The sequence below is a fragment of the Strix uralensis genome, chromosome 8 (assembly GCF_047716275.1).
Source record: "Strix uralensis isolate ZFMK-TIS-50842 chromosome 8, bStrUra1, whole genome shotgun sequence".
Classification (NCBI taxonomy): Eukaryota; Metazoa; Chordata; class Aves; order Strigiformes; family Strigidae; genus Strix; species Strix uralensis.
Window position 1 is genome coordinate 2,588,796 of NC_133979.1, and position 114,938 is coordinate 2,703,733.

A 114,938-nucleotide genomic window follows, 5' to 3' on the forward strand; every position below is an offset into this window, starting at 1 on the left:
AAAACGCACAACCTGTAAACACGCAGTGTGCAAACGCAGTCTGCACATGCATAGCTTGCCTATGCACAGCCAGCAGACATACAGCTTGCAATCACACAGCTGGCAAATGTACAACCTGCAAACGTACAGCCTCCAAACGTACAGCCGGCAGACGTACAGCCTGCAAATGTACAGCCAGCAGATGTACAACTGGCAGATACACAGCCTCCAAGCATACAGCTGGCAGATGTACAGCCGGCAGACGTACAGCCTTCAAATGTACAGCCTGCAAACATACAGCCTGGAGACATACAGCTGGGAGACATACAGCCTCCAAACATACAGCCTGCAAACGTACAGCCTGCAGATGTACAGCCGGCAGACATACAGCCTCCAAATGTAGAGCTGGCAGATGTACAGGCGGCAGATATACAGCCTGCAAAGACAGTCTGAAAGATGCACACCCTGCAAACAGCCTGCCGTGCTCACGGGGTGACAACGGGACACGCACACACACACCCACCCACACACACCCCCACACTCTCTCACACACCCCGCACACCCCTCGCACTGCCCTGGAGGGCGCTGCGTGTCTACACGCGCGGGTGTGCCCGCGTGACCCCGCGTGCCGGGGTGTGGAGGGGGCACCCCCGGCGAGACACCCCCGGCGAGACACCCCCACCCCGCTCGGGGTGCGGCAGGGCCCCGCGTGCCCACGCGCGTGTCCCCCCGCTCCCGCGTGCCCCCCGCCCTCCCCGCCGGAGCGTGGCTGCGCCTGTGCGTGCCCCCACGCCGCGCGCCCCCCCGCGCTCCCGCCCCCGGAAGCGCCCCGTCACATGGCCGCGGCGGCGCTGCCATAAACACACCAAGATGGCGGCCCTCACGCCGCCAGCCCGTGCTGCGTCATGCCGCCCCCCCCGGCCCCGCCGACCGCCGCGCCCGCAGGTGGGTCCGGCCCGGCCCGGTACCGCCCGCCGGCGGGGGAGGGAGCGGGGGAGCGGAGGAAGGGGGGGCTGCGGCGCGTGGGGTGGCGGGGCCGAGGGGCGCGGCGCGGCTCCCCCCCCCCCCCCCCCGTTGCGCACTATTATTTTCCGGGCGGCGGTGTTTACGCGGGCGGGGCCGCCGCCCCTTCCCCGGGTGGGTTCCAGCGCTCCGGCCGGCCGGAGGATGGTGAGGCGGGGGCAGGCGCGGAGGGGGGGGCGCTGAGGAGGGCTGTGAGGGAGTAGTTTACCGCCCGGGGCTTCTCCCCGTCGCTTCCCGCCCTGTCCCGTCCCGCGGCTGCGTTGCCGAGCTGCCGCCTGCTCGCTGGGCTCAGGTAACGCGCCTCGGGCAGCGCCGTGAGGGAAAAGTTGGGAGGGAGCCGCTGTGGCGGCGCAGGGACCGTCACTTCTCGCAGGCTTCCCCCCTCCTCAAACACAACCTCTGCCCCCCCCGTCACCGAAGCCGTGTCATGGTTCGTCACACCGTGGTATCCTCGTAACTCGCCGTTTTATTTTCTTTCTTCTCCAGACTTCTACAGATTTGGGTTAAAATCGCGCTAATCGAGATGGAGATCAGGTTTGCTACCTGCGCGCCTCACCAGCTTCTGCGGAGGCAGGGCGAGAGCGGCTTGTGGGACTCAAAGAGGCTTGACCTGTGCGTATGGGTGGGGAGTCGCAAGCCTTGCGGGTTGTGGTCAGGGCGCAGCAGTCGTTCTGGCGGTGCGATGCTAAAGGAATTTTGGTTCATTTTTTTTGGTTCAAGTTAAGAAAAAAATAATAAATACATAGAATCGCCAGCCCCAAAGGGGCAGGAGGTGGAACTGGAGTTTAAAAACCAGCCAGACAAACTTACAAGGCTTTCAAAAGCGAGAACTGGCAGCAGACACTGGAAACTAGAGGGTTTTTTAAAAAACATATGGAAATATGCAATGCTTTAGGAATAGCAAGAACAAAAATGTGTGCTAGACTCCAAAACTAATGTGGGTTTTGCTTAAAAAGGGTGTTCTTCAGATGATTATGGGGAATCAGGCTTTTTGTATCAGGTCTGTGTATCTTTAGTCTGACTGAAGCAAAGCAAAAATCAGCATGTGCGTATTAGATGCAAGGAAACAACCTGTATTTGTGTTGGACTAAGCTAGATCCTCTCTCTCTCTCTCTCTCTCTCTCTCAAAAATGGCATCAGGCCTGAGGATATGTGTGTAACTCAAACAGTCTTTGTGCCAGAGGGTGTTGGGGAGGAGTTGTTCACCTTTGCGGTCATGTATCTTCTCCCTTTAAATAGCATAATGGTAACTGCTGGAGCACAGAATAAAATCTTGAAACAGCGGTCAAGGCATACTTGAACTATAAAATAGCGATTCTTCTGTCATCACTTCAGCCTGGGAAATGTAGGATTCCCAATCCTACATTTCATGCCGTTCTACTGAAATCAGTAGAATTTTTCTACTGGAATAGTAATGGTGTTGTAAAAACACCTTCAAGTGAGAGCAGATGGTTCATTAGTTATGCAGCTTCCTTCCTTTTCAAAAGTCACCATTGTACGTACAGAATTCATTAATATTTTTTACCAAGTTTTTTTGTTGTTTTTTTCTAGCAACAGCAGATTCTTTAATGCTTAATCTACAAATGGTGGTAAATCCGCACATTCTAGGCTATATGTTTAAGTCATCTGTGTCGTCTGGCGTCAGTATTGCATAATCTGTTGACTGTCCCCTTTTTATGTAATGTATGTTTGTAGTTTGTTTTAAAATGTACAAATATTTTTTCCACTGCGTGCCTCTCCTCAGATATTTCATATTTGTCTCTCTATTGCCCTCTTGAGTTAAAAACTTGTAAGACACCATTTTGATAGCTGGATCCAGCGGTGTGTTACGTATTTCTCTTTTTAAAAACAGTCTTCATAACATCTCGGGAGATGCTCTTTGCCAGGTAAGTTTAGAGTGTTACACTTTTGGAGTTTCTGCTTCCTCCTGGTAGAAACATGAGAGAACTTGTACTGGTGAAGTCCATCAACATCATAATGGAACTTTTTATAAAAAATTTAAAAACACATTAACTTCTACTATGTAAAACCCTTGTGTTTTTTTTAAACTCGGTTCAGAACTCGATGTATTTGATTCCCTTAACCGGGGGGGGGGGGGGGGGGGGGGGGGTGTAGAAATAGTTCCGTGATCTTTTCAGCAGTGCCTGTTTTTAGGGAAGAAAGAAAAAGGGGGCATAAAATATAGGTTGATGTAAACTTAGAATTCAGCTAGCTTGTGGTGGAATTATTTCACAATTTTGTATTTGGATCCTGTGACCTAGAACTGCCAGCTGCATACTTGAAGCACCTCAAAGCCTTTAGGCCCCCCCCCCTTCTCCTTCCTGTGGCTGCGGTCCCTTGTGCGCGCTGCTGGCTGCCTGGTGCTGGGCACCGCTCCCGTCCAGGCCGTCGGTAGGCACGGGAACGGGCGTCTGCGCCACTGGCTCCAGAAACTCCTGTGACAAACTCCGGATGAAGCCCAGCTGAATGTGTTCACGGTGCTGTAAAATTCCACCGCCCGCCTGCCGGCTCCGCTGGCGAAAGCCTGGCAGGCTCGGTGCAGTATGCAGCGTGGTCACGGTGTGGTGCTACCCTCGTTGTCGCGCTGTTCGTGATCCTGCTCCTCGGCTGTCACGAGCCGTGTGGCTCTGTTAACTTGCCTGGCGCTCTGCCATCGTACCCACTGACTGTCTGGTTCGTGACATTTGATACTAAAGTAGCATAAACCAAATGCTGCCGTCTGGCTCCAGGGAATTTAAGGGGGAGAGAGGGGTGCCCCTGTTCTCTCTGGTAATAGCCGTAGAGTGGTTAGTTGCCCTTTCCTTGATTAAATCCAGCGTTGGTGAATTTGGCCAGAAGAAGCTACTCCTTAAAAACACTTTGAGCTGCATTGCAGAAGCCACCGTGGTTGTTAAGATAGCACTAATTATCTGGATAATTTTCTGGACTGAAACCTCGGCTGCAAAGCCACTTCTGTTAAACACTTCTGAGCTTTTCACCTGGCAGCTGGGCGTCTGTCGGGGGTGGTGTGGGCTTTTTTGGGACACATAGGGCTTGAGGAGACAGAGGACGTGCCTGCTGGGCTCGGCAGTGTTGCGGAGGGGCTGTAATGACTGACAGGCTGCCCTGGCTCAGTTATCACAGTGCTGATGCTGTCTCTTGTAAAGGTACAGTACTGTGATAACTGAAGGATGGCAGCCATCTGAGCTTCACGGGGCCCCGTGCTGCCGGCTCGCCATGCCCCGGGGACTGACGGACGGATGCACGTACAGCGCAGTGTCCCGCTGAAGTGGAGTGTGTTCGTTTTAAATGTACCCCTTTGCATAAAAGTCAAAAGGTTAAGAAAATTTACATTTTATTTGAATAAAATACTATCTTTGATTGAGAGTTTGCCTGTTAATTTTGTCTTGGAAGATCTTCCAGAAATGCGGTGCTTTGGAAATGTTCAAAATGGTTCAGAAAACAGGGTCCTGTGCAGCACGGTGAAGTATTAAAGAGCGGAGGGGTGGGTCAACGGGTAGTACTTGGTACCAGAACAGACAGAAATGACTAGCAATACAGCAAGTAAAGCCCTTTTTGGGTACTTTTTAATACTTCTTGTTAAAGATATCACAGTCTTGGCTAACTAGTCTCCTAACTAATTTTCTGTGTGTCTCAAGACATGCAAAGAGATGGTGGGACCCAGGTTATTTCACAGTCCTGCCAGCTCATTTGGGTGATGCAGTGGGTTGTCAGTAATGCAGCTGGTACAGCCCCTTGCAGGGTTTGCTTGGGTGAGAGCTGCAAATTTCCCAGGTAATTTCTGTAACAATGTCATCAAAGTACCTAGAAAGGATGAGGTTTTCAGGGAACCTGCTCTTGGCTGAAGTTGCTATCTGTGATTTTTGTGCCCTGTGAATTAAATGGTGCTGGCAGGTCCCTGCCTTGGTGGCTTTGGGGGGGTGTAGGGGTGCAGTGCTGTGACACGACGACAGAGGGGCCTAGCGGGCCAGTTTGTGTTGAGGAGCGTGAAATCCGAGGGGGTTTTTTTTGCATAAGATAAGCAGAGACCTGCAGATGAGTTAGTGCGGTGCCTGTTCCCCAGATTCTGCCTCTGCCCGCCCCCCCCCCCCCCCGAGGAAGTGTATCGCCCTCTGGCTGCTGAGGCTGATTGTGGCTGTTTCCAGAGGTCACAATTTATTCTTGATACTGATGTTAAGTGTGGTCATTAACCCAGTTGTGTTTAGAAAACTCTTCCTTCTGGCCTGGGTGATTCGTGACTGTCCAGGGCATTACCCTGTGCTTCCCTGCACAGCCCCGGCTGCTGCTCACTGCTTAAGGGAAGGGACGGGGATAAGCTCAGCCAGGGGCCTGCTCCAAGATGACAGTTAGATGGTTTGTGTTATTTCTCTGATCTTTTTTACTGGAAGGCATTTCTGCCAGACTGTGCTGCAGGCCCAGACAGGGTCAGTGCTGTGATGGAACATCTTGCCAACATGCGTCATTTAAACAGGGGAAATTAGTACTGGTGTTACGATAACAGTTCGAGTCTGTTTCTGGAGGAGGACTCTATTGTACTAAAAACTGCAAACACTAAAAAAGACATCCTGCTACCAAGACTTTAAGTTCTAGATAGATCGAAATCTGAGCAGAACCAACCCTCAGTTTCCTTTCTGCCTCTTTCTGAAGCCTGCAGGGACCTCTTGACCTGGGCAGGAATATGCTCATCCTAAAAAGGAGAGGTGGGCATCTGCCACGGGCCGTACAACAGCAACGTGCTGCTGCTCCTCCTTCATGTGCCGTGCCACGCTCCTGTTCTGGTTACAGGGTGAACGGGGTGGGAAGAAGAGCTGTGGGATCCCGGGGGTGGGAGCACTGGTAGGCTTGCAGGCTTGGCCAAGGCTGGGTTTCACCTCTTTCTAGCTATTTCTGTTGTTTCGGGATCCAGCAGGTGCTCAGGGAATGTGCATCCCCTTTCCTGGAAGAAAGGCAGGTAGAAGTGGAGTTTGGAGCTGGAAGTAGCGTGGTGGTCAGCCAGGTCCTCCCAATGCTGCCCCAAGGATGGCTTTGGGTTGTTCACAGGTGAACACAGTCAGGGTGCTGACTCGTACTAGAAACCGAAAAGTTCTTGTCCTTCCAACGGGAAATAACTGCTCAGAGGCAGATACAAGATTTGTTATGGACGGGGTCCAAGGAATAAGATTCCTCACCTACTGAGCCTTGGGTCAGATTTGAGGGTTAATGACCAACCCAGCTCATTTAGTGGGACATGCAGCAGAGCTGCTCGCTGGGTACTGCAGCACACGTTGGGTACTGGTGAAAGAGAGCAAAGAGACTGTTCAAACAACATGTGCCTCTGGCTTCAGATTGTGATTCTCGTTTCCTGTTACAAGTACAGTTTCGAGCTCTGGCATGGGACAGGAACTGAAATGCTGTCTGTGCCTGAAAACAACACTTCTCCGATCAGATTTACTGGGAGCCTTTATCTCCCTCTCTAGCTCAGCGGACGTAAGAGTCCATCTCTTTTTCCTGCAGCTTCCTACTGATATCATAATGGGACAGACTTATAAGTACTGGTGGGTTTGCTGTGTCTAAATATTGCTACACACGAACAATGCAACTATCAAGTATTTTTTTGGCAGTGGAGCACTTCCTCCCATGAACTGTGTTAAAGCAAGATGTAAACAACATGCATACAGTGATACGTTACATTCTGCTCAAAAATAAGGTCTCTGCGGACCATACGTTTTCTGATAAAACTTTTTGTAATGTATAGGTTTGATCCCAAGGCAAGGTAGTTTTCTTGTGACATGCCTCAGCTATCATTCCAGATGGATTTGTTCTAAGCCGGTGGTTCTCAGGCTTTTTCATCAGGAAAGTCCCTTCTCCCATCTGGAGGCCGTCGCCTTTCCACCCACGTTTCACATGAGAAGAGTGGTTCTGCTCCTGCGACGTCTCCTCGGGGCTGCGAGGCTGCAGACAAGAAGGGCTGTTCTGTTCCTGGCTCTCATCCACTGATCATCCTTTTAAGGGTCGGAAGTTTCTGCTCTGAGGGAGCTGGCCAGCCGCTATCAACTTCTGACAACAGTGGGATAAAAGACTTCCACTGTCTGCTAGCACTCAGCCTTGAAGCCTGGTAAAGATGTTGCCTTTCCCCAAAAGGCATTTTTTTTAAAAAATGTGACTTCTGTTACTGTTCAGCATGAAGCATCGGTACCAAAAAGCCTCTTTGCAGTTGTATTAAAATAAAAAGAATCCTTCCCAACAGAGTTTCAAGCACGCAGTCGTCATTTCAAAGTCCAGCAGTGCCCTATATGAATCAGACTATTTTAATTACTGTGCATTCAGATTGTCTCTGGCTAGCGCAGAGCACTTGAACTTGAACTTTAACCCAGGCCTTCTTGATTAAACATCTTTACAAATCAAGTAGCCTAATTGCAATATCCTGATATGTGCAAATATTAGATGTACCAGAATGTAACTTGGTTTTAGGTCAGGTTAAGCAATTTCAGAATGTGAGCCTGGAGATCTTGGACAAAGTGGAATGAAAAAAGTGACTCTGGTGAATTCTGTTTGTGTGATCAGAAATGTCAGCAGCTCAGCCATGCAACGTTATTTTTCTTCAGGTGCAGAGGTATCTTCTTGGCATGCCAGCTCCAAAACCTGCTCAGTTAGAGCACACTGCCTGCAAAATTTCCTGAGCTTAATGAGAATTCGACATTATTCATTCATTACAAATACACTCAGCTCGACCATGGTAATATTTTCACTTTCTTAGAGTAAAATCGGATCGATGTGTTGGAGCTGCATTCCTGCTCTCGCTATTCTCAGTGGAGTGCTGTGATTACGTTCTCGCTCCTGTTTCCAGGTGAGGGGTCCTTTTCCACTCAGTGCAAGTGCTGTGCAGTAACAGTAACGGCAATTACTCGTGCCTGTTACTGGGAAAAGTAGTCCCCAGGAGTACTGTGTGAACAGAGGATGACAATCATTTCTCTTTTCTGCATAAAATATTTCTGACTGTATCCCACATTTTGGAGATAGCTACTAGCTGAGTTGTTGGATAATATGCAAACCCTGCATTTTTGTCATTAGCTTGATTCACAAAGGGAGACTGTAACTTTAATTGATGTCTGATTGGGGACAAAAATACTGATCAGGAACTGAGCGTGGTACAGTATCAAAGTTCCTGCTATCATTTCTGTATTCAGGCAGATGATAAAGTCAAGATTGTGCGACTTGATTGCTCTCCATAACATTTCTCAGGAGCAGGAGAGGGGCATGGATCTATGTGTGGATGAATATACACGAGATCAGGCATTTATGTCGGGCTAATGTTACAAGCTTTCTGGAATCAAACGCTGCTGGAGCCAGAGGAAAGACTCTTGACTCCAAAGGCTCAGACCTGTACTTCAGATCATAGGTGAAATTCTAATCCCAATCTCAAATTCCCCATTGACTTCAAGAGGGCAAGAGCTGCACTTAGTCTGGGGGTTTTTTTTGATACACAGGGATGTGCATCTGACACTGGAAAAAGCCTCATCCAACCGTAGCAGAAAACGGGAAAAAGAGTGTGAGGCTGCTTGGGAGGGAAACAGCTTTCGGTTTGGGTGGGTCCCTGGATCTTCTGAAATCAGGCACTGCAGCCTCAAACATAGCTCAGGACATGTCAGTCCCCAGTGCTGTGCACACACCAGTCTCCTTAAATTAAGGAGATTAAATTAAGGACTCGTGAAGGTTTGGTGCTCTGCTGCGGCTGGTCAGTAGTGCCGAGGGAGCACAGCAGTTACGGCGTGGCAGCTTGCGGTGCAGGAGGGCTGGAGAGGGCAGGTGGTTATCAGCGCTCCCGCTGCCACAGTTTGCTGCCTCTTCCCTACGGTGAATGTGAGAGCTTGCTATCGACTGTCCTCCATTTTAATTAACTCCAGAAGCAGGCAAAGTACACTGAATAATTCAAGAGAGACATGTGTTTAAACATTTGCACAAGCTTCAGATTCCTCCTGCCTAAAAATAAGTCTGTGAGAGAGCAAATGATTCCCATTCGAGGTGTTGCCGGATGGACAACAGAGCCATGGAACCCATCCCAACACCATCGTGTTCCTCTGCCCAAGAAGACACCGTCCGTGGGTCTCATCCTTGCTGCTGGGACCAACCTGGGGCTGATGGTGGTGTAAAGTTGAAGGAAATGAGTCAAGGGCTGCATGCACAAGGGCAGCACCATCACTGGCAGTTTTGGTCTGGCGGTAGCAAAGAGCCCTGGAGAAAGGGCTGGTAGAGGGGTAGGTGAGGTCAGTAACAGGTCTGAACATCAGCGGTTTTAATTGTTACTCTGAAGTTACAGGGGAAGCTGTTTTCCATAAGTGAGAGTCTCAACTCCTGCATTTTTTTAAATAAAGAGAGCATGACTTTAACAAAGACACACAAACAAAGAGTTGAACGCAGAGATGCCCTTTAGGGTCAGTGTTTTGGAGCGCCGGGGCAGAATTGATTCTTCCAGAGGGAAATGGATGAGGAGGAGTCAGTACCTTTCCCGTGGAAGTGCACTGATAAAGGCTGCGCCAGTTTAGATGGGCTGCAGACCGGCAGAGACAACGTGAGAGGCTTCATGCCGATGTTTCTGATGTGAGCCCGGGATTACCTGCTGATTTGGTGCATTTCACATGCAAGCAGTTTCCTTAAACATGTTGGCTTCACGTTCCCAGAGTGATAAAAAAAGTCACGTGTTTGTTTTAGAAAAATTTCCACCCGGTGCAGAACAGCAATGTGTCAAGACAGTGTGTGATGCCACCCCTCCAGCATCCAAAGCCTTGCTGCATTCTGGTTTGAAATGCAGTGCTCCAGGGGACTCTGGAAATTAAAATTTCCAGCAGCTTATTGCTAATGAAGTCTAATTAATTTCCGATGTAAATGTAACATGCTGCTGCAGTTGCATTTGCATCCCCATTAAAGGAAAGCTCATTTTAATCACAATCCATGGTGGGTGTGTTAGCTGAAAATGATCTGGTTTAGTTCCTTCTTAGTCTAAGGATTTTTCACTTTTTCACCCCTTTAACTCGGCTAAGTTAAAGGAAACATGCCACAGCCTTTTAAAACAATTGCATGAAATACAGCGTTTTCACTTAAGAGGAAATGAGGAAAACCAGAGTTACATAAAATGGGAGAAAAATCCTACGCTGCTTTTCACCTCCATAGGTTTCATGGAATGAAATGGTAACATCAGCTGTTTTCACCAGATTTTGTATTGCAGCCTGAATGCTCTCAGTACATTTGGAACCCACAGCTAACAGCATCCAAACGCGCTGTAACAATTATCCTCTTACTGTAGACCATGCCATTTAAATGCAACCCAGGGTAACAGAGACACGCCTGAACTTCACCCTTCTGTGTCTGTAAGATCGCTGACATCTTTTGTTTTTCTCTTCCCATGCCCTTTCACAACAGCCGCGCGCTCCTGCTGAATCCACGATGCGTGTGGTTAAGCCGCACAGCAGGATGAAGGCAAAGACCAGGGCATGAAGCTCCTGACAGTGACATTGCTCATCCTTAATGAGCTTGGGAAAAAGTCCACATTTCTCCCAATTTGGAGTTTTTTTGCCATCCCGCTTGTATTTCTGAACCCTCTGTGCCATTATGAGCAACACCCTTCCTGGAAACATGATCTTAATTCTCTATCTCCATACAACAGAGGGAGGAATATGGCAAATGCCACATAAAAATGCTGCTTTATAACACAGTCCAAGGCAATGTAGTTTCCAAAAGTACACATGAGAAAAACAGCAGCAACAGAATGTGCTTTGGAAGCTGTCCAAGCAAGGCTGTATTATCTCAGCTGCTAGTGATTTGTTAAAGATTTCAGAAATGCTGTGTGCTCCGGGTTACGTGTGTTCTCCTGAGAGAGATGGGGGCACCTGCTCTCAGGCGCTGGCCTCTGACCCGAGAAATGCCGTGTCAACAAGCTCTGTGATCCGTGCACCGTGAGGGACGTGAATCAACGTTGTGTATCGTCATGGAAAGGCGAATGCTTTGGTGACAAATGTGGCATTTCCAATGATAAAACATTTAATTACTGCTCCGGTTGAGGTCACTGCTCTGCTTTGTCCCTCCCCACCAGCAGACCCACCTCCGGTTCCAGTTAGTGCTAGACTTGCCCTTGTAAAAGCCAACTGTTGCACATAAAGCTTTTTCTGGGAGATATATATATATATATACACACACATATATATGGAGTTAGTATATAAGCAAGTGCATCTAGCTCTAGTGGTGTGGCTGTGAATTGTGCCAGCACCAAACCCATCTTCTGGAGACAGCTGCACTGGGAAGCAGATGGGCTGAAGAAAATGAATTTGAGGTTCTGAGCAGTCTTTGTGGATTTTATTAGTCTGCTTGAAGTACAATAAAAAGGTGCTCACCGAATGAATGTGACTTCAGTGGAGGGGGAATCAGAAGTGGGATTTGGAGCTCCACCACCATCACCACTAGCACCACCACGCTGCTCCATTACATCTCAGAGCAGCAATGGCTGAGACGAGAAGCCAGATTTAGGCTGCACTGGTTGCATGTAACTCCATCCTTTGCAGCTGCTCTAAGCTCTTTACACAAACCCAGTTTCTGCTTCACAACAAGTGAACATAAGGTCTATTTTTCAGCAGAGAAATCTGGAAAAATACGCAAATAATGCTGTTGGTTCAGTTTGTTGAGAGGACCATGAAGAAACAGAAAGCTGGCAATGGGAAATAAACAGACAAGGAAGGCAAGCAGCAACATGAACACACCTGATTCTGGACTGAAACACGGTGGCAGCATCTCCACGCTCCTGAGCTTGGAGCAAAGCAAGGAAACTTCAGCCCCCTGGCCAGGGAAGTCGGGAAATGGAGCTACGTGTTACACCTCCTACACACGGCTCTGCCAGCTCGCTTCAGCCCTGCGCAGGAAATCCCCCCGCAGCTTGGCTTCCAGCAGCAGCTGCCACGGCACCCGCAGAACAAGGGCTGCTTTGGATGGCCAAAAGTTAATAATTTTTTTTGCACAGTAAATTTGGACTGCTGACATGGAGTACCTCTCCTTCCCCAAACAGATTATTAGAAACCCCACTTAGCTTAAAAAAAGGGGTTGAGCACCATATTTAGAAGTAGTTGATTATGAAGAAGCAATTCACACATTCCTGATGTCTGAAACTGAATTCTCTCACTCGCTTTTCCAAGCAGAGACAAGCACTCCGAAAAGTGTCACAAACACAGTTTCACGCATGTTACGTGAGCACAGGAAGTTTAAGATAAATTCAGCAACAGATCAGATGAAAGAACTCGTGCACTTGCATATCTATTTATACAGCTCCCGTGGCAAGTCCCACCCCATCGTTGCTGTATCCGGGGGCCTCACAATCTCTGAGATACTGCATGGTGATGGAGTGCTATACACCTTGCTGATGGGGAGACACGGCAGCGAGGAGGGTGCAGGGTGAAGTCACCCACAACGTCCCGCTGACGGGCACCCAGTGGATGGTTTGGAGCACCTCGGGTTGTTGCTGTGAGACCTCCTTCACCTGACCCGACTCTGCACTGCCCGACAGCCTCCTGTTCCTCCTGCTCCTCCTGGCCTGGCGGCCCGGCTGCTCCCTGCGCTCTGGTGAACCAAACCCAGCGTGGGTCCTGCCGAGAACAGCTTCTGCTCTCTGTGTTAGAAAAAGTAACTCTAAGTGAAACAATCACTTTTCTTGATCTTGAGAAAAGAATGCTTGGCTTGTTCACCTTTGCAACTCCCACTTTTTGTCCTGGAGATAAAAATGGAAGAATGTTTTTATTTGAGGAACAAAAAATAATTTAGAAAATAAATTCTAATTTGAGCAGCACTGAACATAGCCTGACACTCTGCAGAAGCATACAAGAGCACAGAGAATTATTCTCAGAATACTTTCTAATACTGTTACAGTTTAAGGAATTGCTGACATTGAAAGTCAGCGGCCCATTTTACACATGACACAGCGCCTCTGACTTCATTACCTTCTCCTGATTTTTGCTAGTATATGTGAGGAGAACCAGACTCCAGAATTACTGCCAGGAACAAATCAATGACAAACTGAAACCACTTAGATAGTGTTAAATCAGTCATGTAAAGGTCCAGCCAGTCCTGAGCTGATGGCATCGGTGATTTAAAGCACTTTACTGGATGCAGGGCCCATCGCTGTACCTTGAAATGCCAGGAAAAAAAAGCTTTCTAAACTTTTATACTGTTTAAAGTAATGTGAAAACATCACCATTTCAGAGGCAAAGGTGAAGTTTGGCTTCTGGAGTTTGAAAACCAAACTGCTGAGCAGGCAAGTGAGGCATAATTTGTGCATCCATCCCTACCCCTTCTTTAAAGAAGGCTACAAGAGAGAATTTGTTTGAATTTAGCTTGATTTTTAATTCACAAATACCAAGACAGTCAAGTCTAGTCCTCTGTATTTTGCCTTTTTTTTTTTTGATGGAGGATATCAGTCCATCCTGGAAGTTGCAGAATAAAGAAGTACAAAAGAAACAAAATAATTCCTCTGACATCCCAGTACGGTACTTACAGGGGAAAGAAAAATTTATTTGCATCAAAGGCCTTTTCTGCAGCTCTTTGCAAGCCTGTTCTCTTTATAAGCAAGAAAACATATTCAGCTACAAATACATGTGTGATTAATTCTTTAGAGAAAACTACTTGAAAGGTTTTAATACAAAATTACACCCTTCCCATAGGATGGTATGTTGTGGTAAAAGCAGACCATTTTGGGTATAGGTTGGAAATCCTCCCCTGTTATTAACATAGTTCTTGGAGTAATTTTTAGAAGCACATTGATTTCATCTCAGTTACACGTCACAGAACAACTAGTAGAAATCAGCAGACACCAGTGTCCTGAAATGAAGGAGAAAAAGCAAAAAGCTCACATTTCAGGCAGGACTAGGAGGCAGAACACACAATTCCTGTGAGACTCTTAAGTGCCATAGGAGGTCAGCCCCATTTTTTAAAACGAGGTGTGTGAGCACATGAGAATTTAATTCTCACTAAGGTTGCCGCCTTTGGGAGCCTGGGTCATTCCTGGACGTGGTTTTGGGCTCGGGGCACCAATTTAGATGGAGGCAGAGGTAAAGCTGCTCTCCTGGGAGCTGCTGCAGCCACGAGCAGCCCCAGGCTAAGCCCCTTATGCAATCCTTCTGTCACAGCCACCCCCTTGGCTTTGCTTTGATTTGCAGCTCTGAGCTTCAGGATTTAAGGACATGTGCAGCATCAGTTGCTGTGCTGGGAAACGTGCCCTGCCTGTAAAGCATAAATAGTAAAGATCTGGTATGTTATTGGGCATGAAAACCCACCGAGAAAAACTGGTTTTGTCATTCTAAAGACAAAGCCATGGAAAGGGCTAGCAAGAATGAAAGCTAATCAATGGAAGCACAGCCCCTGCAGGCAGCTCACGGGGAACAGGGAGCAAGAGAGCAAGGGAAGGTCAGGCCTGAGAGCCATGGCACGGCCACGTGCGTCTGCAGGGTTTGGTCTCTCTCCCTCCAAGCTCAGGCTCTTTTCTAACCCGAGTTAAGATTACCAGAGCGATGGAAACGGGCTGAGACTCCAGTGCCTTCCCGTGCACCCACAGCGCGTGGTTAATCCAGACCCAATAATGCCATGTGGCTGAGGAAAAAGGTTAACGCCATGCGAAAGCATCCAGATTACTCTCCGATGGTTCCCTGACAGCTGTGGAAGCAGGTGAGGAAGGGCTGGCTTGTTTCTTCTTGGGAGAGGGGAAAAAAATAATCAATGATTATGTACCTTTAGTTTGTAAACTACAGCCACCCAGATGTGCACGTATGTGCACTCACATGGGACCAGCCCCTCCCTCCCAGCTCCTGTGTGGGAGATGAAAAGCTTTGGGTTGATTTCTTGGAGAAAAGGTTCAAAACTCTGGGTTCCTGAGGCATGAGGCAGAGGAGCTGGGACCAATTAACTGTATGGGCGTATAAACCCTTCCTAACAGCGAGGGGACTTGCACATCCATGTGCTGCCATGTATGAGAGAAGATCTTGGCAAAAAGATGTTATCGGTGTGCTCTGATTAGTCTGAATTATATAAAACTGCCATTACGTCGAAAGGGGCATGTTTACCAGAGCGCTTTTTTTAAAATGACTGATTCAGCTATTAGGACAATTCCCCCAAAAGGCTGCAGCAGATTGGCTCTTCTTTCAGAGGAAAATGCCAAAAATATGTGTGCGCGTGTGGGAAGGGGGGAATTGTGTTATTGAACCGAATCATTTTCTTACTGATATTACTTCCTCTTGTGCTGTTTCCTGTGACTTTGAGAAAGGTTTGAAACCGCAATGAAGAAACCGATTTCTGTGCAGACAGGAGAATTGTGCGTGTTTCCTCATTTTGGTGTAAACACCGAGTTGTTTACGCCACCTCATTCACGACTGCGGGAGGCTAAGAGATAAGGTTGTAGTTTTTTTAAAGATGATCCAAATACACCAGTAGCTCGGCCCACACCACGGCTGACACTGGACAGCTGTGGAGGGGACGGCTGTGGCCTCAGCACTGGGGTGGCAAAGGCAACCCCACAACTTCCACACCGACCGAGCGGTGCCAGAATATGCGTTGGCTGAGGGTTTTTTTGAAAAACCTACTGTTTAACCCCCGGGTGCTGACCCGGGCACCGGGCTGGCCTCCCAATGCACCGCCTAAAGTCTTTACCTCTCTTTACACCACCCAGAAGACAGATCCGTTTTAGATCCATTTTAATCCCCGCTGCTTTCTCCTTGACCGGGCTCTGGCCACGCCGCTGCGGCCTGTTCCCGTCCCCGCCGGGGCTCGGCGGCCTCTGAGGGCGAGACCCGCCTCTTGCCGCCCACCCGGGCGCGGCCTCCCCGCCAGCCGCCGGATCCCCTCAGCGGCGGCCCCACAGCTCGGAGCCGCCATCCCCCGCCCCGGCCAGGCACCACCCCCGGGCGGGCCCGGCGCATGCTCCGCAGGCGGGGGCTGCCTCCGTACCGGGACCGCCGCCCCGCCGCTGCCGAGCGCCTGCGGGCTTCGCTCCCGCAAGCACCGGGGCCGAGCCGCCCGTCCCCAGCCTCGCGGGGCCGCGGCTGAGCGGCACGGCCGCCCCGCGTTCGCCTCACGGCCCGGCGAGGCGCGACGGAAGCGGTGAGTGGGGCCGGGGGGGGGGGTGTCCCGCGTCCCCCGGGCCGGGCCCGGCCCTGGGCTGAGGGGAGCCGGCGGGAGGGTGGTGCGGGGCGGTGGGCGCTTCCCCTGAGGGAGGCTCCTGAGATGGCCGGCGGCGCGGGGGCGGCGCGGGGTTTCCCCTGGGCGGCCGTGCCGGCTCCTTCCCGGGCTCAGCGCGGCGGCCGGGCCCGGGGCCGGGCTCCCTTCGGCGGAGAGGGACCGGCGAGGGAACGGGGGACGAATCCCTCGGGCAGTACCGGGCTGGGACGGGGCTTTCGGAGCCGCGTTTCGGCGAGCGGCGCCTCCTGCGCGGCCACGGCGGGGGAGGCCGGGTTTTGGTGATAGGAGGAACCCGGGGGAAATAACTCCGGTTCTGCCCGCTGGTGGAAACGGGCGAAATTAGAAAATAACCAGGTGCTTATGAGTGAGCTCGGACCCCCGCCCCGTGAGCGTGTGGGAGCCCTCGGTCGCCGTTGCGAGTAGAGCTGCTTGGAGATAGTACTGCCTTGCACTTCTGAGCAAACGAAGGGCTTGGAAAAATTGATTGGGTCCAGCTGTCAGTCTGGCATCCGTTCCTGAGTGAGGGATAGAGACGCTTTTTGGACATCTTTCAGTCCCCCCATGTAGGTGCTCCTTCCCCTCAGGCTGGTGACAGCCATGGCGCAGGCTGGTCGGATACCCGTCACCCGAAAGGATGAGCAGGTAACCTGGCAGTTGTGACTACTGTCCGCCTTCTCCTCACGCCTAAAAGTATCCTTCTGCTGTACGCGTCTGTGTGTGTGTGAAAACAATTGCTGTGTTGTTTGGCTAAACCCGTTGAGTTGGGATTTTCAGAATACATGTAGGAAGCTCGTATATGAGGAGAACCAGGACACAAAAGTCTGAAGCGCATCAACCCCGCTAAAACCACGTAGGTTGACGGCAGAAAGAGAACATGGCAGTTGCTCAGCGTGGCAGGAGAGGCTGGACCCGGCTCTGTTTAAACAGGCATCGAGTCTGTGCTTGGAAGGAGGATGGGGTGGTGCTGGGCAAGTGTGGGCTGATGGGGTGGCTGCTCCGATGGATTAGGGATGGGGGGGTGGGGGGTGTATTTTGAGACATAGAGGCCTGGAGGGTAGATAAGAGCAGTGCAGGAAAGTTTTGAGGTTTGTTGTGGTGTTTTTTGGGGAGATGGAAGTAGTTCAAAGTTGTGTTGGTGTTTAACTTAACTCCAATTAGCCCAGCTTAACTCTTGCTCGTAGAAGATTCTCTGCAATTTTATTCTTGAGCAGAATGTATGTATGTTGGTGTACCGTTTTATTCACGGCTGCTGAAGCTCAGTATTAAGTTCAGTTTTGACCATATATGGGGAGTGGTAGGCATTTCCTCCTGGCACTTGTTTTTAAAACACACAGGAAGTTGCACCTTGGTCTGGGTTTGTGCTAGGTGACACTGAGACAGGTGCTTTGAAATGCAGAGCCAGTTAGGGACATGCTGCTTACATTTCAGGCTCTTGCTGTCATTTGCGGTGTTAAAAGTTAGCGCTTGCAGGCAGATTTTACAAGCGTTTTTGGCAATACCTTTTTACTGATTCAGTTCTCCTTAAATGTCTTACTTGTCTAAGTATCTGCAAACCGTTTGCCTCAGAGCCCAGTCCAACAGAGATACACTAGCCTCCTACAGAATAAAAGTGCAAACATTTGACCTTTGGGAAAGGTTAGGTGAAAAACTTGTAAAAAGCCAGGGCAAGTGGGTTTAAATTTGCACAAGAATATAAACACAGAACTGCGACAAATTTAAGTTTGTGAACTCCTGGAAGTCTTTGTGCTGCAAAAATCTTTCAGAATTAATTTCAAAGTGGCCTTTTTTGAGAGGCAGATTCTGTAAATCTTGAACCATTCAAGAATATGCTCTTTCTGTATGTCCAAATGGACTTGTTTGTTCAGTGAGTTTATTTAAAAAACAAATAGGAAGCAAGATCTGGAGAGAATATCTAATACAGAAGCTTTGGAAAGCAAACCTGTATCAGTCGCAAAGCAAAAAGCTGAAGCGTACCTCAACAGTCACTGGACAGACTCAGTGCATAAAATCAACGTACCTTTTAAACTAATTTTTTCCTTAGAGTCTGCAATTCAAACTTACTTTAATGCTTTTACCTCTTGGGGGGCTGCAAGTGAAAGAATTGAAAGAATAAGTGATAAGTTCAGGTGGACGCTTCTGTAGTAGTCCACAGTCTTGCAAATGAAAGACTGAATTCACAGAAACTAGCTTCCCTTTTTTGCGTAATGGGGAAAAATCTTTCTGTTTTCATAGGCAGCATCCTGACAGTGATGTCTGCTGTTGCGGGCAGGAAGATTTTGCCTCTTTCCTGCCATGTACCTCCCCATCCTCCCTCGGTTTGGAGGGGAAACACCTTTTTTTACAGAACTGGCTTCAGGCTTCTTGGTACCTTGCTGCTGCCTGACTTGGTATGAGGAAGAGACGTTCAAAATACAGCAGAAACCCAAATGGAGAACCCTTGAATCTGTATGCTGAATCTGTATGCTTGGGCACAAGAAAGAGCTGCTCTTTGTTTACATAAAGAAGAAGGTGTTTGAATTGTTTTGAGAGGTTAAAGCTTTTACACACAAAAACAAACCCTGGAGACTGGTTTGTATTTAGATGTGAAAAGGATTGTCAGGAGAACCTGTGAACCAGAAAGCGTGCTGAGAAGCCAGGTTATGGAGAGAAGACTGAGTTGGGTCTTGGTTCCTGACATGTCTCATGTCCAACAGCAATTAAAAATGACAAAATGTTTTCTTCTGGACAATAAACTGGGAGTATTCAGGTCGTTCTTTTGTAGCCTGTCCAACAGTTTGCAGTTTCTTAAAGGTCAGGCATTATTCCTGTAAACACACTCAGAGTTGCTCTAGATCTCTAAAGCACTTAAAATGCAATTAGATTTCAGGTGTTGCTAATGACAAACACTTGCCGAATTGATAGAAAATGGCTTTTATAGTTCAAGCACATGATTCACTCAGTTCATACTCAGAGCCGGCCTTTTGCAAAGAAAACTTTTTCATGGGCTGGTACTGCTCAGTTTTGCTAGTAGGGCGAGACAGATATGCTTAACCTCATCAAGAAGGAAAGTGGAGTCTCAAAAGAGCAGCATTTTGGATGTTTGGCAGCTAAATTGTTCCTCCCATCTATTGCTATTGTTTCTGTACAGTATGTGAAGTGGCAGATTAGTGGGGATTATTCTGCTCACTCACTCCATGTCTTTAGCAGTCCTTTAGGTACCCTGTCCAGTATTTGTTTTCCCCATTCACCTGATCCTTCCAAAAAACTGAAACAATGCTAAAAAGTACTAGGCTACTGGAAAAAGTGATGATGGTTCTCTTGGGCAAATTGGTTGCAATTTCTCTTGACTGAAATTGGAGGGGGAGAGTGCGGAAGTGTGATTTAGTGGTTTTAATCTCCTGGCCTGTTTGGCCAGGTGGATTTTTAAGGAACAGGCCCTGACATTTTTCTTCATGCTGAAGGGCTTATAAAACTGCAGTTTTGCTGGCTAGGGTAATTCTCAGGTTCTCTTCCCTGAACTGGTTATATAAATGTAACATAAGTTGCATAACTGACAGAAAAACTGAGCTATGGGAAACTGGAAGAGCAGCTTTGACTTGGAAAAGTATAGTCTGTACCACTTGGATTGCATATCATTACCTTTTGCCATCCTCTGACGCTGTACGGGTTGTTTGATAACAGTTGTTGGATATGAATATGGTTCTCTGCATGTTATGTGGTTATGATTACATTTTAAAACAGTTGCCCATAAAATTCTTCTGTTAGGCTTTTTTTTTTTTTTTTCCTGCAGGATGTAGAAAGTAAGATAGGAAATAAAGGAAAACAACTGGAATTCAATGGAAAAGTGGAGGATGTATATATCATCCTGAACTATAGAGCAAGGCAGTAGTGAAAGTCTGGGAAAAATCAAATTGAAATTTTTGTTTGAGGCGGAATGTACCTGCAGAGTTCAGATTCTGAACAAGTGCAGTTATAGCTACCAAGCAATAGGAAAATTATTCATATTGGAGTTAGTGGCTTGATGTTGCTATTGATTCTGTGTTGTCAGCAGTTCTGATAATAAACAAACCGTCTTCCAGAAATACCAAGTCACTGCTCTGCTGTAGCTATGGAGCTCCCAAAGTAGCAGCAAGGGCTTGCTAGTAAAGAACAAGCTTTTACAAGGCGACTGGCTTCAAGAAACTCCTCCATCACAAATGCACATATCTGCTAGCTTTGCTCTACGAAGTATTTTGGATTTCTAGTCCTTTGAAGCTGGTCTGCTACGTAAAGGAGGGTCTGCTAATAAATTCAGTATTTAATGCTATATTCTCTGACTTTTGAAGCATGTAGGATTTACCATGAGTCAAGACTTTGGTTGCCTGTGTGTGTACTGGAGGAGGGGACAGGAAGGTTCAGGACAGGTAAGGAGTCAGTCTGCAGGTGTATAAGTGCGTAGTGCAGCATTCGGTGGATTTGGAAGCCTTGGGGTGTTTTAATCTCAGCTGTGTCACTGGCCAGGGCCTGATTTTGGCTAAATAACCTGTTCATTCCTTCATCACATTTCTCCCCTACTCTTTCCTGGAAATACTGCCTTCCCCCCCGCCAGTCCCCAAAGTCTTAATTCCCTTTGAACACAAAATCTAAGTGACAGCTGCTATTCATTGTTTCAGGAGAAAACTCCTAAAGCAAAGTTTGCACGTTCCTCAGGCTGTGGGACGTAACTTCCCTTGTTTGCAGAGTGGATCTGAGAGGGACCCTGGCTTGTTGGGGCACCACTGCATGAATATAGTGCAAGTTTTCCACAGTCTTGGACAGCAACTGCTGTTTAAACTCTTCCGTGAGTGTTTCCTTTCCTGTCAGTTCCAGCTACTCGAAGACTGAGCGGAATCTGGTTTGTCCCTCAGGTGGCCCAGTTGGAATATAGCAGGGTATTGAAATACTTAATTTATTAGCAGTACTCTTAATAACTACCCTTCAATCTGAGGCATATTCTGTCAAAATAACTTTGTTGGTCTTCCACTTCAGGTCTTTTAAACTACTTAATTTTACTGGCTGGAAGTTGAGACTGAGGTAATATTGACTCATGCTGTTTTGAACAGGAAAAATTCCTGTTCAACCTGGGAGGTTGTACCTAGATTTGCTGTGAGAGCTGCCATGCCTAGGGCTGTGCTGGAGATAGCAGTTCTGGAAAAAAATCCTTACACCTTTCATGTCAGGAGGAAGGACAGATCTAAGCCTTCTACCTTCTTAGATAAGGAAAATGAAGCAGACCATGCTAGATCTGTGACTTGGACGGGAGAGTGAACACTTGTAAGAAATTTGTTTCTATGCGAACTCAGTTTTTCAGGAAATTTAATTTGGCAGGACTAACTTTTATACTCGTTTTGAGACACTAGTAGCACAAAGAGCTACATTAAACAAAACAAACCTTAAAAGCCTTGGCAGTTGTACAGTCTAAATAACTTCCTGTTGCTTGCCATCCATAAATACCTGTCTCTGCACTCCTCTGGATTTTACCAGAGTGTAATAACAAATTCAAAGCAGGTTTTTTTTTTTTTTTTGTTGATAAAGCTATATTACTTTGTAGGACATTAGATCTTTAAGAAAAAAAAAAAAGAACAAGCTATAAAAGGTACCATCTACCTTAAGAGTTGCATTAGTCTCAGTCTCTTATATTTAAATCTGCTCTTTTTCATGGGTTGTTTTTTTATCGCTAGGATGTCAAGCTCTCGCGTCTTAACCCAAGCTGGTGGCCTCCTGCATTAGAAAGAAAGTGTGGCCACCCTCAGTTCTGAGGTTTTTGATCAAGAATAACTATAAGCTGGCATTTGCAGTTCACTTACATATGGTTTTCTTGTACACTTGGTGTCTTTCGTGTTTACTGAAGATGCACAAGAAATAACCTTTCACTTCCTGAACGCTCTGTATTTCACTTTTCCTCAAAGTATGGCAAAACAGATGCTAATAATTTTGAAATTGCCAGAGCCCATCTATTTAGAGAGTTTAAAAGTTCAAAAGGAACCAAACAGTTAAATCAGCGAGCCTGACCTGTATGTATCAGCCTCTGTTGTCACCCTTGACAGCTCTATAACCTGGGCTGGAGCACTCTGTTCTACGGGAGTTATCCTCTCCTCTGGAGAAAAAAAAAAAAGAATTGCAAATTCATTGTTTGCCTTTTTGCTTTATCCTGATCTTGATTTGTGTTGCATTTGTATTAAACAGTATTTTTTTCCTTATTTGAATCTCCTACCCCTCTTTCTTGTTTTTAAAACTTAAGCTGAAGGAAGCAAAAGGTGCATTTGACTTCATTATTGAAGTAACGGCTGCAATTCCAAAACTTGGCACTTGCTGCCTTCCACTGTTTTTAATGGTAAAGTCTATTTGAGTGGTCTAGAGGCCGTAATGGACACCACGTTCTTCTGAAATGGTTTTATAACCTCGTGACTTAGTTCAAACTGTTTTTCTATTAGAAAAATCAGTGCCTGGCTTAGGCAGAGAATGGCTTAAATGTATTTTATTTGACTGTGCTGTATTGATTTTTAGAAAGTCTCTTAATAACTTTGTCCCCAAAGGACAGGGAATAGTCGAGAGTTCACCCAGATTCTGGAAAGTGCTGGCATAGTCACAGAAAAGGACCCTGTCTGATCCCCATTTTTTTTTTTTTTGTAGAAAATAACTGTTCATTGCCAAGAAAATGCCTACTTCTGTTCATGCTGCTGTATCATTGCCCCCATGAAGGGAACAGAGAGGTTGTGTTTATTGATGATACAGAACAGGCCCCCATAGCCCGATGAACATGTTGTACATAATGCAAGTTGCTAGCACGAGCATTGCCAACTCACCTGGAAGCCTTTGTCTTGCCACCAACATCACCTGGAAAAAGTCAGCTTGTGTTGTTTTATACCAGCACTTATTTTAGTAGTAATTCATGTCCATGAACACCTTTCTTATAAGTGTGGAATTGATTAACACAGGAGAGCATGGGTTTGATTTCACTGTCAAAGCCACAGGTGGTAAGTGAAAGGACACATAGGGATAGCTGATTGAGAGCTTCATTTTTACAAAAGAAGAACAGCTATCTTCTGCCAAGCTAAAAAAAAGTCCTGCGGGTTTTACAGTCCTTTCAGCTTCCTGTACATGTGACTTACAACATGGCCAAGTTACATATATATAAACAAGATACATCAGCAAACAGAGGGCTCACTTTGCTTAAAAAAAGACACCTTTTAAATACTGAATGCTCAGTATATGCCGGCACAGCCTTAAAGAACTAAAACCTAAGATGCTAGTCATGGTAGCTTGGCTGTGTACAGATTAAGTGCTTGCCCTTTGTTGGTATTGACTGAAAGTCTACCCTGCAACAAATGTCTGTGGTATCTCCAGGATTAAATCTGTGCTCTTACAAGTTTTCTGTTGAATTAAGTGAAGAATGAACCCACATTTTTCTTAGTTTACAGGGTGTGTGTGGAGGGAGGGGGTAAGCTGTGCTGCTGGGGTGTCATCGCGGCCGTGGTTTCACGTTGCAGATCAGAGCAGTGCTGTCTTAAGGCACTCCTGTTGTGGCATGTCACCTCTTTGGTTGAGCAACTAGCGTGCTCTGATGGATACCTCTTCCAGCTCGGAAGATTTCTCATTGTCTCCCTCCCCTGCTTTCTGCGGGGATGTGTGAACTTGGACACTGTGTTGTGAAAATCCTGCCTGAGAAACACCAATATGCTTTAGAGTGGAAGCAGTTTAACTTTTTCATATAGCCCATCATACACAAAATAGTTTTCTCTGGACTTGACTTGCACCACAGCATATACCTACTGACGTACTTTGTGCGTCACTTAGCATGCACAGGAGCATTTATATAGAACCACCCTTTTGATGTCTATAATTGGAGAATTAATTTTACGTGTTAAGGGCAGGACCTGCTGACCTATAAATCTGTGGTAGGACTCTCTCTCTTTAAGGAAAGAAATCTGGATCGCGCGTTGCCTTCATCTCTGCTACGCTGGCACAGCCTCCTTGTGTGCCTTGACATTGTTTCATGCTTTCTCTGATGAACAAATGCCTTAGGACTTTTCCAATCCATTATATCTTTGTTACTTAACTGCTCGATAAAGTTTAATTAGCAGTTAATGTAAACTGCTGTGCTTGTTTGTTGCTGGTAACTCCCGTTTGTCTTTAGAGTTCCATGTAAGTTCGCTGTTGCACAGACAAATCTGTGTGTATCAGTGAAGCCGAGCAATTACATAAAGAACTTGGTTTGTCCCAAGCTTTGTGGTGAGTTCGGCCTTTAAAATACAGCTGAGGTGCAAACCGCTGTCTCTTCCTGATAATTTTGCTGAAGCTGGCAAAGGCTTTTGGTAGAACTGCAACTTTTTTGCATGGCTGCAGCTGGAAATAAGATTTACCACACATTTCAGCTCACGTTATTAAAGCAGTAATCGTCACCAGTTCTGCATTCAGGGCCAGGACAGCTTGCACATATGCATGCAACCACTTGAGATGTGCCATCCCCGAGGTGTTTACTGCTTCCCTTCTGTTGGAAGGTACTGCCAGCCTCCCCGCAGCTGAACCATGTACGCTTCCTTTTTTTTGCCAGCAAAGGCTGGTAACCACCAGTAAAATAGTAACATCTTCACCAGGCTCAGCTGCCTTTACAAAGCAGGTACGTCTGCTCCCTGACAAAGTAATTTTAGAAATGTTTTAGGGGATGTCCTAATGACTGAATTATGCTTTAAAAGAAAATCCTTAGATACAGTTTAGAAATTTTTTAAAAGCAGTGGAGATAAGCAGCTTTCCCAGATCGTTTCAAGGTGTTTGTTTTTCAAAACCTTTTGTTACTCAGTTTCAGAGACAGGGGAAATTGAAAGTAGTTTAATTAGCAGGCAAGACTGACATAATGATCCTAATCTTGTAAACAAATACAGGCTTATGATCCTACAAAGCTCTTCTACTGGTTTTAATGGGGCACTCATTGTGTGTGCTTGTAGAGAGGGCACAGCCTACCAACACTAACATATAATTTGCTGAGCCCCAACCAAAGGCTTGAGAAGCAGCTTAACATGATATCTCTATGTTAATAGAGATGAATTTTTCAGGACTTACTTTTGAATCAAACTCTTCTTAAGGGTAGGTAATGGCATTGTCCTGTAGAGCAGCAACCGATCTATTCCATGAACATCCATTATAAGATGTGCTAAAATGGGGTAATTCTGCCCCCCCCCCCATCTGTCTCAGTTGCATCCGTAATTAGGGATGAGCTATAAAATATCTTTTAAAGGGGAAGGGAGGAGAAGGTACTCATTGGGAATTTGTCCTGAGAAGTCAAATAATGTTGAAAAGCCAAGTGTGATGGGTGTTCTTCATTTAGTAAGTATTGTGCAATAAATTGATTACTTAGAAATGCTGTTGTAGAGTTCTGTCCTGATTTTGCATACTGAGTCCCTCATCAAGTTTTCATAGTGTACAGCTGAGGTATGTCTTCCTGGTTTGATTTGCATTTGATCCTGTTCATTTCCAGCAGCTGTGACCTTAAAAAATCAACTGGTGTATATTTTCATGTGTGAGCATGAGTAATGTTGGGGGGGGGGGGGGGGTGGGAGGAGGGGCTCAGTCCAATTAATTTTGCAATAATTCTGTGTTCTGTTCTCTTTCATATTATGTTTTTATAGCTGTGGTCTTGTTCGAAGTCAAAGGCACTGGATTTAAGAAAAGAAAAATGGTAATTTGATCCTGATTTGTTTTTTATAAGGCAAAATGTCATCTTATGCTTAAGAAAACAAATAACACTTTAAATATATGTACCAAACAGTTTTCCTGATTAGGAGGCTGGAGCATCTTTCATGTAACCCTTTAGTACCATGAGGGTGGTCAAACACTGGACCAGGCTGCCCAGAGGTGTTGCAGAGTCTCTGTCTGCGGGGACATGAACAACCCACGCAGGGACATCCCGGGCAGCCTGCTTCAGCTGCACCTGCCTGAGCAGGGCTTGGAGCCAGTGATCTCAACAGGTCTCTTCCTACCTCAGCCATTCTGTGACATGGAGGCTGTGGTTTAATAAAATTAGCACCTCAATATGTCCATTTTTAATTTAATTCTGTAGCTGGATTTATTGCCAGATTAAATTTGTGTGTTTCAGTCCTCAAAAAAAAAAAAAGTAAATGATAACTAGTAAAGAGTGCCTTGTTGTTGGAATATTTGGTATGCTTACTCTGTTTCCCTTGCTGCATCTGTTTGTTCTCTTGTTACAGTAAACAGAAAAGAATCTACAAGATTTAAAAATGGTGGTTTTGGCATCTGTAATACTCAATTAAGCTTTCATCATTCCTAGCTAAAATGGCAGGGTGCCTCTTTCAGAGTTTTTGTCTAAAGTATTTTTTGGGAGTCTAGGTTAAGTATGTGATGATAGCTAGCTGAAAACAAAGTTTAAAGCAGCCTGAATGAAGTCCTTTGCCCTGATTTCAGTGACTTCTGGTCACAATCCATTAGCTCTCAGAATTTCTTGAGTCAAAAAAAAGTGGTATGGTATTTCTGATATGTTTAACACTTAGCAAATCACATCTTCTATTATCATCAAAGGGGAAAAAAACACAGCGGTTTTTCTGAATCTCTCTTGAATCTCTGTACTTTTGCTTCCTTGCTGTGATTGATAAGGAAATAGTGGCACGCAGATTTCTCTCTCTTCGCAGATGTTAGGAATTGGATTCTACTTATGGTGATTTTGTGGAAAAGGCTTGTGGGCCTTTTGCTTAAATTCAGGTGAATTTGCTCATGAGAGTGTTTTCTGCATGTCTTGTTCCACTGGACTTTCAGATTTTCAGAAGAGATTAAGAGATTAATTGTACACTGAACACTGGAGGAGGGGGGAAAGGCTACGGGTTCTTGTTGGAAGCCAGTGGATACTGAGAGTCAGCTTTCTGGTGGCTTGGTAAGAAAACAGAAAATGAGAAATTTGAGGTTCTCATAACTGTAGGTGTTGTGCATTTTAAAAAAAAAAGGGCATGAGCCCTTTTGACAAGCATGGTTGAGAACCTCTTTTTTTTCTGTTTGAGTCTGTGGTTTGAGAGGAGCAGAGCGGAGTGGAACGGGCATGGTCTGAACATCCTTGTTCCATGTGGGTGAAGATGCTGCCAGAGCAGAAACTATTAAATATATCTCCAAAGATGATCTTCCCTCCTGAGTGCTGGCATAAGACATGTTTTGGAGTGGAAAGGAGAAACTGTGGGGAGTGTTGAAATCCCCTCTTCCCTCCCACTTTATGCCTCAGAAGCCTGTGAGGATGGAGTACGGCTGTAGGATTATCGGCTGGGTTTGAGTGTGATCGGTGTAATCCTCGGGGCACTCGAGAAACAGTGCCGGGAGCCTCCAGCACAGCGTTCGGGGAGATACAGAGGTGATGTTCGCTGGGTGGGTGGTGGTGTGTTGCGGTGTTAGTCATCGTGATGCACAGACTTGGAAGTGACAAGTTCTGCACTGCTGTCTTGTTGAACGTCTATAGACTGACAGCACACTGGGGTTTTTTGAGTTTATTTCCCTTTAAGAATGAGGGAAATAATCTTTTTTTATTTGCATAGAAAGACTGTGTCTAGAACAGTATGGAGAAGTGCAGTAGACTTTTTTCAACTGCAAATAACCTTGAGTATTAAAGATAACCACTGCATATGCACAGAAGTCACATATATAAAAAGAAATGTTGGCTTCATAATTTCTGGTTAAGTACAATTTATGTGCATTTAGCCATTTGAGAAAATGAACCAGTTTTGCTTTGTGACATAGAAGTAAACACCAGGGCAGAAAGGCAGCTTGGTTACAGCCAGATTTCTAGGTTGTAAGACACAGGGAAAGATTTTGATTAGTTGTTCGAAAAGCAGGGTATTTCCTTCCTGTGAAGTTCATATGATATTTGTCAGATTGCTTAAGCAAACTGCTGGAGGGGTGACACATCCAAGTTACTACAGGAATTACAGATCCTTTTTTCTGGTGAAAAAAGTTTGTAGAGATCACTTGTAACGAATTTCTGTGAGCTTTCTCTGAAGTGTCTAGTTAACCTTTCAATACAGAGATTTGCTTAATGTAACTAATATTTCTTTCATGTTTACTAGAAATACTCTTTCTGTGTGTTAAGTTCCAAATCAACAGTTTTTTTTGACTGGTCTTCAAATTCTGAAACTAATCAAGCATTATGATTCTTTTAATGTGTTGATGCGTTTTGAGTCAGTTTTTCGTGGGATAACAGCTTTCTGGCAATTACAGTGCCTTAGGGCAGTGGTTTGGAGTGAAGCTTCTAGTCTCCCTAAAATCCACGAGGCTTTTGTAAATGATAAGCAATGCCTGATGTGGTATCACTAGTTTTCGTAAGGGCTGAACAGTTTAAGACAGGATATTTGTACGTTAGAATAAACCAACAACATAATGCAAGTTGAAGATTAAGGTTCCTGCATGTTAACTTGCAATTAAACTTCTAAGTTGCTTTTAAGGACAAAAAAAAAGGAAGTGCTTTTATGGTTAAGAGTATTTAGAGCTAAGGCTTAAGTAGCCATCTTGGACTGCTGAGCTAACAGGCTGTGTACTTGGCAGTTAGTGTACGCACAGTGCACCTTCTGGTTTTATTTTTCATTATTTTCTACAGAAGTGCATGTGCTTTAGTAGATAGATTTGCTCCCCAGAGCTTTTGTGCTCTTAAGTATTATTTGTAGGAAGCATTGCCCACTACAGTTAAATATTTATTGCCCAGAATAGCTGCACTGTGGTATTTGCAAATTGGCTGGCTGCGGACCTGGAGTGAAGTGTGAAATGTCCAGCTGCTTTTTAAAAGTTCATTTTCTCCACAGTTCTTAGTTTTGAAATCCAGGCTTTGGAATTGTAAAACATCCGATTTCATCACAGTGTATAAAAACAGGGGAGAGGTGTGATTTAAAGTTCCTCAGACTTGCCTCTCCTTCTCTTCTTTTTCCCCCCTCTGTCTTTCCTAATTTCCTGGCAGGGGGGTTTCATGGGAGGACCTCTCTGGTGGCCCTTCCTTTTCAGCTGTATTCACTCTTCTGTGTTTTCTCATTTGTAGAAATATGAAAAGGAGTACACCGTGTGTGAAGCTACTCTCTCTGTTTAGTTGAAGTTATAACCAAGTTTTTGTGACAAATAATTGGTTTTAAGTTTACCCTTCCTCCCCTAAACTCAGAAGATTTTGTGTCTTATGGTCTCTTTAGACGCAAAATATATTATTAGTTCTGGTATCAAGTTCAAAAGGGGAAATATGAAACCCCAATTCTAGAGCACAGTTCCTGTTTTTCTGACTTGACCGTTTGAGCTCGGACTTTATTACTGTTAGTTTTGGAAGCAGGCAAATGCTGTTTGATAGTTAAGCAAATGGGTCAGTCTGGGCATGACACTTATCTATCCTCTCTTCTGAGTTACGCTGAAAACGTCCCCCGGACTAGTCATGTTATGCTTTTCCTGGCAAAGAAGAGCAGAAAGTGATAATTTTTAAGGCTAGCACAACATAATATAGAGAAAAAGTTAACTATGAATAATTCATGCATAAGGTACCTAATAGAGTAGTGCAAATACAGCACTCAACAAATTGGGACTTCCATAGAATATGAAGTATTTTTCTTAAAGGTTTCAGGATAGTGATTCTCCTCCTGCATTTTCTTTTTCTTTGATGTCCAAAAAAGCCACTCAACCCCAGAAGAAAAATACTGTTGTTATTTTGTCAGAGAAGTGGAGATGTAATAAAAACTTGATGTAACTTGTGAAGGATATATAGGCTGATTAAGACGTTGCTTTGCTACCACTGGCCTCTCTCTCTTCTTCCCTTTGTCATTTTCTTTACAATGCCTTCTAAGGCACGAGCATCAAAATTAAGTTATTTGGGTCAGGTGATACTACTGCAAATCTGGCAAAGTGGTATACTTGATTTTTAAGCACATAAATAGTTCTGGAGGACTAGTTATGTATATAAAATATGCAGGATCGCATATTGCCACTTGTAGTGTATATGTAGTATTAAACAGATTGTAATTGATATCTGATTGGCTTGATCTTGATTAAATTACACAACTATTATGAAGGTTTTGTAGTGGCTTTTCTGTTCTCTGTATTGATCGTAAATGTGCAGTTGAAGTATAAAAGTTACAAACTTAACTATGTGGAAATTCCCTATATGTGACCACTAGTTCCTGTAAACTCCAGTAAATGAGACTAAGACTTGCTTTAGAAGGGTTTTTCTCTGATTTTTTTGGGGTGGTTTGAACAAAGAACGGCAGAGGTACTGCATTCAGAAAACCTTTCTGCACAACTTCTGGATTTCTGGGAGGATGATCTTGTTAGAGGGTGATTCAGTAGGTCAGTGTGGCTGTAGCTAGGATGGAGAGAGGATAAGAAACTGTTTTCTGAAGTGTGATGCTTGGTAATTGCCTGTCAAACTTTTTGAGAGTGATTTAATCATGACAGCTCCTTAATTTCTAGTCCTTTTAATGTTGGCTTTCAGTTTTGTAGTGTAATCCTGTGAATCATTTACTTAGAAGTGATCATTGAAGGCTGAAAGAACGTGTAGAAAATTCTGATGAAACTTTGGTGGTGTGTATTGACACATGTGACCCCTCCATCCTGGAGGTCTCGAGGTGAGCAGTGGTGTCCAGTATGTAAAGTAAGAGATGATGTTACAGCCAGCGCTGGGAAAGTAGGTACGTCAGAAGGTAGTCGGGGTGAGTCATACATGTTTGAGTCAGTGCTCAAAGTGATTGAACAAGAGTGTCCCTGCTTAGCTATTTTTAATATTTGCTTACTCACATTTACTGTACTAAACTCTTTACAGGAAAGGTGGTTAAAAGCTGTAATAAGGTAATAAAGCAATTCTTCATGGCAACAGCTTATTTTACTGATTTGGGGTGATATCTTCAGTCCTGCCTTTTCTGAGATGTTTAGGTCTTAGCCTAATTCTTCTGCTTGTTGCTCCCAGAAGGACTGCAGTCTAGTATTCATAAGAATTGCATCTAGACCTGTACTGATAAATTGGCATCGAGGCCCGACCTTAGAACCAGATCAGCAGAGGCACAGCAGAAGCGGAGAGGAGGCGTGGTGATGTGTAGCTTGGTAGTACCTGGAGGTGCTTTTCTACCTCACTGGGTGGAAGTCTGTTTCATAAGGGACATGATTTAATATATTAGAAAAATATTCCTGTGTTTTAGCCACGAGGGAATACACAAGTCACAGCTCTTCTGTTGTAAAACCCTGCTTGCAATTTACATAATCCTTAGGGTTCTGCCCTTCCCAGGACAGCAGCACGTTCAGCTTCTGGAGCTCTGATGACCACTAAGGTGCAGTCCTGACTCCCTTTTTTACAAATACGGGTATTCTCTTCTTTAGAGATGTTGACAGCTGTATTTGCAGGAGGAAGAAGTTTAGGAGGTTGCTTGGGGTGCGCATGTGTGTCATGGAGTTCAGCGGTGGCTTCCTGTTTACTGCTGCTGAGTGAGGATTTGGGCTCGGGCCAGAGAAGGTGCAAGAGTGTGGCTTGTGGATTTGCTGTTACACAGGTCTGCCCCTGTCTCTCCCCCACCCTCCCCATCATTTGGTGAGGTGTGGCAGAAGGCAGAAATGACTGTAGCTGTGGGTTGGGGTGTTTGCTGTGGAGCAGCAGTGAAATCAATATGCTGGCTGGAAGTTGCTTTCTTTTCTTGCTGCTGAAAAAATTTCCTGGTGTGCAGCCAAGTTCCTTGAGCTTCGAGTTGGCACTGGAGCTGGGGAGGGAGGTTGGGGTCACAGTTCTTCAGACCAGAGGCTCTTTGGTGGATAAACTGGGCCTACTCAAGCTGTTGAAGCCGAGGTAACTTTTGTTATCAGCCTCTTGGGAAGAAGAGCTGACCTGTGACAGGTACAGGTAGTATCTTGGGAGTCCTCAGTGAGGGGGAGCAAAGCAAGACCGGATGATTTGTCAGTGTTGAGTCACAGCAGCAGCGTAATGGTCCTGCTTCCAAAGCTGCTGTTGTGAGAGAGGCATCAAAAGGGAGGGAGAAGTGCAGCTAAGCAACGTCTGCTGCTGTGTGCTTCTAGAGAACTGAAAGAAAATTATACCTGGACTGAAAAGTGAATTGGCCCTAAACTTTTATGAAGCTGCTCTTGGCCAAAACTGGAAATTGAGAAAGAGTGAGCTACTGCAAATTTTCGTGATATAAGGACACTACTGGGAATGTAGATAGACTCCTGAAAATGTAGTATATTCCCCTCATAATTTTTGACTTTGAACAGACCTTGTAATTGTGCTTTAAAGAGTGCCACTCAGTATTCTGAAATATAGAGTATATGTTACTCAGACTTTTTTTTTTTCAGTTTTCATACATTGTACAAGACTCTTAGGAGAATGATTTTGTTGTTGGAGGGAAGACCACCAAGTTACCAGGCAACAACTGCAGAAATAGGACAAGCAAATTTCTAAGAGAAGTCAGCGAACTGTAAATAAACATGAGATGATTCAGCCCTACCAGAATTTTCTAGAAGAGTTAAGTAGGATTGGTAAAGCAAAAGGGATGTAAGACTTTCTAGGCAGGAAAGTGCTTAGACTGCCAGCTTGAAACTGTTGTATGGGGTGAGATCCTGCGCCTTGCCACACCTCTGTGTCAAATACTAAGCGTAGTAGAGACTTGTCTGGGTATGGATGAGTGTAAAGGCCAGCTTTGGTCATTCTGGGACCCAAACCATCAGTGACAGGATAATTATGCAATCTGCAGGACAGACTCTCAAATCTGTAACCCAAACAGGATTCCCTAAGAAAAGAAAAGCAAAATCCCACTGCTTGCCATTGTACTCTAAAGCCACTGATGTGTCTTACCACCTTTGAACCACCGTTGGCACAACTCTGAGTTAAACATGTAGAATTTACTCCTGTTTAGCTGGTTAGTTAAAAATAGCATATGTATTTGTCCAAGAGATTGAATGAATCGAGTGTAAATATTTAGTTTGCTTGACAGGGTGATAACTGGGATATAGCTCACAGTTGACAAAAGACTCTCACCAGCAATTCCCTTAATTGTAACAAGTACATCATGCCAAGCCAAAGCATTCATAGTTAAGTTGGATAGTGGAAATTCAGTGAGAACTTGCTGAAAATAATTGTTAGAACTTGGGCTGGTTGAAGAATCTGTAATTACTGATATGGTGTTTTTGGTCAGATTATCAGTTCATGTGTGGGAACTTGCTTACACCTGTGTTAATAGATGGTGGTGGAGTGGACTGGATTTATGGGTTCTTTCTCAGCCCCATGTTCCTGCAGAACAAGCTGCTTGTGACAAAGTCTGCCTGTGCTTAAACACTAAATTGTCATATACTTTAGCTGTCTCAGGAGATAAAACTGATAGTAGAAGAATAGCAGGGTGTTTCTCTATTTCAAGCAGAAAAGCACTGTTAGGTAAGACTTAACTGCAGCAGTTGGCAGCCTGGCCTTCATACTGTCACAGCTATCCCATATTCTGAACTCCTGTAGGAGAATCAGTACGAAGCCATGGAGGATGCGTGCTGCCTTCGTATCCAGAGGACGTCTGAGATGTTTTCCTTGAAAGGAGCCGTTGATGACTCTGTGTGTGTGTGCACATAAGTGAGAAAGCAGCAAGCACCATCTGTAGGGTTGGGCACAGGAGGCCAGAACAGTGGAGGAGGAGCATCTGACCCTGCTACTGGAGAGCCACAGCAGCTTTTTGGTCACCAAAGGGGTGCACAAGGATCCTTGTTGTTTGGCAGAGCTCCAGTTGTCTACTCAGACAACTATCTAAATAGCTTAATTTGTCTTTCACTGATTGGCTTCCTTTGTTTCAAGTGGCTTCTGCCAATTTACTTGCATTTGATGATTTTTAGGAAGAAAAGAGCCTGCAGCTATGAAAAATGATGTTTTTTCCAGTCTTTGTCTCAGTTGTGGTCAGAGGAAAAGGATTTAGGGTGAGATCTGCACCCTGTAATTTGTTTATCACCTTTACAGGTGACATTTAGGGCTTACCGCCTGTTTTTAAAGTAAGGTAGGCAATATAAGGATTCATTAAAGCCTGGGAATACAGAAGTAATTACAAGCAAACTACAGTATATCCAGGGGGAGGGTCTGCTCATCCAGCTTTTGAATCTCCAGTTTAAAGAGACAAGCTTAGATGCAGATGTCCGAGATCCCCTCTCAGTCAGAGGAAAGACTCGGAAACCTCATCCGACCTACTTCAGATTTCTGTTTCAGGATAAGATAAAATGCATCTTGGGCTTAATTGTCTAGATTGACAATGAGAGGAGCATACAGTGTTTTACAGTTTAACAGAGGAAACAGGGGCAACGAGCAAGTATTGCCAGGGTCCCCTCTCAGCTCTGGCTGGGAAACCTGTTTGGAGCGTAGCTTCTTTCTTAACGAACCATTTGCCTGAGGCCGAGGTGAGTAAAGGTCAGTGCAAACTCCTTTTTCAGCTGTTACCCCTACTGCTCACGTGTGGGAGAAGAGGTGTAACTGTGCCACCTTTTGAAGAGAAAAGATGAGAGTCTACCCCATTGCTTTTCAGGCAGAGACTAAAAATAAACCAGTTTCAAGTTTTATCACTATGATCCTTTTTCTCTAAAGGTCAGTTTATGCCACTCTCAGTACTCTTCTGTTTTCCACACGTTTGCAGCCACCCCAGCAGGTCTTCGTGTGAAACGAAGCATGAGAAATCCTTGGTGGTAAGGCTGCAGCGTGTAGCACGGCAGTCCTTGCAGGGACCTTGTCGATGAGCTGACCTGCTGCCTGCCCCAAGAAGCTCTGCCCTTGGTGAAATGGTGAGAAGAGCAGAAAATAAGCTGAAAACAAATCCATAAAATGGACTGAATGGACTTAGAAGAGGGACTTCAGTGTTGTGTCTCACTTTGCTTCAGATCAGCCAATTAGTTGCAGTTCCTTCCTCTGACTAATAGGGATAAATGTGTTTACAGCTAACCATAATACAAGTGTACTCTGGTGATTAGTCAATAATAAAAAGTAATTGCTATGTGTGTTTATCCCAACAGATGGACAATAAAGAACTGTATTTCCCCACTCGTATTAAAAATTATGTCTCATGGCAGTAAATCTTTCTTATCTCTAGTCATATACATTGAAAAATACTCACAGGTATGAGCATGCCAGTGGGTATATACTGCACTGTTGAGAAGTAGTTGCTTAAATCAAAAGCTAAAAAAATACAATTAACTTCAAATAGCAGTGTCAGAACTTGACTTTGGTTTTCCTTTCTGGGCACTGATCTTCCTTCTGGTCTTTGTCATGCTGGTAGGAGCTGGTAGGAAATGCACTTTAAATTGAAATGCCATTTAATGCATTTAATGGAGCGGTGCAGTGTGAGAAAACAGCTGTCTGGCTGCTGGCACAGTGCTGCCTTGGCCCCTGCTGGCATCTCCTGAACACCCATCCCTGGTGCAACCCCTTGAATTTGCTTCAGTGTGATTTCTCTTGAGCCAAAGAAAAACCCACCCAAGGGTGGGTAGCTGAGCCAAATAGACCTCGTTAGTTTGTTTCAGCATGCACAGGTAACAAAATACAGCATCTGGAAGATGACCTTAGGGCTCGTTAGCTGGAATGATAAACTATCTGCAGAGACCATTCCTATTCTGAAGCCCATCTGCTCATGCATATGCTGACCTTTACACCCAGCCTTTGCTTTTCAGAAGAGGTCTAAAAACATGCAACATTTGAGCCGCTTCGTGGTTCTTGCAGTTTGCTGAGTGGATCCTCTGTGAGCATTCAGGTCTCTTGTCCCAGCATTTGGGTCCCATCCCCAGGTGTTGTGTGGAGGCAGAGGTGGGACTGTTGGAGGCCTCTTCCTTGGGTTGGCTGGTTTTTAACATGAAGCGCTAAGCTAGTCACTCCCTTACAGCTTTTTTAAACTTAGAACATTTTTTCTATACACAGTGAACCAGTATAGTCCAATAACTTTACATAGGAACTTTTTGGGTTGAAAAGCTCCATATTGTTCACTTTCCATTGAGCATGTCTCTTGTGCACCTGTGTGGTTAAATACTTCTTTTTTTTTTGCTTTACTCTTCATTGGAGTGTTAATTAACCTGGATGCTTTCAGTTTTTAAATAATAACTCCTCCTTGCTATATCTACCATCATTAGAACATTTACCCTCAATTTGTCGACTGCTTTAGCACTAGTGAGCACAGTAGCACACCTCTTATTTCCAGATGTGGTGACTGCCATTTGCTGTAGCGAGAAGAATGAAGCCCAGTATCTGAGAAAGCAAAAGCTTCTTCAAAATACAGTAGTTAATAGGTATAGTAAGACAAGGTTAAAATGTTACCTTGACTAACTCTTCTTTATTTCCCAGCAAATAGGTTTTAGTTGGAGGTCAGTGTGTTTGATTTTTAAAGCTCTGGGTGGTATTGGCATAACTACTGTAGAGCTCATTTCTTTCTGTAAATTGTTCTCAGATGGCTGTGGCTTTCCATGGCAACACTTGCTAACTCTTTTACAAGAGAACATCTGTGTATAAATTATCTCAAAAGCAATAAAAACCGATCCGTTGATACAAGGGAGCAGTTTCCCCATAGACTGAGGTATTGGTCAGGATGCTGCACTGTGTGTGACACTGTGTGGCGGCACGGGGTGGCCAGTGGGATGCGCAGGGAAAGCTGGAATCGCTCTGCTTACAGTCATCAGAGGAGAGCTACAACCTGCTTTCTGATGTAGGTGATGGTTTGCACGGTGCAGCAGAAATCACAATGCAACTTATATCTGGCAGAGGTAATGCTGCTTTTCAGACTAGTTCTTGACCTGGGAGTTGAGCTTTTTTTTTTTTTTTTTGACAGTAGTAGGGCTTCACACTGTGAGAAAGACCAGCTGGAGTCCCCTTGAGTCGTTCTTTGTGGAGGAACGCCGAGTGAGTGCTAGCTGTTAGTTGGTATTGCCATGTTCTGCCCTTATGCAGATACTGGGAGAAAGGAGGGGGAGAGAAAAGCTGAAGCTAAGCTCTGTTTCTTCCTCTTGCTGAGTTCCTCTCTGCTGGGTAGCAGGTTTCCCAGAATTTAGGATCTGCCTGAAGGACAGAGGTGTCACCTAAAAGTTCTTCATTGTTGATGATGCGTGTTTTTCTTTCTTGGTTTCGGTAGTTGTGGCTGCAGCACAGCCGCATGCTGATCTGTGCAGTTAGGTTGAGCTAACTGCAAGAAAGGTGAGCTGCCGCTCGAGGAGTTTGCTGAGCTCAGATGAGGAGGAGGAAGAGGTTGGTGACATTTGGTAGCTGTACGTAAGGCTGTACCTCAGAATTTTTTGCTGATTTCTATTAACCTGAAGCACTGTTGGTGAGACCGGAGGTGATCTGTGCTCAGATCTGAAATCCCGTTGAAATTTCTCTTGCTGCTCCATTCCTGTTTGGTTTTACTGTGTGGGATGGCCTTTACAGATGTTTTTGCACTGTGATTTACAGGACCACACAGCTACAATTAGCACCACCTCCGCTACCGGAGCACCTGCTGCTTTACAGAGATTTTTGCACTTCAAATCTCAGTGTTTTACTTTGTTGCATCGAAACTATATATATAGTGTCTAACAGAAGGGGCTTTAGTTGAAACACTATCTTTAACCCTGAGACTGTTTTTGTAGCATCTGGCCATGCGTTCTCCAACCAGAATTACATGCAGTGTTCCAGTTGGGGCTACCAGCATTACAGCAGGGTGTTTTTGAGTTAATAAAAGAGGAGCAGAAAACACAGAGAGGGATAAGAGACTCTGAAGATCAAATTGCTCTTGCTGTTGGTAGCAACTCCCAAGTTTGCTATGAAATTGTATGGTTTTGCAACTATATTATAGAAAGAATGTTTGTTGGTTAGGGGATGTCTTTGTTGGTGGTTTGCTCTGAACAGAAAGGCAAAAATAACTGGTAAAGTTTTGTTTGCTTTTGTTTATGATTTGTTTTAAATGGTGGGCCCTTAAGAGTGAACTTTAACAATATCTTCTCACCACATTAAAAAAAAAAAAGAAAAAGAAAAAGGCAAACCATCAAAAAACACTTACCAAAGTGCAAAGCCACCACAGGAAGCACGCGACTACCAGAAATCTTTGTGAACAAAGCAATCTGGGGGATTTAAGTGTCATGCCGTATGCAGAGTAGATGTTGACCACATCGATAGAACTCTTTAAGGCCTTTATAAGTGATGTAAGTGCTTATGGCAACGAGTTAGTGACACTTATTTTTCAAACCAGGTAGAATGCAAAGAGGTGCCGGTATTTCAGTTCGTTCTTCCGAGAGCTGCTGTGGTCAACTTAAGTTTGCTCTTCACCATCAGTAATTCCTGATCCTTGGGAGGTGCTGGGGTGCCAGTGCTGCTTCTGGGCTGCTCAGCCCCATTGCAGAATGATGTTGGGCAAGTTGCTCCTCTGGGGTAAAGAAACTTCGCTGTAGCAAAATCTCTTCTCTCGCCTGTTCCTGCTCTTGAGGCCAGGTGACCTCCATACACATGGTGGCTGACGGTGGCGAATGGTATAAGGGATGAGGAGGGAGCAGGGGGCTTGCTTGCGGTCCCTCTTTGCTGCCACCATCGTAATGTCCAGCCTGTGCAGTTAGTGCTGCCCAGCTTCAGGGAGGAGGAAATGGGGTGGAGAGAACTGGGACGAGAGTCTCCATTTTGCGATACGATTTGAAAATGAAAAAGGTTAAGAACATCTGTAGCTGCTCTCAAGGAAGTGGCTACGGGCTGAACACGAGGGAAATGACCGTGTGTGGTTACTGTGCTGGAGCTTTGCTAGAGTGGTCTGTGAACAGCCAGTGAGTCTCGGAGGAGGGGAGCTGTGCAGTAGCTCCGTGATCACCACAACGTCCCAGCCCCTTTGCACGTTTTACATACTCTTCGAACTGGAAGGCTGTGGCGTTTGTGAAGTCTGCCTACTCAGGCTGTTGGTATTTGGAGGAACTATTGCTTCTAATCCTACCTCTCGTGTTAGAGGCTGCCAAGTGGGACGTGGGAGACCCAGGCTAGTTACCAATGATGGTGCTGATTTCCTGGGTAAGTGGGCAAGTCATTTAACTTCTCCTTCTCCTCTACTCATTTGCAGAAGAGACGTGCTGATAATGTTTCTTGTGCTGTCTCACCGGTCTTGACTTTGCTAGACATCAGCTGTTCGCTTGTTTTGGTTTGTTTCTTACTAAAGATCTAAGATGTGATCGGAAATCCGGGTGCTCTCATCATAAATCTAAGCTTGCTTTTTCCTTAAAAGCAAGTAAAACGTAGGATTCCCTTGTTGAGGAGCACAAGTGGATCGTGGAGGTGGTCATTGTACCTGAAGGGATGTATCACCTCGCTGTTATGCTGAAGGTGATGTAGTGGTTTTGCAACCGGGGGGTACAAACAGTCCCCTCCCAGGTACACCCTCAGTCTTAAGTAATTACCCAGCAGAACAGTGCTGAGTGTGGAACAGTGTGGTGCCAGCGTGGCACGTCTAGGACCTGGGGTGGTTCTCCTCATGCACAGGCTACTGAGCAAATGAAATGAGTTAGGTGAATAAGGTGGGGATGGGATGGACTGTGGCTTATAAAAGTTGTGAGAAGAACTTGGAGGAGAGCCTCTAGATGCATAGTGAGTCCCCCATTCATCAGGTTTCTTCAAATATTTCAGCATGGTGACATCTCTGAGACTTTAAGACTCAGGAGAGCAGGACGAAGTGACTTCTCTTGCTGCAGTGTTCTGCAGTTCCAGACCTTCATCTGGAAGATGTGGATGATGAAAGTGCTTTATCTCCCTCCTGGTCGCTTTTCCTGCTTAGGAAAACTGCTGGGAGTTCCTAAATATTCAAGGAGCAAAGGGACCTTGAATTACGAGGTGGTTTTGTGGAGGAGGAAGGTAGGTGTTGAAGCTTTGTAGAAGTCCCGTCACATTGTTGGACAGCAAATCCCTCTTGTGCTCCTAAATCCCAGCACCGTCCTGGCCAGATGGCTGCTCTTGCCACGTACATGCACGGCACGGTGAGTTGTGTGATGACATTATCCTGCTGTGGCAGAGAACATCACGTGTGTTGTAGTGATTTGTCTTCCATTCTACATTCGTTTCCACCCCTGCTTTTCTGACAGATCTGTGCAACAATTACAGAATGTTTTCCTCTCTTGGAAAAGTTAAAGCCCTTCCCTGGGCTTCAGCACTTCCTTGTAGACCGAAGTGCTGTGCTTTGGCTTGGGTTTACAACCAAAGACTCTTGAGTTGAAAGAGTTACCATGCAGTGGTGGAGCTGATGTACGTGACCCCGTGTTCACTCTCTGTCTGCCCCAGTTGTGAGACACATTGTTTTAGCTGTCGCTGAAGTTTTAGTTTTTAACTGAGGCATGAAGAGCACATGTGTAGGCTTGCCACGTCCAGTTCTAATGACCTGAGAAGGATCACTTGCCAGGTGAGCCCAGAAGGAACAAACTTTGCACACCCTTAACGCTTTCTCTTCCAAGAAAACATAGATTTGGAGGTCTTTGCCACACCGACTGATTTTTCTGAAAGTTTTTCCACACGTCTGAACTGAACTTCAGGAAACCCCTTAAATCAGCGCAGTGCCACCAGGAAGAGGCCGCTTTTCCTGAAGATCTGCTTCATTGCTGGGAAGATGACGTGGCTTTTTGCCAGCAAGCTTCCATCACATCTGAAAGGTGCAAACTGCTAGCTGCGTGCTAGCACAGGCACAGAGAGGGGACGTAAGTTAGCGGTGTGGAGGAGAACATAAAGGAAGGAAAAGGATCATTAATGCTGTGTCCCAGGCAGAAATAAAAACAGATAGTTCATGTAAATCTCTTTAAGCCTGGAATCCCCTTTCAGTCCTGTTAGCATCAGTCTTAGTAATAAAGTGCTTTTTAGATGGTTGGCTTGTAGGGGGAAAAAAAAAGTGAATTAACTTTCCTCTAGTTTGTGTGTAATAGGTTTTGGAGTATTGTCTACATGGTAATTATATAAAAATCATATTGTTTGGTAGGTTTCCATGATGTCTTGAAGCTTGATACATGAATGTATCAATTTCCTTGGAGGCAAATACAACTTTATCTGAAAAGGGGTTAGTGTTAACTGTATAATGATATAGTAACAGCTTGTAAGCTTCTCAAGAATTGTGTAATTTAAAGATGTTATTATACCAGAAACAGTGAATGAGAAGAGATTAAGTACACATTTATAGTTTAGAAGCAAGCTGTAAAAATTGTTGATTACTATTCCTCTCATAGAAGCCCAATCCATATCCAAAGAAACATCAGGCTGGAAAGATCAAGTAATACAGAGGAAAATGTGACTCCGTGTTTGTGTGTGTGCTCACGCATCTGCAACAGCCGTTGCAGACGGGACAATAGAGGTGGTAAATTAACACACAGCTTTCTGAGCAAGCCGAAAAACTTCTTCCCACGTAGGTGACACGTCATGAAATTCAGAGAAGCAGCTGAAATTGCATTGGAAAAGCACAGGAAACGATCACGGTTATAGTCTTCTCATAGTGCGACAGTGAATTGAGTGGGTTTGTGTTGGGTCTGCTCCGAGGCAGTCAGTAGGTGAACGCGACAGGAGTCTGCTTCCTCTGCTTTTCAGAGTTAGATTGCTAAAAATGGAAATATATAACATCTGTTAATATAAGCGTGCGAATAATGAAGGCTGGCTGACATACCCGATCATATGCACCCTGTTTTTCAGTTCTGAAGAACTTTGCTGCGTGTTTCGTATTTTTGCTGAAAATTTCCATTTTATGCGCTCTCAGCTTGATTTTTTTTTTTTTTTTTAAAACAAAGTTTTACAACATAGATCACTCATATCATAGAATGAATACTATAGAAAAACCCAAGGGGAATTAGTATTTCTGGTTTTGGGCCAGAGGTAAACAGCATGTGGTGAGATCACTCTGAGTAACAGCATAAAAGAAAATAAATACTGAATTGCACATTCAGTGAAAGAGTTCTGTGGAAAAAAAATAGCATGTGATCACATACATAATGATGAAATATTGCATATGCATAGAAATGACCCAAATATCATTAAAAAGGCAACCTCATTCTGCCCTGTAGCATCTGGGTTCTTGAATTTCCAGAAATAATACTTTAAAAGCTTTTTTTCTTCAGAATGACTGGAAAGAAACATCCCCAGAAAAGAGCACTGATCATAGTTATTATAGTTAATCTTAAATTATTTGTTCTTAGCAAATGGGAGTGTTGAGAGCTGAGTTAGTGTAGGGAGCAGATCCCCAGGTCAGAAGACGACATGGGCACCGCAAGCAGCAGGGAAGGAGGCCCTGAATCTGTTGCTGTCCTCAGACTTACTTGGACAAGAGTTTGAGACTTGAAGGAGCTCTGTATACAGTCATGTTCTACTTTAAGGAAAATTTTTTCCCTTTCTCTTTCCAGTGAGCTTTATTAATCAAGGCTGGTCCCACCTTTGTCTACTGCAGTGGTGGCTGTGCCTTCCCAGGGCTGCTGTAGGAGGGCGGTTGGTCAACGGTGCGATGGCCCCTCCAGAGATTTAGGATTTTAATGTGCTGTTTCATCACTGTTTGCTATCGCATCGTTGCTGTCATTTTATCTTGTTAAAATTGATGAAGTTGAGTGCCTTGTTTTATTTTAAATGAGTCTCTAATAGGTTATGCTGGATTAGATGCATGGCCTGTGCTGTACAGGCTGTGACAAGTTTCTTTACTAGTGTGTTGAAAAAATAATAATAATTGAGAACTTTTGGGCTGACATAAACTATGAATATGACAAAAATGGCATGCCCCACACGCTTAAGGAAAGCCTGTCTAATACTTTCTTAGCATAAGCAATCATAAACATCCCCTGGCTCTGTCCCTGTCATGAAACCAGAAACTAAATTGACTGAGAGGGGGGGAAAAAAGAGGAAGAGCTTGCAAATGGTGCTTCAAACCAAGTTCTGGTTTGGTCAGATTTGATCTGGGATTTTCCTCTCCTCACATTTTAGGGACTTTTGCCCTTAAAACAAACGTGCATCTTTGCATTTTGCTTCCATGATCTTTGTCTATAGTGGAAATGTGGATAGCACGGGGACAGTGGTGTAGCAGGGCTGGTGTGTGGGGGTAAGTAGTACTGGCCGGCGTCTTGTTTTTATGTCGGAACCCCCCAAAACGAGCAGGAAGCAAAACTTGCATTTTAAATCCGAGAGCAGGTCTCAGTGCGCACGTTTGCCTCAGGTTAAGCGTTGATGTGCGCTGGGGGTGTTTCTTAAAGCCTGTGCAGGTTTTGTGTTTTCCTTTTGCCCATTAAAATGTGTTATGAATGGAAACCAAAGGGTGCTGGGTCTGTGGGGTCCAGCCAGGACAGGCAGCGCGTGCAGGCAGCAGCTTTCTGGCAGTGGAGGGCATTTCTCCTGGCAGGCACGGCTGCTCTGCTTGGATCTCCTCCGCATCGCAGGGAATTGCAGCAGCTCTGCTGGGAGAAATTTAAGTGTGCCCCACTGGGAGGGAGAAAACTGAGTTAGGGTAAAAAACCCACAAACCCCTTGTCTCCATGAGAGGCTAAGCTGTGTGGCATCTACAGCCTTGTTTGAGCTCAGGTGAGATGTTTTCTTAAAAATGCCCAGTGGAGTTTGGAGACAGCATCTGTTGGTGGCTGACATCTTCAAGTATCTCCCAGCTGACAGCTTTATCCTCTCTTTCCTTACTCAAGGGAAGCTCTTTTTGTGTTTTGGGGTATTTTTGTCGATGTGGGTGGGGGGACCCTTCGCAGGGCCAGGTGCAGACATCCCAGCTTCACAGGAGGCTTCGGAGCCAGGCTTTCCCAGGCTCCTCCTTCCACAACTGTGGATTAACTTCTTTCTGGTTCAAGGAAGATTTGCAAATAATTTTTGAAGTATTTAATTTATGCCTTCGCCTTTTCTGTCCTTGATTTTTGAGGCTTACAAAAGTTTAAAGGGGTTATTTAACAAATAGTGTTGTACATTTGGGTTTTTTCCTTAGAAATGCCGTGACTATTGGGCTTGAAAACTCTTCTTTTATTGAAGAGATCTTGGCTGTGGCAAGTCATAGACAGGAACTTGAGTTTTTACCAAATATTATTCTCTTCCAGATAGTTCATTGAGTCTTAATAGTTTAATAGCCATACCAGAAACAAACTGATTTTAAACAACCCACCTTTAGAATTCTCTCTCCCTATTTTTGAACTTTTCATCTTTCTGATACCAGAATTTTGTGAGGGCTTCATCTGTGTATGAGAAAAAAATACTTTCTCTGGGCCCAGATCTGTTTGTTGACCTCATTTGAAGAAATTAGGTGTGAGTTTTGGCAACTGTGGGTGCCTGGTTTTGTTTTTGTGCACCCAAAATCACTAATTTCGTGATTGTAACTTGAGCACAAAGGATGAATCGTTGTCCCCCTCTGCTGGTGGTGCACCGGGCTGGGGATTGGCTCACTCTGCCAGCTAGCTGAGTTACTCTGCGGCTGAAATACAGACTTTTAAGAAGGTGGCAAGTATGTGTATACACTGGTCAGGATTTTAAATGACCAGAAAAACCCTTTGCTCTGGGGAGCACACAAAAGGCCTATAATGCAGGTGGAGTTAACAAGGAGTATCTCGAGAAGAGCTGTCCTACCTTTCCCTATCTATTTTGCAGCATGCAACACAAAAGGCTCTTTCACCATGAGAAACAGAAATCAGGTGGAGAGAAAATGTGCTTTGAAAAAAGCAAATGCTGTCCTGTCAGTCAGACTCCCAGCAGAGCCTGAGCGCATCCCTGTCGTGCTACGTCGCGTGCCCCGGAGTAGTGCTGCTCGGAGAGGGCGGGTTAAGTGCTGAGTAGTGCTGCGAGAATGAGCGGGGGAAAGTGGAGCTTGTCGTGCAGGGAGTGGAGCATGGTGCAAGCCAAGCAAAATGCAGTCTGAGAAAGGATACAGCTGGTATCTGCAAGTTGATCAGGGAAACCTTCACGAGGGAGGGAGGTAATCTGCAGAAGATACACGAAACACAATGGTCCGCTGAGGCTCTGAAACCTTTTAAGTGGGAAAGGGTAAAAATCCCCATCAGATTTCTGAGATGAAGCATGAGAGGTGTGTAATGTGATGCCTGAGATTGCCAGAGACTGAGCATAACGGGCGTGGGGAGCTCTGAGTCACGCACACGGGACCGGGGTGAGCCTGGCATGGGGGACAGTCGCTTGGCTGCTGGTCCGTGCCTGTGGGCAGCGGGGTCTGGAGGAGCAACAGGCTACCCTGACCTGTGTGTACGTGGTGTCACTGTGCAGGCCTGGTGAGAGGTGCTACTGCTAGGACAGAGCAGGAATTGGTCTTGTTCAAAGGAGACTTTTTGGAAGATTAAGATATATTTTTAAAAAGGTGAATTCCTGACACCGAGCATGGGAATATCTGTGAAACTCATAAGTATATAGTAAGTTAGAGACTGGGTGTTGGTTTGTTTGGTTCATCCTCAGAAGCATATTGTAAATGAAGCAGCACTTAAGGTTCTTCTGTATTCTGAGAATTGCTGCCATGGTTAGAAACAACAGTACGAGCTATTAAGCAAAACCAAAGAATGCTATGTTGAAAAGCAACAATTTTGATTTATGTATCTGCAAGGAGGCAATGGTCTTATATTTCCCTTCACATTTTAAAACATCTGGACAATCTTTTTAATATTATGCCCACACAGACATTAAAATGTATTGAGGTTCAGTTATAAGATGTGTCATTTAAAAGGGAGTGTTTTCAATTAGATTAAAGCTAATATCTTTAACGTTTTGCATTTAAATTTTCTGGTGCTGTGCAGAAATAATTACTGGCTTGTCTGCGTGTTCCAGTAATCATGCTCTCAATTACTTCTTCCCCATATTATTGCTGAGGGAATGTGTCTGGAAACTGAAATTTCGCATTAAAGTGGCACGGATAGAAGGAACATGCAATTTCATTGTAAATGCATGCTGTGCTGTTAAATGTTATTCTTTCTATGATAGTATCACATTTGCTGGGTGCTTTCCAAGTGCCAGGGAAGCTTGTGCAGCAGTGTCAGACTTTCTCCAGATTAAACCTAACGCTTATAAAGCAATATTCGTTGGCCTGCTGTATCAGATTAAGGCCTAATGCTGTTGCAGCAAAAAACGATACACATTTAGTTCAAGTGTAATTTGGCAGGGATAGAGGAGAAGAGAAAAAGGGAGGGATGGAGAATACAAATGGAGGAATCTTTCAGCCTCAGATGAGTGATAGGCAATGTTTACCATTTAGTTTAGACACATTTTGTCACATTTAGTTTACTGCCACACTTAGTGACTACCCCAGGAGACTCAAGTGGGATGGTTTTCCCTTGAGAGCGTGGAGCCGTGGCTGGCAGGCAGTGATGTGGGACCACTGCCAGAGCATGGGAGTCCCTCTGGAGATGCAGAGCAGAGTCCTACATCCTTCTTCAAGGAGTCCAGACTCCTTCCCCATCTGACTTATTCCCATGCCAGTGGGAGAGGAGCAGCCTGTCCACCTTTGTACATGAATGTGCAGACATGCCTTCCAGGCACACCAGCTCTTTTGCTGATGCTCCATGCTCTACCATCAGGGCTGGACTAACTTGCCAAGTTAGATGCCAAGACTTCTTGCCAACACCCATTCTTCCCCTCTCTTCTTCTTAAGTAGTAATCCCTGTAGCGTCTTGTTGATTTTACATCCCTGGCATCAGACAATACTTTAAATAGAGGCGCTGTCACACCTGCCATTAAAAAAAGATGGTATTGATACTTCCCAGGTTTGCTTCAGGTGATAAGGAATAACTTCTGACTGTGGGTGGGAGTAGTTTTGCAAACCAGCCCCAGAATGCTGAGGTAGTTTGTGGTGTTAGATAAGGCTTTAAAAAAAAAAAAAAGTAGTAGTCTCTTGGAAGGTGCCCCTGCTGCTCAAAGGCACTGAAGTCATGGGCTGTGCTCCTTGTGAACGAGGTTCTGCTGAGAGAAATATGACCCTTGCAATGATACTCCCTTGGGTAGTTTCCTTATTCTCTGCTGCCCATGCAGGGCTCTGTACTTTTCATAGAGAAAAGGAGAATAAAACAAAGTAAAAAAGACTGGTAATCTGGAAGCAGAGGAAACAATAGAGACTAGGGAAGAATTGGAATTAGCAATATGTAGTTAAAAATCTAAAGAATAAAGTGACTTCAAAAGCCATGAAGGAGATAAAGAATGCTCCTTAGGTGTCACAGCTAAGGGTTGCAATGAGTATGACACCAAAATGATGGTTGATTCTCTGAAAATATGAAAAAAAAAACCAAACCCAAGGAATAACCAAGGCTTTTCCCCTCTTTTGCGTCTCAGTCAGTGCACCCAAAAGAAATCAGTAGACTTACACAGACTCCTGGATGCTTGCTATGACTTTGAGGCTAGATCTAGATCTCAGTTATATTAATAGAAAGATTCCCTTGGATTGCAAGTGGCATTTTATCAGTCTGACCATATATTTTGTGCTCAAACTGTACAAAGACATTCCTGACAATTTTTAATTTTTTTTTTTTTTTCCAGCCAGAGTCAAGTTGCTCTTGGAGAGCATCAAGATAATCCATTTCAGTTGCATAGAGGATCAGTCAGTCACATAAATGCAGGTGCGTTGGCACTTGAGGTTTGGTTTTGTTTGTTTGTTTTTTGGTGGGAGGATTAATTTCATAAACTACAGAATTGGTGGTTTGGGCTGTTGTTATTAATTGAGCTAAAGCTTAGTAAAACACAGAACACAGACCCCATAATAGCCAGAGTGTGTGTTCATCTATTTCCTTTCTGCTCTTTCTATTTAAACACTGGGTATAAAATGCAACATGCATTTTTGAGTCAGAGCTGTCTCGTATGCATTCTTGGCAGTCTAAAAGCTATTGCATTAAACCTACTTAGTGCTACCCTTCTGGAGAGAGAGAGAAGTAACAATAAAAAATAACTCTCCAATAAAGCTTGTTTCACCATGATGCATTAAGTATCAGGAGTTTAAAAAACAAAGGGTGAGAGCAGAGAAACCGATCAGAAATATTTAGCTGTTAAGGAGATTGTAAAAAAAGAAGCTCTTTTTTTTTTTAAAAAAAAAAGGTAATATAAATTGTACCGTTTATATTACCCAGCTTCAAGTATTGTTTTTCAGCCAGTTAGGTGCTTAAGGATGTGAAAGTTATTCCTGCTTTACAGTAAGAAGAGAGACCTTCTAGAATAGTTGAGGAACCACCAGAACAGAAGGGAACAGAGTTACCAGAAACAGAATAATCACTGACATTTCTTTTATCTCTTTTCCCTTCATTTGTGAAAAGTACTGATTTTGAATAATGAGGTTCCCCATGTGAAGACTTGGAGAAATGCTGTGCCTAGCCCATCATAGTATGCAGTAGCCTCATTAAGCAATGTATTTGTTTTTTAATTAAGCAAATATTCAAATGCTACTTCACATTTTCTTTAACTGTTTTTTCCTCTGCTTTCAGTATCTAAACGTAAAAGAAGATTGCAAAGCCATGGCTTTCTGTGCAAAAATGAGGAGCACAAAGAAGAGCGAAGTAAACCTGGAAGCTCAGCATCAGGGTTTAGAAATACTTTTCTACCTGCAAGATAAAAATCCCATTTGTTACACCAGTGGCGAGTTTACCTCAGAGGACCTGTGCATTGAAGCTGCCCAGAGGTGTTGTGAGTATATGGATTTTATATAAGTTCTCAGTGGCAAGGCCTGACAGTATCGAAAGTGATGCCTCCTCTGCAAGTGAGTCAGTGTTTGTAGAAGAAATACGCGTTACGTAGTCTAGGATGGAAGATTTTGCCAAAGGTCTGTTTGGGCAGTTCTTAAACTGCCTGGAGTGGAAGAAATGGTGGGAGAGTCTGTCTTGAGATTCGTATGAAGTGATGATCTCCCACCCTGGTTTCTGGCAGATACAGATTTTTAAATTTGAGTGGGATGATTAGGTTTTTTTTAAGAGGAGACACCATATACAAATAAGTTAACACAAAGCTGGTTTTACCTCATATACTAGTTGGTAAGCCTCTCTGGATCTGTCCTGTGTTGTAAAACATTTTGGAGAGGGCTAATTAAAAACCCAACAAAACCTATCTGCTACTTTTCTGGCTTTAGTTTTCTGTTACCTGACACCTCTTTGCAGAGGGTGATTCACCAGTTCAGATTACCTGAACTGCACACAATTGCGGTAATGCATAAACGTATAATGAAGATTTCTTGCTTTGTCACTGTGGTCCTTGACTCATCACAGTATTTGAACGTATATGTAATGCTACCGGAATTAGTGGATTTAATCTATGTTTGAGCCTCATGAGCCAGTGTACTTTTATATTTACAGTGCTATAGTTCTTCCTGCCCTGAGCCCTATTTTGTGTTCCCCAGGCTTCGTGGAACACTGAATATTACTTAGCAGATACAGGAGTGATGAATCTGGCTGTATAAACAGGCAAACTGGGCATAAGATTTTCTGCAGCTTTAAAATGTTTTCTTTTCCCATGTCATCTTGATTCTTGTAACATTGAGTGCCCTTCGGTTCCTTTGTCTAATTGCCTCTCTTCCATTGGAAAGGCAGGAATGATGGGAATCTGAAGGACATATCAAATAAGTGCACATGTTATTTTTGAATAGTTTTAATGAAAATGAGGAGTACATAAACCCCACCTGTTTATGTCAGCATGTAAGAGCTGTGAATTGCTGCTGTTTGTATGGGTGTGAACCCACATACTATGTGACTGCTTGCTGTAATTTCTGGTGGAAGTTTAAAACCTTTGAAGAAATTACTTAAAGTGAGCTTTCCTTAAGGGAACTTCTTTCTGACTTCTCTCACTTTCCACAAACTCCACAGCACATGGTAAAGTCTCACCCATTTCAGCAGACCTGTGATGCTGGTCTCGGCTGTAAATCACAGCTTGAATGTTAAACCATTGCTGTCATCTATGTCTTGCTCATTGACCTGCAGAAGGCAGTGACTGCCCAACCCCACCTTCTGTGAACTTTGCAATTAGGCTGTTCAGTTTTTATTTCCTTGGCTTCTCTTCTTCCTTTCTGCTCTCTCTCCCCAATTTGCCATAGAAGTGGTTTCACTGAATTCTGCAGGACCCCAACAAAGTGCTCTGCAGTTGACCCCATTTCAGAAAGACACTTAAGCTCGTGCTACAGTGCTCACTGCTGACCTGACCAGGGCTTTTGCAAAAAGGTACTGCCTCCTATTGAGCAGGGAGCTGGAGCAAGGAATTCAAACAACAGTAGGCCTGAAAATACACCATAGCCTGTTTTCCTCTGGGATGATGTAAAAGCAAAGGTTAAAGCAGGTCAGCCTAGACATACGAGTCAAAGTCTGTTCTTTGTTGGAAAACCCTCTGTTGAATTAGCAAAGAATGGAAAAAAGACACATTATGCTTTCTGCTTGTTTGCTAACGAGAAGGGGATTTTCATTGTTTCACTAAAACCTTCTCTTTCAACTAGGGGAGTAACATTTATTGACAAAATAAAACTGACAACGAAGTTGTGGTATTGCTGAGTGGTTTTGTTAAAGCACCCATTTCTGTGATCTGGAAAAAGTGAAGATTTTTAAGTAATTTCCTCTTAAGTTAGATCTTTCTCAAAATCAGAGTAAGTTGAATGTTAGAAATAGCTGAAATGATATGCTCTTTCACACACAATAAAATGATGGAGTGAACCAATGTGCCATTGCAGTTCCACGTTAACCATAACTTTCTAATGTTTGTTTTAAATTTCGGTTTCTTTTTACGGTCTATTTTGCAAGGTCAGGTATTTGCTTTATGGATTTATATTTTCGGGGCGTGCATATGTATTGCAGCCTTGTGATTCACATGTTTGTTTACTTTTCTCTGACAGCTATATCTCCTCTCTGCCATAACCTCTTTGCACTGTATGATGAAAACAAAAAGCTCTGGTATGCGCCAAACCAAGTCTTTAAGATAGATGAAAAAACATCACACCGGCTCCATTACCGAATGAGGTAAGTGCAAAATCTCAAAAGTGATTCCTTAACCACAGGTAGATGCTCTGACTCGTACTACTGAACTCACTGAAGAATCAGGAAAGCAAAACCAAAATAAGCAGCTTGCTTTTCAAAGCAGAGATAAGAGATTAACAGTAAAAGCTTAAAACGTCTCCTGATTTTTTTGCCTTTGCTATATAACCTTGACAAAAGCCCCAGAAGTTGAAAAAACACAAGAACCTCTATCCACAGAGCTGTAGGTGACTGAATTAGCTAAAAGCTAAATTGAAAAAATGGCTCAAAAATGTTTTATTATGTCAGTATTTTGCATGTTTCCATCTCCGTTTGAAGTATTCAAAGTGAACTGTACTCCTACTGAAGTCAATGGGAATTTTACTATTACCTTGAAAGGAAAAAGCAACATGCTATTGCTTTTGAAATTCTCCTCTAGGACTGTAGGGGAATCTGTGTGACCTTGCTGTGGGTGGCATGCACTAGACTGGAGAAGGCATCAGAAAATAGAACCCATTGTTCCCAGGATCTGTGTCCATCATGTACCATCAGGTTATATTTCAGGTGACGTTCTTAAAATACAGCACATAACCTGTGGAGATTTCTGGGGCTGAATGGGTACCCAGCCCTCGTCCCCTGGAAGATGAAAGCAGTAATGCTGACAGCTGTCGAGCACTCTCACATACTCTAGCTAAATGGAAGATGTCCTCCTTTTAGGATTTGATAGAAATCTAATTCTGGACATTATCCTGCTTTCTTTTTTTGATTTTTATTCTGACTTGCATCAATATGAGCTTTAAGTGTATGATACGGGAAAAAAACATATGGAATAAGCTTTGCTTCCAGGAATAATTAGTCTACAAACTTAAGCCATCTTTCTAAAGCAAGTCCACAGATCATTTTTGTAGATTCTTCAAGGTACAACTGTAGGTAAATATTCCCTCTTTGCCTTGAAATGTAATACTCACATACATGGTCAGTTTGGGCTGTAGAGAAAAAACTTCAAGCTGTATGCATTTTAACATCTTTTTCCTGATCATCTGTAGTTAGACAACATGACTATCACTTGTACATCCCAGTGAGAGGACTGGCATGTATAAACCCCAGGTTGTGCATCCAGTTTTCTAGGCTTATTAGAGAATAACCATCACTTTGCTTATGGGGGTACAAAGAGAGAGCTTTGAAAATGTGGGTTTTGAACTGAGGTGTTTCAATTCTGATTACATTTGTGCCAGACTGGAATTGTTACTGTTGTTGGGTGAACTGTTAGGAGAGAAAAAAATACTGACAGTCAACAAAAAGGTTTTTCAAATAATTATAATACCTATGCCTATATTTAGAAGAGAAAGAGGTTACTCTAGTCTTTTCGTTTTTCTGTAACAAGTCTATTAGTGGTATTAATGACTTAACCTTGGCTAATCTCAGCCTTAAACAGCTGTGATTAAGTTTGGCAGATAAACGCCATACAGTAATGGAATTGAGTGACTCTAAAAGAAGCTCTGAGGACTCTAATGGCCTCTTACAGAGCATTAAGTGCCCCTTCTTGCTTTAAGAGATCAGTCAGATTAACCATATACTGGATAATAAAATTTCTTGGTGTAATGTGAATCTGGGGCGTTTTCCCCTGATACTGAAATTCTCTGATGTGGTGTGCTTTTCTCAGGAAAAGAAGGTAGTATTTTAAAACTGTAGTTGTGGGAATTTAATCCTCTGATGAGAAATATGATGCTGTTTTTAACTCAATTTTTAAAAAATAATGTTCACTGTGTTTGATGTTTATGTTTCTGCTTTGAGTGAATGGTGAGAGCTCTCTCAAGGTACTCTTCCATTTCTACTGCATCTTACTTGCATGGTGGGTAACACCACCTTCTTTAAAACTGCTTTAACAGCTCCCTCTTATAAATCTTCTTTGGCTGTTGACATCTCAATCAGATTTTAGGTATATGGGCAGAATTACTCTATGCTGAACTTTATTTTCTGGAAATTTTCCTGTTCTACAGTTTTATAGAATGAAGCTATGGAAAATGCCCTGCTTTCTGTATTTAAAAGTTCTGGTGGTTTATTTTCTTAAGCATTGAATTGGGATTTGAAGTTTGGCAGGGGCATCTCTTTTGTCAGATGTACTTCATGCATGAAAATTAGCAAGCTTTGGGCCAATAGCACGTATTTAGAATAATTTCATATGCATTTAAGAAGAGTTTATATGCATTTAGGTGCTAATCTAAAGACTCCTGTCTCCCTAGAAATGCTGTTGTGTATTGGTGAAATGGTATTTTACTTTCTTTCATTTCTAATCTATTGTGTGTCTTGGCTTGGGCATCTGAACTGAGATCAGGGCTGAGCACTGAAAAATTATGAGCAACGCAGGATTGCGAAACTGTTCTCTAAATGAATATTGTTTATTCTGTGCTTTGCAAGAGGCAGAATGCCTCTTGAAAAAGGAAAATGGTCTGAGCTTATTTAATAGTGCAGTGTATTGGACTGTATATATCATCTAGAGACTAAATCATTTCTATGTGGACAACCTTATTTCTGAAATTTCATTGCATTGATAGGTTTAATTTATTCATGTCCTATTAAAATTATATATCTAAAATCAAAGGTATGTGACTGAGTAGTTTCAAATGCTTTTAGAAGTTTGGTTTTTCTCCCACTGCTGAAAGCTTTAGATTTGTTTTCTGCCTGTGTTGACTTCCCGTCCTCCTCTCCCCATCAGATCTGTGCCAGCTGGTACACTTTTGGTAATATTTTAAAAGGAGTTGCTTTTGACTAGAGACTTTGTAACTAGCTCTATATTTTTTTCACTTGCCTGAAGTTTAAAAAAAGCCAACCAGTTTACAACATGAGAAATTACAGTATTTTGTAATATCCTGGAGTAATTAGCACACCAGCTGATGGAGGAGGAGTTTAACTGTTCCATGGCTGGACTGTGTTTAAGCCAAAGGTAGCAGTGTTTCTTGGCATGGAGAAGGGACCCAGTATCCATTTCTGGAAACTCTGGAAAGAAAGACTATCAGAGCTGCTATAGGTGAAAGACAAGAGCAGGTCCCCCTCCAGCATTTCCACCACTGCTTGGCCAGATTGAATGGGTGAAGTAAAAAACTGCTGCTTCCCAGGGTGACCCGCTCGGGCTGACTCCCAAAATCCACCCCCGCCGCTGGCTCTCGCCTGTGCCGCAGGTGCCTGCCCTGGGCCAGAGCGCTCTAAGGGAGGGGTAGGTCGTGCTCCTGAAACTCAGGAGCACGCAGTCTCCTTTCCAGCCCCTCTGCAGGACTTCTGGATGGGAAAGATTGTGCTCCCATTTCTGTTTGTGAAAGTGGAATAGTAATAATCTGTCTCCCTTTCACCATAAGTCCATCAGACTCTTCAAGGCAGACTCTCCTTTATTTATATGGTTCCTCAAACAATGGGGCTCTTAATTCTTATTGTAACTTTTAAGTGTTGTCTTAATCAGTGCAGTTTAATAAGGAAAGGAACAGATTCTCCTCTCAGTTACAAACAATACACAATACCTTGCTGATAATTCTTTTCAGGAAATACGAAAAGAATTGGAGTTATTAATTATCACTCATCTTATAAAGGAGCATACGGAAACAAAGTCATTTCCTGGAGGCAGAAGGATTTGCTTTGCTCTGGTTTTTATGCTTCATCCAAAGGAGTTCTGCGGTATCTTACAGTACTTGTCACGAGTTTTTGGCATAGTTGTGTGTTGGTGTTCCTACTCATGCTATAGCTATGTGCTTTTTGGGGACTTAAAAAGACTTCTCAAAATGAAGGGATGAACAGAAACACTGCACAGAAAGGCTCATCTCTTTAAGAGTAATTTGATACGTAATCCTTCGTTTGAACGATCAAGTTCTTGTACAGATAATGTGTGATTAAAACATGTGGTGCTGAACTAAAAATACTGATTTTTATTTTGCTCTTTGAGATCCTTACTCTGCACTGAGACTCATACACACCAGTCTCAACTACTGCAGAATTGGGGTTTGATCCATGAACTCCCATTCTGGTCAGAAACAAGTCATAAAGATATAGCACATATTTTAAAACACACACTTTTGCATGCGGGTTGTTCTGCACCATAATGTTCCTAAGCATTTGTCAGTTGACTTACTGCCTTCCTGCTGTCTTCCTGTCTTCAACATATCTCTTGCAATTTTTATTGCTTTATATTTGAAATGAAACTGCTTGGGCAACATAGTAATTTTTTTTTTTTTATTTCAACAGATTTTTATTTTTTTTTATTTCAACAGATTTCTTATTTGTAATCTTAAAATGTGTTCATAGATTATAAGGTAGTTTATCTATTCAGCTTTTTCTTTCAGTGTATTTCCAATTCAGGAGTTGGATATACCCATCACATGCCTCAACATTTTCTACCTAAAACCTTAGTTTTTTTCCACTCACTTTTTCTTTACTACTTCTTCTATGTGCAGTGTCTGTTAACATTCATGTTCATTTGTCTTTTTCCTGTGTAAAGCTGTTTGATCTCATTTTGGTCACAAAAATTCTTTATGATTTTGATCACATATTGAGGTAGACATTAAAAGTTTTGCTGTTGTGATATCATGGTAATGTGAAACAAATTATGCGATGCTCACAGTGGTCGCTGTGTATCAGAAATGTCTGATTTCACCCCATCCTCTGTATTAATGCAGTAATATATATATATACAGTGCAGTAATTCTGCACTGTTTGCTCCTGCTAGTGCTGAATGCTCCTCTGGAATTAGATTGACATATTCTTACAGGAATCATTCCTACTTAGCAGTTGGGTGAATCTGCTCTGCTGTAACCATTTAATTGTAAGTAGTTCATGATCATGTACAAGACATGAACCTTTGAAAAAGGCACATTGATTCAAACTAGATTTAACTAAACTTTACTTGATTTAAATGTTACTGGAATGCAGATAAACAAATTTCTGGAATAATTTAGGCAAAGATTTCTCAAAAGGTGCTAACAGCTTGAACTCAAAAATTTCATTAATTTTCAGTAGATGCCAACTCCTTTAGCAGGTTTTTAACTAAATAGCTTTGTGTGCGGGTATGAGTAAAAAGCTTGTTTGTAATATACACAGGGGATTGACTGTGTCCCTTTAAAACTGGGTGATCTGAATTAGTACCTTTTCCACTAGCTCCATCCAAAACCAAAGGGAAGCAGAAATTCCAGGGAGTGAGGCATAGCAATGTTCTTCCCTGTGCCTGTAGAGGAGGCGGTCTGAAGTCTCGTTAACCCTTTAGATGAGTCGTTTGATCTTGGAATCCAAACACCAGCTGTTGGTTAATGCACAGTAGAAGCATTACGCTCGCCTACACCGCTCAAGCGATGTCAGAGGTGATGGAAGCCTACTTGTCATTGGAGTGGTGCCTTCTTGTTCAGTGGACTGTGCAGGGACCTGACGGGCAGTTAAGAGTGAGGTAGTGTTGGGTGGAAACGCTGAAGACCTTTGACTGAAAGACTGTTTTTCCCCAGTTCCTCAAGCCAGGCGTGCAGTTTCAGCAGTGGACCACTTCAAGTTGCAACCTCAGGGCAGAAGACTGATGGATTTTGACTTGTAACTGGTTTTCTTTTAAAAGTTCAAATTATCTATCTAATGTAAATAGAGGATTTCCCCAAAAGTTTCTAAAGTTTATTTTATTCCTCTTTTCTTGCAAGATACTACTTTACAAACTGGCATGGGACTAGTGAAAACGAGCCCTCAGTGTGGAGGCATTCACCAAGGAAGGCAAAGAACTCTTATGAGAAGAAGCTGGCGCCAGAAGGAACCCCTATACTAGATGCAAACTCATTGGAATACATCTTTGCACAGGTAGGAAGTTGCTTGCAAGTATCTCTGCCATTGTAGTCACACCAAAACTACTTGATCCAGTAGAAACTGCTTTAAAGACCTATTTTCAAACTTCTAAAGAACATGTAACCTTACCTGTTAGTATTGGTGTTTTCTTCATACTTCTGCATGGTGGAGAGAAGAGAATTTGCTACATGAAGAACAATCTGCCCATATGCAGCATATGTAAAGAAACTGTCTATCTCACAGTCCAAAAAGGGCTATATTTTTTTAGCATACTTTTAATATAAATATTTTTGAATATAAATACTATCACCTTTTCTTTTGCAGAACATTTGCACATAACATTAACATCTGTAGTCCTACACAGGAGCAGTGGCAGTATTAAAACTGGCAGTATGGTGTCCTTTTCATGAGTCTTTTTTACTGTGTGGTGTTGAAATATTGCCTGATAAACCCACTGCCACACAGCCTGCTTACATGCCATTTTTCTGTCCTGTTGTGCCTCCCACTTGTTGGCGGTATGTGCAGCATGCTGGACATGGCAAGTACACAGGGTACCTATTTCAGAAAGCTTGTGCTCTTGTACAAAAAAGTTTGTATACACACAGATGATTTTGCAAACCAGAAATTGTCTGGTTTCACCAAAGAAATGGGAAGATTGAGGTTGATGAAAGCTTGTTAAATGGGCTGGAGAAAAACATGTTTACTGTTAATTCAAAGTCTGAAAATTCTGCAGTAATTATACTCAGAAATATGGTTCTGTCCTTCAGAAAAAGAGATAGCACAAAGCTACTCCAGTGAATCCTTGTTTTGTTGTGAAACCACAACAAAAGAAAATACCATGTTAGTTACAGCTATGTGTGCATTTTAATGGTACCACTTGTGTTATAAAGTAATAAAAGCAGCAAATATTTGTTTCTGTGTTATGAAACTGACTTAGGTCTTGTTTTGTATGAACATTCCTATGTACATGTCTTCAACTCTGCAAAATCACTGAAAACATGCTGCAAACCTCTGTTTTGTCCTTTTTTTTTCTTTCCCTTTTTTTGCGCGCCAGAAAAAAGAATGAAAACACCTTTTAAATGGCAGAATGAGTAGGGACCCTAATGGATATTGTCAGACATTATTGCATTAAGCAGAATTTTACTTTTGGGTAATAACAAAAAAGGCCAAGAAAACCACTAATGCTAGTATAAGGCAACAGAAATGTCTTTGCTCTTTGGCAATGAAATGTTTTTCAGACTGTCCCAGAGCAAGGTGGCTGCCACAGAGTTTGCAATCTTGGCTCTGAGGTGTGGGTTAGAGCCAGTGCCTGAGGTTCATAGAGACACCAGGTGATGAAGGGCAGAGATAAAGCAGAGACACAAAGTATTTCTTGTGTACCAGAAAAAAAAAAATCATGAAGGTGCTAGAAGGGGACAGGGGTGATGCTTTCCTTAGTTAACTACAAAAAAAGTGAATTTTTGGTGGACTAATATATAGAAGAAGGGGATGGGGGTTTTGGGGGGTGTCTGAGCAGGGCAGGTGTTCTCCCTGGGTGTCTATACCCGTTCTTGGTGAAAGTCACAACGCCGTGGGGTGGATGCGCTGTGGCCATTCCACCTGTTCCACAAATTGTCACTTCAAAAGACTACTGTCGGGCATAAATGTTGGTGTTTCTTCTTAAATAGGCAGCGTTTGTGGGGTGACCAGTGCTTGCCTGCCCGTGTTTCTGTTTCACTGATTGAAGAGAAGACTGCATCTATTGCACAGCTCTTCCCTTCTTCCCCTACCCCTCCCTGGCCTGGCTTTCAGTTTTGGGTGCCTCGTCTTGCTCAAGGAGAGCCTGTGATCTTGAGACGTGTTGCTTGCTCATAGATAAACTATGACAATTACCAAATCTGATAGCTTTCTTTTTTTGCTTCTGGTTAAGGGTCAGTATGACTTAGTGAAAGGCCTGGCACCAATCCGTGATCCTAAAAATGATCAAGAGGTTCATGAAATTGAAAATGAATGTCTGGGCATGGCAGTCCTTGCGATCTCTCACTATGCCATCAAGAAAAATGTGAAGCTTCCGGAGCTTCCCAAAGATATCAGGTAAGTAGGAATAACTTCTTTGTCACTCTTGGGTCTGCTGTGCTTCTCTTCCAGAAGAGATTTTCAGCATTTTACTTTCCAGAGTCTGTACAGGAGTTAGAAGCTCCAAGACTACTATTGCTGGGTCTTCCTAATCTTGTCAATAGGGATATGTGTTACAAAACCTCAATTTTTTTCTTTCTTGGAGAGTGCTTGAAATCTCTGCAGCTGGTGCACCCAGCATACCAGTGAGTTGGGGACCGATTGACTTGCTGTAAATTCAGGATTCTGGGTTAGTAGGTTCAGAAATAGGAGTGTTGTTAAGTGGCAACCTAATGAGAAAACTGTTAGAATAAATTGTGTTATTGACTGGAGCGGGCTGTATCCATCTGACTAAAAAACCTTTCGGATAAGGTTGTTATTTGAATTTGGCTATTAGTGCTGTAAACCAGTGCTGCAGTACCAACTGCACAGTGATTTACTGCATCTTGTTCTCTGCAACTTTCAAAGTAAGGCAGTTGCACATTTTAAAGAGTTAAAAGTTTAGGAGACAGCAGTATTAACTCACAGCATTGTTTTTCCTTCTAGTTATAAGCATTATATTCCTGAAACTTTGAACAAGACTATCAGACAGAGGAATTTCTTAACCAGGATTCGGATAAATAATGTTTTCAAGCATTTCCTTAAAGAGTTTAACAACAAAACCATTTGTGACAGTAGTGTGTCTCCACGTGATCTGAAAGTTAAATACTTATCGACAATGGAGACCTTGACTAAACATTATGGAGCAGAAATTTTTGAGACTTCATTTTTGCTGATTTCATCTGAGAATGAAATAAATAGATTCAATTGTGGAGACAATGAGATCCTCCCACTATATGAAGTCATTGTAACAGGAAACAATGGAATTCAGTGGAGGCTCAAGCCAAATGTAAGTATCCCTTGATAAATGGGCATTAGAGGATTGCTTTTGGGGGCATAACTGTTAAAAAATGGTCATGATCTTCAGATGCTGCAGATCAGCTTTTTATTGAAAGGGCTTCTTTCACGGGATTATAGGACTATGCAGGTTGGAAGGGGGCTCACGAGGCCTTTAGTCCAACCCCTCTGTTCAGGGTTAGCTTTAAGATCAGACCGGGTTGTTCAGGGCTTTATCCATTCTGGTCTTGAAAACTTCCAAGGATGGACACTGCACAACCCCTGTGGGCAACCTGTTCACCAGGAAAATGAAAGACTGGACTGTATCTGCCAGACCAGACACAAATCTTGAAAGATTAATGTCTGTGGAGACCCTTGTGGTTTGGTGCTCTGTCTTGATATCAAAGTCTGTTAATGCCTTTTCTGTATATGGCACCCCAGGTGCTGTGTTTGCTCATGCTCATAGACTTTTCATGAATAAATTAAAATACACTGACATTAAAGCCAAGCTTTCTCACATCAGTGATATTTTATATGCTGTTCCTGGTTTCAGTGCTGCTAATTGAGGTCACCTTGCTTAACCTCTTCTGTACTTTGTGTACATAAATAGTAAATATGCTCTAGGTTTGAAGGGGTTATGGCATCTTCTACAGCTTTTCTCCACATAATATTGAACAAATAGACCTCTTTTTGCTTGCCTCAGTTCCCCACAGTGATGAGAACCCTGGCGATGGCTATCTTTTGTAGCATAGGAAGTATTGTGCTTCACTCCATTTACATGTAACCTAACTATCTCTATCTCTGATGGAGAATTTCTGTTTTAAATGATAATATTAATGGGGGGGAGGGAAGGAAGAACTGATATTTGAGCAGAAAAGTTTGCAAGAAGTGCAGTCTGTTTCTTGTAAGGCTCCTGTTTCTGCTGATGTATAGATTATATTTATTGAAATGCCTAAACCAAAGACTTTTGTCTCGGTGAGAACCTTTCTGTGACTAGCAGGAAGCTTGCTTGGCCTGAACATTTATCTCTCTTTAAATAAGTAGTTACTAATAATTGTCAATAATTTCTGACCTGTAAGATGCTCAGCTTAATTGTGGTCTGCATGCAGAATTTCATCTGCTGTCAGCAGTTCAGGCATGCAGTGTGAGGAGAATGTGGCTCTTGCTTTTGGGCTGAGCTCTGAGAGAGTATTTCAGATACATAATTTAGACATTTCAGTGGAACCCTTTCAGCCCTGTATTCCCACTGAAAGTTGTTTCTAGCATACTGAGAGAGAGGTAAGTTACCTACTGGTTTCTTTTATCCTCGTGAAAACTGTCTTATGAACAGTTCTGGCCTGAACTATGTCCTTGCAATACAGAGCAATTCACTGAACATGTAAGTGAATTGCTCATTTGCAGCAAAAAGCATTCAAGAATAAAAATAGCTGGATTAATTTGGCATGAATTTTTGTTTAGCGTAGAACCACTATGCTAAATAAAAATGTTTTTATTGGTATACTTTTATCTAAAATATATTTGCAGTCTGTACAGACAGAGAAAGAGAAGAAGAAAAAGACTGATGGCAAAAACAAAAAGGATGAAGAAAAATACAAAATTCGAGACTTGTGGAACAATTTTTCCTATTTTCCTGAAATCACCCACATTGTCATCAAGGAGTCTACAGTTAGCATTAACAAGCAGGATAACAAAAGGATGGTAAGAACCAAACGTTGGAGAGGTTTCCCTCCCATGGGAAGCTGTAGTGACATGGTGTTGTTGGGCAACAAGTGACAACCTCCTTGAGGAACGTTTTCTGATGGGACTCAACAGCTGAATATGCTCTCCTCAACACTGTGCAGGTGCAAAAAACGCTGGTTAGAAGAGCAGCAGGTTGGTGAGCACAGTTATTTTTCTAGATTTGTTGCTGCATACCAGCAGTGCCTGATAACGCTTCTCAGCCCATGGCCTTCCTCTGTACAGCTTGGATAGCCAAAAGCAGCATCGAGAAAGAGGAGTCCAGCAAGGATGGCAGAGGGAGAGGAGACAAATGCAGAGAGATCCTGGGAGGGAGGGAGAGGAGAGTCAGTTTATAGACACCCAATTCTTCTTGCTGTGGGCTGCCAGCTGCTAGAATTTGGAAAGGAGCTGCCAGAGTGCCTTTGGCTTCAAATCCAACGTGACTGCCCCAGTCCTGAATTTCTGGCACTTCACAAAGGCTGGCACAAGAGTTTGCCTTGGAGGTTTTGTGTAGGATTACAGCAGAATATAAATCACACGGGAGAATGGAAGTTTCTAGCCAGTAATGAGCGGAGAGGATAGAGGATGGTCAGTGTTGACTTCCTATATGTATATGGTTTTCTGTTGTAGCTTTCTGGACAATTTTTTAGCCACTTTATACAAAAATTGCTGGCTATTAAAACATTCCTGAAATGTTTTAGTGGAACTGTAAGAATTCTTGACTAAAATACCTTTTTGTTTTAGGAATTAAAACTGTCCTCACATGATGAGGCCCTGTCGTTTGCATCGTTGATAGACGGGTACTTCAGACTTACAGCAGATGCCCACCATTACCTCTGCACAGATGTGGCTCCCCCACTGATTGAGCACAACATAAAAAATGGATGCCATGGACCCATTTGGTTAGTAAAATGTTTCATTTGTATTTTTCCACTTGAATTGTTAGTCCTCTAATAACTACTGCATATTGACTCCATTGAGGGAACCTGACATTTAGAAAGTTGTTGGTTAACAAAAGGTTGTAGAACAACTTACTTTTTTCTAATGCTTATATGGAAAAAACATCAGTGGTTCTCTCTACATCAACTTACTCATCTAGAAAAGCAGTGTTTCCTCACTACTAGAGTATTTTGAGGCTTACTTCACTATTAGCTCTAAAGATCATTGTCAGTTGAACAGATGGGAATATTTTAGTTGAAGTTGAACTCTATCTACACTGGGAGTCCTTGGATGCAGACACAAAGCCTTTGTTTTTTTAAATAATTAAAACAATTATTTTCCCTTCTGCCCACCTTTTCATCTTTTTTCCTTTTATATTTGAAAATGCAATATATAGAAAACTGAGAGCTTACGTGTACACTGTGTTAGATGCAGAATTTCCCCATTAAGTGTCCTAAGAGCTTAATAAAACTTTCTTCCCTTGCTCTTTTGCAGCTAAATGTGAGTGTGTGTAAAACACACAATTAAAGCATGTTTTAATAATAACATCAATATTTCTAAGTTGCTGTTACTCATTTTTGTTCCAAATACAGGATTACTCTCCTGTTTATTCACTAATAATAGATTTTGGATGCGACTGCTCACTTGTTGGTTTTCCTCATTTGTACCTTGGCTCTTTCAGCACGGAATACGCCATCAACAAACTGCGACAGGAAGGGAACGAAGCAGGAATGTACGTGTTGAGATGGAGCTGCACGAACTTTAACCACATTCTCATGACAGTGACTTGTTTTGAAGGCTCAGAGGTATGTCAGGTGTGGCATTCCCACAGTAATCTGATAATGAGCTAAAGACTAGCAGCTCCCTGTAATCCATGTTATATTTATGTTCTTTAGGGCAGAGACTCTTATCTTTGATAGGTGATGCAGCAGAGGGTAGATACTGGTACTCATTAACTTCACTTTCCCGGACTCCTGTGCTATCTCTACAAATATGATTCATTACATCAGAACATTTCCATTCATAGCAATAAAACTGTGCCTGAACGTGATGGAAATTGGTTCTTAAGCTCGTATGGTGTGAGAATGACATACAGAATTTGTCACTGCAACTTACCTACTGTTTCTTGAACGTGGATTTAATTATATGAATGTATTTCTGCTGACACACTGTAGAAGAATAGTGTGTGAGGACAGTTGCCTTTACCTGTAGAGCACCACAGAAGGCGACATACACACTATGGTGGAACATATTTTATGAAAGATGAGTGGGGATAGGTGAGAGAATCAGTTAGAAGTAGAAAAGAAGGATGCAGCAACTGCACAGAAGTTTGGATTTTACTGACTTCACTTGGAAGTCTGCAGCTGACTTGCTGGTTTTGGAAAGGTACTTAAAGTAAGTGTTCATGCAAGAATAATAATAGTGCGAAGGCATATAAATAGTTTTGCTTCTCATAGAAAAAAGTGTTAATAGAATCAGTGCTGAGGTCAAGAAGGAACATTTGAAACAAGAAACAACAAAATAATGAAAAAAACCCTCTTGGAAATAATAATAATTTCTTAGCATTGATATATGGTTCATCTTCTGTAGACGTTTGCAAAAAAAAACGGTATGATCAACACTGTCTTCTAACAGACAGGGCAGCTGAGGCATTGAAACAAGAAATTAATTGTCTTGGAAATCATTCAACCTCACTGCGAGGCTTAGAGAGGACACAGAGGTGACGCAAAGCTGCGGTATGTAGAGGTGAGGAAGCAGGAGTAGAGGGTAGAACTTGAAAAGGCATGGGCTTGAGATAGATGAGTACAAAAGTTCAGGCCTTCTTCCTCAGCACATTTGAATGAAACTGGACAGTTTGAACAACAGCGTGAAATCTTGTTTCACTTGTTGAACAATCTGGATTGTGAAAGGGAGTTCTGCTATTTTTAAGTTGAGATTTTGAAACCGGGGTCCAGATTCTGCAGTTCTTGACCAAGTGAAGAGGAAATCCCTTCTGAAGAGTCAGGGCTTCTGAATACTCTCAGGCTCTGCAAAACACAGAAGCTGGAGTTGGACTTGTTAGATGATTGCATCTTTATGTTGCTCTTCTTCCACTCTGTTATGATGAGCCTTCCTGGGACCGAAGGTTATAGTAATTTTAGTGCCTTTTTCTACTTCCCTGGAGTTTGATTAGAGGACCCTAGCTTAGGAGTAAGTGATTAACTGGTCCTACATGTAATTTCAGAGGCTTTTGGGGAGCTTTTATGGCTTCAAAACATTCTGCATTTAATGATTATATTTTGCTTTCTTTTTTTCCCCTTTCCCCCCTAATAGCAGATGATAAATAACTCAATCCAGTACAAGAACTTCCAGATTGAGGTGAAGAAAGGCGGGTACTTCCTACATGGTTCAAACAAGTCTTTCTCATCCCTAAAAGAGCTGATGGACCACCTGAAAGGACAAATACTTCGGACAGACAACATAAGCTTTACACTGAAGAGGTGCTGCCAACCAAAACCAAGAGGTAGTCTGTCCTTTAAGAGAGGCGACGAACTTTGTCGTTGGAAGGAAACAGACTCTAGAAATAGGAGGTGTTCTTAGTGTCTTTGGTTTGTTCTGTATTCTTGTGTGAAGCTCTTTTACCACTTAAAAAAATTACATATAAAGTTTCTTTCCTCTCTGTGGAGAAGGAGTCTTGCCAAAAAGCAAAAGCAAGTCCTGTGAACAGGGTTTAGGGGTTTCCTTTCAATGTTACAAGCTCAGCACAGGATTCTCAGGGGCTGGCGCTTCTCATGAGCCTTGTTTGTGTGAACTTTTCAAATGACACTGAGAAAAGTTCTGGTTTCCCTCTTTGCACCTAAACAGCTGGCCCTGCAGTATCGACAGCAGAGGTGGAACTCTAGGTTTGTTTAAAAAGAAAATGTCACAGCTGACTCACAGTCATGGGCTGAAATGCTGCGGTGAAGTGGGGACTGTGAAAGGTTCTTCCTTTACTCCGCCGAGTCACGTATGCCAGGCAGTGCCGCCACGCCTCACGTCGCCTTCCTCTGGCAAAGGAGGGTTGCAGCCTGCAGGGGTTGTGTGGCAGCCTTTGGTTTGAAGCTTGTTTGCGCTCACGCTGAGCTGTCGTTTACTCTAATAATCTTCGTGAAGCAGCAGGGAAGGGTTGGTCTCTGCCGCTATTCGCAAGTGGAACAGCTTTGCAGTCAGTAAATCCATCTGCGGGGTCAGATTTTGGAGGGCTGGGACAATGGTGCATTTGTTAAACCGTTCATGCCAACACTTAGTGAAATTGTTTGCTATAAACTACAAGTGTCTCGCAGCTGAATTTTGTATGAAAGAGGAAACACAGTGGCGTGATTGTGTTGATCAGATAATGGTTTCCTGTTAGAGTAAGGGGAATAACTGAGCTACATTAATTACCTGCTTGTTCTGACAGTTCTAGAGGACAGCACTCTGTAGATAGACACGGAGCTTATCAGCACTTTGAAGAACATTGGTAATTGTCTGGAGCATGGAGAGATTATACATTTTGACATTTTGATTACATTTTGACAGCTGTATTTGGAGTAAAATAAAACAGGTTAAGGAGTTGACTGCCCACTTCAGCTTTTCACTGGCATTAGCTACAGTGGGATCCAACACATCATCTATGCTGTTCCCTGTTCTGTCTCTTCCCTGGCTATTTTTTTTTCCCCTCATTCTTTTTGAATCTCTCTCTTTAATTGGTTATTCACAACGTTTAGGTGATGCAGAAATAAAGCCGTTTTTCCAGTGTCTGGTTCATTACTGATTGTTTCCAGAGCACTAGATCACAGTTTAGCCCCAACGCACGTGTTCTGCTCACAGTAATGGCAAGGCCAGATGCACACAGATACCTAAAACCATTGTATCATAATAAATAACGCCTGCTGTCAAACACAGGAAGACAAAATTCACGTGCAAGACTTTTGGATCTAACCGTTGCCTCTCCCTGACCAGAAGCAGTGGGGAGGAAGCACTGGCCTTCGGAGTCTTTTCCTTCTGTTTATTTCCCATTCCCTAGTTTAATTCCAGTGCTCTGGAAACAGACTGTTCGTGTTTCCCAGAGCACAAGAAATTTTCAAGGAGGTAAAAGAGAGGAGATGAGACTCCAGCTACCCCTTGCCCATCTGTGCCCTGGAAAGGAGATGTACCTGTTGGCAGGAGGGACTGTCTGTTATTCGACTTAATGTACAGCAGAATTATTGCCTCTTTCAGTCCTGGGTATTTCTCTGTGCAGTAAACACTATTCAGTTGCATAATATCAGTCCCAAAATGACTTAATATTAACGTTGTGTATATATAATATAAAATGTGTAGCTCTGCTGTAGTGAAGTCTCTGTTGGATGACAGAGAAGTTACTTGAGTCAAAAGTTTCTTCTTTCCTCCCTCCTCCTCATTCATTTGGGGATTTACCTTGCAGTGAGCACATACCGTGCTGTTATTGACTGAGAAGGGTGAATGCAGTTATCTTTGAAAAGTCTTAAAGACTTATCTTCTCTCCCTGCCTTCCAGAAATCTCCAACTTGCTAGTTGCAACCAAGAAGGCGCAGGAGTGGCAGCCCGTTTTTCACCTAGGGCAGCTGAGTTTCCATCGAATCCTCAAGGAAGAAATCATGCAGGTAGGTAGCTGCTGGACTGTGTTTCTCTCTTGTAATCAAAGACGTGTGGGAGCCCACTCCACCTGGTCAAGTGATACAAAATCACCCTGTTCTGGCTGGTTCTTCCACTCCCATTTCTCCTCAGCAAAACTTAATTGGAATCTTTATTTGTATCAAAGCCTCTTATTGTAGAATCTAGATGTTTATATGTCCCTGTGCAGAAAAAGAAGAGAATCTTGGAAGTAATGCCTTTCACTAGAAATCAAATTGGTATTTGAGGAATTTTCTAATGTCAGTGGAAAGAGGTGCCTCTAAGGTCACTGTTGAAAAAATCATGGACGTCTTCAGAGCTAGTTTTCCTAGCTGGTTTGTGGCTAGATGTGGCTGTATCTTTTAAAGCCTGACACACCAGAGAAATGGGCAACTTGAGGTTTAAGATAATATCCTACAGTAAAAAAAGGTGAAGTATCAAAAGCTCTGAAGAGCCTTAGCATTCAAAAGTTTGTGTTCCAAACTGATTCAGCACACAAATTTTCTGACAGTTTGCAGCTACTGATGCGGGTGACCTGAATAAATTTCAAAAAACACACAGAGGTTTGAATGCACAAATCACATTTAATGTTTCTAAAAGACCTGAGCTCTTAAATCATGCAGTTAGCTTCTTCAGTTAAATAAAAAGGCTGGGTTAAGTTTGGTTTTTTTTTTTTTTATAATTGCATCACAGACCGGAGAGGACAGATATAGATTATGTTAATTGTTTTTTGATTGGTATATTTACAGTCAGCATGCAGGCTTCCTGCAAAAATACCCCAAGGCGGAATCCTCTGTTATTTAGGAGGAAATTGCTTTCCCAAACAAAGTGTTCCATTGAAATATTACTTCCTTTAACTTTTGGAAACACATTAAAGATTGCCTCAGTAGCAGCTTATTGTAAATAAGAGGCCAGTTACTATTTATTCATTTAGTGTTTAGTCTAATAATGTTAAATCACGCTGAACCTGTTTGATGTTAATGGAGATGTAATAGCCCTTTAATATCAAATGTGTTTTCAGTGGTGAGTAGGCTCAGACCACGAAAGGAAAGAATAACACGCTGTCACTGGTTTCTCACTGTAATAATTTTAAGTCTCTGTGTAGCTAGATCGAGTGGAGGGCTTAAGTCCACTCTTGGAGAGGCAGAATGGAGTGCAGAGTTGAGTATTTGTGTAAATCTACGCTTGTTTGCTTCATGTCCTGGTTTGAAAAATATACGGTGTGTTACGTCTTAGGGCGAACATCTTGGAAGAGGGACGAGAACACAGATTTACTCAGGGATTCTCAACTACAAAGATGATGAGAATGAAGGATATCAAAACGAAAAAGAGATTAAAGTCCTCCTCAAAGTCTTGGACCCCAGCCACAGAGACATTTCTTTGGCAAGTTTTTTTCCTTTTTGTCTGTTGTACTACAAATGCTGCATCTCACCATATTGTACGTGGGAAACTATGAAAAGCCTTTTAAAAAAAAAAAAAGGGGGTTGTGTATACAGTAAGGGAATGGGAAAATGCTGAAGGTCTATCTCACCACTTCAGGCAGTCAGATCCATCACTGACCAGCATTTTTGAGATACTCAGCCAGCTGATCTCATTAGAGAGGCAGCAGCACCCGGTCTGGCGGGTGCTGACTTCCAGCCTGCACGCGTGCAGACTGTAAGCGCGGGGAAAACGGCCCCGGAGCTCGCTGTGGTACGAAACACACCGTCACGGCCGTGCCCGGGGCCTTGCGACTGTGTCCAGAGCTGCGGAGTTCAGTGAGGGTGCTGCTGCCTGCCAGAAATTCCCTCCACCTTGCGTGCTGGGCTGTGGGTCTGTCACCGGTTCTGTCATCGACACGGCCACAGGCAAGTTCCTTGATCTGCGTTTTGCTTAATCATCTAGTAAGAGAGGTTAACGTGTCGCACAGGGGATGCAAAGAACGTGCGTGTCTGCGTGTTCAAGGAAGAAACAGAATGACCAGATGTGGGTATCTCTAGGTTTGCTTTATTAACAACTCAAGTTGGGCCAACACCACGGTGAATGGCAAATATCCGAAGGCCTTGTGCAGTTTATAAACTATTTCTAAATCTATTACCTAAGTCCGAAGTCTTTATGAGTTTCCACTCAACCTTTTAGTTCTTGATTCTCATCATTTATTAAAGTTCACTACAATCCCCTGTCTCAGCTGCATTCTTCTCTTCCAGTTCCAATCCTTGTTTCAGTTTCAGGGTCATCTTGCAGGTCATCATCTTCTTCACCTTTCTTCTACTAGTTTTCATCTCGTACAATTCTGAGAAAGACTTCAAGATGTTCTGTTAAAAGCTTTGGTAGAGCAAGTAGTTTCTATATACTAAATTCTCTTAATCTAGCAAAACACCTGTGTTTAGTCAATTAATCATCCTTTGTTAAAACTGTATAGGATTAGCTTGACTGGGTTTTAAACCAGCCTTGGTTGGGACTATAGAAGAAGCAGGCTAAGGACACTTTTCAGAGCTGTTGAGCAACATTCTGGTTGCCTTAGTAATATTACAAGATAGCTAAGTCCTGAACACATTTTATTAGGCCTTAAAATCTATTTCAAATATACCAGAGGTTATATTTAACATATACGGGGGTGCAGGGAAGGGCACCGGCTGCTTATGTGACCCAGAGAACACCCCCGCCCCGTCTCTGGCAGTGCTCCACTGCCCCGTTACGACAGTGGGATGGCGCATCCCTACCGTTGGCGGCCCTTCGTGTTACTAGAAAACACAGTGGTCTTTTGTGAATGTTTTTATTACTTGACGCTCTGTATTTGTGAAACACGCGGGCAGCTGCCACAGTGACCAGCAGCGTAATAGTTGAGCTCTTCCCCTCTCCAACAGGCGTTCTTCGAAACGGCGAGCATGATGAGGCAGGTGTCTCACAAGCACATCGTCCTCCTGCACGGCGTCTGCGTCCGCGACGTCGAAAGTGAGTTGGGTGAACACCTCTGTAGGCAGCAGGCTGGGAGGGGACGGGGCAGCGGGGGAGATGCTTCGCAGCTGCTGCCTCTTGACTTGTCAGCGCAGGCAGAAGCAGAATTGGAACAGGAAGGCAGCTGCAAAGTCCTTTTTCCTAACAAGTTTCCTGTTCCAGCGCTGTCACTGAGTAAGTGCCTCACAGGATGGTGCTTTGAGGTCAGAGTGCCAGAGCAATAGTGGGGGTGTCGATGCAAACCAGCCTCCTGGCAGAAGTTATTTCCCTGGGAAAGCTCAGCCCTGGGGGCTGTGAACTGCTTTGTCCAGGTTTACTGTTTACTATAGCCAGCCACTCTTCTCAGCCTTTTAATTTGGACACCAAGCACTAAAATAAACTTTAAGGAAGGTGAAATAAAGACACAACCACGTCGCCTGGCGGGGGGAAGGCGGTAGCAGGCCGACGAGATGACTTGGGACGCCGGTTATTGCAATACTGACTTTATGCATCTGACTTTGCAGATATCATGGTGGAAGAGTTTGTTGAATTCGGGCCTCTGGATCTGTTTATGCATCGGAAAAGTGAAGTTCTGACAACTCCTTGGAAATTCAAAGTTGCCAAGCAACTTGCAAGTGCACTAAGCTACCTGGTAAGAATGCAGCTTGGCAGAAGCATTGCCTGTAGCTGCTGCAGCCTAAGGCTGCGGGGGTTTCGCATGCATTAGTAACTAAAGAATTTCCTTTCCCAGGTGGGACTGTACGATTTATGGGATATTCTTTTTGTATTCATTATGTTGCTTTAAATAAGGAGAAAGACTCTCAGAGAAGGTGGTGAGCTTGATTTCTATCAGCAGGCCATGTGCTTGCGTTTGCCACCAGTTTATGTGCCTACAACTATGCTTTTTGTGAAAAAGGAATATAATGTTGGTCTTTCTTCCAAAGTGTGTCAGCTCTACAAATACAAACGCTTATGTGTGGACAGTATGTTTCCCTATTCCTCCTTTCCCCGTTTTTCTCTAGGATAATTTTTCCCAAGCTGTACTTTTGGATTTCAGCTTGGAGTATTTTACAGCGATTTTATTATTATTATTGGAGTATTTTACATACTATAGGTGTTAGAGTACTGGCAAAGCATTGCTAGCTCACTGCACTCACGATTCTTTTTTCCCCTCTCACTGTAGGAGGATAAGGATTTGGTACACGGAAATGTGTGTACTAAGAACATCCTGCTGGCAAGAGAGGGAATTGACACTGAATATGGTCCTTTCATAAAGCTGAGCGACCCAGGAATCCCAATAACTGTGCTGTCCAGGCAAGGTATGGTGCAGGAATTGGATTTCTCTTCAGTGTGGTGAGGAAGGGGAAAGGAAATATCATTTATAGCTGGAGCTAGAACTGGCTCTAGAATAGAAGCAACCAGCTTTCATGAAACTGAAAACTCCATGGAAGTAAAGGAGTGTTGCTGACGGTGGGTGCTGACTGTATTAATTTCTCTTAAAAAGTCATATTAATACAGAAGGAATTTCAGTTTCTGGATGACTCAAGGCAGCGCTTGTAAAAGCCATGGAAATGTCCTTCTGAGAACAGGGATTTGAGAATCAAGATTTCCCTGAAACTGGACAAATACAGCAGCTTTAGTTTCTTTTAGTTAGGCAGCTGTTAGACAGGAATAATTAAGGTAGAAGGCTGGTTTTTTAGTCCTTTGATATTAACTCCAAAGTGCATTGATTCTGTGTTTTATTCAAGAATGCGTCGAGCGAATCCCCTGGATTGCACCTGAATGTGTTGAAGACTCCAAAAATTTAAGCATTGCAGCAGACAAGTGGAGTTTTGGTACAACACTGTGGGAAATCTGCTATAACGGAGAGATACCACTGAAAGACAAGACGTTGGCAGAGGTAAAACTGCGTTACATAAACTTTACCTCGATGTCTCAGCTACTTCCTCTGTGGCACTTCAGTTTCCATACCCAATTCAAGCTGCTTTCAACTTCCAGGAAAACCAGCTCTGCTGGGCTCCATAAGGGGCTGAGCCACCTAAATTGCCACAGGTTGCAGCAGGAATTCTTGCCCATCCTACAGAAATTGCCAATTATTGCTGGAGCCTGACCTTGTTGGGGATTTTCAAAACTCATAACAATTGAGCAGAACTTCTGATGCTCTCACTCACACCCTTTTCTAACCCCTGCGCCCAGTTATAAACTGACAGGTTCTGTTTAAAAAGCAGCTGGGTGGTTCTGTTCTTGCTTGGTTTTTTTGGACGTTGGTTCATAACTAGTCTCCTGTGGGACACCATTATTCTTCACTCTGAAATCTAAAAAGAAAAAAAAAGTAAGTCAATAAATCTTGTTCTGCCTTACTGCTGGCAGTTTCTGTTCGCCACTGCTGGAGTCCCTCAGCGTATGTTCCGAATGTGCTTTTTCTCCCTCAAAGTTCTGCTGTGTGGGGAAGGCAACGGAGCGTGGCAGCTGCTGCTCGGCTGAAGGAAATGACTGAGTACTTGAGTCACTGCTGAGTTGTTTTAACAGGAGGTAGCTGAAAGGAACTTGCTGCCCTGGCTACAGGCCCCTTCCTGCACGTGGCAGACAACCGGCGTAGTTCTGCCGGGCTGAGAAAACGCACAAACCCCCCCTCCTCCCGTCTGCCCCGAGGCTGGTACCTTCCCGGGGGTTGTGAGGAGCAGCCAGTATCGTGGTGTTTCCTTGGCAAGCGTTTCTGCTCAGCCATTAGCCCCGGTGCATAAGTAACGTGGCAAACCTGGCAGAAAAATAACTCCTGAGGAGGTGAAATCTTCAGCACGATTTCGATACTTCAGGTGTTTTAAGGGGTTGCTCCAAACTACACCAGATTCAGCACAACAGTAATTCTCCACTGATAGGAGATGGTTTAGTTTCTGCCGAAAAGGAGGGAATTTCATTGGCAAAGTTGAGTAACAGTTCACAAGGAGTTAAGGATCTAATGGTGACGTCTTCAGGTGTAGAAGTTTATGAAGTTTAAAAGCTAAAATTGATGTTCCGTGTGCGCCTTACAGAAGGAGAGGTTCTACGAGGGGCACTTTGTGTTGGCTACGCCATCGTGCAAGGAGCTGGCTGACCTGATGAAACAGTGCATGAACTACGACCCCCACCAGAGACCCTTCTTCAGAGCCATCATGAGGGACATCAACAAGCTGGAGGAGCAGAGTAAGGCCCGGGTTTGCTGACGGGCTGCGGGGAGGGTGGCTGGTTTCGTTGGCAAAGTTGGGCGCCTCGCAGCAGCCTCCTTCCGCGCACGTGGTTGTGTTGAAGGGAGCGTGTTGCGTCCCTGCAGCCGTGGAACTACCCCCTGCTTAGAGAGGAGTGCAGATAAGATGTGAGTGTTTAATTCAGACTGACTGGGTGGCTGAAGTTGTGGTGGTGTCACTGCTGTTTCGTTCGATGGTCTGTGTTTTATAAAACAGCTTAAATTAGTTTCAAGACAGTCTTTGAGCTCCATGAGATTTCCATCAGACTCTTGAGCAAAGCAGAGTATTAACAGAGATAGTTCTGGTTCATCTGACATTGAAGTTGCTACAGAGCAACTAACAGATGATCAATTAAGGGCAAAACTTTACATTCCATACCTAGTAATAAATAATCGTGGAAGCTGGCTCACTACTGCACGGTGGGGAGTATACCAAGAGGAAACACAATCAGTCTGGAAAAAGGCCCAGCAAGCAACCAACCCACAGAGTGGGGGAGGAAGATCAGCAAGTGATGGACTGGCACATATGAATGGAAGGGATTCCCTGTCAAAAAGTAGCCAGGGATATTAAATACAAGAAGTTGTGACAGAAGGGCTAGACACGCTCGAACAGAGGCAGGTTGGAAGTGAGGAAGGACACCCTGGAGGGGCAGGAATCTGCCTGACCTGGCCTTTTTTTCCACTCCTAGATCCTGATATTGTCTCGGAGAAGAAGCCCTTTACAGAGGTTGATCCCACTCTCTTTGAGAAACGATTCTTGAAGAGAATCCGCGATTTGGGGGAGGTAAGAGGAACGTCAGATACAGAACAGAGACGAGCGTGCGTGTGTGTGTACGCAGAGCTGTGTGTGCTTTCTGCGTCCCAACAGGATGACGGGAGTTGTGAGCGCCTGAAATCATCAGTGAAACTACAGTGAGTGTCTGTTAAATAACGTTATCTTTTCTTTTACAATTAGGGCCACTTTGGCAAGGTTGAACTCTGCAGATACGACCCAGAAGGCGACAATACAGGGGAGCAAGTGGCAGTTAAATCTCTAAAGCCAGAAAGTGGAGGGAATCACATCGCTGATCTCAAGAAGGAAATCGAAATCTTGAGGAATCTTTATCATGAGAACATTGTCAAATACAAGGGAATTTGCACAGAAGATGGTAAATCTTCATGTAGAATATTAAAAGTATACACTAAAAGTATAAGGGTTTTCCTTTAAAAATGAAGCATTTTGTAAAGCAGAACAGTCTTAGTTCAATCTCACGGGTTGAGACCTCTTGCTTCATGGAAAAAGCAGCAATTTATCTCTGAACTTGTCCTCCTGCCCATTTTTCTGCTTGGCTAACTGGGATGTGAGCAACAGGGTTGACGTTCTCCCCAAATCCATTAGAAAAAAGAGCACCCGGGCAGGCTGGTGGTGTCTGTCCAGGAGTGGCCGACTGCTGCAGCCGGGTCACAGCCCTGCAAACCCAGGGGTGTCATTATTAGAAGCGTATGTTATTAATAGGAAAGAGCTTCTGGTTTTGTATTTGCAGTAGTGATTATTATAAGCCAATATTAAACGCTTTAAGAACTTTTAAAATTCAGTAACTCCTGCCTGGAATAGATTTCTGGACTGGGACAGTGACTGGTAACGGGAGGCAGCCTGTAGTCTGGCCGTGGTCGTGCGATACCATTACAAATGCTGCCGGTGCCGTGGGCTTGTACCAGTTCCTGGTGCTAACGACGTGAGAAGGGTCACGTGGCTACAAATTAAACACACGCTCTGCTTTTAGGAGGAAGCGGGATTAAACTCATCATGGAATTTCTTCCTTCTGGAAGCCTAAAGGAGTATCTCCCCCGGAACAAGAACAAAATCAATCTCAAACAGCTTCTCAGATACGCGGTTCAGATCTGCAAGGTGAGCCTGGCCCCAGAGCCTTCCTGCAACTCTCCTGTTTGATTAGTTTAATTTAATTGCGAGGGGGGGGGGGGGGAGGGGAGAGGCTGGCTTGAACAAAGCCATTCTCCTTGCTTTGTCCACAAGGAATCCTAAAGCAGTCTCTGCTGTGCTTCGGGTGCTCAAAGATCCGCAAGGGAATAATTACCAGCTTCCCTTTGCATAAAAGTTTACTATAGGTTGTTCCTGCTGCAGAATTTGAAGCCTGAGGAGGGAGGGCAGTGTTTAGGAAGGGTGTTGTTGGCAAGAGGGAAGGAGCAGCCTGCAGGTCTAAAGCGAGGAGGAGACGTGAGTGCAGTGAGGCCATGTGAAGTGATGAGCTCTGCAAGAGACTCTGGTTTTGTGATTGTGGGGAACCGGGTGGTTGTAAGAAGCGCAGAGACAGCCTGTCAGTTTTAGCAGCACCCGAAGGAACCGCTGCTGAGGAGAGAAGGGTCTGGAGGTGGTGGCTGCTCAGCTGAAAATGAAAAAGCACGAAGCTGAAACAACAGCCTTGACACGAGGAACCCAAAGGCTGAGTTTAAGGGGGGGAGTGGTGTCAGAAAAGGACCCTGGAAAGCGCCAACCTGCTGCGGGAACGTGGACAGAGTGTTGCCACATGAGTGAGGGAGCGTTTGAAGGGGAAGTTGGGGAAAACCAGTGATGAAAGTATGGGAGAAACCAGCATAAAAGGCTTTCTTCTCTCTCAGGGAATGGACTATCTGGGCTCCCGTCAGTATGTGCACCGTGACTTGGCAGCAAGGAACGTCCTGGTTGAAAGCGAGAACAGAGTGAAGATTGGAGACTTCGGTCTCACCAAAGCAATCGAGACGGACAAGGAGTACTACACTGTCAAAGATGACCTCGACAGCCCCGTTTTTTGGTAATAACTTAAAATTTGTTTTCTTTAACTAGATTGTGCCGCGGAATAACTTGTCTGCTCCTGCAGACTCAGGCTTTCAGGCGTCCCGAAGGTTTTTCCTGTTTGGATAAGAGGCCTGAGTAAAGATACAACGTCAGAGCAAGGAAGAGGCACCTGGTAGACTATACTTGCCTACTCTGGTGCTGTTTATTTCCTCCTGCACTTAACGATCCATTTTCCCACGACTTCTTGTGGTTTTGGTCTCCTTCAGTTTCACAGTGACTTGTTGTGTAATATTTGTACCTTATTTACTACTTCTGTGGCATCCCAAGTTTCTATATGAGGACGTTACAAACGCAGGAGGTGTTTGTTCGCTTACATTAATCGCGCGTGGGTTGCGCACGTACGAGTAGCTGCGTGCAGCTCTGAGCAACGCTGTCGTTGTGCCCGCAGGTATGCCCCAGAGTGCTTGCTTCAGAGTAAATTTTACATTGCCTCGGACGTCTGGTCGTTTGGGGTGACGCTGTATGAGCTGCTGACCTACTGTGATTCGGAGTCCAGTCCCATGGCAGTAAGTGGCTGTGAAAGAAATTGTTGCTAAAGCTGCTTAAATCAGCTATTTAAAAAAAAAAAACGCATTATTTTTGGAAACAAGAAGTGGAATGAATCTCTTTATCTTATGAAAACAACCCCCGTACTCCCTGTACAGAGATAAGTTGTGGTGACTGCATGTCCTGCTAAGGAAACTGTATTTGTAAATGTTACCATCTATTTTCTAACGTGATTATACGGTGCACGGTATCTGCACGATAAGTATCTGCTGTTCGTTTTCATTTTGAGATTCAAATGTCATCTTAATGTCACGCTGAGACGGCCTGGATTTGCGCGGGGGGTCGGAGGATGCGCCGCTCACTCCCGCTCTTTCCGCAGGAGTTCTTGAAAATGATCGGCCCCACGCAGGGACAGATGACGGTGGCGCGGCTGGTGCGTGTCTTGCAAGAAGAAAAACGTTTGCCACGTCCACCCGGCTGCCCGGAGGAGGTGAGGATGCGCCCACACTTTGGTGTTAGAGCTCTTAAATAGTGGTGAAAGCGCCGCACATTCCTGGCTGAGCGGGCCTGGTTCGTCTGGGTCGGACAGCTTTCAGGTTTGCTGTCAGAAAGGTGTTTCTGAGGTTTTTCCGCAAATGGATTCTGCAGGGGAAGGTCGGAGCTGGGAGGTGAAGCAGGGCTGTGGTGCCAGCTGGGGCTGGCCGCTGGCATCCGCCACAGGAACGGCCGAGCAGCGGCTGTTTTGCTAAAACACGCAGCTGGAAACTGGGCTGAAGCTGTTGGGTTGTTTTAAGCCGCCTCCACGACCGCTGCATCGACGGTTTGTGCTGTCAGACAAACACACATTCTACAACCCTCCCCGGTAACAGAGACATGCTGCTTCAGATCAAAATCCGAGGTGTGTTCCTGTCAGCGTTCTTCATTCCAGAGTAGTGAGAATCTGCTCCATTATACTGACTGGAAAAACCAATGAAATGTTTCACACATCCCTTAAAAATTTCTCTTTTTTTGTTGTTGTTGTTGTTGTCAGGTGGACCAGCTGATGAGGAAGTGCTGGATATTCAAGCATGACGAACGGACAACCTTTCACAATCTGATTCAAGGATTTGAAACAATTATGAGTAAAATGTAATTCATTTTTTTTTATACTGTCAGTACTTTAAAGTATAAATGCCCAAGACCTCTTATTTTTTTGAACTACTGTAATTTGTACTCTGACTGTGCTAAAGGATTTTTTTTCCAACAGTTTTCCTTTTTAATTTAGTCAACAGTTGGATCAAATTAATTAAAAGCTATGGCTGAAACAATAGCTTCAACTCCTTTTGCTGCTGTCATTGCAAGGCAGTTTTATTTTTACCTGATTATGGTCTTGCTACATTTTGAACTACCCTGATGAACATAAACTAAAAGAGTGACATCAAAATATGCTGCAGTTCTCAAGCTGTAGCATTTAAAACAAGGTGCTTGTTCCTTGAATAACTAAGCTAGTGGACATAAGAGGACCTGATAGAGTACTTTAATAATTTTATGGGGTTTTGAGGTTTTAAAAAAAAAAAAAAAGTTTGGCTGACAACTATCCTTTACATGCACTTAAATTTTAGTGACAAAAACCAACTCTGGTGTAAAAATCCAGAGAAGACAAAATAATCAGCTTGTCTTAACCAGTCTGCAGTTCTGAGCTTACATGTATTTAAAAAAAAAAAATTGCTTAACTGTCGTGTTCAAAAAAGGCAAAAAAGCATGGATCAGCATGTACAGTTACGCATTTCAGTGAGAAACCCCGTTTCTGGATAAATGTAAGCTTCCCCCTCCCACGTTACCGAGTTCTGCCCGCTGGAGCTTCCACCGTTGGTGTGGGTGTTGCTCGTGCAAACGCAGTGTTTTTCTGCTTGTGCTGCAAGTGAACTACTGTGCCGTGGAGATCCCTTACATGCTCTGGGAAAGGTGTAATCAGTGTACAGAAGCTGGGGGAGCCCTCCCCTAACGAGGAATAATTAGAGAACAGGGGCAGTGTCCCTAGGAGGGAAGAACACCTTGAACATGTGAAACAGTCTGGGGTTTTTTTTGCCAACAGTGCCATTTGAGGTGTATGTCTCACACTCATCTTTTTTGGTCAATGATTTCTTTGGCCAGCATGTCAATTCATTTTAGCAGTTTCTCTGTAAAGGTGTTTGGCCTCTAAGATGATTCTTTCCAGAACAGGCCTTTATTTAATTTGACTCAAACCGTGCCCTTGTGCAGTATTCAGTTAACCAAAGGGAAACCAGTGGGGCCAGACTGGGACCACGGACGTTTAATTGTCAGGACTAGATGTAGCATTTAAACGTAGGCAAGTCGAGTGAGGGCCCTGTGCTCTTGCTTTGTAAGCCCGACAAACAGTGGTTTAACTGGAAACTTTTTGCTTACTGATGTCCTACACCTTGGCTGATAAGGATGGGAAGTGTTTCAGAAATGCTTTGAGGAGATGATCAGTTCTGGCAATAACAGAAGGAGGTCTTTAAATATATACCTATATATATAAAAAATTGTAATTATGAGCTGTCATGAGTTCAGATTTATTTTTACAGTATTACCTGTTTCTTCTGTATGTCACTTATGAACCCAGTTTAAATCTGTAAGCACTTTGTTACTCTTTATACAAACAAGTCTAATAAAGATTTTTTTTTTTCTCCACACACATCTCTCTTTTAATCATAAATTAAACAGAGGAAGATTTATTAAATGTAACTGCCCTAGCAAGGGTGACCAGAACATGTTGTCTTCAAAACCACCTTTCCCTACATCAAATGATTACTTTAAAGGTCGTCCAGAGCTGTTTTCCTCCCACAGAGCTCCACTTTAAATATGTACCAACAATTTATTTTCACTGAAAAGCGTAACAAGTTGAGAAAGTTGCACATACAAACACTTTGAATAAAATATTACAAATGCATTTATCACTACATACACATAGAAGCCCAGAAAAGCTCCCGTGTTGCTGTTTGGCTGTGGATGCACAGCGCCTGCCAGCCCCACAGCTGAGGGAGACACGGTGATGGGGGGCGGTTTTAAGCTTTGAAAATACATATCCTGGTCCCAGCACATAGCTTGGAAGGCAGAGGTTAAGACTCTTCTTTTTTTTTTTATTTTAAAAAATCAGTACTGACAAATGGCTTCAGTATTATCTAGCAAGATTAGGTAAGAAGGATCTGGGTTCTGGCCTTGTTGCTCAGCGAATTCGGTCCAAATGAATTTGCAACAGGATTCCAAGGCAGCAAACCCCTCCCTGTCCGGCATGGAGGCCTGGCTCCTAATTCCTCATCTGTCACAAACATGGATTTCAAAAGAATTCCTAAAGCTTCAGCTACAAGGATTAACAGCAGAAAAGAAAGACTCAAGCCAGAGTTGCTTAATGAATAAGCTAAAAATACAGGCTTTTTTTTTTTAAAAAAAAAGAGCAAACAGGAATACAATCCTGCTGGGCATCTCTGTCTACCTGGTGCCATCTGCTCGGCCGAGGCAGATGGGTGTGGGCTGTCACACAGGCAGGCTGCTGCCCTTCACCTGGGACAGGAGAGTGAGTCAAGACTCTGCTTCCTGCCCCTGAGAACTGCTGCCCTTGAGCAGGATGCGCTGCCCTAGCAGGCTTTGGAGTGCAGCACCTTCCAAAAGTTAAGATGCTTGGGGGGAAAAAAAAAAAAAGAAAAAAGGAAGACAGGATTAAATATGTCATCTGAGCAGCGTGTCAGTATTGCTTCTGCTCTAACTGAATCCTGCAGAAGTCATAAAAAGCACAAGAGGCAGTTGCTTTCTTCCACTTTCAGTTACTCTAACAGCACCCAAGGGTGTGCCAGCAGCCCTGCCTCACCAACACCCCACCCCCCCCATGCCTCTGGGGAGGAGGATGGCACTTTGCCACACACACCATTCTACACAGCTGCGTTCCCAAACTGTAAATTACTTATTCCAAGGAAAAGCTGTGGGTGCCTGGCCTAAAAGCAGATAAAGGTTACTTCATTGTCCAAGTATCACCGATCCAAATCGAACTGAGTATTGCAAGGCAGCACACAGTATAGCATCTTACTTTTAACAAACATTTATTGAAACGTCACAGAGGCTCTGGTAATACATTTGGTATGTCTCTATTCCAGGATTAAGAGGAAATATTAAAAATATAAAGGCTGTAAATGCAGAACTCTTAATCCTGGAAAAAGTAAGATTGAAAAAAAACCCACATTTTGAGTTAAAAAAATAAGAAAAAAAATTACTATCAAGAATTCATCTTTTCCTCAGGCTGAGGACTAGAGCAAGGCTCAGCGTTCCCCCCTTGGTATTTTTATTGCTTTCAGCTGGTAAGCTACAAAACTCACCGAGTCACCTGGCTCTGTCAGCCTCGGCCCGCTGTCGCTGTCCGTGGCAGACGACAAAGGAAACACCAGCCCATCTTTTTCAGAAGGCAAGTCAGGCTACCGCGAAATGGCTAACCTCGCAGCGATACGTACCGTCTCCTTGGCAAATTTGCCCGTTAACAGAGGGTTGTTCCTCTTGGGATACTTGTAACCCACACAGAAAGAAGAATTATTTGAAGTTAAGGCAGCAATAAATAGCGGAGGTACAGAAAGCCTGCCTTCACCCCCTAAGGCAGGAGCGATTATTTAGGTCTCAATAAACGCGCTTTTTTTTTAGAGAGGATTCGGCGTAACGTACTGCGGAGCCCTGAGTCTGCTGGCCAAGGTACTCCATGGGGCCAGGTTCTGGGGAGGAAATGAGGTATGAAGAGCCTCGCTTCTCGCTTCTCATTGGAGCCACCTAAGGACAAGAAGAAAACAAGTGACACATGATCCAGAGCAAACGGTGTCAATAAATAAAGCTCCAGTCTGGGAATTACCAAGGCCCAGGAGCCAGTAACTGACTCCAAAGGCCCGACTCCTTTGGCTTTGAGGTCCAGCTATACACAGCTCATGAGTCAGTGTTTGTGCCCTTTCCCTAAAAAGAACCAAACCCAATGGTAAACGCATAGGTGCCGCACCATACATGTGTTTTTGTGAGGGCAGAGGGCTGGCTGGGCCAGGCACAGTGTAACAACAGCCGTGCTACTACCCTGCGGTGTCCCAGCAGCTCCAGACATCTTTATCCTTTAAAGTAAAGCACCAGTGGGCCACCTAGCTGAACAGGTTAAACCATCCTGGCAAGTCAGGTGTTGAGGGTCTGCAGCCACGCCAAAGCAGGTTTGCGTTGTGGATTACGTGTAACCATCTGCCACTTGCAGGCATGAGTCCACACGTGGTACCGAAGTGAAGGAGAGAGCAGTAATGGTTCTTTAACCAAAACTTCAACTAAAATGCCTCGCTCCGACACACTGGAAGCCCCGAGGGGCCCAGAGTAGGGTTTCTGGTGAGGACACAGGTGACCTGAGGCTGCCCCACCACCGAGGGCTCCTTGGGGTACGTGAGGCTCAGGTTCAGCTCCTCTCTGGGATCCATCAGAGCAGGATTGTTGCACTATCCACACACCTACAGCACAAGAAGCTGCACCTACACATTACAGCCCAGCACTGATCAGTGACACTTGATCACTCCTCTCCCCAACGTGTCATTAATTTCATTACAAAATGGCTTAAACAGTCGCCTTGTTCTAAAAGCCTGACGCATCTGCCCTGGAACAACACCCTGAACCTGATCTTGCCACATCCCAGGTTAAGCCTGTCTCCTAAATCAGAAGATCTGGGGTTTTGGTTCATGTTGGAGTGAATATTTTAGAAGCCTTAACATGTTTCACAAACCAGGACACTAATTCCTTAATCAAAAGAACAGCTGTGCTGACCAAACATCCCTGAGCTGAACACTTCCGAGCAGTCCTCAGAAGCACCCCTTGCTAATTCACATTCACAACTCAAATTACCCTCAGCTGAGTTCAATTTCATTTTAGCATGCACTTGTCATCATCGTAAATAGGAACTGGCTTGAAGAAAGACTTTTTAGTTGTCCCCCCACCCTCTCTTCTGCACTAATAGCCGTGGAGATGTCACAGGTGTGCTGTCACCCTCCACCCGTCCCAGCTCGCGTGGCAGAGCACAGCATCACCGCTGTGTGCTTCATACAAACCTCCGACTGCTCCTTCTGAACCTCGGAAATGCAGCCCACAGAAGCAGCAGAAAAACCAGTTACAGGGTTAAAACACGCACATGAGCACACACTCTTAACCGAGAGCCTCCTGGGGACCAGTCTGTGTCCCCTCTTCACTGAGATTTCTCTTTTGATTCCAGGAATGAGAAAAGTACCTCACTGCAGAGGCACAATAAACCGTACTGTTCCATCTGTGCCAAGGGACCAACCGCTCTCTTTCTGCCTTTTACGGCATCTGGCATTAAGACAAACTTTGGAGCAAGCTGCTCAACATCACCTCCACAGACAAGCTTTCCTCTTTAGACTGGAAATGAACTGGAAGATTGTAGCTCAAACCCCATACTATCTCCTTCTCTTGTCACAATTTCAGTCATTTCCAGCCACATCGAAGCTGTTAGAAACCTGAAAGTGCTATCTTTTTTGCGGCACAGAGCTACAGATTTCACAGCCCATGGCACCATGTTCAGGCCCCAGCCATCTTTATCTCAAGACATGTCGAAGCCAGCTCCAGCCAAGCCTTGTCCTCTACCCAGGAGTCACAAATTGCTACAGTTGTGTTTTCCTTCTAAATCTCCTCCAAAAAACCAGGAATCTCATGCCAAGTCTGAGATGCCAGAGCATGACATGCAGCAAAGGGATGCGAGGCGGCGATGGGGCAGAGTGGTGCAGGGGCCCGGGCCCCTCAGCTCTCCCAGATGCGACCGTGGACTTCAGCTGCGGCTCCTCTCGCCATGCCCAGACACCACGCAAAGGGCCACAAGCTGTGCTGAAGGCTGTGGAGAGAGATCGGCATCACTCTCAGGCTGCAGGGCTGGGGCTGGCCTCACAAAGGCAGCAGCTCCAAAAGAGATGACAATCTGGCTTTTAAGGTCTCTCCCATCCATAAAAACAGGAGCAATGTGATCTACCTACAGCATGAGGGGAGGAATTCCTCAGAATTTCGAAGGCATTCAGGAAATGAGAGGTCCTTTGTTCAGACTCAACAAAGCTTTTATCCCCACCGGCCTGGTCAGTGTTAAACCACCTCCTCGTTAGTCCAGATTCCAGACTCCTTTAAGCTGATACTCATAGCTCCCATAGCATTTCCCCATCCCTCCCACATCTTTTGTTGATGAAAACTAAGTGTCTACTGAGTGCAACGGACAAAGGAAGCTTTGCTCAATGAGTCTGGCTGAAGTAGGTTGCATCTGTGTCTGGTATAACACCAAATGAAACCCATTTTAAAATGGTTTTCCTCCCAGGATCCGGTGAAGAGGATTACAAAGTGGAGGCTGTAGGTAAGCCGGACACTGCCTTGACTTGCTAACTCCACTTCCGAGGTTTTATCCCAGTAGCACTCACTGCAGAACATCTGCAAGTCAGGCAAAAAACCCTAAAACCAGCACGAACTACCTCCTCCTCCTCCTTTGTTAACTTCCTACTTTATTTGCCTCCTTCAAGGCATTTTTGCACATTCAGCCTCGCAGATCTTTCCAAGAAGTCTGTTCACAAACATCCAGCCTTTCTTTCCTGTGGGTTTTGGTGGTGTGTGGGCAGTGAGGAGCTCTGATCTCCAGGGTGCTGGAGGGCTCTGAGGGGGTTTGGCACGCTCTGCCCAACCACTGCTTTTATTTATCACACCCACCAGGAACTGGGTGTGATCCTGAGCAACTCGGGATCCTGAGGAGCATGGACGCAGTGGAAAAGCTCTGCCTTGGCTTGCTGCAGGTCCGAAGTCCACTCGGTGGCAGCATAAGACAAATAAGAAGCACTTCCACCAGCTGCTGGCTCCAGCTGCATCTACAACCCCTCTGCTGCGTCTCTCCTCTCACCTTATTTAAGGGGTTTTGTGGAGGAAGCTGCAAGCTGCCTGGCTGGCATGATCCCTGGGCTCCACTGTAAAGTGTAGGCAGGACCTGCAAGCAGGTTCTGTAGTCTGGGTAAGATCCACCTGTAGATTCCTAAATGCAGAATGGGATCCATGATCAACCAGAAGTTGAAAGAAAATAGGTTCAAGAATTCATTTTTACTCGACATAGTAACGAGCATTCAGCAGATATGTAAATATCTGAGTCACAGTTGCTAAAAGGAGCATCCAATTCACAGCAGCTCAGGCATGCAGCAATTTCTTGAGCAAAATGTAGGATTTGGGGGACAGTTTACTTCACACAATTCCTTAAGAAAACCCAAAAGTGTGCTTGTTGTTGGTCTATAACCCAACCTTGGGCTATATAATGGCCTGAGTGAAAAACAATCCTTCAACAGACTCACTGGGAAGTAACATTATGATGTGCTCTTTCTTGGGAGGAGTATTTTAATACACTCCTGAACTTTACAGGTAACTTCAGATTGTGGAAGATTAAAATATTTATGCCAGATATAATCAAAAGCGTGAACATCCTGGAGAGTAACCGTGCAGGGATGCCCTGCGGAAGGTGACCATGCAGTGCCATTCGTCCCACGCTCTCCAGCCCCGTGTCTCTGCGGTAGCAATGGCAGCAGCCACTATCAACAAAAAAAGCAGGTGTCCAGAATCCAAAAGCACCCTCACAGCTGATGGGAGAAACAGCCAGTGGAGACAGGAAGAAAATAAAATTATTTCTCACCTCAGAGGCTTCATTTTCAAATTCATCGACTCTTGCCTGGGTAGAGTTATATGCCTGAGCATAATGCTGATACCACTGCTGAACAGCCTCCTATAAAGGAGGAAAAAACCTCTTCCCATTAGCTGTCTACTAAGGTCACTTTAAATGAAAACAATTCTTACGGCCTCGCAGGACATGAGAATGAATAAAAGGCAAAGCTCTCCAAGAAGCATCAAAACATGTTTGACACCAGTGATAAAGCTCAAACCAAACATTTAAAATGACGTTAAGTGCTTTAAAGACACACAAGGCACCACTGCCTTGGCAGTGGACACAAGTACAATGTCATTTCTGCTACATGGAAGGAACAGACAGTACAAATACAGCTGAACAATGACATGTGGCATCTCTGCACCTAAGCGACATCATTTGAGTCCTTCATGTTACTACAGATAATACTAGTAACACTAATACTACAATACTACTGATTTTTTTGGACAGTATTTTAAGGGTTTAGGGTTAGGAACTACCTCCAGGAGACATCAAAGCGAATTGAAAGCAAATAATTAGATTCAAACAAAACATTCAAGACTATGCTTACACAAAACACAGCGGCCCCCAGGACATCCCTCTTGCTTCTCTAACCCACAACTGTCACCAGATCTGACCTAATAGATGGGTCTGGCCCATGGCAAAGCTGCCTGCTGCAGCAAACACCGTCCCCTCCGCCCCTCCTGGCTGGGCTGAGACCCTCCTAACACAAACCAAGCCCCGTGCCCCGCCGTGTGCCCGCTCTCTGTCCTCCAGACCCAACCGGCTCCCACAGCAGCCCTGCTCTACCCCAGGAGTTCAGGAGCAACACAGATTTCCTTGCCAGCAGCCCAGGAGAGGGGAGCACCGCTTGCTTCTGTCTCCCAGCCACAGGAGAAGAGATCAGGGCAGGAGGAGACCTACAGCAGAGCCAGGGTGGGTGTCCCCACGCAGACCCAAGATTTTTATACAGATTACCTGACAGCACTACAATCCAATTCTCATATTTCATTCATATGTATTTCTGCACAGACTAGTGATGGCTAATGAAAATAAGGAAATGTTATTTCACAGAGTGTCTCGATGTCTCTGAAACCCAGCACTTGCTCTCAGTACTGCAACACTCCAGACAAGGGGCAGCCCTCCACCTTAGTGGCCATGCTCTGATCACCAAACGGGGCACGTGGTGAAGAAATCCTGTGCAGTGAAACCAGCTGGCAGAGAGTCTAAAAATTCCCCAAGCTATACAGGAACTTCTGGTAGACAGAACACACTCTTTCTGGGATCTAGCCAAGTCTCAAGAAAACCTGAAAACTTCTTGGGAAGGGAAAGAGGAAAAACTTCAAGGTTTTGAAGACAGACCAAAAGCCAAGCCAGAAGTTGTAAGAGTAATTTTTTAGCCAACTGCACTGAATTCAGGTTCTCCAGCAGCAATCTTTCTATGGTTACAACACTGCAGCAGGGAATGTCTTGAGGCTTTTATTTTTTACTGAGGTGTACTTTGTGCTAAATCTATTCTGTACACTGAAAGAGATAAACTATCAGTGAAGAGGACCTATAAGCTTCAGCCTGAAGAAGAGGGTGGGTTTTGGTTGTAGGAAAGCCTAGGAACTGCTGAGGAGTGGTTCATGATGTTGGACAACGCTGTTCAACTGCATGAAGGGCTACCAGACCACATGTGTGCCAAGAAGTGCATGAAGAGTACACAGAGAAAAACAATGAGCAGCTCAGGGAGGGATCTCTGAGCAGATCTCTGCCAAAAATCCTGCTCCCAGAGCTCTGAGTGACAAACCAGGCTTCAGAAGAAAGCACTGCAAAGTGACGTACCTGTGTGTATTCCCCATGCTGTTGAGAGTAATTAAAATAATTTTCCATTGCATGTTGTGATGTAGTTCCCTGAGACACAGCAGCATCCACGATGTTGTTTGAAAGTCCGGTCTGCTGCGGTGGACTAGAGGCTTTACTGGCAATTGCTGTTTGTAACACAAAGAATACGTGGTTTGTATAAACTGCAAAAATTAGGTTGCACTCTTGTTTAGCAATATTCTAGGATTGGAACAGAAATCTGCTACTTCACATTAGGCTGTGCTCAAAATTAATCAGTGCTACTAATATTTGAAAGGTTTTCTAGAAGTTTGTCTATATCTGTAAGCCCATTAACTCTGTAAATTTATTACACTGCAATTTTAAGACAGACTACAAGACTTCCTTAAAGATAAATGTTGTGGTCACTGGAATTACCTGCCAAACAGCATAATGGTTTGCCACACTCGGTCAAGGGAACTTGCAACTGAAACCGCTCAGTGTTTGCTTACCTGGAAGACATATGCCAGGCAACACACTTGCCAAATTCAAGTAGGGGTTGGTACTAAGACGTATTTCTTTTGGTGGGTCTCCTAGCAGCGAAGTCTGCTTTTTCAAGGGAGTCTGCAAAACAATTGGACAGGTCAACGTGCATTATATTCATACAACATTTGTCACAAATAAGGTAAGTGTCCCTGCAGGGTTTTGAGAAAAGCTTAAGCCTATGAAATGTACAGGAAGGCTTCTAAAATAAATGCTGGGATGACTATCTGGACACATTGCCTGTACTTTTTTCTTGCTGAATAATTTAGTAGGAATGTTTCTCTTTAGACTGGATGTTACTAAAGGGTATTAAAAAAACCCCACAAAAACAAAAGAAAACCTTTTAAATTCAAGCAAAGGAATAATAACCACCATACTGACCCCAGCTGCAGGGATTTACGACAAAATCAACTCTTCTCACCCAGAGTCACAAGCAAGTGAAGGCCAAACGAACCCTGGACTGGAGATACGGCCCTGCCTGCAATCTGTCACTACAACACATCTTACTGATCACTCTATTTGTAAGTCTATACTTAAAAGGGGAAAATGTTTATGAGTGTAAATGAAGCATCGGGCCTGACCCACAACCCCAAACCACCAGAAGTGTTTCCTATGAGGCACTAGGAAGGGTACATACCAGCTTATTTCCCTTTAGCTTATGTCACAACAAATGCCAGACATAAGGATGAAATAGCTATAGCAAGTTACATAGCTTGTCTGAAATACATAGCTGGAAGACTCTGCATCTACATCCTACTCTACATCTATTCTGTACATTTTTTCAAAGCCCATTAAGGAAAAAAAAATCCGTTATTTTAATGGATTAATACTATTTTACTGAAAATAGTATTCATCAACATTTTTTCAAAACCAGTGAGACCAGTTTTTAAACACAAAAAGCTTCAACAAAGTGCAGAAATTCTTCATCTGGATGCAAAAGCAGGCATTTAAGACAGTACAACCGGTCAGTATCAGCATCCAGACTGCTGCTGTCTTGTCAAAGATGTGATTTTTGCAAACTGGGCCTTCTGTCTACTGATGCAGAAAAGGAAACAATTAACACATCTACCAGGATTTCAAAAAAGAACTTTTCCTGATAAACAATATTCATAGAAATAAATGAATTATCTAGACTTCTAATGGTTTAATTACATTTCCTTTTAACTAAATGAAATGCTGAAATAAACCACTGTTTTTATATATGTATACACAGACACCCTATGTATTTTATCCATGTGTATCTATACACAGGTAAAATTCCACTTCATTACAGTAAAAAATTATTTAAAAATGAAAAGTGTACTTTCCAAAGTAGGACCAAATCTGGCAAAGCTGTCTAAGAAAGGCAGACACCAATACTGAATATAATCTAATCACTTCAGATGCTTCAGAAAATATGTAAAGAAAACACAGATCTGATCTGAATTAAGAACATGTTTCCACACAAATGTCAAAATATTTATGTATGTATATTATAAAAAAAAGTAAATTCTGTTAATGGCAGGAAAAAACTTCTGAAAAAAATAGACCATTCTGGTTCAACTCAAATCCCATCCCATCATCCTCCCACCCCCTGCCTTCAAGGGAATAAATATTAAAATTGATATAGACTAAGAACACGTCAGCTATGGCTAAGAGGACTAAAAGTGGAAAATTTACATACACACATACAGATATATATATATACACACATATACACACACAACCCCCCGACGTGGAAGCCCAAAGGCCCTACATACTACCAGAATTGCTCCCGATTAGTCATGAAATTCCACCACAAGTTCAATTTTCAGTCTTTAAAAGGGACATTGCCCTTGAGATAATTTCATCATCAAATACTATGAGGCATACACATGGAAAAAAAACCCTCCAGCATTGTAAAAAGATTCCCTTGTTAATTCATTTGGACCACCAAAGAGCATTATTGTTCTCCCTATTATTCCTAAGTGGAATGACCTTAAAATGTCTCATGAATGATCCTGTGATCTAGCAAATTTTATAGTGAAGAACTACAATAAGCAGTTGCAGCTAACTCTTAAGCATGTTAAAATAAAAAAGAGAAAATCCACACAGAAGAAAAAAGGAAATATTTGTATTCAGTGTTCCTTACCCCCAAACTTGTATCAGTACTTTTTAGCTGATTTTGTTGTTTGGCATGTCCAGCCCGCAAAGCTCCCGCAGAAAGATTTGTTAAGGTCTGATGATAAGGCTGTGATCCCGAGACAACCGCTTCGGTAGTCGATTGTTTATCTGGAGCGTTATTTTGCCCTGGTATAGCTTGTCCAACAATGTGCTGATTCGGAAAGAATGGCAGCATGCCCATCCCTGCTGCTGCTGCTGCTGTTTGAATTGGAGTCAGATTAGATGCTGCAGTCAACCATAAATGGAGAAACTTTTCTGTTAGACAAGATTTATCAGTACAGTTTGTTTGTGGTTTTTACTAAGTGATGAGAAAAACATTTAGAGATCTATTTTACAGCTGTCCCAGAACACTGGATTCTGATGATAGTTTTTATTCTTTTACCATCCCAGGAGCAAACAACTCTATTTAAAGCTAATACAATAGAATAAACCCCTGACTTTTCTAATTATTCACTATAAGTTACTTCTTAGTGTTTCCTGTCACTTTCAAAAAACCTGGGAACAACATCCTAGAGGATGCTCTATCGGAACAGAGGGGAAAAACCCCACCTCAACTGGCATTAGTAAAATTCTTCTTATCAACAAAAGAGCTAGGAGTTATTTTTCAAAATTAAAATCTAGACTTTTAGAATAGGTTTCTTCCTTGCCGCAAGCTTTTCCTTGTGGTTACTACCACAACTCAGACCACGTCTAGACCTGCCGAATATATGGCTCTCAGTGGAGGAAACAAAAAAGATGCACTAAGCAGTATCACAAGTGATCTTTCCTCATAAAAATTGAGGGCATCACTGGCGCAGAAATTTGCATTCAAAACTGACATCCATCACAGACTGGATGTTAAAGTTCTACTGGTTAATGAAATGAATGTAAAAAACTTATTTGCAGTGCCTCTTCAGCTGCTCAGATTTTTTTGCTTTGAACCAACAAACCCTAAAATTTTGGTCCTAAATAAAAACATATTGCAAGTGTACTAAAAATGAGCAAGCAGAATATTTAACAACCTGCAAATACGCAACCAATGCCACAGGGTACTCTTTCTTCCCTGACAAAACAGATGAGAGAAGCTAGGCAACAAGGCAAGATATTTCAAGTGTGTTTCCTGCTTAAACCAGCAGGTTACAGTTGGTTATACAGCTATATAACTTGTTAACTTGCTTACCTGTATACCGTGCACTATTGTCCAGCTCTCTGCCTAACTTTCTGTGCAGTGATAAGGTTTAAACATACTATTGCTTTTGCCAAAGTGAGAGAAAGTCAGGTGCATCATTTCAAGCTGATTAGGTATGAAATAAAATGTCATTTACACTTAAGAGCTTCTCCACGGGTTCCCATGCCTGAACTCACTGATGGCATTACCCCTATTCCCAGTACTGTCTGAAGTAGCATTGTTGGAGGTTCTCCCAGCAAACCCGGTTTCTATAAGGAAGAATAGAAAACTGTGTAAATGATTAAAATAATCTCTCTTAGCTATTTCTTACAACTTTCACATTCAGTTAATCTTTTTAGATACACTAAAGTTGTTACACGATGTAACACTAAGATACACTAAGCTGTTACATTACACTAGATGAAAATAATTATTTGTTTTATCAGTTATAAGAGCGTCCAAAGACAGCCGAAGTTAAAGCGATGACCTTACACTATTAGCCTGAATGTTTTCAATCTTCATCAGTTGCTGCTGTGGCAAGGGTAGGTGAGCAGGACTCTGCAGCACTAAGTTAGATGTACTCCCCAGAATTGAACTCTGTGAAATTATTAAAAGAAGTGTTAGTTTGACAGTCATGGAAAACAGTACATTCTCAAAACATTTTCAGACGATACTGTTTAAAGAAGTTTAAATTAGTTTCAGAGTTCATGCAGCAAAGGAAAATAACCATTTCCTCATCAGAACTAAATTTTTGCTTCATTCATAGGAAGTTATTTCAAGCTCTTTTAACCTCTCTCCTGCCCGGCCCTCTTTTTCACCTCACAACCACAAGTATGCTTTCTGATGGCTTTTAAAGGATCCAGAGTATACTCCAAATACAATCCAGACTCCACTGCAGCCTGTGTCTGGGCCAACAGGGAAAGTGAAATGTGTTTGAAGCCTCTGCAGGCAGACTAGAGAGGGGAGTTACCTGCAGTGCCAATAAGAAAGATGAGACACAATGATGAGCTCTAGGAATAAGGACTTCATTGTTTGTTAACGTTTGCGCTGTGCCTTGCATTGCAATTCTAATACATAATCTTCATCAAATATCTATACGCTTTACTGGACTCGGTTGTAACCAGCAGGGACTCTCATCCCTTGTTTTACAGTTACCAAACAGTATCCTTACTTTCAAAGAGGAATATCCGGGTATGTTTTTCCCTTCTTTTTAGTGGCAACTATCTACATGAAATTCTATTCCAGAACCATTAAAAAGATTACAAATCACACTGCCTACAGATTGTCAAGGCTATAAAATACTAGTATTTTTCATTCAAAAACTTCTAGATCGGTTTGCCACCAGAATTGAGCCACTTAACAACTCTGGGGCACCATGTTCAGACTCTGCTATGGATTTCTTTTACACCAACGTCCACTCTGGCTAACAAAACCACACTATGATTCATGCTAGTTGAACAAAGGCTTGGAACTGTCTTTCTGGCAGCACCTCCTGGTCATGATTTGCCAGGCAAAATACAGGTTGCTCTACAAACCTTTTTGTACAGTGGTGCAAGAACAGATATACGGGACACTGACTGTCTCAAATCACAACAAATATAGCCTTCCTCATTCTTTTTTAAATCTCCTACATAGGAAAGATCACCAAAACCAGGTAATGAAGATGGAACCCAGGAAGAAGGCAACTCTCCTGATGCATGGCTTTGCAGATTTTGCAGCATCCTGCAAAACACCTCACAAATATTTTCAAGCCTAGGTTGTGTCTCTGTGTGGCAGGGCCAAATTCCCTAGGGGAAAAACCACCCTATGCCTGTAATATGGTCTTCTGGACTCAGAAATGTGCAATTTAAAACAAAAAGTGTCGTATCTAGATTTGTTAAGCATCTGCTATTTTAATTGTCTTAGTGATTTGCAGTAGAAATTATCCAGGGCTGTTTATTGTCCCAAATACCAGCAGTTGTCCCTTCTAAACTTGGTTACATCAACAAAGAACACGTACAAGTTCAATTGAAAAACGTTCAGAAATACAAAAGTGGAAAATCAGTTTGGGTAGAATCTTCAGAAGGAAGTCTCTGGGTTAATAAAGATTTAATGAACTGCTGGATGACTGAGGAGAACACATCACTGGGAAAGTTTAAAATGCATGATTTTGGCACATGATAATTGTAGCTAAGAGTAATTAAAAGAAAGGAGTTGAAAGTCATGCTAACTCCAGAGTTGAAAGATTACTGGATGAATAACTCATTTGTTCAAATACCCCTCTATTGAATCTTTATGAACTGTTTTATAATGTTGTGGCATAATCATCCTAAAAATATTGTTTTTTCTCATTATATTACTTTACAAAACCTTGAATATACAAAAGCAAAACCAAGATATACAGGCAGCTGAATCAGTGCGCGAGTGGGGAGGTGGGGAGAGAGTCAAGCCAAGATACTGTGTGTTCCTCTATCTTGTCACAATACTGAATTTCAAGACAATAAAAACAGTGACCTGGTTCTCTGGCTTTAGAGAAAACTGAAATAAGTCATTGAATAACAGAAAAATGTGCCTAATAGAAGGAATTTGGTTAATCAAATACTTGTCAATAAAATTCAGGCTATTAGATCAGGTTTGGAGCTAATTAAATGACAGGAAGCTTCCTGGAAGAGAATTAAACTTTTAAGTCTCTCTAAAGAGAAAACATTAAGTTGTTTGGCTGCAGCACTCAAGCCAAAAACATTGGATCATCATCAATCACACTGTTAACTGTGTAAAACATGCCTGTCTCCAGCTGTGATTAGAAAACATTCCCACTGCCTTCCAAGGAAGCACAGGCTCTCCAAGGCTGAAGAGAGCAGCAGTAACTAAATATACCAATTGAAAATGTCATTTAAATAAAAGAAGTACAAGCAAAGAATTATGTATTTTTTAATTGTACAGGACAAAAGCAACTCACTGGATAGGGAAAAATTAAGTACTATTTATTCAAAATGGATATATCCACCTACCAGTTTTTAGCAGAAAAAAACCCCAAAAAGCTGAATGTACTTAAGGAGTATCTCTGCATTTTAATTTTTTGTTAAAGATCTATCAGTCTATCTTTGCCAAAAGAACAGCAGAAGTAAGAACTAGTACTTAAGGGGATTCTGTTTTTTAAATGGGAATTTCTGAAACATCAGAAATGGTAAGTCAAAGCGATTGACTCCAGTCCCTCTCAGGTACTTATGAAAACCCCCGCCATGAATACTGAAGGCAAATTTTGGCTCCTGGCAGAGCTGGAGAAATCTCTGACAGAACCTCAGTGCAAGGCGGAGGCCAGGCAGGCTGCTGGCCAAGTCAACTGCTGCAGGAGGAGTTCTGGTTGTGGGTGCTACTCTAGCATGTTCCCATCACCAATTTCTAGGGCAAACTCATCCCAAATATCCAATATAGTATCTTTCAGAAATTCTGGTGCCCATATGGAAGTCGTATCAACTTTACAGTGAACTACAGATACTCCGAGAACACTTAAAACAGCTTATAACCTTGGGGGTTTTTTGCCTAAGAAGTAACATCTGCAAATCACTATTTTTTATAGCATATATAGCACATTCTGGTCCCTGCAAGCTTCAAAATGAAGGTAATGATGCTAAGCTTGTTGGCTTGAATAAGAGAAAACAATCAAGTCTCTACAGAAAGTGTGTATGAGCAGAGAGAAATGGATGTGTCACACTCCTCGAGCGCTAATTTAAAGAGGATTTTTTTTTTTTTTGCCAGTAATGGCAAGCTGTCTCTACATTGGCAGGTGTTAGCAAATCAAAAGCTCAGTTAAGATAAAATAACTCACTTGTGGATAGTAAGCACAGTGTGCTCTTACATCCCCACAGGCATCTCATAGTCCTTTTCTCAAAGATAAATTTAATGAGAACACTTGATTTTAGTTGTAATTTCTTCAAACTTTGAGAATATTTTTCATGCTAAGACCTCCACAAATATGTATTTTGAGAAAAGTTTTTTGGTCACATACCTGATGAATTTTATTCAACTGCAAAAAAGGTGGGCCAACTGCTGAATTTATAAGGTGAGGTAAACCTGCAGATGCTCCAAGAACTGTTTCAAAAACACAAGACACAGTTGCAGTGTTTTATAAGTTAGGCAAGTAAAGAACGTTCTAAGACTTATTCTATATTTTTCAGATTTCATATTCACAAAACTTTCCAGCACAGTAAAATGAAACTTTTCAATACACTCAGCTTTGATCTGCAATTAGAGATGTATATTAGAGATGTACTTTCATGGAGCTCCTCCAAAGCTGAGAGTTTTGCTCCAAGATGCAGAAATGTCTGCAGTTGACTGCAAGACCACAGCACTATCTAAAGTGCTTTGAAACTTCAGCATTAGCTAAAGTGTTTCTTCACTGAAGTGTTCTCTTCACACACAGTTTCTGTGTATCTTCTGTCAGAAGATTATGTCACAAACTCTTAGCTGTCCCCCACTTGACTCTTCAAGTTATCTGTTCTCAATCCTGTTCCTAATACCTTCACCATTTGAAATATAGTGAGATTGGTTTTTATATGTTTATTCACATCCATCCTAGTGAGAAGGCAGAAAAATGTTTTTGGCTAATGCTGTGTACAACTATGGTAGCATCCAAGTGAATAACGATTTACATTGAAATCAATAGGAGAAAGACTCAGGCCGCAAAATTCAGATCTAAAATCAGATTTAAACTCGCCATTTCTGTGATGTCTGCAAAAGACTTTTCATCTTAAACCCATTTCTAATACAAACATTCAGAGTTAATGTGAGGGCATTTTTAGGTTACACTAAATTTGATCCAAACACAATAGTGTAGCAATCCACCTCTTGCTTTTGCTTTCATAAATGTGAAAGTGTCTACACAAACACATCAAAAGAGTGTCTGTACAGATTTTAAAATAGTATTCCTGCTTCTCTCCTTTGTTAAAAGCCTTGTATCACTAAGAACAGGGTTTGTTTTAAAAAAAAAAACAACAAAAACCTTACCAGGTTTAACAGCATGTCCACGCAACTGGGGCTGCAGTAGCATTTGTAACATTGCTGGATTATTAAAACTTTTCATAATCTGCACTGGATTTGGCTCTGGAAGCAAGCCTTTCCTATTGTTCCTCATCTCCAATTAAGAGAGAGAGAAAAATGTTAGAATCAGGACAAAACAAAGAATACATTTCAATCCCTCAAACTTGTTTGATGGTAATGGGCACATTTCTTTTTACACAGAAAAAAAAATTTTCTTCCCTATTTCCTGCTCTTTTCCATGCTCCTTTTCCCTCAAATGAAATGCCTAACAAACTATTCCCCCAAAACTTCAAGCACATTATTTTTTCTGAGACACATTTATTTTTTTCCCTTAAACTGAGACAGTTATCAAAAGAGGAGAATGTGAAAGGCACTGTTAACATGAACACCACACACTATCTTGTAATAGCACCACCCATCTCTCTCACGAAGATGTGGGCTAAAGCCAGCCAAAGTAATAAGACTGTTCTGCTTCTCTGTTTAAGACAGCTTCATGTAACACTTATCACATCCAATTTTCTAGGAAGTAATCTGATAAGACATGTGGATGTAAAAAGCTTTCTTCTATATCAACCATGAAATTAAATGATTTCTCCTACCTTGAAATTTATCTTAAAATGGACAAATTCTTGCCTCTCTGTTTTAAACCAAGTTTTAGCTTGTCAAATGACTCCACTTCCAGTTACTTTTGTTTTGAACTGGAACAATTTCTCTTACAGAAAATTAAATTTACTCAAATCCCAGAGCTACGTAAGTGTAACTCTGTGGCATCTTAAGGCCATATTTTACCCTTCCTCCTTGCAGTACATGGCCATGCTTTGCCTATGAAGGAGGTTGAATTGGGCTGACTAGATTAAAAAAAAAAAAAAAAAAAGGCTAATTCTTCAATTCTTCCAAATGCTCAGCTCCTTTTCCTAATGCAAAGCAGCTGAATCCCTCTAACCCAACTGAGGCTGCTCAAGGTGTATCAAACTCATTCTGAAAACAGATTTGCAAATATCTCACCATCCTTTGTGCTGCTATAAGTGCTGCTAACGTGCTTCTGCCTGGTGCTCCCGGAGCACAGTACGACACCTGGACTCTCTTCCCTTTGATAGTCATGCCATCCGTGACTTCTTGGACTTTCTCTGCCTGCTCTGCAGTTTCATACTCGACCACTGCGAAGTCACCAATACAACTGTCTTCATCCTGAGCAAACTGAAACAACATTTCACAATACACTGTACAAAATGAAGAATATCAGGAATTGCCTTGCAATATTTTCACCTATCCCTTGCAAAAATACTTTGAAAACGATTGACACCTTATGTGAATGCCTACCCAAATCAGTCTGTTTCTCAAACGTGCTAGATGTAAATTGAATACCCTATTTTCAGATGCTATTTGGCATGCATGCTCTATCTACTTGAATTACCACCTTCACTTCAATCTGGTCTCATGGGGAACCTGAGCTATGAAATGTATTTAACACATATTTTCAGAATAAAGAATGAATGACAAGGAAATTGTAAATACAGCTGTATGCTACAATATTTTTTATTTGCAGGATAATAATTATAAACTCATTATTGTTCAATTTTTAAGCCTACAATAATAAAAATATCATTCACCAAACTACATGATAGTTGTTGAAACATGTAACAATGCAAATTCCACTGATACATACTGCCTTTTAGGAGAATATGAAGTCTGTGGTTGTATTTAATGCCAAGAGAAGATGCCAGACTGATCAATCAAGCAGACTGGAAACAGGCTTACGTGTCAAACAATGCTCTGTCCTTTGTTTGCAGAGTTTTATAGCAGAATGAGCAGATTTAAATCAAACAAAAAAAGGGGGTGAGAAGGGAGGGAATAAAGCTTAGGCAAAAATCTCCAGTCCCAAAATGAACAGAAATGATATACAGATACTAGCTCTGATGTGGAAGAGAGGAAATCTCCTCTCGATTTCACTGGATAAAAACAACTAATTCCAAACTATTAGGTCCCACAAACTTACAACTGAAATATAAATCTCAAAGACTTTGAAGAAAAAGAAGGTAGTCAGATCTTTGATGCCACTGTTAAAAAGCTGGCCTCTGGGAAGAGCTCTGGAGAACTCACATGTTTTGACATATAAATATACACATAGATATGTATATGCTGTATGTGTGTGTGCGCCTATGTGGAGAAGCATTATGTTTTATTTTGACATCATTTTAGCTGCACTGGCAAAGACCTGAAGTACCTGTGAAAAGAATGGTTTGCAGCTATGGAACATATTGTAGTTTTGTGCACAGTTAAAAACTCCTTAACATGTGAACAGTTTCAGCTACCAGTATTCTTGCTAATGGATCAGGAATTTTTAAACTTCCCAAGTAAACAGGTACTGAAGAAAAGCCCTCTGCCCCTATCTGCATAAGAGTAGAAACCTCCTTGTGATAATTTAAAGTTGACATAAGAAAGGAATGAGGTTTTCTGGTCCATTTTGTTGAAGCAAAGGGCATAACAAGTGCTAGGAAAAGCCATTTTTCTAAGACCCATCTATAAGTATCTGGCTTCAGCTCCTCCTGGCAGAACATTTCTATTGTCAATAGAGGAGAAATCAAACTGATTTCAAAAAATGGTAACTTTGGAATAAAATGAAATAAACCGGAGTTTATTTCATGAATTAAGCTAAGAATTTTAGGTAAAAGATCATAGTTACATGATGAAATACTGCATCAGAACTAAGCCACGGAAGCAGCACAAGACAGCTACATTCAAGAAGCCATACCAGGAGATGGGCAAAATGGTCAAAGTGACCTTACTGGAAGGACAATCTGAGCACAGGAGTGGTGTGAAGGCTGGACTGGCCAAGATTAGGAAACGGAAGGAAGAGAGAGACTGTAGTCACAAAGACGTAAAATAACAAGAGTGTGAATGAAAATTTTGTTTTTCTAAAATGCATTCAGTCTCTCAGGAGCAGCTTTCCAGACAAAGGCACTTCTAGTCATTCTCTATTGAAATTCCCTTCCCACCCAGGCTTCTGCTACCCTGTCCTCTCCTAGTTTCCCTCTTATATCTCTACCCATCATGTCACACCCCCCTCCTTGCTTTTTCCACACTTTCCTCCTCCTTCTCATTCTGTCTTCCTCCTTCTCCTTCTGTCTTCCTCCTTCTCCTTCTGTCTTCCTCCTTCTCCTTCTGTCTTCCTCCTTCTCCTTCCTTTGTACTTAATTTTTAGGTCATCTCACTCATAAAACCGTAATTAATTACACTATTGTGATGAGAATTCATCCACTGTCTTCCCTTTTTCATCTATCAAATTTGAACTACTTGTTTACCTGCCTCCACCCTCTTATCTTCTCTCTCTGGAGGGCTGCTTCCCCCATTAGCCCACGAGGTTTGTCTCCATCACCCACCCATTACACCTGCAAACCAGCACCTCTGCTGCCTCTCTCCCTGCCAGCCCTCGAGGCAGAGCCTCCCCTACCTGTCAGTACTCGTGGGGATGCCCAGTGGAAACATGAGGCATGATTGAGAATAAATCGCACGTTTATTCTCTGAGAATCTCTGAGAATAATTCATAAGTTATCATAAATAAACCTATTTTTCTTCTACTATCATACTTCTACAATCTACCTATTAGTCTATGACACAGTGTGTTTATGTAAGTGATAGGTAATATGAGAATGTGCCAAGAATGTTCTCTTGGATATATTTTTGACTGGGTGGCTATTTCCCAATTCCAAAGCATACTGTTTAATTCCTGGATTTTCTAGAAATATGTATTTAGTGCCATTTACTGATAGAATGCAGACATAGACCCTCCTTGTCTACACCAGGTGTGACACATTATCATTACGATTTAAGAAGGAAGGTAAAAGTCAATTTTTAAGTGCCTCTAACTGCACAGTAGAATACTGTTAGTGAAAACCACCTTTACCAAAGCAGCCTGTTATTCTTTGAACTTCAGAATTTTTAAAGGATGTTGAAAAATTGTTGGGGGTGGGGGCTGGTAACAGTCTCCGGATTATCTGACAGCTGGGAAAAAATCCCTGAAGTAAAAGACTTTAAAAGATCAATCTGTTTAGCTAATTAAACACAGATTGAGCAAGTGACTTCATTACAGCATTTAATATGTTCTTACTGGAAGAAAACAGTGATGAGCAAAGGCTCTTCAATTTAGTCATCAGGGAGGTGAAGCTGAAGCCAGATACATTCAACTGAGAAAACAGACACAAGTGCAAAATAATAAGGGACAGGCAGTTCCTGGAAAGAGTTACTTCCAATTTATGCATCTCCTGGTGTATCTGGATCAAGCAAGTATAAGGATGTGCTTTAGCCAACTCAATTACTGGGGCTCCAACAGAGCACTAGGGAAAATGTGATGGCCTGCAGGTGGTCAGACTAGACAGCCGGATGGACTGTCCGGTCTTAAGATGTGAGAATCTCTGGTTACTTATCCTTGAAGCTAACCCCTGAGCAGCCTTCCAAGATACTTAAGGAAAAAAAAAAAAAACAAAACAAAACAAACCCCAAGCAACTGAAATCATACTCAACTGTGTGACTTTAAAGCAAGCTTTTTTTCTGCTGCCTAGTATCTCACAAGCCATGATCATGATGAGAAGGAAACCTTTACATTTGCCAAGGCTAGTAAGGATCTACCTCTTCTGTACTTTCAAGCTTTCCAAAAGATTTAGCACTTCTATCGCTGGCAAGCCCAGCTGACTACAAGATCCCAAGCCTACAACCTCTCCAGTTAAGGAAAAAACACATTAGATACTATATATATTAGTTTCTTACATATATTAATTATATACATGTATATATATTCTCCATCATCTAAACTGTTGCACTTGTGGTATTCATACACTCTGTCTTTCTTTACTGAGCAATAAAACCATCATCAGTGTTTATTTTAAAAGCTCTCTAAAATATTTCTAAAATTATTTTCAATAAAATACGTAAGGAGGGGATGTCTTATAAACATTTTATTGGCACTTCGTGGGAGCGGTCTCCTGCAGAATTCCCAGATGACATCGACCGATCACTGCAAACCCATACCAGTACAGCATCTGTACCACATCATATATCACAATGTAGATGCATAGCCATTCACTACTTAATGGAAAACTAAAAGGATAAAACAGCAAGCAGCGAAGATGCAAATACAGAGCTACTTAACTCATGACCATGATCTTCCAAAAGATACAAATTCAACATACCTGGCAGAAAATAGGTTTATACTTCAGTGAGAAAGCTTGGATCAGTTCTTTTGAATCAGCGTAGTCTTTTTGAAGTTTATCTACACAAAGGCACTTGGAGTGAATAAGATTTGTCGTCAGCTGGTTCACATCCATCCACTGTGCAAAGAGAGTGCTCTCGTCTAACTGTTTCCCCAGAAGTTCCAGTCTCGCCTTTGCAGCAGAGTCCTTCTTCATATATTCCACAAAGCCATAGCCCTTTGAATGGCCGGTAACTTCGTTATAGACCAAGAAACACCTCTCGACATTGCCATACGCACGCACAAGTTCTTCAAACTCTTCTAACGTAAATGAAATGGGCAAATTGGTAATACACAGCAAAGCATCTGTTGGTTGGAGCTGCACGGATATCTCTTTCCCCCGAAGAGAATGCTGGTGAAATTTCCGAATCGCGTTTTGAGCCTGCTCTCCATTAAACAGAGTGACAAATGCTGTAAGAGACCAAAACAAGTTACGTCACCTAGCACAGCTACAGAGGTGATTACTGTATCTCTCCCTCCCCTCAAAACCCACCAGTGTAAGTCACAGGAAAAATAAAAGAGTTTGGGATTTACCCTGAAGATGCAATAGACAGAGATATGCTGTAATATATATTTTACAATTTGACATTATCAACTGGATGTCATGAGTAATTAACTCAAAGAGTGACTATAGAAACACAGATACACACAACCTCACTACTTGAGGTTTAAATTTTCTACTGAAGTCAACACATTACTGATTCTACTGAATTTCTTTGATGGTGACAAACTGTGCAGCCAAAAAAGGCACTGAGGGACGATCAAGCTATGCGATGGCAGAGAAGTTGATGACTTCATACAGAGAAGTTGATGACCTCATACATGGCAGATGATGTTCCTCACTAGTTTCATGACAGAACTGAAACGTGTGACACTGGCAGATTTTAAGTTCTTACCTGTTCTTTTATTTCTGTCCACATAACAATACTTGATTTCATAATCTTTAAATAAGTCATGGATTTCCTGAAAGACAAAAGTACGAGTAACATCAGATAAATAATTCACCAGACCAAATATGTGTATAAATTCATCTTCATTTAAAAAAAAAAAAAAACCAAACCACAACCAACAACCCAAAACCAAACCAAACTCAAAATCTTTCCCAATAAACAGAAAATTTCACCATAGAAACACTATCAAATATTTGTTTTTAAAAGCACTGGTTATACTACTGCAGCAATGTTTTTATCTCATATAAAAAATCGGCTTACTGAATTTGATTAATTTACTTTTTGTTATATAAAGTCACATAAGCACAACAGGGTATCCTGTTGACTGTCTTTTGATAAAGATGAATAACATCACAGTTTCATTAAATAGCAAAACTCCCACAATTTCTCCAAAGTGCAGCTAGCATAGTTAAAATACCACACAGACAAGAAATACCAGCAACATCACATCATGCAGTTTACTGAGGGAGGGCAATGCTGTCATAAAATGCAACAGTTGCTTTAGTTTCCTGTAACTGCTCAAGTTCACTTTAACAGATTTTCACTCTTTTAATAATGAATGCTCTTTCAACCAGCAGAAAATTGTGCCCAGAATAACCCCTGGGAAGTATCCTCTATCAATTACTGCACAGATGCTCAACGAAGAATCAATCCCAAGAGCATTATTTCCTCCCATTAATTAATGGGGAGAGAACAGGGGTATGGGAGGAGTGGGGTAGGAGCAAGTGTAAGAGGTGTGTACCAGTTTGCTGTGGCTATTCCCCAAGAGCAAGGTGTATGCACATGCCCCACAAAAACCATGAAGAATTATCAGTTCAGCGGCAAGAATGCAGAGGTGAACATTAATCATCCCCAAGGAGAAACCAGGAGTAGTAACCTGGATGTAAGTATTCTTTTAGTTGGATAAATCCCACACACAATAGCAAGAGACCATGTGAGTAAGCAAAATAATCAACCAACTTTGTCTGGAAGTTTAATTGCGAACAGTTTCCAGTAGCCCAGTCTACTTGCCAGTTTGCTAATTCAATATATATAGCCTAAAGGTTAATTGGGTTCTCCATGACTGGTATCAGGTGCATACCTTTTAGTCAAGCGAGCACCAATCTCTAGTTTCACTAGCTAACAGCTGTCAAATACTACATTAATAAAATATGGCAGCGTTTCTCAAGCTACCAGCCATCCTCTAATCAGATGTGATCAGGATGTGGTTTCTGAAAAGCAAAATACGCCAGGCACAATTCAAAGATTCAAGTCAGGTAGGGGATTTGACAATGGACACCTCTCTAACGAGAATTAGATGGTAGTTCATTCTCAGTCACGAGAGACTGGGAAGACACTTTGCACAGAGTTCCTGTACTGTGGCACTGAAGACTCCAAAGAAGTTATTTCTGTCCCACTTAGAAAGAAAGGGACATATTTACCTTTTTTATTTCCTATTTTACAAGAGTAACACTGGAAGTTTTATATAATGATTGTAGCAGGAAATATTATTTCAAACACCTTTGAACGCTCTTTTGAAAGTCATCTGTGACTCAGATGATTTCACGTGATTTCCCAGTAACTGTCTGAAACCTTAATTGAGAGGGAAAATAGCCTGTATTGCACCTATCTTCGTGGGATGATTATGAGGTCTCATGTAAAAAATGATGAGAACAGAAGGAAGATTTAAAATTAAAACCTAGTTTAAGCAAAGTAATTTTAATAAAGATTTAACACTGATTTCCACAGGTTGTTGCAAACGCTGCCAGGGTTGTGCAATGGGTTCTTCTAGGAAGGTGCTTGTTCTTGTGCCCTCATGGCCCCTATGGCAGGGCTGAGACCTTTACCTGTGGAATTGGGTTTGTGTAGTATTTCAGTGAAAGCATTTTTCACATAAAGACCATTTGTGACAATTTACAGAAATAAAACACACCACACCGACTCTTAAGCAAATGTATACTCCTTCGAATTAAACATATAGGTAAGTATCTGTGAAATACCTGTCTATGTTAGGCTAAGATTCTTTATAACATTTTCAGAAATACTAAGTCGGCTTTTGAACTCGGGCACTTCTCTAAACTTTACCTTCAATGTCCTTCAACATGTAGGTCTGTTAGAAAAGAATGAACACTCCTACCATTTCAATGTCGTTAACAGTTTCTATTCCTGACACCTCAGAGCAGAACTGCCAGGGAAAGCAACAAGAACTTGCTGTTCCTAACCAGGTTCAGCTGTGCACCACCAAACAGCACTCACAGTTGGTCCCTTTGGGGTAAGCAGTTACCCAGTATTTGGGCCGGGAAGGAGTGTTTACTCTGGGAGGAGAAATGGGTCATCCAAGTCAGGTATATTCTCTGGTGCGACCCTATTAACTTCCAAGGAATGTAAGCAGAGGGCTGTTTCCCTGAGCACGGCAGAAACAAACAGCGGTGGTTCATTCCCCGTTCCTGACCTCCTGACAGCGGCTCGCCAGCTCGTTCCCCAGGGGAGCCCGGCCTCCGCACCCTCGGCCCAGCTACACCAGCCCTCTCCCCATATTGGGACCTACCTCTACCCCTTCGCACAGAAGCTGTCAGCCCCCACCCACGCTCTGTGGCAGGAAAACCTTTCCCCCTCCCGGGTCAGCCTTGCCATGGCATCGCTTTCTGCTGGGCAGCCACATGAGAAAGGCAACGCGAGCGCTCACTGCTTCTTATTACATGAGGTGTAATAAAGCAGTAGTAATAAACTCAGTGGTGGTACCACCCGCGAGCAGTGACTGCCATCTCCAGTGCCACCACTTTGCCCACACACACAATACCCACATCCAAACATCTGGTGACCAAGCCTGGACACTATTAGTATTTTTTCCACATAACGTTTACAAAACTGCTTATCCTAAAGGATTTTTTCCTCTTTTATAAATGAATGAATCTACTAGCCTGAAAAAAACCCAACTGACTGACAATTACCACAATAATCATCATTTAATGGAATCATACTAAATCTAAACAAAATGGCAACATCCACTATCACGGGGAAGGTCTAGCTGCCATGAGCATCACTCACTGAACATCAGGCTAGATTATAGTATTTTGACAACAAAAATTATAAGTGGTTATAAAGCTATGTGGCAGGCATACAGCGGTCGCACATCCCGCGACGTATCCAACACAAACACTCTTTATAGCTGTGCCTATCCTGACCCTTAATTATTGCACCCCTACGATCGTCTCGTCGTTGGCTCATGAACCAGATGTAAAACTCAGCACCAACTCTTGGGCACCAAGTTGTGTCTGTACCTGGGCAAAGTCCCTGCCAGGCAGCTCCTGGGGGATGTGTCCCTGGTCAAAGCAAGGATGAGCCGTACTGCAGAAAGGGAGAGGAGGAGAGGAAAGAGAGGAGAGAGCCAGTTCAGAGTACCAGCAGTTGCATAAACACATGGGCCATGCCAGCAGCTCTAACTAAACATCTTGGAACAGAAATGTAACCAATAATGCTTAGCTACTATACAGCCCCTTAAATCTTCAAAGTTCTTAAAAGCAGACTTTGAAAGCTAGTTAATCTTACCAACAGTAAAAATTAAAATCCTAACTAGAAAACAATCAGTTCATACTTTAGCAGAAAAAGCAAACCCAAAAAAGGGAAAAGTTTAAGAGAAACCACTAGTAAACACAGGCTGAATATACTTTAAAAAATGTGTTATTTACTACTACGAGAAATGTGGTCTTGAAATACTTCAGTTCTTGGCCTGTCCTGTCTTGTCTTAGGTAGAAAAACTGGCAACATGAGTTTTTACCACATACTATCAATTTGAAATTTGCATCTCTCAAACGGAAAGAATGCCTGCCTTAGAGAGGATCTGTCTTTATGCTTTATTACCTGCATTGTTTTAGACGCAAACAAGAAAGGGAGTCATTAAAAGGCACATTTGCCTTATTTATTGAATTATTAAGGTTCATTGTATTATTTCTAATAAAATCAGCTTTTCATATTCAGCATTTCATATCCAGCATTATTTTTAATAAAATCAGCTTTTCATATCCAGCATTTCATATCATAGTGCAAGAGAAGAAATACTCAGTCATCACCTGGAACAATATACTGTAAAGCCTACAGCACCCTAAACCCAAGTATTTTTGTCTTTCTAGATGTAATACTGAATTGTGTTATTCTGGCAATAAAAATATTTAACAATTATAATGGTGCCTGGCCAGATTTCTACAGTGAGCTTTAGTGGTGTTTCCAATATCAACAGTGTACAAGCCTGGTCTATAACTTGGCTCTCAGTAAGTAGCTGAAGACCTAAACTTCACACACATATTCTTGAAACAGGAGTCAATTATGTTTTAAGTAGTTGAAGTAAATAACATGCTTGGCTAACCAAGAAGTTTTAAATCATCTCATAACTAAAAAAGAATTTGTTTCCATTTGTGCAGGCAGAGCAGGAAAGAAAAGGACTTCTCAGGAAAAAGCTTTACATTTACAAATAATATAATGGGGTGCTGATTTAATTCAAATTTTAGACCACTACATCTTTAAGTCCATGACACGACACATGGATTTCACTGCAGATATAAAAGGAAAAAAAAAAAAAGAAAAGTTCTGCTGTGGAAAAAAAAAAAAGATAGTAAGCACTGCTAGTGAAGGAAAATCCCAGAGATTCTGTTGGGCAGTAAGAAGTGGAGTACATAGCACCAACAAGAGGGTTAGATAACAAAGCACAAGGACTAATGCAAAGTGCAATTTTAAATATCTCCTGTCTCCTAATGACCACAGAGGTAGGAGTTCCTCAAATTCTCACCAACTGAGCATCAACCACCAGATAAATCCTCCTCTGCTCCTAACAAGCAAAATTTCACACAAAGATTGGGCTCATCATACCGTATAGTATGTTCTCTTTTTGATAAATTTTCAAGTGTTTTTCAATGTTGTGTTAAAGAAAGTTGATGATGAAGATGAGCAATGGCTGTAGGATCAAGTCTAAGATGTGTAGCAGATGTCTACCTGCCCAGGCAACCAGGAACAGTGAGCGCTGAGGTGTGCCCTAAAGATTTTGCTTAGCACATTCCTCTTCACTGCCACAAACAGTCACAAACTATGAAACCTGAACTAAAATCAAGCCTGTAATTCTAGGCCATAAACTGCCTTTGGGGCAAACCTTCTTTGTTTAAGAACTGACTCTCACTTTTGTAAGTTCATACCCTCCAAAGATCTTTACTAAAGTAATATAAGAAAACATTAAGACAGAAGAACAACAGTTTCTCAATAAACTTATGACAGACATGGAATGAAAAACATTTCTCTGATCTTCCAGAGACATAGTGTGTTGGTAAGATGAACACTATGGGACTGGAAATTAATTTCATCAGCCTGGGTATGCTGGGCAATATGCAAGCTAACAGAAAGATGAAAAAGACATCGAAGAGGTAACATAAGAGAGCAAGAGCACAAAGTAAAAGGAAAGCAATAAAGAAACTCAAAAAGCACGTACATCCTAAGGCATGAGAGCTACTCACTATCCTGCAAGTATGCCTTTCATGTTCAGTCAGTGTGACGGAGGACTAACTAAAACACAAAGGCCCCTTCTACTTAAACGTCTGGCATACAGCAAATTGGGAGAGAGTACTTCCTCAAATCATCACAGTTCATTAAAGGCTTTCGATCAAAAAGGAACAAGGAAAAATTGTGGCTAATCCAGGGACAAAGAAGAAAAAAAAAAAAAACCAACCCCACCAGAAATAGCATCATGCTAAGCAGTAACTTGTCCTTTGATCAGGAACAGACACCGGTGAAAAAAACTGGGTGGGTACATCAGGTCTCAAACTGCAAAATAAATCCCTATCCCGGGTGAACTGCACCAGTTTCTTATCAACAGCTAAATGTTTCATCTTTCTTTAGAGTCTGTTCATGCCAAAGAACAACTACAGGGTATTAAAATAATTAATCAGCCCTACTTTACTTCATGTCCTACATTAAAGTAGAACATCCCCTCTATAAGATTTATTTCCTAGCCTCAGATGTTAAAGAAGAAGAGCGGAAATGTGAATGTAATATGGTGGCACTTAAAGATAATGAAGCACAGAAAAAAATGGTTGAAAGCAAGTGCATCTTCCACAGCACTGGCTCCTTAGCTGCAAGAGGGGAATCAAAAAGTGAACAGCCCTCGTTGATCAGCTAATCTTAGCAGCGATGACCGGAGCTTTTGCTACAGATCTTGGTAATAATTAGCAAGAAAGATAACCCAAGGTCTTTTCCTCCTGACAGCTACTCCATGGGATACAAACTGGTATGCCAGGGTACCAGACTGCTGGTTACGTCACAGTTACGAGCCGCTGCTCCCGTGGAAGTTAATCAGACATAAATAAGGAACCACTAACAGTGAAAATACAATGACTTGGGGGAAATCAAAAACAATTCGTCTAATCCATTGAGGTAATTACAAAAACCAAAACAAACAGAAGCTGACTTGCCATACAATACTCCAGCAAAATAAAACCTCCCGTTTAGTAAGGTACAACTTCACTTACATTCTGGTCATCCCAAAGTTCTTTCCAGTAAAGAAGAAGTTATCCTTTCCTTCCCTCCCTCTGCCCAGAGCAGTCCTCCTGCCTCTCAGAGCAGTTTTATCATAGTTCCAAGGACCTTCAATTTGCAATGCATGCCTTTGAACACTGCACCTTCCCCGTCGTATGCGACTGCGTTCCTTGCTACTGAAATGGAGGAGTTGATTCATCAGAGACGACGACGGTTCAGGGAGATGCACACACAACAAGGCAATCGCAAGAGAGGTCCAACCAAGAGATTGCTAATTCACTGCCAAGCACTGACCAGAATAAAGTGAACAACTACAACGAGGCTTACCTTTAGGTCTCTTTGCAAAGATTCTTGATATAAACATCAGTCTTACCACAACACTGCATCAGAGGATATTACTGCCAAAAAGGACAGACCCACTATCTGACATTTTCCAAAAAGACCGACACCAACGGGACAATCTTGCCTGTCTTACTGTAAAACGTCACATATCACTGCCCTGCTAGGATTCCTTGAATCCTGCTCATCCATCCTTCATCCTAATGAAGCCATAAAATGATTACTCTGGTATGAGCAGATGGGGGATGACACTTCCCCACTCTTGCAAGAAGAATTGCAAGTTAGAGGAGTATGTTCTGCAAAGGCTGCAGGAGGAGAGAGGATTGTTGCTCCAGAGAGCATGTCCTGTACGTGAAGGCTGGTACACAGTGCTGCGTTCTTGACACGAGCAGCGAAGCTCCACAGAGGAGCAGGAGGAAGGCCTCTTGTGACCCTCCATGCAGCCTGGTCCACACTCGGTACCGAATTCTCTTTTTAAGACAGCAGGGCTACAGTATCACCTCAAAATCTGAAGTATATTCAGAGTAACAGCTGGGGGGTCCCATATTCTCAGCGTGTGTTACCAGATCACACCTCTCCCAGAGCTTCAGAGCAAGAAGATGTGCGAAGATGTGATCGAGAGGAGAAGGAAAGCCCCGAGTAGAACAAAATACTAAGCAGATTTTTAATATAGTTCACATCCAGCTACAAAGACAGAAAAACGTCAGATTGAGGGAGGGAAAACATGACATTAGTTAGGACAGGAGTTGATCCGGTAAGCTGTTTAACTCACGGCTCTGACCCAACTAACAGGAATCAGAGCAGTGACAAGTGCATTTCTATCTAATTTTATAGGTTCAGCAATGTAAAAAGTAACAAAAATATGACTGTTCGGATATCAGTGGTGCTTCATCTCAGGATTTAGAGAGGTGACAGCAACAGCATACGTCCATTTTTAGGTCATAATCACAGCACACGTTTGATAATGTGCACAGTTCAGGTACTGTGCTGGAGGAATCAGAGGAGAATGAATATGGGGAACTAACTGGCAGCTCTGGAAGACTTCACCGTGACAGGTCAGTACAAAATTGATTGACTTGCCAACTAAACAGTAAATGGAGACTTTGCCTTCAAGAACAGTGAAGGTGCTAATGAAAATGTTTACCGCAGCTCTGTCACAAAAGTACATTTCTCCATGTCTGTAGTAAGAGAATTGCCTGAAGAAATACTAATCCTGCAGGTACATATTTGCAGGTGGAGCTATAAAGCGCAATGCAGAAAGAATCTTCTTGAAATAATTTTGACTTAATTTGTTCCCCCCTTTGGATTTGTTTCATACTGACACTCAATGAAAAGAGCTCGTAGGGAATGCTGACTGACTTGGTGTGACAGACTGCAAAGTGTTTTCTTCAGGCTGTCCTTCCTCCTGAAAACAGGCTTTGGATTTCCTTAAGAACACAGATGTTGCCAAATGCATTTAGAGAGAAATCCCACTTGCCAAGATGCAAACATGGGCAACCTTTGTTCCTTAACAATAGCTACCCAGCACCTAAAGTGCTGAACACTTCTGACACTTAAAGATCTCTCTGTTTGGTTTCTAAGATTACAAACCTGTGGAAGTCTCTTTCTGGTTCAGAAACTTCATGGCTAAGGTACATTTGTTCTGTGGTCTTAAGAGTGATTTTTTTTTTTAATTCAGTTTACCACAGGTGGAACCCCAAAGGCAACAGAAGATTACAAGTGCAATAATAAATAAGAAAAGTTAATATGTAGCTACAACTGGCAGAGGAAAATGTTTGTTACCTAATTTCACCAGAAAACAACTGGAGTTTTGTTCTCATTTGGAAGATGATGTACCTTCTGACAAAACTGAACATCTCCACCAATCTGTATCAGCAGAAGCGTCATTTCTTGCTTGACAACTATTTTTGGTAAATCTTGGCCTCACTCTTCAGATAATAACAATGAGTGATAGCAAACCCAACACCCCAATGATTACAGATGAACAATTACATTTATGAAAACCTATTCTGGAAGACTTTGCTGCATTTTAATTATGTTCATCTCTTCCTTGATGGCAAATAAACCGGCCAGGTTAGCAACAGTTTATCTGATTTTATTTGGCTAATCAATCATTTCAAGAAGAAAATAGCAGACAAAACACCTCCGCACAGTGTTTACCAAGGGCGTTAATTTGAAATAAGAAATGTTAAGTTTCATGGTAATTTTTGGAAATGCACAACAGCCAAATACACTGATATACTTAACATGCCTGACCACAAACATACTTCTCCTTTCCAAAACTGCTCCAGGACAGGAACTTCCTCTCTATAGCATGCCTATTCTGCCTTTACATGCCAAAACCAATAGCTCAACAATGTTAAAAATTAAAATGACATCTTTTGAAACTGGATTTCAGGATCTGTACATGGTGGTACTGTTCTAGCCTAGTAACAGGTGAACATTAGAACCTTACGGATGGAGACAAAAGCGTCTAAGTGTTACTTTTAAGTCATCGAAACAAAATGGCAAACTTCCAAAACACTGCATGGCTGCCAAACTGGACCTTCACGCTAGGACTTCCCTGTAGCATTATCTGACCAAGCAACGCCTAACCTGATGGCTCCCATACAGGTGAGATGTGCTTTTAACCAGTCCACGTGGGAATTCATGAAGTACCTGCTGCGTGCAACAGGAGCAAGTAACAAGTTCGAGTGTCTGACAAAGGGATCCTGTTCCAGCTATCCACAGCAAGCATCTTGTGACATGCCAGTAAGCCCTCTCTGTCAACACAGTCACGCATGACAGCTTCTTGAAGAGACGATGAAGATTAGCTGGGTTTTCCAAGTTATGAGTTTGCTATTGATTAGGTCATTAGGTCGCTATAAATAGAGGTGGGGCTCTGCGTGTAAAACATCGTGCCGGATCATAGCAAAACTGTCATATCTAAAACCCTTAACTACCCATAATCAGACTACAGCACGGCCAGACAGACCGAAAGGCACCATATACGTGAGAACAAAACATCGAGAAGGGCAGTGGCAAGCCAGCTCGGTACTCTGGATCAAATTACACTGATCGCTGAAAGATTCTCTCGGAAATGAATGGTCCCTTTCTACCGGAGTTATGGAGAAAATGATAGTCTTCACGGCTGCACTTACCTGCAGGTAGTAAAATCGCCTGTGCATTACAAAGAGAGGGGAAGAGGCTCAGGGAGCAGTTTAGAACAAAAGCTGGAATTCCATTTTTTTATACTTGTGCATCAAGTTGAATATTTGGAGCAGGTAAAGATCTGGTAAGTGACCATGCAACTAAATCGCCTCAGAATCTCACTCACATGCATTAGGTTTAAGAGTTCACCGATTTTCTCCTCCAAATTGCAGTAATTTGAGCAGAATTTTCCTAAACCCCTAACCGATTGCGGCAAACTACTTTGTCTACACGCTGCTCACCTCAGGGGAAAAACATACAAAAAAAAATAGAACAAAAACCAGGCTTGAAGCTTTTTAGCTTTGCTTTTACACAGAAACGGGATGTGTTGAGGATGGTGAAGTGGCCCTACCTGCCCGGTCGGGTGAGCACACCGCTGCCACCTCACGAGCCACTAACGGGCCACACACACACCGGCCTCTGCTTCCCCTCAGGAGCAGCCACACAAGCGCTATTAGCGCGCTCATTAACGCTGCTAATTTACACACCTTGCCCCTCACAGCCCCCCTCGGGTTAGCCCCGGAAAGGGGCCCGCTCCCGGCTCCCCCGGGCGGGTAACGGCGGGCACCAGCACGAAGCTGCCGCGGAGCCCAGCCCGGCCAGCCGGCGCCGTCCCCCGCGGCTGAGGGCGACAGTTCCCGCCGCGGGGGGAAGGACAAGCCGGAGCCGCTCTCCGCAGGCACCGCGGCTACCGGCGGTAACAAAGCCATCTGCCCAAGAAGGCGCCGGGAGGAGAAGCCCGAGCCGGCCCGCGGCGGGAGGCAGGGAAGCTGCAGCCCCCCGAAGTCCCCCGGGGAGGGAGGACAAACGCGGGCCGCCCCGCACCTCCCTCACGCCGGCTCTGGGGAGCGGCTCCCCCCCCGCCGCCCCCGGCCCCGCTCCGGGCGCTTCCCCCGCCCCAGGACGGGCTTCCCCCTCCCCTGCCCCCGGGCACGGCCGGCCCGAGGCGCCGGCTGGGTCCCGCCACGCCGCCGGCCGGCTGAGGGGAGGCGGCGGCCGTACCTGGCTGCTGCTCTCGGCCGGCAGGTTCCTCAGCAGGATCTTGCGCCTGTTGCTCAGCTCCCGGCGGGTGCTCGCCAGGCGCCTCGCCACCTCCTCGGGGCCCAGCGGCGGCGGCCGAACCCCCCGCGGCGGCTCCGCGGGCAGCTCCGCGCCGCGCTCGCCTGCTGCCGCCATCTTGCAGAGCGCCCGGGCGAACGGGGGGGAGCAGCGGCGGTGGGCGGGAGGGCGGCGGGGGAGCCGCGGGGCACGGAACGGCACGGCGGGGCGCGGGGAACCGCGCCAGGCCCCGCCGCCCTCCCCGCCCCCGGCCCGGCCCGCCCCGCCGCCTGGCCGCGCCCGCCGGCCACTCTCCGTGTGTCCCGGGGGAGGCTGAAGTCTGCGGAATCCCGTGAGGGGGGCAGCGGGCTCGGCCTCCCCGGCAGCCCCAAAGGGGCGGCCCGACCCCGGCCCGGTGCCGCACAAAGGCAGAGAAAGGGGTAAAAAATTCCCCTGTGAGTAGAGAAGAGCGAGGCGGGAGCGGGGAAAACTCGAGCGGAGCTCGGGAGTGCCCGTAACGGCGGCGGGCTGCGACCCTCTTCGGGGTGTGTGGGGGTGGTGGGGGATCGGGGGGTGAACTTCATCCCCACAGTGACGTATCTCGAGTCAGATTTTAGGGAAGAACTTGAGCGCTCTCGAGGAGAGTTTAGAGCTCCGTTATGAGGGAAATTGCCCCAAGAGGCATCGTGATGGAGGCGCCTCAAGGAGGCCAAGGCCTGGGCACCGGCCCTCTCTCTTGCTGAGGCACGAGGCGGCTCGTTGCTCCCAGAAGGTCCCGTGTCCCCGACGTCCCGTCCTTAGTCCACCTCGAGGGGCTGAAATGCAGAATGACAACAAAATAAAGCAGATCTCAAGTGAATCGAAATGCTCCATCAGAGGTTAGCGGGCACCATGGCCCAAGATGATCTCATTCTAATTTTACTCTTCATCAGAAACATACCGAGCAAATGACAAAGCATCCAAAGGGGTAAACCAACGCCTGGGTGCTGCGCTTGCGGCAGAAGTCACCCTCTTGGGGCAAAGCACCATGTAATGGCGGGTGGCAGGCACCGGGCACGCGGCCGTCACGTGAAGCAAAGGAGCGTGACATCCCAATAGCAGGAAAGTATTTCTGGGAGTCACTATAAAAGAAATTTTCCCTTCTGTGAAGCCTCCATCTGTAAAAATGTTTCGCTCTCTTAGTCGGCACTTACTTTAAAAAATAAAATGGGTTGTTCTCTTGGAAAACTCGTTTTTTCCTTAGCTTAGTTACTTGCAATGTCATTTACAACACAGCAAGTTTAGCTCTTAATGTTGTCATCATTGCTATAAATGAATGAAGGATAATCTAAATATTTGTATCCATTTTTAGATATGAGGCCAGCCACAAAGAACAGGCAAAAGAGAATCCAGACCTGAAAAATAGCCTTAAAAAGGAAATTGGAAACACACTTTGAGTTAAATTGGCTAGATGTGACCAAGTTCTTATCAAGAAAATCTAACTCTGAATGATAATTCTTGACTAGGCATAAAGTGCCATTTTAGAGACAGGATTGCCAGCTAGAGGAAAAAAAAAACCACCAAATAACAATAGTGGTTTTAGAAGTTGCTTTAGTCCAAACCAAAGCTAGTAAATTAAGAGTACAAAGAATCTTGGACCTTTATTACTTTTAAAATTAATTTTAAAACTACTGAGCAAACAATAATCAAAGTACTTTTTGGTTTTAGTGTATTATTAAAAAATTTGTCAGGGTTGACAAGCTCCTGTTCAAGGGCTTCCTTTTCCCTAATTTTTTTAAACAGGTAATGTTCCTCCTCCTTCAATGTTTGC

The 114,938-nt window shown here is 43.3% G+C and overlaps 2 protein-coding genes and 2 long non-coding RNA genes across 11 annotated transcripts; 3 read left to right on the forward strand and 1 right to left on the reverse strand.

Moving 5' to 3' along the window:
• Nucleotides 1–822: 822 nt before the first annotated feature.
• Nucleotides 823–3,010, forward strand: LOC141946303 (uncharacterized). The gene is made up of 2 exons (XR_012629803.1): nucleotides 823–924; nucleotides 1,489–3,010. It is a non-coding gene; the product is annotated as an uncharacterized LOC141946303 (long non-coding RNA).
• A 1,118-nt stretch (nucleotides 3,011–4,128) lies between these two features.
• On the forward strand, nucleotides 4,129–7,225 carry LOC141946302 (uncharacterized). Of its 2 annotated transcripts, none has more exons than XR_012629801.1 (2): nucleotides 4,129–6,042; nucleotides 6,354–7,225. It is a non-coding gene; the product is annotated as an uncharacterized LOC141946302 (long non-coding RNA). The 2 variants fall into 2 exon arrangements; XR_012629802.1 differs by having other exon boundaries at nucleotides 6,359–7,225.
• An 8,728-nt stretch (nucleotides 7,226–15,953) lies between these two features.
• On the forward strand, nucleotides 15,954–79,193 carry JAK1 (Janus kinase 1). 3 transcript variants are annotated; one of them, XM_074875827.1, is made up of 25 exons: nucleotides 15,954–16,104; nucleotides 47,570–47,649; nucleotides 48,505–48,703; nucleotides 50,886–51,009; nucleotides 56,664–56,817; nucleotides 58,712–58,875; nucleotides 59,443–59,785; nucleotides 61,297–61,470; nucleotides 62,236–62,393; nucleotides 63,113–63,236; nucleotides 64,744–64,933; nucleotides 66,946–67,052; nucleotides 68,299–68,445; nucleotides 69,909–69,996; nucleotides 70,503–70,630; nucleotides 71,162–71,297; nucleotides 71,727–71,878; nucleotides 73,011–73,161; nucleotides 73,891–73,985; nucleotides 74,157–74,349; nucleotides 74,965–75,089; nucleotides 75,818–75,990; nucleotides 76,423–76,540; nucleotides 76,900–77,010; nucleotides 77,551–79,193. In XM_074875827.1, exons 2-25 carry the CDS (start codon nucleotides 47,644–47,646, stop codon nucleotides 77,650–77,652), a joined length of 3,462 nt encoding a protein of 1,153 aa, XP_074731928.1. In that variant the 5' UTR covers nucleotides 15,954–16,104; nucleotides 47,570–47,643; the 3' UTR covers nucleotides 77,653–79,193. The 3 variants fall into 3 exon arrangements, with proteins under 3 accessions (XP_074731928.1, XP_074731930.1, XP_074731929.1); XM_074875829.1 differs by having other exon boundaries at nucleotides 64,747–64,933; XM_074875828.1 differs by having other exon boundaries at nucleotides 15,969–16,104; nucleotides 47,574–47,649.
• Nucleotides 79,194–79,333: 140 nt separating this feature from the next.
• On the reverse strand, nucleotides 79,334–113,269 carry RAVER2 (ribonucleoprotein, PTB binding 2). Of its 5 annotated transcripts, none has more exons than XM_074875831.1 (14): nucleotides 113,093–113,266; nucleotides 102,014–102,080; nucleotides 101,059–101,528; nucleotides 96,878–97,069; nucleotides 95,840–95,966; nucleotides 94,842–94,924; nucleotides 91,346–91,450; nucleotides 91,011–91,122; nucleotides 89,675–89,901; nucleotides 87,534–87,645; nucleotides 87,046–87,191; nucleotides 85,210–85,299; nucleotides 84,436–84,564; nucleotides 79,334–81,308 (listed from the first exon to the last, which is right to left on the reverse strand). In XM_074875831.1, exons 1-14 carry the CDS (start codon nucleotides 113,264–113,266, stop codon nucleotides 81,162–81,164), a joined length of 2,181 nt encoding a protein of 726 aa, XP_074731932.1. In that variant the 3' UTR covers nucleotides 79,334–81,161. The 5 variants fall into 5 exon arrangements, with proteins under 5 accessions (XP_074731932.1, XP_074731931.1, XP_074731933.1 ...); XM_074875830.1 differs by having other exon boundaries at nucleotides 89,675–89,904; XM_074875832.1 differs by lacking the exon at nucleotides 85,210–85,299 and having other exon boundaries at nucleotides 89,675–89,904.
• Between the last annotated feature and the right edge of the window lie 1,669 nt (nucleotides 113,270–114,938).

Coding starts and splice junctions, on each gene's coding strand:
- JAK1 (XM_074875827.1), top strand. Junction 58,876..59,442: donor GAGCTTCCCAAAGATATCAG/GTAAGTAGGAAT, acceptor TTTTCCTTCTAG/TTATAAGCATTATATTCCTG. Junction 71,298..71,726: donor AACTGTGCTGTCCAGGCAAG/GTATGGTGCAGG, acceptor GTTTTATTCAAG/AATGCGTCGAGCGAATCCCC.
- RAVER2 (XM_074875830.1), bottom strand. CDS start 113,266: ATGGCGGCAGCAGGCGAGCGCGGCGCGGAGCTGCCCGCGGAGCCGCCG. Junction 94,925..95,839: donor TGGACATGCTGTTAAACCTG/GTAAGGTTTTTG, acceptor TTTTTGAAACAG/TTCTTGGAGCATCTGCAGGT. Junction 87,646..89,674: donor GTACTGATACAAGTTTGGGG/GTAAGGAACACT, acceptor ATTGTTTTGCAG/ACTCCCTTGAAAAAGCAGAC.